This window comes from Mus musculus, chromosome 4 (genome assembly GCF_000001635.26).
Source record: "Mus musculus strain C57BL/6J chromosome 4, GRCm38.p6 C57BL/6J".
In the NCBI taxonomy this organism is placed as follows: Eukaryota; Metazoa; Chordata; class Mammalia; order Rodentia; family Muridae; genus Mus; species Mus musculus.
The window spans coordinates 71,049,379-71,193,557 of NC_000070.6; the positions used below are offsets into that span (position 1 = coordinate 71,049,379).

General features: G+C 37.7%; 1 long non-coding RNA gene and 2 pseudogenes across 1 annotated transcript; 1 reads left to right on the top strand and 2 right to left on the bottom strand.

Moving 5' to 3' along the window:
* Positions 1–23,248: 23,248 nt before the first annotated feature.
* Gm11227 lies at positions 23,249–25,388 on the top strand (annotated as a pseudogene).
* A 342-nt stretch (positions 25,389–25,730) lies between these two features.
* Positions 25,731–81,755, bottom strand: Gm11228. Its single transcript, XR_390664.1, has 3 exons — positions 81,670–81,755; positions 80,419–80,648; positions 25,731–27,427 (listed from the first exon to the last, which is right to left on the bottom strand). It is a non-coding gene; the product is annotated as a predicted gene 11228 (long non-coding RNA).
* On the bottom strand, positions 45,225–46,521 carry Gm18534 (predicted gene, 18534; annotated as a pseudogene).
* Positions 81,756–144,179: the final 62,424 nt, after the last annotated feature.

A 144,179-nucleotide genomic window follows, 5' to 3' on the forward strand; every position in this document is an offset into this window, starting at 1 on the left:
TCACTGTAAGAGGTCATGGAAGGCCACTGAAGAAAGTGTAGCCACAGATGTTGTTGATGACCCAGGACTGAAGGTGTTATGCAAAGGATTTGAGGCTTGACACCATGAAGAGAGCCTATGAGAGGCTATTGGTGAAGCCTAGTTGGAATGGAACATCCCAGTGTATTGGAGATGTCAGTACCATGGAATGATCACCAAGAACAGCAACCATAACGGAGTGGATCAACCTGAGCTTAGAATGCTACAGAGGGCAGAGCTGAAGAAATGATGCCAGCCCTTAGGAGTAGCCCAAAAGATCAAGTGGAATCCCAGACACTGAAACAAGAAACTGTAACATTGAAATTGCCTTGGAGACTCAAAGATGTTAAATATGCCAAAGCCATGGGATGCATGCTGAGGAAAGCTGATAACAAGGAGTAGAACTAGCCCAGGAGAAAGAAGTTTGTTGCAGTCAACAAAGATGAAAAAGGAGTGAAGATCTGAAAACCGATTTGACTGATTTGTTCTTAGAATGCCACCCCGCCCCATAGACTCTTGTCTTTGAACAAGTCTATGAGGGCCAGGGAGTGGAATGTGATGGTTTGTATATTCTTGAACCAGGAGCTGCACCATTTGGAGATGTGACCTTGTTGGAATAGGTGTGACCTTGTTGGAATAGGTGTGTCACTGTTGGTATGGGCTTAAGACCCTCACCCTAGTTGCCTGGAAATCAGTCTTCCACTAGCAGCCTTTGGATGAAGACAGAACTCTCAGCTCTGCCTGTGCCATGCCTGCCTGAATACTGCCATGCTCCCACTTTGATGATAAGGGGCTGAACCTCTGAACTTGTAAGCCAGCCCAAATTAAATGTTTTCTTTTGCTTGCTTGTTTGTTTTTGTTTTTGTTTTTTAATAAGACTTGCTTTGGTCATGGTGTATGTTCACAGCAGTAAAGCCCTAAGTAAGACAGTTTGTGTCCCAATTCCTTCATTGGAAGTCTTACCTGGTTAAAGGAGATATCCAGTTCAGGCTTCATATCTCTCACTACCGTGAATCTTACCTATGGTCACCCTCATAGATTCCTGGGACCTTCCATTGCCCTATACTTCTAGCTTATCACAAAGATTCCCTCCCTAGGTCCATTGAAGTTGTCTCTCCCTCCATACTTCTCCCACTTGATATCTCCTATTCTCTTCTGCATACACTTCCTTCACCTTGTCCAACCAGTCATCCACCCCCTGATGTCTATTATATTTTTCTTTCTCAATGAGATTCAATCACACTCCTCACCCTATTATGCTCTCCTTTTACTTGGAATCTTTGGTTCTATAAAATGTAGCAGATTATCATGTACTTTGTGGCTAATATCTACTTGCAAGTGAGTGCATGAGTATATACCATGTTGATTTTTCTGGGTCTCTTCCAGCTCCATCCATTTGCTTGCAAAATTCGTGATGTCACTTTTTTAATACCTGAGTAATATTCCATTGCATAAATTCACCACATAATTTTTTAATCCTTTCTTCAGTTGAAGGATAGCAAGGTTGTTTCCAATTTCTGGCTATCATGAAAGAAAGAAAGCTGCTATGAAGATGGATGAACAAGTACCCTTGTGGAATGGTGGAACATCTTTTGGGTATATGATCAGGTGTGGTATAGCTGAGACTTCAGGTAGAACTATTCCTAATTATCTGAGAAACCACCAAATCAGTTGCCTGTGCCCTGGACAGCTCTCTGGCTGACCCTACCTGGTCTTGGGGCTTGGTGGTGAGTTGACACAGAGTCCGTGACACAGACTCTGGGAGAAGGTGAGAAATGCTGCATCAAGCTCATCTGAGCACTGCTGCAAGCTCCTTTAATACCCTGCACCATGCCACCATTGGTCCTCAGAAAGTATCTAATCTAAATAGCAGTTCCTGATCATCTGGCATTATTTGCAGTAGCAATTCTCTGTTTCTCAGGAAGTCCTCAGATAGGTCCTTCTGCAACTTCATGGCCCCCAGTATTTACATAGTGGCAGCCCTATAGTTCCTGCTACGTATCCACCCTTTTGTTTTTAGATTTTGAGAGCCCAATGGGAGCAATTGTGACATTGACTCAACAATGCTGACCCCACCTTGTAGGATTCTCAGTATACTGCTCCGTGCCTGTCTTAGGTTGCCCTGTCTTTCATGATCTTACCTATCCCTGACTACCAGCCCTCAAAGAGGAGCCATGTCACACAAGGGGGAGACAAGAAACAGCCTACATGGTGGTCTCACAGATCTCTGCCATCTATGCTTTTATCACTTCCTTAGGATGGGCCACAATAAGGATTTTTGAGAGCCATCAGCACCTAGAGCCTTATTTATAGAATGCTTCCTGGAGATACACTGTGGAGACAGTTAAACAAAATAATCATTAGTATGAACATTCCTCTCTTCACGGCATAAGTGGCTATCCATGAGGGGTCAAGCAGCCTCTTACTATTGTCCCATTAAAGAGACAACAACCTGTTTGTAGAGTAAGGGGTCATAAATTAAGACAGAGGGGCCATATAAATCCTGATTGTTCATAATGGTGTCATATTGGATTCTAATTGGATCCATGCAAACTTAGAGAATAATATTGGATGAATTATGTGAGGTAAACCTCCACATACAAAGTGTGAGGTGAGATGACAATATCAGGTAGTCCCTGGCAAATTTTACACCTAGTGCAGGTTCTCCCAAGGGCTAGGAAGCCCCACAAAAGTAGGGCATGTAAGGGACCCTTGGAATGTGAGGGAGGGGTGGAAATGAAATGCTTGAGGGTATCCTTTGGGGATTTGTAATCAGTAAGGGGAACGTGACATTCCATGCCTAACATGGTTCTGTAACTTAGATTACCATGAAAGTCCCCTTAAATTATGCCAGGGGTAAGATGCGTATACCTCCAGTGGGGCAGGAGCATAAGGGCTAGTGAGTGAGGGACCTTGAACAGCCGTGGTAAGGACTGCTTGGAGTGTGATGGCTGGAGGACTGGAGTAGAGGTGAGAAAGTGGGATGAGGTCAGTAATGGAAAGGTGAGTATTAGCCTGATCCTGGCAGTGTTTCTTATGGGCAACCACCACTTTCTCTGGAAAATGTATACAAAGAGCTCAAGAAGCTGGTCTCCAGAAATTCAAGTAACCCCATTAACAAGTGGGGTACAGAGCTAATCAAAGAATTCTCAACTGAGGACTACCGAAGGGCTGAGAAGCACTTGAAAAATGTTCAACATCCTTAATCATCAGGGAAATGTAAATCAAAACAACCCTGAGATTCCAACTCACACTAGTCGGAATGGGTAAAATCATAAATTCAGGTGATAGTAGATGCTGTTGAGGATGTAGAGAAAGAGGGACACTCCTCCACTGCTGGTGAGATTGCAAGCTTGTACAGCCACTTTGGAAATCAATCGGCCATCACTGGAAAGAGAGGCCCATTGGACACGCAAACTTTATATGCCCCAGTACAGGGGAACGCCAGGGCCAAAAAGGGGGAGTGGGCGGGTAGGGGAGTGGGGGTGGGTGGGTATGGAGGACTTTTGGTATAGCATTGGAAATGTAAATGAGCTAAATACCTAATAAAAAATGGAAAAAAAAAAGAAATCAATCTGGCAGTTCCTCAGAAAATTGGACAACTGGTAATAAGTACAAATGTTCCACTATGTTCATAGCAGCCTTATTTATAATAGCCAGAAGCTGGAAAGAACCCAGATATCCCTCAGCAGAGGAATGGATACAGAAAATGTACATTTACACAATGGAGTACTACTCGGCTATTAAAAACAATGAATTTATGAAATTCTTGGGCAAATGGATGTATCTGGAGGATATCCTGAGTGAGGTAACCCAATCACAAAAGAACTCACTTGATATGCACTCACTGATAAGTGGATATTAGCCCAGAATCTTAGAATATCCAAGATGCAATCTTCAAAACACAATAAAATCAAGAAGAAGGAAGACCAACATGTGGATACTTCATTCCTCTTTAGAATAGGGAAAATACCCATGGAAGGAGTTAGAAACAAAGTTTGGAGCTAAGATGAAAGGATGGACCATCCAGAGTCTACCCCACTTGGGGATCCATCCCATAATCAACCACCAAACGCAGACACTATTGTACATGTCAGCAAGATTTTGCTGAAAGAACCCTGATATAGCTGTCTCGTGTCTATGCCTGTGCCTGGCAAATACATAAGTGGATGCTCACAGTCATCTATTGGATGGAACACGGGGCCCACAATGGAGGAGCTAGAGAAAGTACCCAAGGAGCTGAAGAGGTCTGCAACCCTATTGGTGGAACAACAATATGAACTAACCAGTACCCCCAGAGCTCATGTCTCTAGCTGCATATGTAGCAGAAGATGGCCTAGTCAGCCATCATTGGGAAGAGAGACCCTTTGGTCTTGCAAACTTTATATGCCCTAGTACAGGCAAATGCCAGGGCCAAGAAGTGGGAGTGGGTGGGTAGGGGAGCAGGGTGGAGGGAGGGTATAGGGGACTTTCGGTATAGCATTTGAAATGTAAATGAAGAAAATATCTAATAAAAAAAATGAAAAAAATGTAAGGAGTATGGGGACAAAGAACAAGGAAGAGATAATCCTAGACTGAACCTTGCATTGTGGGCAAGGAAGAGAACAGGCATCCAAAGTTCAAGGACCCACACATTCTTCAGGGATATACAGGGGACCAATATGGCAGCCTCCTCCAAAAATCAGTCCAGGTCATGAGTCTTAACTTTGCGACCATGAGTAACCAGAAGGGTCAGAACCCTAATCTGGGGTTCCTGGATGGCAGAGGGGAGAAAACACATGATGATGAGCACAAAGTAAACAAACTATAAACAGAGATGGCAAATATGACATAAGAGGTGATGAAAGTCACGGTATACTAGTCAAGGGACTCCCTCAGGGGCAGCTCAAAGGGCTTATGCCTTGATCGTGTACCCAGGAAGGAAAAGGTGTTCTTGAGCCGATCCCTGGTACCACCACCTGGGAAAACAGCCCCTGTGTCAGGTACCAGGATGAATCCAGACCGAAAGTGAAAATGAATGGAAAAGACAAAGAAGACAGAAAAGATTTCCACGGCATGATTATCGCAGCACGCTCACTTAAAGACAAAGAAAAATAAAAAAGATTACTGCAAGGTCAACAATCACTGGCCACAAGCTCACTGCACACTTACCTCATGCTTGCATCACATTCACTGCATGCTTGCCTCATGCTCACTGCATGCTCACCCTCAAACCAAACCAAGGCAAAAACGAGATTACCAGATGGATAGACAGAAAAGACAAAGAAGACAGAAATGAGGTCCACGAGCTCACCTTCGTGGGGCCCACAACATAAAACACTAAGGGGCCAACTCACCAAAGAAGCTACCAAAGGGGGCACAGCAGTAGTACCACAAGAAGAAGAGTAGATCAGGCCAAACCACAAGCACAATCCTTGCAGTATCAGGCAAAAACTAGCTCCCAGAAAAGGAAGTTCACAAGCAGCCACAAAACAAGGACAATGAAGTAGTCCATCAACCACGTTGGGTGCCAGATATAGCCTGTGCCCTGGACAGCTCTCTGCCTGACCCTACCTGGTCTTGGGGGTTGGGGACAAGTTGGTGCAGAGTCAACGGCAGAGAGTAGGGGAGCAGGTGAGAAATGCTGCAGCAAGCTCATCTGAGCACTGCTGCAAGTTCAGTTGATACTCTCTAAATCCATTGGTCCTAAGAAAATATCTATTCTAAACAGAAGTACCTGATTGGCGGGCGTTATTTACTCTAGCAATCCTTGCTTTCTCAGACAGTCCTCAACCAGGTCCTCGTGCAGGAGGTGCTTCTGCAGCTGCATGGTCCCCAATGTATAAAGGCAACCCTGACATTCCTGTTACACAAATTGATTTCAAAGTAAAAGTTTTCACTCCCACCACCGATGAGGGTGTGTTTCCCTTGCTAGCATGTGTTGTTGCTTGAGTTTTGATCTTAGCCATTCTGGCAGGCATAAAATGAAATCTCAGAGTTGCTTTGATTTGCATTTTCCTGATGATTAAGGATGTTGAACATTTCTTTAAGTGTTTCACACCCATTAGTGAACGTTTCTCAAGAATTCTCTGTGCCCCATTTTATAATTGGGTTATTTGTTTTTTGACTTCTGGTTTCTTGAGTTACTTTGTTTCCTTTTATGCATATATTGGATATAAAAATATCCAAAGTGCATACCCTCTGTCTGATATACGGTTGATAAAGAACTTTATCCATTCTCTAGGCTGCCAGCTATTTCTTTTGAAAAGGTGTTCTTTTCCTTACAGAAACTTTTCAGTTTCATGAGTTCCCATTTATTAATGGTTGATCTTAGTGCATGTGCTGTTGGTATTCTGTTCAGGAAGTTGTCTTCTGTTCAAATGAATTTAGGAATATTCTCTCCGGGTGGTGGTGGCACATGCCTTTAGTACCAGCACTTTGGAGGCAGAGACAGGTGGATTTCTGAGTTCAAGGCCAGCCTGGTCTACAGAATGAGTTCCAGGACAGCCAGGGAAACACAGAGAAACCCTGTCTCAAAAAACTCAAAAAAAAAAAAAAAAAAAGAATATTATCTACTCTTTCTTCATTCAGATTTATATTGTATATTCAGTTTTATGTTGTGGTCCTTGATCTACTTGGACTTGAGTTTTGTGCAGGGTGATAGATATGGGCCTATTTGCATTCATCTACATGCAGACATCCAGTAAGACCTCTAACATTTGTTGAGTATGTTTTCTAATTTTCACTGGATAGTTTTGGCTTTTTTTGTTGTTAAAATCAAGTGTCCATACATGTATGGATTTACTTCTGAGTCTTCAGTTTGACTCCCTGGATCAACCTGCCTGTTTTTATTACTATTGCTTTGCAGCACAACTTGAAATCAGGGATGGTGATACCTCTAGAAATTGTTTTATTGTACCGGATTGTTTTAGCTCTCTTGTGGTTTAATGTTTGGTTCGTTTTTTTTTTTTTTTGTTTGTTTGTTTTGTTTTGTTTTGTTTTGTTTTGTTTTTCCATATAAAATGAAATATTTTTCTTTCAAGGTCTGTAAAGAATTGTGTTGGAATTTTGATGGGAATTGAATTATCTGAAGATTTCTTTTGATAAAAAATCATTTTTATTATGTCAATTCCACAGATCTATGTGGAGGGGAAATCTTTCCATCTTCTGATATCTTCCTTAATTTCTTTCTCCAAAAACTAGAAGTTCTTTTCATATAGGTCTTTCACTTGCTTAGTTAGAGTCAAACCAAAATATTTTACATTATTTGTGACTACTGTACAGGGTATTGTTTATCCAATTTCTTTCTTAGCTTATTTAATGTTCATATATATAAGAGAGATTTTTAAGCTAATTTTGTATCTAACCACATTGCTGAAGGTGTTTATCACCTGTACGAGTTTCCTAGTAGAATTTTGGCGGTTACTTGTGTATACCATCGTATCATCTATATGTAGTGAGTAGTGTTTGACATCTTGTTTTCTAATTTTATATCCACTTGATTATTTTAGTTTTCTTATTGCTACAGGAAAAACTAAATACTATATTAAATATATATGGAAAAAGTGGATAGCTTTGTCTTGTCCCTGATTTTCCATTGTATTTAATGTTGGGTACTGGCTTATATATATGGCCTTTATTGTGTTTAAATATGTGCTTTGTATCCCTGGTCTCCCACTTTTATCATGAAGTGATGTCAAATATTTTCAAAGGTCTATTTCATTATCACCTCATGAGATGATAATGTATCTTTTCTTTCAGTTGGTTTATATGGATTGCATTGATGGGTTTTTGTATGTTAAACCATCCCCACATCTCTAGGATTGGTCATAGTGGATGATGTGTTTAAAGAGACTTGGATTCTCTTTGTATTTTATTAAGGATGTTTGCATCAATGTTTATAGGAAAGTGTTCTAAATTCTCTTGTGTGGTCTTGATATTAAGGTGACTATGGCCTCATAAAAAGCATTTGGTAATCTTCTTTCTGTTTCTATTTGGTGGAATAATGTGGGAGAATAGTAGTATTAGCTATTTACAATCTGGTATAATTCAGTATTAAAACCATTTTCACCAGTTTTTTTTTTTTGATTGAAGACATTTTAATGAGGTTATATGTCTATTGAGATTGTTTACCTGATCTTGATTAACTTTGGTAAGTATTATTTATCAAGAAAAAATGTCTCATTTGTTTAGATTTTCCAATATTGTTGAGTACTGGTTTTGGAAGTAAGACCTAAAAATTCTTTGGAATATCCTCAGTTTTTTGTTGTTATATCCTCCTTTTCATTTCTGGGTTTGTTAATTTGGATTTTTTTCTCTGCCTTTTAGTTTGGCTAAGAGTTTCTATATCATGTTGATTTTTTTTCAGTGTACCAGTGTTCTTATGGTATTGTTGATTGTTTTCATTGTTCTCTTATTTTTCTAATTTATGGATTCCAGCCCTGAGTTTGATTATTTTCTGCAATCTACTCCTCTTGAGTATGTTTGCCTCCTTTTATTCTAAAGCTTTCTGGGGCCTGATAAGTTACTAATATGAGGTCTCTTAAATGCCTTTATGAAAGCACCTCATGCTATGAACATTTCTTTTAGCTTTTCTTTCATTGTACCCCATAAGTTTGGGGATGATCTTCACTCATTTTCATTTAATTTTGAAAGTTTTTAATTTCTTCTCTATTTGTTCCATGACCCACTGAAAATTGAGTCAAGAGTTGATTTGTTTCCATGAGTTTGAAAGCTTTCTGTTATTACTGTTGTTAAAATACAAATGTAATCTGAGTTAGTATATAGTTTGATAAGATACAGGGGCTATCTCAGTTTTTTTTTAATCTGTTTGAAACCTGCCTTGTAACTGATTAGTACATTATCAATGTTGGAGAAGGTTCTGAAAAGTGCTGAGAAGACAGTATATTCTTTAATGTTTGAATTAAATATCTATTAAGTCCCTTTGATTCAAAACATTAGTTTTATCATTTATTTAGTTTCTTTCTAGATTACCTTCCCATTAGTCAGAGTGGGGCACTAAAGTCTCCCACTATTAATGTGAGTGGTTCAATGTGCAGTGTAAATTTTAGTAATGTTTCTTTAACAAATATGGGTGCCCCTGCACTTGGAACATATATATTCAGCATCAAGACAACATTTCGGTGGAGATTTCCTTTAATAAGTATGAATTATCTCTCCCCATATCTTTTGATTAACTGGTTGGAAGTCTATTTTATTAGATATTGGAGTGGCTACTCCAGTTTTCTTCTTAGGTCTCTTTGAAAATTCTTGTTCCAGCCCTTTACACTGAAGTATTAACTATCTTTGATGGTAAGGTGTGTTGTTTTTTTTTTTTTTTTTTTTTTTTTTTTTTTATGTGCAACAGAATGATGGCTCCTGTTTTCACATCCACTCTGTCAGTCGCTGTCTTTTTATTGAGGATTTGAGTTCATTAATGTTGAGAGATATTAAAGACCAATGATTGTTAATTCCTGTTATTTTAATGTTGTGTGTATGTGTGTGTATGTGCTCGTGCATGTGTGTTCGTGTGCATGTACACGTGCATGTGTGCTTCCTTTACATTGTTTTGGCTGGTATGAAATTATTTCCCGTGTTTTCATGGGTATAGTTAACCTTTGTGAGTTAAAGTTTTTTTGTTTGTTTGTTTGTTTTATGTCTTCTGCTTGGCTAGATTTGTGGATAGATATTGTTTAAGTTTGGCTTTTACATGGAATATCTTGTTTCTCCATTTATGGTGTTTGAGTGTTTTCCTGGGTATAGTAGTCTGGGCTTGCATCTGTGGTCTCTTAGAGATAACAAGATATCTGCCCAAATATTTCTGGCTTTCAGGCTTTTAGAGTCTCTGTTGAGAGGTCTGGTGTAATCCTGATAGGTTTGCTGTGACATTTTATGTGGTCTTTCCCCCTTGCATCTTTTAATATCCTTTCTTTTTTCTGTAAATTTAATGATTTGATTATTCTGTGGCAGAAAGATTGTCTTTTCTGTTCCAGTCTGTTCAATGTTATATAAGCTTTTATGTTCATAAATATCTCTTACTGTATGTTTGAAAAATTTTGGAGCATGTATGTAAAACATCACCCTCTGACTACTCCACATCCCACTACTCTTCCCCACCACATTCCAGTCTCCACATGGATTCTCCCACTTCCCACCCCACCTAAACTCTAAACTCCCTGGGGCCTCCAGTCTCTTGAGGGTTAGGTGCATCATCTCTGAATGAACACAGACCTAGAAGTCCTCTTTGGTATGTGTGTTGGGGGCCTCATATCAGCAGGTGTATGCTGTCTGTTTGTTGGTCCAATGTTTGAAAGATCTTGGGGGCCCAGATTAATTAAGACTGCTGGTCCTCCTACAGAATCGCCCTTCTCCTCAGCTTCTTTCAGCCTTCCCTAATTCAACAACAGGGGTCAGCTGCTTGTGTCCATTGGTTCGATGCAAATAACTGCATCTGACAATTTCATCTGCTTGTTGGGTCTTTTGGGGGGCAGTCTTGATAGATCCCTTTTTGTGAGCACTCCATAGCCTCAGTAATAGTGTCAGGCCTTGGGACCTCCCCTTGAACTGGATCCCACTTTGGGCCTGTCACTGGACCTCCTTTTCCTCAGGCTCCTCTTTATTTCCATCCCTGTAATTCTTTCAGACAGAAACAATTATGGGTCAGAGGTGTGACTATGGGATGGCACCCCATCCCTCACTTGATGACCTATCTTCCTGCTGGAGGTGGGCTCTATAAGTTCCCCTCTCCCTAATGTCTGGCATTTCATCAAAGGTCCTTCTCTGTGAATCCTGGAAGTCTCTCACCACCCAAGATGCTGGTGCATTCTGACAGGTCTTCCCAACCTCCCATTTCCTGAGGTTGCCTGTTTCCATTCTCTCTGCTGGCCCTCAGGGTTTCAGTACTTTTCCCTCACCCAATACTAGATCAGGTTGCCCTCTACCCCTACTGTTCTCCACATTATCCACTTTCCTTTCCAAGTCCCTCCCTCCCCATTTGTGACTTCTTTCTTCTCTCTCCCAAGTGGTACTAAGGCATTCTCACTTGGGCACTTAAGCTTGTTGAGCCTTTTGAAATCTGTAGACTGTATCTTGTGTATTCTGATTGATTTGTTTTGTTTTGTTTTTGTTTTTGTTTTGGCTAATACCCACTTATTAGTGAGTATATACCATACATATCCTTTTGTGTCTGAGTTATACACTGAATCTAATATAATAGAAAGTGGGAAAGAGACTTGAACTCATTGGCACAGGGGTAAATTTCTTAAACAACTCCAATGGTTCATGCTATAAGATCAAGAATTGATAAACAGGACCTCATAAAACTGGAAAGCTTCTGTAAGGCAAAGGATAAGACAAATCGGTAATCTACAAATTGGAAAAATATCTTCAGGAACCCCGCATCCATTAGAGGGTTAATATCCAAAATATATAAAGAACTTAAAAAGTTAATCACGAAAAAACCAAACAACCCAATCAAAAAATGGGATATAGAAGTAAACTGAGAATTCACAACTAAGGAATCTTGAATGGTTGAGCAACACCTAAAGAAATGTTGAAAGTTCTTAGTGATCATGGAAATGCAAATAAAACCATCCTGAGATTCCACTTTATACCAATCAGTATGGCTAAGATCAAAAACACAGTTAACAGCATATGTTGGTGAGCATGTGGAGAGAGACGAACACTCCTCCATTGCTGGTAGGATTGCAAACTGTACAACCACTATGGAAATCAATCTGAAGGCTCCTCAGAAAATTAGAAATAGATCTACCTGAAGATCCAGCTATACCACTCTTGGGAATATACTGCAAAGATGTCCCACCATGCCACAGGGGTACGTGTTCTATGTTCATAGTGGCCTTGTGATAGTCAGAAGCTGGGAACAATCTAAATGTCCCATGACAGAAGAATGGATGCAGAAAATGTGGTTCATTTACACAATTGAATACTACTCAGCAATTAAGAACAAGGACATTTTCACTTTTACCGGCAAAAGGATGGAACAAGTTTTTGGTTTTTTATGTAGGTTATCCATCTCCATGATTCCCTCAGTTTCTGTTTTCTTTATTGTTTTGATTTCCATTTTCATGTCATGCACAATTTTATTTATTTCCTTCACCTGTCTGATTTTTATTTTTCTTTATTTCATTAAGGAACAGATTCATTTCTTTTTTCAGACCCCTATCATCTTCATAAATTTGGTTTTAAGGTTATTTTCTTTTGCTTCAGCAGTGCTAGGATATCAGGGCTTACTGTAGAAGGGTATCTGAGTTCTAGTGGTGGCATATTGCTTTAGCTCTTGTTGATTGTGTTATTATATTGCCTCTAGACATCTGAGTTTTGTGGCTATTATAAGTTTAGATGCTGATTTGTGAAACTATCTTTGATGAGTGCTTTCTTGCATGTTTGTTTTTGTTTGAGGCTTCAGGTGCTGTAGAGTGTCTCCAGTGGGGATTTTTATCCTTCACGGCCTTTGGGGTTTGGGGTACTAAAGTTGTCCCTGGTGTGCCTTGTATGGTTTGGCCTGGGGTCCATGATCCCTGTGTGGCCTTGGGTAAGCAGGCAGGGCTTTCAATGGAACACAGGATATATTGTGTAGTTTAATGCTCTTACATGTGTTTTCAGGGAAGTTGGCAGGGAATAGCTTAGGGCTGGTCCCAGGTGTCCCTAGTGCTTGTAGGCCTTCTGTAAAGTAGCCAGAGTTGTGAGGGTGGGAATTTGAGTGCAAGGTATGGGGTGCAATTTACCACATTATATAATTTATGAGTCTCAGTGTGATGTGAAAATGTGGAGGAACTCCTTGTTTAAACTCCAAATTGAAATGTTCAAGTTTGTATTATGTGAAAAACTACCAATGTCAGTCAGTTGACTTCACTCAGGCTTCATCAATCTGTCTCTATTTTCACAACAAATTGACAGGACAGAATGACAAGTTCTTTTTCTGTTTTTAAGAATATTTAAGAACTCTTTATGTATTCTTCGGCAATTTAATAGTGTGTGTATATGTATATATGTGTATATATTCATACATATACTTATGATGTTTCAGGAACATATCCACATATAACACTTCTTGATACTCCCCAAGACACCACTAACAATCCTCTTCCCACCCTTGTAATCTCTGTCTCCTATCAAATGAGTAAATTACTGATTTATTTTAATTCACTGAGTTCAGTTAGTGCAACTTACTGAAATGGTGACTAATCTTCATAGCTTAACCTTCAGTAATTCCTGTACAGGTAACCACAGCGGCTGTGAGTTGACAAGTACTATATTTAACTTACGTTTATTAGGCAGTATTTCACAATATTCCACATCTTCCTGCATTTTTTTCTATCCCCATTGTTGTTTTCTGAGATTTAGGTAAGGGTACAGGTGACAAAAAATCACATTTGAGGCTAAGTGCTCAACACTCCCTTATCCTTAGCATTTATGAGTGTATTTACTTTAGTCTGCTGAAAAAAAAAAAAAAAAAAAAAACCAACAACAACAACAACAACAAAAAAAACCTTCCTAGTCAAGGTTGAGAGAAACACTAATCTGTAGTCATAAGCTTCAATATTTAGTAGTCAGAGAGTATCCAATTAAGCACAATAGTAGTAGCAGTTTGCTCGATAGGGTCTATAATCTCCTAAGGTATGGGCTCTAGAACATATTAGCAGTAAAAAGCATGAGTTCCTGCTTACGGAGCAAGCTTCATGGTCAAAAGGAAAGATCTTGAGTATCCCTATAATTTCATGCCAGTTTCGTAGCAGTGGTCACATATACCCTGACACGTTGGTATTGTGGCATTCACATCTAACACTGAGTACTACTATTGATGTCTTTTCTTCTCTAATAATACATTTCACACACTACAGTACCAAGAAAGCTAGCCAGCTGTTGGGGAGAAACATTTCAGATAAACTCCAGCTAGATTTATCTATCTCCTTCAACTAAAGTATGTTATGTATTCAGCAGCAGGGTCTTTTCATCTACAAGTATTTCTTTTTAAGTAATGAATGAAACTTTAAAATAAGACACTTTTAAATATTGTAACACTTAAAGAATGTAATATTCATATTTGATTTTTAAATGAGGGAATTAATCATGTCTGCTATGTTTAGAACTTATAAAATATTATGGCATTTGAAATACAAAATCTTGACCTCTAGAATTACTGTTTTCATTTATACTTATAAGTAAAAATAAAACCACTGTAATACTTGAGGCAGAAATAATATATTATTTAAATGGGCACTATTTAGATAAGGGCATTACATTTTGCTTTTTAATAGCCCAAGGAAAAAGCAACATTTCAAAAAAAGTGCCTGAGATTCAAGAGTCCACAGAGAAGCAACAGTGTTTTTCATTTAAGTCTTAAAACAGACCTAGGAATTATGATTATCAGAGATACTTGACAGCAGGATTTTATCTACAGTAGTAAATATGCAAATGTATGACTATATTTGAAGTTAGTAATGAGTTGTAACCTTGCATAGTACAAAGTAAGAACTGAATCCTCTCCTACCTGATAGCTCATATCTCTAAAATGTAGAGCAGAGGTATATACTGAGGAACTTAGGCTATCTGTGGATATAAATTACACATGAAGTAACAGAATGCCAATTCTCTGATAAGAGGGAGACCACTCAGGTAAGATAGCACAGCAGATAAGGGAATAAAGGGAGAGGAGAGAACATAGGAGTGTTAACCCAGAAGTTCACTGTGTAAATGTCTTGCCATTTAAATCCTGAGAAAAGCAAAATACTGAACAATGGACCCAGACAAAAGACTGAAATGGGCACTAAGAGATCCTCATTTTTTAGTTCACATTTTTCTTTGGATTGTTTCTCCTTGTATCCTTGTGGCAGCTCTGTTACTGAGTGGATGTTTCAAGTCCTCACACAGTTTAGATAATTTTATAGTAAGTGGTCTTGACTTTTTCTATCACTTCTCGGAAATCTTTTTGATAATAGTTGTATCAGATTTTTTCCCAACTGCTGCCTGATCAAGACCCTTGTTGCTAAGTCCTAGAAATACTGGTGTATTTTAAACTATAGACCCATGGCTTATGTTTGGGAGAAACTAATAAACATGCTTCTTCACAGTAAATAAGAAAACTACTGTTTATTTTGATGTAATCGGTTATACTCCTGGAAAAATAAGTTATCATTGATACTTTTCCGGTAACCTGTTTATATGCTTATACACTGAGTTACAGACTAACATCTAAGATAGAATATTTGGTTCTGGAATTTCCAGACTTTGTCTTTAGTCTTTAATGTTTGTATTATATAAATGAAGCTAGTAAGCAACTTTAAAAGGGTATGAACTGAAGAAGGAAATAAAAGGAGTCAAATGTGGATTCTGGGGCTAGTCATTCAATTAAGCTGACAAAGGATAAATCACTGAGTCTTTGAATGTCAGTTTTGGTGACTCTCCAAAGTTAATATTGAAAGCCATTTTATGAATGAGAAAACTGACTTTCAAAGATATTACGTGTCTAGATCAAGCTCACTCAGTGTGAGCACGAACTTCTAAAGTGAGGTATGACACCTATCTTACTTGGCACCTTTTCAAACAAGTACTTCAATACCATAATGAAATCAGTGTCAATGTAAGGCTGACATAAAAGTATAGCAGAATGATCAGTGAGGAGGGGAGGAGAGAAGACTGTAAAAGATACCCTGTTGAAAACCTTGTCTCAAATTCCTAAAGGAAAGGAGCAGTTTTACATCACTTAATAACAATTAGTTTCTAGAAAAGCATAGTTACAATGTTTAAAACTTGGAAAATGAACTTTGGAGTTTCTCACTTAGTAACTGATGAACAATGACACTTATTAAAATCACTGTGTTCCTTCACGTTCCCTGAAATATGTAGAAATTTACTTTTTCTTAAATCCTTGACGTTCCCTGTGAAAACTTCTAACGAATTGAAGAAAACTAGATCTAGCAAGGGCACAAATATTTTAATCAATTATCTTTATTTAATTTTCAGCTGCTATGATAAAATGCTGGTGGTGGTACACACCTTTAATCCCAGTACTTGGGAGGCAGAGGGAGGTGGGTTGTTATAAGTTCAAGGCTAAATATGGTCTACAAAATGAGTTCCAAACCAGTCAGGGCTTCACAGAGAAGTCTTGTCTTGGAAAAAACAAGAACAAAAACCAAAAAAAAAAAAAAAAACAAACAAACAAACAACAACAACAACAACAACAACAAAAACCAAAAAAAAAAAAAATTAGGAAAAAATCATAAACCAACTTAAGAAAGTAACCTTGGCAGCAGCATGAGATTCTGGCAGCTTGTCACATTGCATCCAGTAAGTCAGATAGGGAAACAACGAATGTTTATGCTCAGCTATGTTTCTCTTGTTCCTTCTGTCTAGTGCTCCCGCCCAGGGAATGCTGTCCTCCAGTGTTAAGTGGGTCTCTCTACTTCACTTAACATAATCAATGTAATCTATTACAGACATGCCCAGAGGCTACACAATCCTCTAGATGTGTGACTGGGGACTTGTCTCCTAAGTAATTCCATATTCTGTCAAACTGATATTTAACAACAGCCATCAGACCACTCAAATGAAGACATGAAATACTGTAATTTTAAAACTGTTCCTGCAAAGATGGAATGATATTATATGGAACACTAATGTGGGCTATGAGAAAAAGGTCATATGCTTCAGTTTGGGATTTAGTAAGATTATCACCCACTGGTCCTTTAAAGCTGGTTAACTCATTGTATTTCTAAAGACACAGCTTGTAAAGGAAAAGGGGCAGAAAAATCTAGAAGTCCTGTCTGGAATTAGTCTTCCACCGAGCTACTAAAGTAATAAATAATCTATGGATGCATATATATATATATATATATATATATATATATATATATATATATATATATATATATATATGAATGTTTCCAGAAAGATTTAACTGTGGAGGGAAGCACCACCTTTATTATGAGCAGCAACATGTATCAGCAATTCATCTCACCGATTTCTGATTGCTACAGAGATACCGGCTGATTCATTCTTCTGTCATTATGACTTCCTATAATGACGGAATGTACCCTAAAATTGTGAGCTAAAACTAAAGCCTTCTTTTTTTATGTTACTTTTTCCAAGTATCTTGTGTAGATATGAGAAAAGTCACTAATTGAAGTAAAGCTGATCCTATGGTGCTTAGCATCTTGTAGCTATTTATGTAGCAAACCTGAGCCTGTGGTTCTTAGGGAGTGTAAGCTGTTGCTGTGAGGAAGATAACCCTGTGGTTTTCTGGTCCATGGGGCTGATTTTCAGGAAGGTAAAAAACAATGGAACTTTAACCTAGGAAAATACTAAAATATTTTATTCATAGTTGTAATGGATCATGTGATAGATATTTGAGAACATCAGAATGTTGATACAAATGTGGGTCCATTCATGATGCTTCAGAAGGGGATATGGGCTCAAATGGGAATTAACTGTCTTAGCTAGGGTTTCTGTTAATAAACTATAATAAATAACTGTGATAAAAGACCATGACCAAAACCAACTTGGTTAGGAAAGGGTTTACCTCATCCTTACAGCTTGTAGTTCAACATCAAAAGAAGTCTGGGCAAAAACTCAAGGCAAAATATTGGAGACAGGAACTGATAAAAAGGCCATAGAGGAGTACTACTTGCCTTGCTTCTCATAGTTTGCTCAGCCAGATTTCGTTTTTTTAAAAAATAGGATATTTTATTTGTTTACAATTCAAATGGTATCCCTTTTCCCAGTTTCCCCTCTGCAAACTTACTATGCTATAAACTGCTGCTCCTATGAGCATGCTTCCCCACACACCCACTCCTGCCTCACCACCCAAGCATTCCTCTACACTGGGGCATCAAGCCTTCACTGAACCAACGACCTCCCCTTCCATTGATGCCAGATAAGGCCCCTTCAGCTCCTTCAGATCTTCTCCTAACTCCTGTATTGTGGTCCCTGTTCTCAGTCCCATGGTTGGCTGTGAGCATCCACCTCTGTATTGGTCAGGATCTGGCAGAACCTCTCAGGAGACTGCTGTATAAGGCTCCTATCAGCAAGTACTTCTTGGAATCAGCAATTATGTCTTGGTTTGTTGTCTGTATATGGGATGGATCCCCAGGTGGAGCAGTCTCTGGATGGACATTCTTCTTTCTCTGTTCCAATTTTTGTCCCTGTATTTCCTTTAGGTAGGAACAATTCTGGGTTAAAATTTTGGAGATTGAGGGGGGGCTGGCCCTCAACCTGTAGGCCATGCCTAATTTCTGGATATGGTCTCAACAGATTCTCTCTCCTCTCTGTAGGGTATTTCAGCTGTCATACCCGAGGGGTTATGGGATGCTCTAGCATTTCTGGCATCTGGGACTTTCTAGTTGCTACCCCTCACTTCTCCATCCCCCATTGCTACACACTTTTGTTCAATTTCCTGACCTTTTGTACATCACCTCCATCTCCCCCCATATCTGATTCTTATCTTCGTCCCAATTCCCTCTAACCCTCTACTTCTGCAGATTATATTGTTCCTCCTTCTAAGTAGGACTGAAATATACACTCTTTGGTCTTCCGTCCTCTTGAGCATCATGTGGTCCTTGAGTTGTATCGTAGATATTGCACACTCTTTTCCTAATATCCACTTATCAGTGAGTGCATACCATCTTTTGTGCCTGACGTTACTCACTTATGAAATGGTTTCTAGATCCATAAATTTCCCTGTGAATTTCATAATGTCATTTTTGAATAACTGAGTATTACTCCATTGTATCACATTTTCTGTATCCATTCCTCTGTTGATGGGCATCTGGATTGTCTCCAGCTTCTTAAAATTATAAATATGGCTGCTATGAACATAGTGGAACATGTGTCCATATGACATGTTTGAGCATCTACTGGGTATATGTCCAGGAATGGTATAGCTGGGTTCTCAGGTAGGACTATGTCCAATGTTCTGAGGAACCACCAGACTAATTTTCAGAGTGGTTGTACCAGCTTGCAATCCAACCAGCAATGGAGGAGTATTCCTCTTTCTCCACATCCTCACCAGCATCTGCTGTCACCTGAATTTTTGATGTTCTGACTGGTGTGAGGTGGAATCTCAGTGTCATTTTGATTTGCATTTTCCTGACGACTAAGGATGTTGAACAATTCTTTAGGTGCTTCTCAGCCATTTGAGTTTCCTTAGTTGAGAATTCTTTGTTTAACTTTGTTTCCCATATTTTGATAGGGTTATTTGGTTCTCTGTAGTATAACTTCTTGAGTTCTTTGTATATGTTGGATATTAGTCCTTTATCAGATGTAGAGTTGGTAAAGATCTTTTCCCAGTTTGTTGGTTGCCATTTTGGTCTATTGCCAGTGTCCTTCTCCTTACAGAAGCTTTGCAGTATTATGAGGTCTTATTTTTCAATTCATCATCTTAAGGCCATTGGTGTTCTATTCTAGAACTTTCCCCCTGTGCCCATGTGTTTGACATTCCCCTCCCCCCTCCACAAACACACCACTACTTTTTCTTCTATTAGTTTCTCTGTATCTAGTTTTATTTTGAAGTACTTGATTCAGTTGGACTTGAGCTTTGTACAGCGAATAAATGGATCGATTTGCATTCTTCTACATGCTAACCACCAATTGAGCCAGCACCATTTGTTGAAAATTCGAACTCTTTTTATGGTTTTAGCTCCTTTGTCAAAGATCAAATGACCATAGGTGTGTGGTTTCATGTCTGGGTCTTCAATTCTGTCCCATTGATCTACTTGCCTATCTCTGTACCAATACCATGCAGTTTTTATCACTATTGCTCTGTAGTACAGTTTGAGCTTAGGGATGGTTACTCCCCCCAGATATACTTTTATTGTTGAGAATAATTTTCACTATCCTGGGCTTTTTCTTATTTCAAATGAATGTGAGGATAACTCTTTCTAACTCTATGAAGAATTGATTTGGAATGTTGATGGGGATTGCATTGAATCTGTTATTTGCTTTTAGCAAGATGGCCATTTTTGCTATATTAATCCTGCCAATCCATGAGCATGGGAGATCTTTCCATCTTCTGAGGTCTTCTTTGATCTCTTTCTTCAGAGACTTAAAGTTCCTGTCATACAGATCTTGTTTGTCATAGAGATCTTGTTTGGTTAAAGTCACTCCAAGATATTTTTGTTATTTGTGACTATCATGAAGGGTGTTGTTTTCGTAATTTCTTTCTCAGTTTTTTTTTATCATTTGTATAAAGGAATGCTACTGATTTGTTTGAGTTAATTTTATATCCAGCCACTTTGTGGAAGTTGTTTATCAGATATAGTTCTCTGGTGTAAATTTTGGGGTCACTTAAGTATACTATCATATCTTCAGATAGTGATATTTTGACTTATTTCCCAGTTTGTATTCCTTTGACCCTGTTTTGTTGTCTAAATGCTCCAGCTAGAACTTCAAGTACTATATTGAATAGACAGAGAGAGAGATGGCAGCCTTGTCTAGTCCCTGATTTTAGTGGCTTGCTTCAAGTTTCTCTTCATTTAGTTTGATTTTGGCTACTGGTTTGCTGTATATTGCTTTTATTATGTTTAGGTATGTACCTTGGATTCCTGATCTCTCCAAGACTTTTAACATGAAAAATTGTTGAATTTGTCAAATGCTTTTTCCGCATCTAATGAAGTGATGATGTGTTTTTTTTTTTCTTTAAATACGTTTGTTGTTAAGCAGAATTAGCTTATGTGTTTGAAAATGTTTTTATGGTTTGTTGTAATTTTGTCATGAGTTTTGCAACTTTTGTGAGATTGGTAAGCATCCACACTTCCCTGTATTAGGGAATGTCTCAATCCCAATGAATAGCTACCTAAAGAGAACCTTTAGCTAATTAAAACATTTTATATGAAACATTAAAATAAAAATTAATGTAAGGCATTTTGGAAACCAACAGAGTGAAGGATTTAATATCATTTAAAGGAGTTCATATTAGAAGAGTCCTTATATTGAACTGTGTGAATGCTAAATATAATTTATGGTGCACAATGAGATGAAATAGATATTACATGGAAAGTGATTTTAAAGCTAGAAATTGAAAAAAAATATATCTATAAGAGAAACACCTGAGCCATTCATCTCTATAGTAAGCAGTGCCATAGTATAGGTGAGACCACAGTTTCTTTACTTCATATGTCTCATGCTACTGAAAATGGACATCACCAAAACTTGGCATAAAGAAGTTATGCTCTAAGCAAAACTGTTTAAAAGTAAGTGCATGAAAGTTCTGAGTTGTTTATAGCAGTGCTCACCCATGTTGTGTTGCATGATTCTGCTGCTCCCTTTGTGGACAGTGCCCCTTACCATCAATAGAAGTTGACTCAGATTAAAAGACTATTAATACGCCTTAGAAACTGCTACATTTTTCTTTACAAGAACTTTTCTGAACTTTTGTAAACATAGAAATTTAATTATAGAAAAGAGAACTTTGAATATTTTCCTGCTATGATTCCTTAACATGTAAGTTTCAAATTCACTTATTTTTCTTTTTAAGCATGTGATAATAATTAATTTTTAAAACCACTCCTTAATGAGGAGTGGTTCCTAAAAACTGTTAAATGAATTTGGAGATTCAGACATGATTTTGAACAATTTCTGAAATGATCCTAAACCTGTACCTGCCATTTTGCACTATGTGTTTATTGAAGACATGTTATTTCCATTGATTATTTGATAATCAACCCATCAATTAACTCTGAAAAATGAACATGCTTTACACCTTTTAATTCCAAATACTCAGTCACGTTTTATATCTTATGTAAAAATAAGAAGCACAGCCTTCTTATTAACATGAGGATTGACTTTTATCTTTAATGAATGGAAAAGAAACACGCTTAACAAAGAATTATTTTAAATGAATTTCTTTATGAGTTTTTATAGGAAATATTTAATCTGAATACCTATTTACTTTGTATTGTGAACAACTATCAGCATAGAGGATCTTGAGTCATAGATTTACAGAGTTCTGGGATCATGAAGGCCCTGGGAACATGGGAACACTTGAAACATCTGAGGAGACAGTAAAGGTATAGTCTGGCTTCCAGAAACATGGGAAAATAATATGAGAAAGGTGAAATTCTTATGGACTCCAATGTTTAAAATTTTAAAATATCCATTCCAAAATATTTACTTTCACTGAGAAAATGTGAAAATAGCACTTGCCTTTGAACCTTGAGAGTTGGAGGAGAAAAAGAAGACAGAAGTTGGCATGAACCATGTTTCTTCCTTAATATGTAGGAAAGCATAAATAAATGTTTAAAAATATACATTTTTATAAGTTAGTTGTAGAGCCCCAGGTGTCTCACTCACTACTTCATAGTAGATCTCCTTTGGTCAAATATTGAGCCATATCAGAGTCATCATTAGGAATCACATGTTCCTAATCTTAAAAGATTTGTTCCATCTTTTCAGAACTTGATTTGTTATTAGAAAGAGAGGAAAAAAATAAGAATACTTCCAGAAGGCATTTCAAGAAGTACTGTATAGGTTAAATTTTGTTTCTTCAGCATAAAAATGTATCCTAATTGTTTCCCAACACAGCACATAAAATGACTTTTTAACATAATGAATCTCATTAGGCCATTAACAAATTAAACTACTATGGAGAGCTGTGTCGCGAGCAATCGCCATTATAAGATGGTGCTGGCTTCTGCTGTGCCTAACTAGTAAATAAGCCTTGTGCACAAGTACGAGAGTGAACTCACACCTAGTCACTGCCCATCTCGGGGCTTAGTAATGAGGTGATGGGTGAGCAACAAATCAGGAGCTGACATGCCACATCAGGTGCTGAAACGCCACGATGAGGGCTATATAAGCAGCACCATTTTCCGGGGTCTGGGTCTTCCCTCCTTAAGAAGCAATAAAGCTTGCCGCAGAAGAATCCGGTTGTCCAAGTGTGTTCTTGCTGGTGAAAACAATAGCTCGGGACAAGTGGTGCCAAGAAACCCGGGAACTGCATACCATCACCGGCACAAGGGAGATACCCCATTTGCAGGGCCAGTTCAGAACTGCGGGACACATAAGGCTCTGTAAGGTATGTTCAGTCTTGAAATTTCTCCAGTGTTAGAGGCCTTTTTGAATGTTTTCACGGGGATCATTCTTTTTCTTTTGATCATGTACTGCTTCCAGCACTGGAACTGCTGACTGGTTCTCAGTCGGTCAGGCACGGTTAGATAACAGGGCAGCGATCAATATGGGAACTTCCCACTTTATAGTGACTGCCATCGTCTCCTGGCCAGGTCGCCTCTGAGCTCGTGCAAGTTCCCTGAGTCTTGAGCTCTGAGGACACAGTGCTGGAGCAGATGGATAATGGGGACTGGGGCTATATGATGAGTGACCCAGTCACGTTAAATGTAGGTGGACACTTGTACATGACATCGCTTACCACGTTGACATGCTACCCAGATTCTATGCTTGGAGCTATGTTTGGGGGTGACTTCCCCACAGCCTGAGACCCTCAAGGCAATTACTTCATTGATCAAGACGGACTGTTCTTCCGCTATGTCCTTAACTTCCTACGGACTTCGGAACTGACACTCCCCCTGGACTTTAAGGAGTTTGATCTGCTTCGGAAAGAGGCTGATTTCTACCAGATTGAACCCTTGATTCAGTGTCTCAATAACCTCAGGCCTCTGTATCCTATGGATACTTTTGAAGAAGTCATAGAGCTGTCTAGCACTCAGAAGCTTTCTAAATATTCCAATCCGGTGGCCATAATCATAACACAATTAACAATCACCACAAAGGTCCACTCCTTACTCGAAGGCATCTCAAGATTTGTTCAATATTGGGGAATAAATGCTGCCTCCCTGGACTCTGATGAATATACCGGATATACTAATCCCAGTGTAGAGATCACTGGGTTCAATAAAACTTTGGTAAACCAAATTAATTATCCACCTACCCCAGTCTGTGTTTATCCCCCTTTCTTGTTCATCCTTTCAAATGATTCATTTGAAGTCTGTTCCAATGATTCTTGTTGGATTTCTCAGAGTTGGGATGCAACAAAGGACACCCGAGCCATGGTGGCCTGGATCCCACATTGGATCCCTGTTCCAGTGGAAACACCCTCCACCTTATCCCTGTTTTGACAAAAAAGAGATTTTGGCATTACTGTTGCAGTGATCATAGCAATTTCAGCCAGTGTAGCTGCTCCTACAGCTGCAGGGTATGCTATGGCTAGGACGGTCCAAGCAGGCACAAAATTCAATCAGCTTTCAGTCGATCTGACTGATGCCATCAATGTCCAAACTTCTGCTAGTGCCCAGTTGAAGGGAGGGCTGATGATTTTTAATCAGCGCCTTGATCTGGTTGAGGAACAGATCAGTGTCCTATACCAGTTTGCCCAGTTGGGTTGTGAAAGAAAATTGGGCACTCTGTGTATTACCAGTGTCCAATATGAAAATTTTACTCGTGCAGCTAATCTGTCTAGACAGCTCTCCTTGTATCTTGCAGGAAATTGGTCCAAGGGGTTCGATGAGACTCTTGAGGCTCTGAGGGCGGCAGTTTTAAGGATCAACTCAACGCGAATGGACCTGTCATTGACAGAGGGCCTCTCCTCCTGGATTTCATCTGCATTTTCTTATTTTAAGGAATCGGTGGGGGTAGGTTTATTTGGTACTGCCATCTGCTGTGGACTTGTGTTCATGCTCTGGTTGGTTTGCAAGCTCAGAGCCCAACAAACATATGACAATGTTGTGACAGTTCAAGCACTTGCTGCCATAGAGCAAGGGGCCTCCCCTGAAATTTGGCTATCTATGCTAAAGAATTAGTCGGCATTTGTCATTTTTTGGCTGGCCTCTTTTGTAGAGTTCGCCCTAGGTCATTTAGTAGTTACTGTCACATAGCACTGCAGTATACAGGGACTGGCAACTTTCCTCATGCACAGATTAACCTAAGACATGGGGCCCGGTGGTGATAGGGTTACCCTATGACAGGAAAGGCTGTGACATTAGAGGAACGACCTAAGACAGAAGCCACAGCGGATAGACATAATTACACAGACCTAGTCCAGCCTCATTTTAATAAAACAAAAAGGGGGAGATGTGGAGGGCCATGCTGCAAGCAATCACCATTATAAGATGGCACTGGCTTCCACTGTGCCTAACTAGTAAACAAGCCTTGTGTGAATGTGTGAGAGTGAACTCACGCCTAGTCACTGCCCATCTCGGGGCTTAGTAATGAGGTGATTGGCGAGCAACAAATCAGGAGCTGACACGCCACATCAGGTGCTGAAATGCCACGATGAGGGCTATATAAGCAGCACCATTTTCCGGGGTCTGGGTCTTCCCTCCTTAAGAAGCAATAAAGCTTGCCTCAGAAGAGTTCAGTTGTCCGAGTGTGTTCTTGCTGGCGAGAACGATAGCTCGGGACAAACTACCTATAACAGAGTGTAACTAGCCTGGCAAAAATGACAGTATTTTAAAGTGTAGCTTTCCTTTAAAATACTGCCTCTCAATTTGATTATCAGAGTAATAATTAAAAAAAAGAACCCCCAAAAATAAAAATCTTCTTCATGAATCTAATGTTAGGAGGAAAGGTACCAGGCAGGGAAGAAACTTGACTCCAGAAAAGAAATTTCTTACAGTTCTATTTGTCAAACTAAGAGTGAGATGAAAACCCAGATAACATTGTGTCAATGGTGGGTCTAACTACACATTGGAGGTTTCTCTGGATCTCTCATTTTCTCTTCCCAATGGAACCACTTGAAATTAAACTCTTTTTTTTTTTTTTTTTTTGATTTCTACTTTTAATCTGAACTATTGGCACATTGAAAATAGGTGGCCAGACTTGACATGGGCCAAAAGTTTTGATACCTAAGTTCAGGATCAAGAGAAACTTTTTACTTCCTTTTGTGTGAGAAATGGAAAAGTGCAGAAAATAAATAAACTGACAAGTAAGAGGTTCCTAAGAAGATGCACTTGACTTGTCACACCAGCCTAAAACATCACTCTTTCTGGTTTATAGGGTTTTATCTGATGCTTCAAATATAATGACATGAAACATCTTCCAAGAGTCTGATGGAGATGGTGTTTTGTTGTTGTTAGTCTTGTTCCTTGAAAAGTGATGGCATTTCAAGTCTCACCAACTTCTCTTTGTAAAAATCATACATCTGTTCTATCAATATGGTAATTTCTTTCAGGTCAATATTCTGAATTAGATATCTGAATGTTTCCCAAGTATAGAAAATTATCAGTTAAATACTTTGTTAGTGAGTAAACATGTGAAATGCAAAAATAAAAGGTCATACAGTATGAGTGGGAGTGGCTAATCAGGAATCAGAGCAGAGAGCTGTGGGAAAAGCTGAGGTCTGTAGAAGGATCCAGAGAGACCACGTGTATATTAAAAATGCAATGAGGAAACCTGCTATTTTATATTTTGAAGAAGAAAAATAGTGAAATAACTGTTGATATTTAGATATTTCATAGATTGCAAAATATCCTAAATTGACTCAATCTCCCACACCAGTACATATATTCATGTTGTTTTAGGGTAGTCAAAATATTTCAAAATGTTAATTCAGCATATATTAACTGCCTTTTGCTATATTCTACTATGAGAAATTATCCAAAAGGATGCCGAGAGATTTCAAAGTTAATTTCAGAGATGTTACTATTGAACTGAAATGTGTTCCCAATAATTCTTGAGATGAGGCTTCAATTAATTCTGTAGTACCTTACAATATAACTTCATGTAGAAGTTCTTGAAACATGGTCTAAGAATGAAACTGTGTGACAAGATTTCTGATAGCTCATGAGAAAACTCTAGGTGAAATAGACAAAGGTATTATAACTTCTGTCCTCTATAACTTTGATTTGTTTTGGAATGTGTTTTGTACCCTTCTTTGGTATAGTCAATAGGAGTAGGTTTGCTTCAGATTACACACTGCTGCTTACTTTTATTTTTAGCTTGTTTCCAAACATGGGTTGAACTTTGCTCATAAACTTGCTGAATCTTCCGAATGCCTCAGAATACGAATTGTTTTTTACCCAGAGTAAAGGTTGCTCTTGCATGAGACCTTAATCTGTTCATATTAGGCTTTATTCTTGCAGGTTGCCTCTGACAACAAGAATGGTAACAAAAGTGTCATAAGGTATTTGTATTTATGTGATCACTGAGATAGACTCTAATCAAATATTACTGGTAAACTTATAAAGAAAGGAAATTTGAGCATGTGGACAAAGAGATAGACATGCAGAGGGAAGAATGATAGTAAGAGACACAATGAGTTCCCTGGCAGGCACTGCAAAGGAAATCATGAAGGACCTAAAAAATATCTTTTCTTACTAACTCCTTTAACCCCATTAAAACATTAGGATTCCTGCTTCCACAGTAGTGAGACAATATATTTCTGCTGTTTAAAGAAAGAAAACCATAGCATTTCATGTCTTCTCAGAAGGAAGTTCATTTTCTTTCATTCTTCACTTTTTAATATCTGAAACACAAAAGCAAAACATGAATTCCAGGAAGTACCAGTAGAAACTGAAAAGTAAGTCAGGACACACAAAGCCTACTCTTTTTAAAGCCATCTTAGTATCAGAGATTGTGAATTTTTTTTTTATAAATAGCCATATAATCATATTGCAGGCCAAGTGAACTATGAAGCCTCCTGTTAGTTACCTAGCTCTGCTTTTGTAACACAAATATCAACCACAGACAAAATGTGACCACAAGTGTTTCATTGTTTCCCAGTAAAATTTTATTTAGGGGCAGGAGAATTAGAATTTAATTTGATCTCTCAAGTGAAAAGTAGATTTTTTTTCAGTAATTAAAAATGTAAGTTGAGCAGTAGTGGAGCATGCCTTTAATCCCAGCCCTTGGGAGGCAGAGGCAGGTGGATTTCTGAGTTCAAGGCCATCCTGGTCTACAGAGTGAGTTCCAGGTCACCAGGGCTACACAGAGAAACACTGTCTCAAAAACAAACAAACAAACAAACAAACAAACAAACAAACAAACAGTAAAAGCAATATTCTGTTCTTGGGCTTAAATTGAAAGTTTGTCTTATGGACAAAGTTTGCTTAACCCCTGATTTAATATTAAATACTTGAGATGCTGCTTAGTCCAGAAGGAATATGTACACAAGATTCAACTCCTTTAACTTCCTTCAGGGCACAGTGTGTCTTATAAACATCAGTCTGCTAAAATGAAAATGTTTATTTGCTCCAACTATGGAATGAAGTCAGTAATAATGAAAAATAATCAGGAACCTTGATCTGGGCATGAACACATTTGCCACATCCATATAATCCACTCATATTAATGTCTTATGGACACAAAAAAACCTAATAAATACTACTGAGTTCTGTTTGTTTTATATGAACAAGGCTTTTGGACCCATCCCTGTTAGATGTGCATATCACATGTGCTTTATTATGCTATGTGAAAACAAAAACCCATGAACCAGAACTTTTTGATTATACTGGTCTTGTAATCCCTGCCCTAGTAGCCTCCTGAGCTTTTTATTTGAAAGAAAGGAAGGCTTCTCTTTGTGCTAAGACTGACCAACAGCCAGTGTATATTCCTCACAACTAATGCATAGAACAAAATGGGACTATCTTCCCCAGAGGTTTACTCATATCTAAACTCCCATGACTTTGAGTAACCTATAATGGGTTTAGTGAAGGCAAAGAGGGCAGAGTAATAAGAAGTAATATTAAGAATATTATAATAGTTTGTTGAGTCTGGTCTATCTGTCCATGTACACATACTTTCATAAGTTGTATTTCAATCTTTAAAGATCCTGAAATACTGCCTTGTGCTGAACTTACTCCTCATGCTGAATGCACTATCTTGAATACAATAGACCTGGTACGGTGTTTAACCTTGAATTCAAAGAATGAGAAAATTATTATTCAATCTCAAAGTTAATAATTGAAATGACAACTTCCTCTTTGTTCCCATCTGAGGCTGATCATGAGATCATCTCGTACAGCCTTTCTCACAACCCTAACCCTTTCTCTCAGCTGCCAACTTTTACAGAAATTCCCTGGTTCTAGTTGGCCATGTACAATAAGGAAGGCAAGCAATCTTCCCTTTCCCTTCTCTCATCCAAATCCATTTCTCTTGTCTTGTCTCTAACTCTGCAAGAATCCACCTGTTTTGGTGTCTTTTATGCTCCCTGCCTGCATTCCCTGGGTACTATGCAGATCTTGGTGCCACACCCATTTTTCCTAACTCACATGAACTCCATCATTCCTATGACCCTTTCTAATTATTCTCATTCCTAAATGTCAGATCCTGATTCCAACAAACTCCTTCTACATGAAATCCCCAATTGCCACAACAAGCAGAATCTCAGATCTCAGAGGAATTCCCCACACCAGCCTAAAAAACAGAGAGGAAACAAAAACAGGAATGGAACATCCACTCAATAAACACAAGAAGACATAACAGAATTACCATTATCCCAAACCAAGATGACTAGACAGCATAAAACAATCAATAGCAACCAGAAAAACATGTTTCCACTACAGCCACCTTACTATAGTAGCCCTGAAATATGCAACATAGTTGAAACACAAGATAGCTTAAAATAGCCTTTATGAATATGATAGAGTTCTTTAAAGAGGATATCAATAAATCTATTAACGAAATCTCAGAAAACACAAAAAGGTACTGGAATGAAATGAAGAAAGCAGGTTCATGACATGCACAAGTCAATGGCCTTTCTGTACACAAAGGATAAACAGGATGAGAAAGAAATTAGAGAAACAACACCCTTCTCAATAGTTACAAATAATATAAAATACCTTGGCATGACTCTAACTAAGGAAGTGAAAGATCTGTATGATAAGAACTTCAAGTCTCTGAAGAAAGAAATTAAAGAAGATCTCAGAAGATGGAAAGATCTCCCATGCTAATGGATTGGCAGGATCAATATAGTAAAAATGGCTATCTTGCCCAGAGCAATCTACAGATTCAATGCAATCCCCATCAAAATTCCAACTCAATTCTTCAACAAATTAGAAAGGGCAATCGGCAGATTCATCTGGAATAACAAAAAACCTAGGATAGCAAAAACTCTTCTCAAGGATAAAAGAACCTCTGGTGAAATCACCATGCCTGTCCTAAAGCTGTACTACAGAGAAATTGTGATAAAAACTGCATGGTACTGGTATAGTGACAGACAAGTAGAACAATGGAATAGAATTGAAGACCCAGAGATGAACCCACACAGCTATGGTCACTTGATTTTTGACAAGGGAGCTAAAACCATCCAGTGGAAAAAAGACAGCATTTTCAACAAATGGTGCTGGGACAACTGGTGGTTATCCTGTAGAAGAATGCAAATTGATCCATTCCTATTTCCTTGTACTAAGGTCAAATCTAAGTGGATTAAGGAACTCCACATAAAACCAGAGACACTGAAACTTATAGAGGAGAAAGTAAGGAAAATCCCCGTAGTTATGGGTACAGGGAAAAATTCCTGAATAGAACAGCAATGGCTTATTCTGTAAGATTGAGAATAGACAAATGGGACCTCATAAAATTGCAAAGTGTCAGCAAGGCAAAAGACACTGTCAATAAGACAAAAAGACCACCAACAGATTGGGAAAGGATCTTTACCTATCCTAAATCAGATAGGGGACAAATATCCAATGTATATATATACATACATATATATATATATATATATATATATATATATATATATATATATATATATATATATATATATATATATCTCAAGAAGGTGGACTCCAGAAAATCAAATAACCCCATTAAGAATTGGGGCTCAGAGCTGAACAAAGAATTCTCACCTGAGGAATACCGAATGGCAGAAGAGCACTTGAAAAAATGTTCAACATCCTTAATCATCAGGGAAATGAAAATCAAAACAACCCTGAGATTCCACCTCACACCAGTCAGAATGGTTAACATCAAAAATTCAGGTGACAGCAGATGCTGGCGAGGATATGGAGAAAGAGAAACACTCCTCCATTGTTGGTGGGATTGCAAGCTTGTGCAACCACTCTGGAAATCAGCCTGGCAGTTCCTCAGGAAATTGGACATAGTACTACCGGAGGATCCCGCAATACCACTCCTGGGCAGATGTCCAGAAGATGTCCCAACCGGTAAGTAGGACACATGCTCCACTATGTTCATAGCAGCCTTATTTATAATAGCCAGAAGCTGGAAAGAACCCATATGTCCCTCAACAGAGGAATGGATACAGAAAATGTGGTATATTTACACAATGGAGTACTACTCAGCTATTAAAAAGAATGAATTTATGAAATTCCTCAGTAAATGGATGGACCTGGAAGGCATCATCCTGAGTGAGGTAACCCAATCACAAAAGAACTCATACAATATGTTCTCACTGATAAGTGGATATTAGCCCAGAAACTTAGGATACCCAAGATATAAGATACAATTTGCTAAACGCATGAAACTCAAGAAGAACGAAGACCAAAGTGTGGACACTTTGCCACTTCTTAGAATTGAGAATAAAACTCCCATGGAAGAAGTTACAGAGACAAAGTTTGGAGCTGTGACAAAAGGATGGACCATCTAGAGACTTCCATATCCTGGGATCCATCCCATAACCAGCATCCAAACACTTACACCATTGCATACACTAGCAAGATTTTGCTGAAAGGACCCTGATATAGCTGTCTCTTGTGAGACTAGGCAGGGGCCTAGCAAACACATAAGTGGATGCTCACAGTCAGCTATTAGATGGATCACATGGCCCCCAATGGAGGAGCTAGAGAAAGTACCCAAGGAGCTAAAGGGATCTGCAACCCTATAGATGGAACAACATTATGAACTAACCAGTACCCCGGAGCTCTTGACTCTAGCTGCATATGTATCAAAAGATGGCCCAGTCGGCCATCACTGGAAAGAGAGGTCCATTGGACTTGCAAACTTTATGTGCCCCAGTACAAGGGAACGCCAGGGCCAAAAAGTGGGAGTGGTTGGGTAGGGGAGTGGGGGGGAAGATAGGGGGACATTTGGGATAGCATTGGAAATGTAAATGAGGAAAATACCTAATTTTAAAAAAAGAAAGTGGAATAGAATAAATAAAAAAAACCAAAGTGAGGTAAAAATGAAAATGAAAAACTTAGGAACTCAACCATGTACCTCAGAGTCAAGCTTCACCAAGATAATGCAAGAGATGGAAGAGATACTCTTTAAAGAAAAGGCATTTAAGACAAGATATGGGGTTTGTTGAGGAGAGACAGGGAAGGGGGATAACGTTTGAAATGCAAACAAAGAAAATATTTTTTATAAGTTACATTTTGAACTGGGAAAAAAAAAACATGATAGAAGACCTAAGGATCTCAGTCAAAGAAAACATCAAATGTAAAATAATAAATAATATAGGCACAGAAAATTGACACCATGAAAAGAATAAATATATTAATATTAGGAATAGAAGAAGGAGAAACAGTTAGGACAAAGACACAGTAAATATTTTTAACAAAATCCTAGAAGAAAATTTCCCTAACCTAAAGAAGGGAGCACCTATAGAGATACAACAAGCATATAGATCACAAAATAAACTGAATGAGAAAACAAATTCCTGAGGCCATCACACCCAGAATAGTAGGTAAAAGGGCCACCTCCTTTGAAAAGCACTCACTATCTTGGTTCAGGTCAGGTCCGAATGACCAAAGCCACTGACATCTATTCTATCTACTGCCAGCTTCCACTGCATTGTCCCTGTCCCCATCTTGGGTAAATATTCACTGTTTATGCCACGCCAGTCAGAAAAACAGGTGCGGGCTATAACAGTTTGAAAAATAAGTGTATGCCATGTCAGTGAAAACACTGATAGATTAAATCATATAGTAACTCCCTGATGGACCAGGTACAAATCATAACAGCTGCAAGAACCCCAGATATCTGGCAACCCTCAGGCTTCCTCCACTCTCTCAATGCTCTCACACAATATCCCCAACCCCCACTCCACTCCTCACCACTGTGCCCCTGACCACAACTTGGGTAGAAACCACATACAGCTCCCTTCTGTACCAAAGTCCAAGCTAGCCACCAGAAATAAAATCTCAAACCCTAATGGGGACTCCCTACTGGACCACTAGTCATGCTGTACAACATAAATCCAAACCACAAACACCAGAAGACCAAAGAAGAAACAGAAACCAAGGAACCAAACATTCATCCAATAAAAACAAACTCAGAAAAAGGCACCTAGACCTATAATTATCCTAAGCCCAGATGCCTAGATGCCAGTGTAAGAACAGACTTCCAGAGATAGTTTGAGGCAAAGCAGAGCAATTCAGTGAGAAGCCAGTTATAATTAATCAGTGTGGAAAATAGTTTTGAGCCAGAACAGCTGAGTTGAACCAACCAGTCAACGTTTAGATAGAACAAGAACAAGTGAGCTTATTCAACAGAGGACAATTACATCTGGCAAATAAAATTTACATTTTCATTAGCCAAGCATTGTCTGACTGGATTCAAGTACCATTCCTTGAGATAGAACCCATACCTGATGCTGCTGTGTTACTAAAATCCTGAGACTAGATAGATCATAATTCTAGGAGAAATCCAAATATTACTGTTTTGCTAAAGGAACCTACCAGTAAAATGATCCCTAAAGACATCCTTCTATACTCAAAGATCTGTCTCATGCTCAACCACCATCAAAGAATCTTAATCCTGAAGTAGATAGGAATAAATACAGACCCATAACTGAATAATGTACAGAGACTAAGAGACCTTTGTACATTCAGGGTTAAATGAGATATCTACAACAAATCTTTCTTCCCAGGGCTCAGGGAACTATGTGTACAAGGAAGTAGAAAGATTATAAGAGCCAGAGGAGACTGAGACCACCAAGAAAGCACAGCCTTCTAAGCAGCATGACTGATTCATATATGAACTCATAAATACTGTGACAACAATCTAAGAGCCTGCATGAGTTTGTACCAGATGGCATCCTAGAACTGAAAACAGTGTCCTCATCCCTAACCCATAAGCTAGCTCCAATTGATAACTACTTTCCATTGAAAAATTACTTTTCTGCAAGGAAATCTCACTGGGAAAAACAAGGCACTCTTTCCTATTTATTATTTATTTATTTATTTATTTATTCATTTACATTCTGATCCCTGGCCCTAACCTCAGTCCCCCCATCCCATACACAGTCCCTCCTTCCATTCACACTCTCCTTCTCCAAACCACTCTTAAGGGTAAGTTCCAGGTTCATACAGTAAATGGCCAATACAAAATGAACTCATCTTTCAGTTTCTTATTTATCATAATTTTGTGTTAGGTCACTTTTTTAAACATCACAGATACTTTGCATACACACACACACACACACACACACACACACACACACACACACACGTATGTGTGTGGTTTTTATCCTGATTTTGTATATGTGAACAAATGTTTTCTGCTCTTGTATGTATTTCTAGTACTTTTTGGTTTACTGTTCTGTTTTTCCTATGTCAGCCTGTTTGTTAAAGAAAATAAAAATGAAATCATTTTCTGTTTTGTTATTATTCTTTAGATGCTTGTTTGTTTTCTAATGAGAGACAAAGAGTTTGGATCCAATTTGGAGACAAGATGGTAAAGAAATAAAAATACTTGAAGGGTGAAAAATTGTAGTCAGAATAAGTTGTTTCATCTGAAAACAGACTATTTTCAACAAAAGAAATAAAATGAAAATTGGCTAAAGTGCCTGGATTCGCACATGCTTTTACAGTTTTGATATCTTACTTATTTATGCTAAATGAACTAGGAAAGATGGTATTAATTTGGACAGCTATAGCAATTTGGGGAGAAATCAACTGCAAAAGATTGTATCATGTAATACTAACACACACACACACACACACACACACACATACACACACACACACACACATACACATATGCACACCAACTCAGATAAAGGTAGATTATATAATTTACTTATAAATGAATATAAAAATGAAATTAATAATGAACTATAAAATGTTTCCAACTTTTTGATTCTAAAAATTGCCATGGAGACATGGAACATTGTAGAAAAAGTCATTGCTTTCCTATGAATAATTGAGTTTTCTCATTTGTGTATATTATGTTTCCTCTTTTATGCACAAGTACTGCTGTAAGAGAATTCTGGAAACTTTCCAAACAACTCAAGTTGAAGATTCTGTAGACATTCCAGGGGAAATATTTAGTATTAGTATGCAGTGAAATTTTACAGCTTTCAAAAAATCTACATTAAGCATACAATTCAATCAGAAATTTTATATGCCAAGTACCTTGTCAGGGCTGCTTTAAACTCTTGGTTTCCTACTAGGCTGGCATAAATATATGTTAGTTTAAATTTTCATTGGGTAAGACAAAAGTATTTATTAACTCAATTGTAAAAATTTGAAGTACAAGAATTAATTTACAACGCTGTCACAAAGAACTTAGACGATATAATGTGTGCGTTGGATAATGTGGAGAGGCAGTTTCCATTTTTTCAAAACTACTTGTTTTGTTATTATATATGTTTCTTTTAATGGTCATTGATTTATTTTATAAATAGATGCAAAGTAAGAGGAAAATAATTAAACTTTCTCTGAAATTACTCTGGATAATTATTTTAATGTCTATAGTTATAGCAATAACATTTAGGATATCTCAATGAGAAAGAGCAAAATCAGTTTGATCACTTGCTTGAAGTACTATTTAAGTTGTTTTTATTCTGATCACATCTTACATTCCTAATAGAGCTTCTTCAATTTCTACTTGAAATTTATAATATTTGACAATTTTTAATATATACTCCCAGTCTCTGCCTCTACATCACAATGATCTTCATTTGACTAACTTCTAAACATTTCATTCTTACATTTGAATTTTTCTTCCCAATGCTATGGCTACTGTTATCATATATTACCTACAGAAATGTCTACAATTGAATCAGCCATGAAATAAAATATTCATATTACTGTAAAACTGAGAATCTACATGGGGGATGTGAAAAATTCCTGAAAAGAGACTGACTAATTTATTAACTGTGCAGTGATATGTACAGGTTTTATTGGACATAAGACCTGCTCTATGAACTGGAAACCATACCTTACTCTGTAAATGAAGTAAAATTGGTCTCAGTGACATATTGTTATATTGATTGATCAACCCTCATCAGGAGACACTACTTCATGAAGTATCTGGCATTTACAAACCCAAACAACTGGCCAACATGAAAAGACTTCACAGTGCTCATCCCTAAATGGGATGTCTATATCATAACTCTGTCCCATTCAAGGCTCAGAGATCTACACATAAAAGGAACCAGAAAGACTTTAAGAACCAGAGTGGTGGATGATTTTATATCCTTAAATATCTGACAGTATTTTCAAGATAGAACAGGACAGATCCACATATAAAATCTAGATTAAACTATCTTTTAACCCTTTAAAAGGAGAACCAGAATTTTTATAGTTCAATATTCAAGGAAACAGGCTCTCTGCTGCAAGGGAGTATTTACAACATAGTTAGAGCACACACAAGATATTCACCAGCTCATACCATGCAAAACCTCAACATAGAGACCTGTTCCATCCCTAACTACTGTGGATGTATTGCTATTTAGTAATTACTAGGAGATAAAAATCTTTCTTTCTTTCTTTCTTTCTTTCTTTCTTTCTTTCTTTCTTTCTTTCTTTCTTTCTTTCCTTCCTTCCTTCCTTGGCCAAATTTTTATATATATATATATCATATGACATTCTCAAAAATAAACAAAAATTATTTAAAAGAATTTGTGACTTCAAGTGTGTTTTTGATGAGTCAACTGTCCATGTGTGATTGTATATGTCTTCATGTTGAATTGTTGCTTCATTTAATGCAGAATCTCTTCCAAAATTCCAAGCCTATTATCTAATTTCCTTAGTTGTCTCTTGTCAACTCTGTGCCTGCTTCACAATGTAATTTTACTTGCACATTTATTAACGTTTTTAAATGATCACAGTTCAAAATGAGCTTGAAGATACCTAAAACAAGACTGAAGACTCAGACATGGTGGCAGAATGGAGTTACCAAGGTGTGGGAAGCAACTGATGAAGATGTGTGTTAGGTAGGTAATGACGAAAAGCCAAGAATTTGGCAAATTGAATTATCGTTAGTCAGTAGAGGAAAAGTAAGGTCTAAAGTCAGAGCATATCAGCAAGCAAAAATGTGAAGGATTCATAAATCTGTGAGTTCAGTAATATCAAACTGCAGAAAAAGTTAAAATGCTAGGACTACTTTTGGCAAGTGTCTTCCTGTAAAACAACAGGCACAAAATATATTATGATATGAAGTCTTGGTGAAAGCTAATTGGTTCTGCAGGTATGAGGTAAAGTCAGTTCAGACAGCAAACAAATGAATGCACATTCTATATTCCAATGCAACTTCATTTGTGACAATGATAGAATTTCATGTACTTTTTCCCATGTTGCAAAACATTTTCTATTTGAACTTTTTCCACTACTTCAAAAGGTAAATGCCATTCTTAGTTGAGGGGCCATAAGCATATGGTAGGCCAGATTTCTTCTTCAGCCTGCTCTTAAAATCCTTGGTAATGAAGGTGAGTTGACATACATGGGAGGCCTCCCCTTCTCTGGCGTGAGGGGCTGGGAGGAGAAGGGGGTAGGAAAGCTGCTATTGAGATATAAAGTAAACAGTTAAATTAATTCATAAGAAAGCCTTGGGAATAATATATACCTTCTAATGGATTTTTGAAATATGAATTAGTTTATAAGATGTTAATTTTTAATCAATTTATCTGGGTAGATATCTTTTTATATTTACATTACTGCTTTATTCTTTTTTATTGAATACTTTTTCTATTTACATTTCAAATGTTATTCCTTTTCTAGTTTTCCCCATACCCTAGAAACCTCCTATCCCTTCCACCCTCTCCCTGCTTCTATGAGGATGTTCCTCCATCTACCCACTCCCTATTAAGCATGTACTGAGATTCAAACTAACTCAACAACACTTCTACTGGGACTTAACTTAAGAAACTTACGGGCACAGGTCCTGCCACTGCATGGCACTGGCCAATAAGCAAGTATGTAGTAGAGAGATGGGAGAGAAAGAGAAGTAGAAAGGTGGGTGTATTATAAAGAGAGGCAGAACTGGAAACACAATGGTGGTGAGGAACAACCTGATATGAGAGGCTTGAGCTGCCCCCTGACACCATGCTGATGTCTAGGCACAAGCTGCCACTGAAGGACATAGCTGGGTTTTTGGCCCTACCAGAGAAGGGGTCTGTGTACATGTACATGGCCCATGTTACCCCAAAAGACCATTCAAATGCCTGGATGACTGTGGTCTGGGTCTGTTGTTGGAAGCCATGTTGATGTCCAAGAGCGTGTACTGAGCTGGCTTTGCCTCTTTCCTCGGAGGCAAGGCACTCAGGAAAACTGGCCTTGCCCATCAGTGGGAAAGTGCAGGACAGGTGCCACTGGTCTTGGTGAGTTAGGTGTACGAGAGCTGGTAAGCTGACCTATTCAGCTACCAGAAAGGCCCAGACCCAGGGCTTTGAGCTGGTCCACCCCACCTATGGGCTTCTGGAGCACATGAAGAGGCTAGTCTTTCAGAACCAGAGCCTTAACATCTCCATGACTCAGGACAATAGCAGGATATCTGAAAGAAGTCTCAGTGAGGATACAATATTGACGTTATAACAGAAGCCAGAGGCCTTAAACCTGACCAATGACTCATTACAATGAACATTTGCATCCAATGTTGTTTGGACAAAAGGATATACTACATGACACTCCACAGTTTCCTTAGTGAGACATTTTTGCTTGTTTGTTTATTTTCAATTTTTATTTTGTAATTTTTAAATTAAAATTTTAGGGGAGGTTATGAGAGTAGAGGACAGATGTAGAATGACTGGGAAATTAGCAGGATTGGAGTGCATGATGCAAAATTCACTATAAGTCAATAAAATACTTATAAAAAAAAGCAAGTCAAACACTGAGAACATAGAAGAAACCCAGGAATAACAAAAGGCAGGCTCACAGTACATGGAGAAGTTTCATAAATCAGGAGTTAAAGAAGGCAATAGAAGATGAAACAGACAAATGTTTACAAATGGCTGGGGTAGCCAATAAGTGAGAAAAATTAAGATTATGACCAGATGCTGTATTTTAGCAGATTAGATTATGATTATTTTAGATTATGTTTAGAAGTTATGAAATAGTGGGGACCCATAATTTATGTGAGCATGGCATCCACACTTTGCAGAAACAATCAACACACCCACTAGTGTGAGATGTCAGATATGATAGCTTTTCTTGAATAATCAATTTAGTATATTTGATATTGATACTTATAAATTTTTGCATGTGGATGATAAGTTTGTATCTGACATGCATACTTTAAAGTTTATTTAGAAAAGAAAACATGATCTGACATTCTTCTGTGGAATTGAAGGTAGTGTTCAATTAGTGGTCATCTGTTTTGATCCCTGTTAACAGAGGATGAGCACACTGGGTATGCATCCTAGAATGCTGAAATAAAGAAAGGGCTGTATTTTATCAGCAAGAGAATGGTTTAACTGTGATCTATTGACAAAGCAGAATATATTTCAGCAATAAACATGATGTACTTAAAAAAAAAGAAAAACTGATGGGGCAACTGTAATTGTCACATGTGTGGGCTGTGGAATTCATTTCTTACAGATATGTCATTTGCACATATTCTGCTTTTTTAAAACAAAAAACATATCTTACAATTGTATTTGCATTCTTTAGTAACTTGATAGTAACATAGAAAATTGGCTTATGCAAAATGAATTTATTCATAAATTTATAGTAAGCTTAATAAAACTATATAATAATGCAAAATATTTTCAGTTTTTTAAGGTAATATTTATATTTTCTATGTAAAGAAATACAGTGATTGGAGAAGAGACTGAGGGAAAGGAGGTTCATTGACTGGCCCAAATTGGGATCCATCTCAAGGGGGGGCTCCAAGGCCTGACACTATTACTGATGCTATGGTGTGCTTACAGAGAGGAGTCTAGCTTGGCTGCTCTCTAAGAGGTCCAACAAGTAGTTGAAAGAGTTAGATGCAAATACTTATACTTAACTAATATACAGAAGCCAGGACCCATGTGGTTGAATTATGGAAAAGCTGGAGGGTGACCCCATAAGAAGACCAGCAATATCAACTAGCCTGAACTCCTGAGATCTCTCAGACACTGAGTCAACACCCAAGCAGAATACACTACCTGTTATGAGACCCCTGACACATATACTGCAGAGGACTGCCTAGTCTCTCCTCAGTGAGAGAAGACTCAGTTAATGCTGGGGAGAATTGAGGCTCCAGGAAGTGGGGAGGTCTGGTGGGATGGGGTTGGGGAGTAGAGGCATCTTCTTGGAGATGGGGAAATGGGATGAGAAACAACAGTTGGAGGGCAGACCACAAGGTAGGTAAAGACAGGTCTGTAAAAATAATAAAAAACAATAACAATAAAAAGATGAAAAATACTCTGTGTTGTGAAAAAAAGAAATATAGTGATCAAATGAATAATTTTTCATAGCTATACTGTCCCATTGAAAAGCTACACAGTTATTTAATTTCTTATATGGCTTTTTAATAGTCATACAGTCAAACTCTATTCTTGTCTATCTTAGACACATTCTGAATGTAGCACATACCAATGTTTTTGTTTTAGAGAAATGTTTTATCAGTAGTTTTACACTAATATAAGAATCATGAATAAAAAACAAAACTAAACATTTAAAGAGATTAAGGCCAAGATATGTTAAGGTCATAATAAAGTGAGAAATGTTTTATGAATAATCTGAAGGATAACACACTTTAATCATATTCCTGTTAAATAGGACTTAACATTTTAAAGAATTTTAGTGTGCTCATTAAAGAGCAAGATGCTCCTTCCTCTATTTATTAAATCCATAAATATTTATTGAGCTTCTACATATGCCAGGCAATATGCTATGCTTGAGAACTCATAGTTTTGAAAGACATATCCACTCTGTCCCCAACCTAATGGAAAAGAGAAGATGTTTATTAATCACACACACATTTTTAATTCATACTGATAAAGGTTGCTGTCTGTTGAATAGTGATTTTTATTCTGGGGTGGGATTCTGGAAAGATGTGTGAGATGAAAGCTAACACAGAAAAGGTGAGGTGAAGGATAAGACCAAACCTTTCTTTATGTGGAGGGCATGGTCACTGAAGGGTCTGAATATAGGTTTGTCATACAGCACAAGGCAAAGAGAAGAGGTGAGCTCCAGTCACAGTGAAGAATTAGGCATGGCTGTGCAAATGCAAGGAGATTGTTGACCTAGACCTTCAGATTAGGAAACATGGGATATTTTTGTTTTAGTTGGTTAATTAATTAATTAATTGGAGAAATTGTGTTACTAAGGAGTGCAGGCTGGATTGGAACATATGATACTTCTATGTCATCTGTTGGAGTGTTGGGTTCACACAGGTGTACCACCAAGCTTATATGAATGGGAGACATGGTCCTACAGACCACGATTGATCTGCTTTAATCTATTAGCTTCCTTTATGAACTCATCCTATTTTTAGTCATTTTCTTTGATTTAGTCTTTTCTTTGTTAGTCTCTTTGCCACAAAATTAAAAAGGGTTAAAGTAGTCTTTAAGATGTAGCTGATTATAGCTTGTCATAGGTTATCATCTTATTCTTCTGCTGCTCATTATGGATGGCCACCTTCTCACTGAGAAACTGAGTGTATTTTAATGGTTTGTGTCATACAGTTATTATTTGTAGGTAACCTGGAGTTGGCTCAAGATAAACCAAGAGCATGTTCTCAGCACAAGGGAGATTTACTTGTCCTAGAGGGACAGAGGACTGGGATAAAGTAAAAGAAGATAGAGGAAAATGGAGAAGGAGAAGGAACAATGGAGATGGGAAAAAGGGAGATGGGAAAAAGGAGGTTGAAGGGGTATTTGTCCCAGGAAGGGGACAAAGTTTCAGGAAACCCTGCTCCTAAGGTTGAAGTCTGACAATATAGGAAAACCATGAGTGGGTGGATAATAGCCCACTCCCTTTGTCAGCAGGGATTCCTCTTCTTTTCTGAAGATTCCAGGCCCTACAACACACAAACTACCTGAATAACATTATATATTTCTGCAAATGAAATTACTCGTATATCTGAGCAGAAGGGATATTTACTTTCCCCAGAAGGACAGAGGGCCGGAAGCACAAAAGGGCAAGAAGGTAGAGGAAAAAGTAGAAGTGGAAAGGAACAAGGGAGTTGGTGGGGGTGGGGGGGGGGGTGGAGGGCGGTAAGCAAGGAAGATAGAGAAGGGGAATTTTTCCCACAAGGGGATAAAGCACTGCTTCTGGATTAAAAAGGAGACAAACATGGCCTATAGGAAAATGGGGATTTATAAAGGTGAAGGAGAAACTCAGTTAAGATGAGATGTTTAATTTTAATTTGGCATGTTAATTAGGTGAGCCAAAGTGTGTTGGAGAACATACCGTGAGAAAAAGCCTTTCACTGTCTCCAACCCTGACAAACCAAATGGCCTTGTGCTAGGAGCCAGTCCATCACTCCCTTCTCCCTGTTCCCTTCCTGGCACCTGAGGCTGTAAAAGCTGAATTATAGCCCCCTCTTCCTTATCTCTTTCTGACTCCCATGACTTCCAAGGACATGAGTTACTCGCTGAGCCCAGTCTGACACCGGCTTTAAGGAGGATCTATGTTCCAGAGATAAGATGCAGAGTGCCCACCACCTGGCCCCTGGCTTCATTCCTCATGTCCCCTGATGCCCACTTCTTTGTTCTTTGTTAATTCCCCTTCAACCCCTCCCTATTCCCCTCCATGTATGCTTTAAAACCCAGTGTTTCTGCCTAATAAACTGAGACCTTGATAGGATAATCTACTTGGTCTCCAGCTCCTTTTTCTCTCCCTCCCATTTTCTCCAAGGTTTGCTGTCCCCCTCGCACCCACGAATAACTGAGTCCCGTGGGACTCGATAAAAGTGGGGATTTGATTACTGGACTTCAATGTTTTGGTAGCTGGACCTTGGCAGTCCACTTCAGGAGGAGGAATTGGCCAAATAAGGTAAAGGGACTTAGGGGCTAGCTTTAGGAATGTAATCTAATAGATTTTTTAGTGAGGTAGAGGGAATGATAAGACGGTCAAGGCCTGCTAGAGCCACGTTTTCCAGGCTGGGGCTGGCTAGGATCCCTTCATTATTCCCTTTTCACTGAGGCATATGAGCTTGACATCTTCATATATTCTTATTGACATAACTGGAACTTTCCTTTTGTTTTAAGATTGGGTAGACAAGTAAATTTAGATACCCTGGATGAACTATAAAGCATAGAAGAGGAACGTGTTAATTATTGGTGAATCTGTGCATGCAGTCCAGATCTATTATTCTTATAGCTTTTATCTAAGACAAATTAGTTCAAAATAAAGAGAAAGAGAGCTAGACAGAGACTGAGAAACAGAGAGAGACAGAGTGACAGAGAGAGAGACATAAAGAGACATAGATGGCTTCTAGCTCACTGCTTAATATTTACAACTATACTATAACCATAGCTGTTTTGATGACCATTCCCACTAACTAAAGCTGCATGAGCTGCCAGTGAGTTTCTGTTATGAGTTAACTCTGCCTATTATATAAATGACTGAGTGGGAAACAAGAGATGCCAAGGATAACTCACATAGCTTTTGCAAAGAAGAGACCTCTGTATTATCTTCCAAGAAAGGATAGTTCATAATTTCTATAGCACTACAAGATTCATAAGAGCAAGAAAATTAAAAACTATTGCATATAATAATTTAAATATCAGAATTCTAGTCTCAGACTCTTTCTGCTTCTCATCCTTTCATTGTAGTAGATAGAAGAGAGTTGAAAATTGAAAAATTTCTACATTTACATTATAATCCTAACCCTCATTATTTACACTCTTATGGCTCCATGAAATGTGAATATCCATATATTCTACAAAGAATAATTAAAACTTTCATACTTCTTTTTAATTACAGATTTATTCCTATTCGTTTTTATTCATTTTATTCTTCAATGCTCAAACACAGCTACACTTTTATTCACAATGACAGAGTAATCTAATCACAGGAAAATAAAAACCTGAAATAAATGGTATCTTGGGTGACATAAATGAATAACAAATATGGAAAGGCACCCTAATGTGTGTCTCATAACTGTTAAGTGTAAAATCAGTTTACAAGCAAGAAAGACAAAAACAAATTTTTTACCAAACTAGGACTGCAAACCACATAGGAGAAAAGTCAGGTCCAATAACCAGAAAGGGATACCATCTGAGTTATAGGGCCAAATGTTCTTGTTACTGTCAATACTGCCTAATACTGTTTCATCATAAAATAGAGAAGTCAAAGCTCAGATTATTAATATTGGCCATTAAGTGTTCTGATTAAAATCCTAAACTCCTTTGCCCTTAAAGGACTGATTTTAGAATCAAGTGTTTATAACATTTATATATTTCCTGGATATCTTCAATGAAGTTGAATAAGCTGTTAAAGTAATCTAAAAATGAATATAGCACGAGTACAAAGGAGTCAGATGCATTTATATATATATATGTGTGTATATATATACATACATACAAGTGAAAGGAGCCACAATTTCAGTATTCAATGAAGTTGAATAAGCTGTTAAAGTAATCTAAAAATGAATATAGCACAAGTACAAAGGAGTCAGATGCATTTATATATATATATATATGTACATATATACATACATACAAGTGAAAGGAGCCACAATTTCAGTATCACAGGATGGTGAACTTATGGTTAAAACTACTTCAGAGATTGAGTCTTTCTGGCCACTTATTTAAATAAACACTCTGTATTCTTGTAAGATCTTATTATTTTCATAGCAAGATAATCCTAAAAAAATACTTGGGATGTTCAGAAGATTCCATATTTAATGTCCCAGGGCATAATAATACATAATTGAAGATGAGACTTGAAAGGAATGCACATCTTTTCACTAGTCAAAACAGGAGGATCATTCTATTTAATTTCTGAGAAACCTTAGATAATGTGTCTAGCACTCAGGCATCTTCAGTTTCATAATTTGTGTAAAACTGTTTGATGCAAATAGGCTCAACCTGACTAGGCAATTTGAGGAACTTCCCATATAAAGTGCAAGAAATTATTTTATGACAATGGAAGAGGGAGCTTTAGGCTTCTTGCTCTGGATTAAAATCAGACTGCAAGAAGTACATTTTAATACCTAGCCCTTTTGTTTTCTGTGTTTTCTGTTTTTGTTGTTATTACCATGGTATGTTTCTAGTGTATTGGGGATATGATATTATTTTAGGGCCAGTTATTGTTCTGACACTTGCAGGGGAAGTAGGTGTTCTGTTCATACTTTTTCTGGTGTCCAATACAGAAGAAATTCCCGTAGTTGTTCCCTCTGTGCCTTTCCAGTCCAGTTCATTTCTATACTCCCCTCCTTTTTTCCTAGGTAGTAAGACTATTCTTGCATTGGTATTCAACTTTGTTTACCTAGTGTTAGTTTGGGGTCATAATTTTAAGGTAGTTTTCCTTGCTGCTGTTGTTTTTGATGTTGTTGTTATCATCACCATTGTCATAGTTGTCATTGTCTTCCTCTTCCTTTTTCTCCTTCCTCCTCCTCCCCCTCCTCCTCCTCTTCCTCTTCCTCCTTCTAATCTCCTTGTCCTTGCTCTTTAGGTTAATTTTTGTTCAGTAGATTTCTCACCCCTCTTTCAGATGGATGTAGCAAATGATAATTTTCAAGAGCCTCAACATCTACTTTAAGAGGCATATTTATGTGCTGAGTCCAAGAGTTTTAGTAAACTTCTTTCATTGAGTTCTACAGGCAGAAATAATTGGGGATAGGGTATAAATATCCATAGTTGTAGGTTAGTAAGTGCCTCCAATTTACTTGTATATTTAAGCTTGAAGTTTGAAGTTTCTCTCATCAAAGACAGATTATCAGGAAATTAGGGATTGATGGCTTTGATACCATTGGACGATTTGTGGAAGACCTCAAAGAAACTACAAATATCTCCCCTGTGGCTAAACATATGCTTTAACTCCTCCATTCAATATTAGACAGGTTTGAAAATATTATCTTGAGAAATTTTCAATTGTTCCATTTTAAACTTGATTTCAGCTTTATTTTCTGGAAGTTTGTCAGAAAATTTCTGAAGTAGCTCTATTGTTTTTGACTGTTACTTTTCATGGCAAAGCTGAGGTGCTTGTATTAAAAGAGGCAGGAGATGCTCAGGACATTGGAATTGCAAGTTGGCAGATATTTTGTGACATTGTTCTATCTTGTAGGTATACATAACAGGTAAACTTTGTTAAACACCATGAATTGAAAGTTTCTTTGAGAGCTTAAATGCTACTGCTGCATTGGATAATTTTACTTTTTTCTTGCAGTTAAAGATATTTTGGTCCTTATTAATGATAAAATGCCTGTTTGCTATTAAGGCCAACAGTGTCACATTTGTTGGCTTTAATTTTATTATCAGATTGCAAAGTTGTAAAACCTTCTCTGTGTGTCCCTTATACCATAGGACATAGCCATTTGACCACGAATAATTGACAGTTTTTCTCTCCCTCTTTACTGTTGGAATTCACCTTTTGTGCCAGAAATGACTAGTTCTTGCTTTTAGCCAATGTTACCCAGGAGGTTTACACTTAATGTGGGTAGTAGCTTCTACTAGATAGTGTAATATATAATTACATTCTCTTCCTTATTCTGTTTTATAAAACAGTGAGGCTGGGTAATATGTTATAAATGAAAAAGAATCATAGTGTTCCTTTCCAGTCACATTAAAATATTAGTACAGCAAGAAGCCTGTGATTATATAGGGAAAAGTGAGGCAAAGCTAAGAGTTGCAGAGACAGAGAGCATCTTGGAAGAGAGGGGAAGCCAAGATGGAAGCAGATGGACAGGAAGAAGAACCTGAACCAGCATGGCTTTAAATAGCCACAGGTAGTCATGATATCATAAAGGATAGAACAATTGGGATAATTTGTCTAATCTAGGTAGGCATGTTTTACCATTATCTGTTCGTTCTGAAATTATTGTATTGGCACTGTGTGAATTGAGAATTCATTGATACATAAATCTGACTTGCTAGCTTTGTTTCTACTGGGTAAATGGGTATTGTGGCAGCAGACTGTGGGGTGGACAGTCTTTGGTGGGGCTGGAGTGGCAGCAAAAGGAACTCAGGAGCTCCAACCCTGCCAGAGAGTTGCCGGGCAGAGAGTAGCTGACAGTAGTGCAGGAACCTTGCCAGTCATTTTTAATATTTCCCACAACAAGTGTAGAACCTCCATGTTTGGCAGGAATCCACTAGAAATTTAGTTTAGTAGCCTGACAGTTAAAGGTTAATTTGCTAAGTGAGAGAAAGGTGGCTCTAGATAAGTCACTTTTTTGTTTTGTTTTTATTGTTTTGCTTTGTTTTTTGTTTGTTTGTTTGTTTGTTTAGGTTTTGGTTTTTCGAGACAGGATTTCTCTGTATAGCCCTGGCTGTCCTGGAACTCACTTTGTAGACCAGGCTGGCCTTGAACTCAGAAATCTGCCTGCCTCTGCCTCCCAAGCGCTGGATTAAAGGCATGCTCCACCATGCCCCACTTTAGTTGAATCACTTGACTCAAGCATGGGGAATTGAAACAAAGCATCCCTTGAGGTTCCCTGCTGTGGGGAATTGCAGGCTGCTCTGAGTCAGGAGAAGAATGAAATCTCCTACTATTTAGGGCAGAGGGATTGAACTGTGAAACTAAAATTGGGATTATTTGCTTTTAGGATAGATTTATATAGAGATTCTGTCCGAATCAGGTGGGGAATAGGCAGTGATGATAATTGCCTGCTATTTACATATTTACAGGTATTAAATATTGTCTGTGGCTCCTGATATATATATATATATTATAACAGGTATTAATAAAATATGTCTGTGGCTCCAGGCAGAGAGACAAACAGAAAAATGGTATAACAAGATGACTGCTCTAGGCAGAGAGCCGAAAAATAAGATGATATGAAGATTGCTTTATACGCTTCACAGGATACTAGAATTCTGTCTAATGTTGTCTCCAATGGAATCTTGGTTTTTTTTATCCTGTCTGAAAAAATAGACAAGGCCTAAGAATAAGCACATATGGTATTGTAGTTTACTTCATTTGTTTTGGGGTTTTGGGAGGTATGATTTTGAGTTTTGTGGTTTAATTATTCCTCTGGAAGAGGGGGCAGGACACAAGCTTTCCTGGTTGCTGACTGAAGATATGCTATTTTGGAAGAGAGGTGTTGTCTTTGTATGTTTAGAAAAAGTGTTATGATCCTTACATATTCCAGAGTTATATGGATAATATATGATGAAGTAAGACCCCCCGCACCCCCCCAGAGGGCTAGATTCCAGAGAATCAAACAAAAAATACATCTTGTTGATACTAAAATCTTGTTAATAAGCTTTGTATATTGCAGAATATAGAGCCTTGGTGAGTCTTCAGTTGAACTCTGCAAGTCTTGCTCTTTCAGCAGGATCCAGTCAAAACAGAGACATCAAAGACTAAATCAATTGTTGGTGTGGTCTTCTTAAGGCCAACTAATTCCCTTATTTTCCCTCCCCGCCCCCTTCAAAATTTCTCAACAACCATATTCATCTTCAAGAAGTTATGAGGAATCATCACCCTAGTTCCTTGGGCTTTGGGACTGTAAGGGCTCATTATAGGTTGTCTTTCTTTATTATTTATTTATTTATTTATTTATTTATTTATTTATTTATTTATTTATTTATGTATTCTCCTCAAATGAATTTCCAATGCTATCCCAAAAGTCCCCCATACCCTCCCACCCACTCCCCTACCACCCATTCCCACTTTTTGGCCCTGGCGTTCCCCTGTACTGGGGCATATAAAGTTTGGGTGTCCAATGGGCCTCTCTTTCCAGTGACGGCCTACTAGGCCATCTTTTGATACATATGCAGCTAGAGTCAAGAGCTCTGGGGTACTGGTTAGTTCATAATGCTGTTCCACCTATAGGGTTGCAGATCTCTTTAGCTCCTTGGATACTTTCTCTAGCTCCTCCATTGGGGGCCCTGTGATCCATCCAATAGCTGACTGTGAGCATCAACTTCTGTGTTTGCTAGGCACCAGCCTAGTCTCACAAGAGACAGCTATATCAAGGTACCTCGTATTTGTCTAGAAATTTGTCCATTCCGTCCAGGTTTTCTAGTTTTGTTGAGTATAGCCTTTTGTAGAAGGATCTGATGGTGTTTTTGATTTCTTCAGGTCTGTTGTTATGTCTCCTTTTTCATTTCTGATTTTGTTAATTAGGATGCTGTCCCTGTGCCCTCTAGTGAGTCTAACTAAGGGTTTATCTATCTTGTTGACTTTCTCAAAGAACAAACTCCACATTTGGTTAATTCATTGAATAGTTCTTCTTGTTTCCACTTATTTGATTTCGCTCCTGAATTTGATTATTTCCTGCCCTCAACTCCTCCTGGGTGAATTTTCTTCCTTTTTTTTTTTTTCTAGAACATTATTATGTGTTCTAAATCTGCTACTGTGTGCTCTCTTTAGATTATTCTTTTTTTCCATTTTTTATTAGGTATTTAGCTCATTTACATTTCCAATGCTATACCAAAAGTCCCCCATACCCACCCACCCCCACTCCCCTAACCACCCACTCCCTCTTTTTGGCCCTGGCATTCCCCTGTACTGGGGCATATAAAGTTTGCCTGTCCAATGGGCCTCTCTTTCCAGTGATGGCCGACTAGGCCATCTTTTGATACATATGCAGCTAGAGTCAAGAGCTCCAGGGTACTGGTTAGTTCATAATGTTGTTCCACCTATAGGGTTGCAGATCCCTGTAGCTCCTTGGGTACTTTCTCTAGCTCCTCCATTGGGAGCCCTGTGATCCATCCATTAGTTGACTGTGAGCATCCACTTCTGTGTTTGCTAGGCCCCGGCATAGTCTCACAAGAGACAGCTACATCTGGGTCCTTTTGATAAAATCTTGCTAGTGTATGAAATGGTGTCAGCGTTTGGATGCTGAAAATGGGGTGGATCCCTGGATATGGCAGTCTCTACATGGTCCATCCTTTCGTCTCAACTCCAAACTTTGTCTCTGTAACTCCTTCCATGGGTGTTTTGTTCCCACTTCATAGTGTCCACACTTCAGTCTTCATTTTTTTTTTTTTTTGAGTTTCATGTGTTTAGCAAATTGTATATTATATCTTGGGTATCGTAGGTTTTGGGCTAATATCCACTTCTCAGTGAGTATATATTGTGTGAGTTCCTTTGTGAATGTGTTACCTCACTCAGGATGATGCCCTCCAGGTCCACCCATTTGGCTAGGAATTTCATAAATTCATTCTTTTTAATAGCTGCGTAGTACTCCATTGTGTAAATGTAACACCTTTTCTGTATCCATTCCTCTGTGGAGGGGCATCTGGGTTCTTTCCAGCTTCTGGCTATTATAAATAAGGCTTCTATGTACATAGTGGAGCATGTGTCCTTCTTACCAGTTGGGACATCTTCTGGATATATGCCCAGGAGAGGTATTGCTGGATCCTCTGGTAGTACTATGTCCAATTTTCTGAGGAACAGCCAAGCTGATTTCCAGAGTGGTTGTACAAGCCTGCAATCCCACCAACAATGGAGGAGTGTTCCTCTTTCTCCACATCCACGCCAGCATCTGCTGTCACCTGAATTTTTGATTTTAGCCATTCTGACTGGTGCGAGGTGGAATCTCCGGGTTGTTTTGATTTGCATTTCCCTGATGATTAAGGATGCTGAACATTTTTTCAGGTGCTTCTCTGCCATTCGGTATTCCTCAGGTGAGAATTCTTTGTTCAGTTCTGAGGCCCATTTTTCAATGGGGTTATTTGGTTTTCTGAAGTCCACCTTCTTGAGTTCTTTATATATGTTGGATATTAGTCCCCTATCTGATTTAGGATAGGTAAAGATCCTTTCCCAATCTGTTGGTGGTCTTTTTGTCTTATTGACGGTGTCTTTTGCCTTGCAGAAACTTTGGAGTTTCATTAGGTCCCATTTGTCAATTCAGCACAAGCCATTGCTGTTCTGTTCAGGAATTTTTTTCCTGTGCCCATATCTTCAAGGCTTTTCCCCACTTTCTCCTCTATAAGTTTCAGTGTCTCTGGCTTTATGTGGAGCTCCTTGATCCACTCAGATTTGACCTTAGTATAAGGAGATAAGTATGGATCGATTCACATTCTTCTACATGACAACAACCAGTTGTGCCAGCACCATTTGTTGAAAATGCTGTCTTTCTTCCACTGGATGGTTTTAGTTCCCTTGTCAAAGATCAAGTGACCATAGGTGTGTGGGTTCATTTCTGGGTCTTCAATTCTATTCCATTGGTATACTTGTCTGTCTCTATACCAGTACCATGCAGTTTTTATCACAATTGCTCTGTAGTAAAGCTTTAGGTCAGGCATGGTGATTCCACCAGAGTTTCTTTTATCCTTGAGAAGAGTTTTTGCTATCCTAGGTTTTTTGTTATTCCAGATGAATTTGCAAATTGCTCCTTCTAATTTGTTGAAGAATTGAGTTTGAATTTTGATGGGGATTGCATTGAATCTGTAGATTGCTTTTGGCAAGATAGCCATTTTTACAATGTTGATCCTGCCAATCCATGAGCATGGGAGATCTTTCCATCTTCTGAGATCTTCTTTAATTTCTTTCTTCAGAGACTTGAAGTTTTTATCATACAGATCTTTCACTTCCTTAGTTAGAGTCACACCGTGATATTTTATATTATTTGTGACTATTGAGAAGGGTGTTGTTTCCCTAATTTCTTTCTCAGCCTGTTTATTCTTTATGTAGAGAAAGGCCATTGACTTGTTTGAGTTTATTTTATATCCAGCTACTTCACCGAAGATGTTTATCAGGTTTAGGAGTTCTCTGGTGAAATTTTTAGGGTCACTTATATATACTATCATATCATCTGCAAAAAGGGATATTTTGACTTCCTCTTTTCCTTTTGGAGGCACTCAGACCTGTGAGTTTCCCTCTTAGAACTGCTTTCATTGTGTCCCATAGGTTTGGGTATGTTGTGGCTTCATTTTTATTAAACTCTAAAAATTCTTTAATTTCTTTCTTTATCCCTTTCTTGACCAAGGTATCATTGAGAAGAGTGTTGTTCAGTTTCTACGTGAATGTTGGCTTTCCATAATTTATGTTGTTATTGAAGACCAGCCTTAGTCCATGGTGGTTTGATAGGATGCATGGGACAATTTCAATATTTTTGTATCTGTTGAGGCCTGTTTTGTGACCAATTATATGATCAATTTTGGAGAAGGTCCCATGAGGTGCTGAGAAGAAATTATATCTTTTTGTTTTAGGATAAAATTTTCTGTAGGTATCTGTTAAGTCCATTTGTTTCATAACTTCCTTTAGTTTCACTGTGTACCGTTTTGTTTCTGTGTCCATCATCTGTCCATTGATGAAAGTGGTGTGTTAAAGTCTCCCACTATTATTGTGTAAGGTGCAATTTGTGCTTTGAGCTTTACTAAAGTGTCTTTAATGAATGTGGCTGCCCTTGCATTTGGGGCATAGATATTCAGAATTGAGAGTTCCTCTTGGAGGATTTTACCTTTGATGAATATGAAGTGTCCCTCTTTGTCTTTTTTTGATAACTTTGCATTGGAAGTCGATTTTATTCGATATTAGAATGGCTACTCCAGCTTGTTTCTTCAGACCATTTGCTTGGAAAATTGTTTTCCAGCCTTTCACTCTGAGGTGGTGTCTGTCTTTTTCCCTGAGATGGGTTTCCTGCAAGCAGCAGAATGTTGGGTCCTGTTTGTGTAGCCAGTCTGTTAGTCTATGTCTTTTTATTGGGGAATTGAGTCCATTGATATTAAGAGATATTAAGGAAAAGTAATTGTTGGTTCCTTTTATTTTTGTTGTTAGAGTTGGTATTCTGTTCTTGTGGCTGACTTCTTTTTGGTTTATGAGGGATTACTTTCTTGCTTTTTCTAGGGCGTGATTTGTGTCCTTGTATTTTTTTCTTTCTTTCTGTTATTATCCTTTGAAGGGCTAGATTCCTGGAACGATACTGTGTGATTTTGGTTTTGTTGTGGAATACTTTGGTTTCTCCATCTATGGTAACTTAGAGTTTGGCCGGGTATAGTAGCCTGGGCTTTCATTTGTGTTCTCTTAGGGTCTGTGTAACATCTTTCCAGGCTCTTCTGGCTTTCATAGTCTCTGGTGAAAAGTCTGGTGTAATTCTGATAGGCATGCCTTTATATATTACTTGACCTTTCTCCCTTACTGCTTTTAATATTCTCTCTTTATTTAGTGCATTTGTTGTTCTGATTATTATGTGTCAGGAGGAATTTCTTTTCTGGTCCAGTCTATTTGGAGTTCTTTAGGCTTCTTGTATGTTCATGGGCATGTCATTCTTTAGGTTTGGGAAGTTTTCTTCTATAATTTTGTTGAAGATATTTGCTGGCCCTTTAATTTGAAAATCTTCATTCTCATCAACTCCTATTATCCGTAGGTTTGGTCTTCTCATTGTGTCCTGGATTTCCTGGATATTTTGAGTTAGGATCTTTTTGCATTTTGTATTTTCTTTGATTGTTGTGCTGATGTTCTCTATGAAATCTTCTGCACCTGAGATTCTCTCTTCCATCTCTTGTATTCTGTTGCTAATGCTCGCATCTATGGTTCCAGATTTCTTTCCTAGGGTTTCTATCTCCAGCCTTGCCTCACTTTGGGTTTTCTTTATTGTGTCTACTTCCCTTTTTATGTCTTGGATGGTTTTATTCAATTCCATCACCTGTTTGGTCGTGTTTTCCTGCAATTCTTTAAGGAATTTTTGTGTTTCCTCTTTAAGTTCTTCTACCTGTTTAGCTGTGTTCTCCTGTATTTCTTTAAGTGAATTATTAAAGTCCTTCTTGATGTCCTCTACCATCATCATGAGATTTGCTTTTAAATCTTGGTCTTGCTTTTCAGCTGTGTTGGTGTGCCCAGGACTAGGTGGGGTGCAAGTGCTGTGTTCTGATGATGGTGAGTGGTCTTGATTTCTGTTAGTAGGATTCTTACGTTTGCCTTTCGCCATCTGGTAATCTCTGAAGCTAGTTGTTATAGTTGTCTCTGGTTAGAGCTTGTTCCTCAGGTGACTCTGTTAGCCTCTATCAGCAGGCATGGGAGACTAGATCTCTCCTTAGTTTCAGTGGTCAGAGTATTCTCTGCAGTCAAGCTCTCTTCTTGCAGGGAAGGTGCCCAGATATCTGGTGTTCGAACCTGCCTCCTGGCAGAAGTTTTGTTCTACTCACCAGAGGTCTTAAGATCCCATGGAGGGTCCTGTGAGGACCTTGGGGGTGTCTGGAAACTCTACGCGCAAGGAACCCTGGTGCTGGAGTGTATTGGAAGGGACTTGTGCCCCTGATCAGGCCGGGTTATCTGCTTCCCTAGTTAATGCAGTCTCAGGTCCCGAGTGATTGGATTGGAGCAGAAGCTGTGTTCCACTCACCAGAGGTCTTAGGATCCCATGGAGGATCCTGTGTGGGTCCTTGGGGGTGTCTGTAGACTCCGAGGGCCATAGGTTGTCTTTCTAGAGAATGTAGAAAGGGCCATAATTGGACCAAGAAGGAATATCTAGAATTGATTGTATAGCCATAATCTCATTTGGTATAAATCTTTTTAATTGTTACTAAATTGAAGTCATAATTTCTTATTTTGGTACAGAATTCATTTTTATGCAAAATTAAGGTTTTTTTGGTATAAATTTCTTCTATTGATAGAAAGACCTTAAGACTACATGGCTTAGACCCAGTCCTTCTATAACTATTATTATAAATTGATCTTAGATGTATAAGCCTTTGTGTTAAGGACCAAATAGAAAATCCATAGCTCTGAGTTTATTATTAGGGTGTTTTCAGATATTATAATTAGAAATAGGTGAGAGTAGTTAATGAAGAAGAGTTCAGATTACTTTACATAGATAGTTGATTTTCAAAAGTGTCAGAAGTCCACAGAATGTGACATTTAATGTTATTTATTCACTTGTTAAGACAAGTCTGCTTCTGACAACATTCAATTGTGGTGATTTAACTGGGTTTCAGAGAGAAAGTTATGGCAGCAAATCCTGAGTTTGCCTGATGTGTACCACCAAGGCCATGGGGGCTTTGAAGCATGGGGCTGTTGTAGTAACAACCTGCCAGTGGTAACCTAGGGAGCTGGGTGGAGAGATATGGAATTCTGAGTCAGAGTCTTCATGAAATTAAAAACAGGTCAGCCATTCCCCCCACCAGTGCATGGTTGCCCTGGCCCATGGGGCAGAGGGTTGCTGGCAGTAGTGTGGGAAGCCTGCTGGTCATCAAGAGTTTTGCTTCTACTGGGTTACTGGGTGTTGTGACAGCTGACCACAGGGAGAGCAATCATTGTGTGGGGCTGGCATGGCAGTAATCCACAAAGGGAACTGGGGAACACCCACTAGTCCAGAGAGGCTATGTAGTTGAGATCTCCTGGCTGGAGACATGTGGCTTGCCATTGTCTGGTAGTAGTATGGAAATGTGTCAGGTTTTTTTTTTTTTTAATATTTCACGCAACAGACTCCAAATCATTAAGTCTTAAGTATGCTGCTACGAGGATTCTGTGTGTAGTAATATCTGAAGGACATTTTTAAAGAATCCAGTATTTTATTCATGCACAGAAGACATAGCCATAATAGCTCAAAAACACAGTGCACAGCCTTGAGTCTTGTGGAAACTCTTTCTCTACCTTTTAGATCTTACAAAGGTTCTGTAGCTCTAGAACCCCACATTTTTTTTCATCTTTACCATAGAAATTGTTAGAGAGGTCAGTGTGTAGGAAAGTATAAAGACTGATGAGACAGTGCACATAAAGCAATTGAACAAATGTCTGCCAAATAAGAGGCAGTCAGTACACAGTCACTGTACAGACTGCAATTCCCCTTTCAGTGTTAGGTTTCAGCTGCCATGAAAAGTAGAAAGTCAGAGCGAGTTTCTCAGTAGCAGATAGTGACCTACCCCCTCTACCTATCTTGAATGCAATTGCCTCCTACAGAAATAGCAAGAAGACAGAAGACAGTAGAGCACAGAGTCTGTTATGGATTGTACACATGTCTGCCTGGAATTGGGTAATTGTTGTAGTGCTGAGCACAGTGGTCCAAGCACAACAAAATCTGGATTTGCCTCAGAGAGTCTCTTACTTCCCTCTTCCTTCAGAAAAAACACACACACACAAAACCAAAAAAAAAAAAAAAAAAAAAACAAGCAAACAAAAAACGTATCTAGAAACTTCAGTTAGGCATACCTGACCTGAGTGCTGGAGGAAAATCCCTCCTGATGATTCAGTAAGGTGAAGAGCTGCAGTGGAATATGGAAAGGCAAAAAGTGACCAGAGATGTTCATCTAGGAATAAGGAATAAAAAAGTGGCCAGAGATGTTCATCTAGGAACAAGGAATACTTTCTATGAAAAGCTGGAAGACAGAACCAACACGAGTTTGTATGAAACTAAAGGGAAGATGAGTAAGGATGGACAGGGTACTGCTTTTCTGATAGACAAATAACAGAGCATAAAGTAGGAAATAGCAGCAGTATTTAAGAAGTTTAGCATTTGATGTCAATATGTCTTTTAAGAAATAAATGCCACTATAGTTTGTCGGTAAATTGTTGCAGTCTTCTCAAGGAGAAATGTAATAATATCTGTGAATCTGTAAAATATACAAATTTAGATTTTATCAACCTCTTTTAGATTTTTTTTGGGGGGGCATACAAAGAATTGGAGGGCTCCTACATATAGAGACAGTACAAATGCCTTGTGGCTGATGCTACAGATTCCTGTTGAAAGCTACAGTAGTACTTGCAATGGCACAAGTTTGTGGTAAGAGAGTTAAGGCAGAAGCAGATCTGTATCATGACTTCATTTCTTCAGTTCAATTTCAAGTAGAAAGCAAGCACTATGAAAAATTGGAAATAGCACAAAGGTCATTCTGCTTTTGATATTTTCCTAATTTGTCAGTAAAGGGCTTCCCACATAAGGATGTGGAGCGGTCATAAGTTTAATTCCTAGAGTGCATTTAACAAAATGACATACTGTGGTAAATACTTGTAAGTACAACTGTAAAGATAGAGGGAGGCATATTTGTGGGCTAGCTGGGTAATCAGCATAGAAACATGGGGGGGGGGTCTCAAGCTAATGAGAGCCCATAGATCTCCTTGAAACAATACCTGATGATGCTTTTTGTCTCCACATACAAATATATTCATCCCTAATCCTAAACATGTACTCATTTCCATGTACACATACATAAAACCTGAATTAATAAAGGCTAAAGTCATTCTGGATGTGCCTAGAGAATGCATTGGGGTATAATTGAGAAGAGCAAGTGTGAGTAATTCCAGAAACAAATCTGTGTAGAGCTAAATCAAACAGAGTTTCATTGATAACAGGCATCAGAAAACTACTTCAGGGTGAAACAAGTGATTATTTTTCTTGAAAGAAAAGGGAACTTTCACAGTATGTCCAATAGACATCATGTTAGAGATTTCTAAGCCACTGAGAGTCAAGGTTATGTCTCCATCTAACTCTTCGTAATTTTTGGCAACACAAACACTAGCCCATGCCTTTATTTTCCTTTATTTGCAGAAGTACATCTGTACATTCTCTCCCTCCTTTCTTCCTTCCCTCCCTCCTTTTTCTCTATGTCTTTCCTCCTCTCATTCCCTTTGTAAACAAGTTCTAATTAACTAATTTAGGAAGGTGAGAGATTGGCAACCAGATCAGTCTATAAGTCATTTTTTGAGGCCTAAAACAAAAGGAGAAAGAACAAAAACTAGGAATATATTATACAGCAGTGAGTGGTAGGGATTTGCAAGAAAGATGAATTCTTACTGATTCTTACTCTATGAGCTTATGGGTAGGCTGCTGATCAACTGTAGCTGCATATCCAATAGAATAATCATTCACTGGAAGTATGTTTCCAAAAGCCTTCTAAAAAGAACAAAAAATAAAAACCTGGAATGGTTTAAAGTAGTTGGTTCACTTTATTGACCATTTGTCAGTAATCAACAAATTGGGGTCACCTTCTTAGTAACTCACCTTAAGAGACTAACTGAAGGTCAACCCTGATGTGCTGGAAAATAAACCTCTTGCTTTTGCATCGATCTGTGTCTTGGTGTCTCAGTCTGGGCATCTTGATGTAAGTACCACTGACTGAGGGTTGGAGTCTTACATTTGGGAGCTTCATCTAGTGACCTGTCCAGCAGGTCCAGTTATTCGAGGGTCTCGAGGGGACCTTCTCCTAAGAGCCGAATGGGGGTTAGAGAGAGACGAGAACCTTGTACAATGAACGACACATGGAAGCAGTCTGAGTAACATCAAGGTCTCACTGTATTAGCAAGGCTCAAAGTTTAAATACACAAGCAAAAGGGGAAGTACTTCTCAGCAGGAGAAATGGGGCAGCAGAAATTTTTCTTTTGTCGACTACACAGGAAAGCAGGAACTTGGCAGTATCAGGGTACATCTTGAGGTCAGGACATCAGGTGCTGACTTAGGGCTGGAACAATCTGTGGTTGCTCTCAAAGCGGTGCATAGATGGCCTGCTTTTGACCCCATTTTCTTCTCGGAGAGAGAGGCCCAATTCAGAGATCAGGACAATAGTGTTGTCTTAATAGCTCCCAACAATCTAGGATTCGAGGAGACAGCCCCTTCCTTCCCCCAGTGGCTACCAACTAGACTGTTCAGAGAGAAAAAGACTGAGCTCAGCAAAAGGCACCAACTTGTGGTTGTCAGTGTTGTTCTCGCTGTCTTTTGCTTTCACCTTTGGCTCTGTGTTGGCTGGAAAGCCTCTGTTCTGGTGCAGTCAATTGCCACAGGCAGAAATACCTTAACATTGTGAAGTTGGGGAGTATGGAGGATGTTTCAGGACCCCTGGGGGGAAGTCAGGAGAGCTTTGTTCCTTTTGGAAATGACAAGACACAGTATGGGCAGGAGTTGACTGAGTCTTGCTATAACCTGGTTCCTGTGCCAATAGAAGCGGCAAACTGTGTGTTGATTTCTTTCTTTCTGTTCTTGGACTTGGACTGTCTGAGCCCATGGCAGGGGCAAACTCTTTGTGTGTAGATTGTCTTTCTCTGTGTTATCTTATTCTATGTTCTTGGACTTGGACTGCCTTTTTTGTTTTGTTTGTTTGTTTGTTTGTTTGTTTTTGGTGGAGCAGGGATGACATGGGACAGACTTAATCTACCCCATTAAGCATCTTAGTTAATCACTGGAGGCAAGTTAGGAAGAGGGGAGAAAACTTGTCAGTAGTACTAGACAAGGGCAAGTTAGTTACTCTCTGCTTCTCCAAATGGCCAACCTTCAGAGTAGCATGGTTACCCATAGGGATCTTCAACTTGCAGGTGATCAAAACAGTAGAGGAAGAAATCTTTAGTCCAGGATCCCTTGAGTACTCAGACCAAGTGCCCTATTTAGTCACCTGGGAGAATCTAGTGGAGGACTCCCTTACATACACCATGGATAAAAGCCTTTCTTTCCGCAAGACCCACCTCACAGGTTCTGGCCATCAGGAAAAGGAAACACGGGAGGAGGGATCCAGACCTGAGAAGAAGTTGATCATTCAAGACCTATCAACAGCTGACCTGTTGCTCCAAGACCCTCCTCCTCCATATCCCCCTACCCTTTGCCCCATGGCCCTACCAGTGCCAGCATGAGCCCTGGTATCCTTGGTCCATATAAAGCCCATGATAACTTGAAGTTGAAGAGCCACCTCCCCTGATACCACGGTGGCTCTCCCACTGAGGGTATATGGGCCTCTAGATGATAAGTTAGTTAGGCTACACAAAATTGGCCCTTCTCTTTGGCTAACTTGTAGAACTGGAAGGCCCAACACCTCCCACCCAGCCCCCCCTTTCAGATAACCTCAAGGAGCTGATTATTCTCCTGAGACTGTTTTATTTACTCACCAACCCACCTGGGATGATGATGATATCCAACAACTCATGAGATTGATTTTCATGACTGAAGAGTGAGAGAGGATAATGCAGGAAGCCAGAAAAAAAAATGTTCCTTCAGACATGGGGGACACCATTGATTGACCAGGCTCTCATCAACAGTGGGTTTCCACTGACTCAACATGATTGGGACTTTAATTCAACAAAAGCAAAGGGGCACCTGAAGATCTACCACCAGGCTCTGTTGGCCGGTCTCAAGGTGAGGGTGTGCAGATGATGACCCACCAATTTGATCAAGGCATGTGAGGTTAAGCAGGGACCAGACGAGTCACCTACAGCCTTTTTAGAGGGAGTCATAGAGACATTCTGTCAGTATACACACTATCACCCCAGCAGCAAGGGAAAAAAAAGCTACTGTGACTATGGCTTTTATAGACCAGGCTAGTAGAGATATCAGGAAAAGCTTCAGAGACTAGAGGGACCACGGGGTAATCATTGAGGGATTTAGCATAGGTTGCTCAGAAACTCTACTATAACCGTAAGACAAAGGAAGAGAAAGAACAGAGAAATAGAAAGGAAGAAGATGAAAGGGAGATGATAAAAGAAACGTGACAAGGCCAGAGAAATAATGAGATGGCTATAGTATCTTCTGGCACTGAGACTCAGCAACCCTCACAACTGTACCAAAGTGACTTGGCAAATAATCTCAGTCACTGGAGATGGATTGTGGTCCACTACAGAGGAACACCCACCTTATACCTGGTAGTCTCACCTTGTCTTTGATTTCTGTAAGTTAGCAGTGGTCTTTGACTCCTGGAATATCCACACCCTAGAGGCACATGAGGAGGGATTATCTGAATGCAGTGGACAAGGGACTTTTGAATCTAAACTGTGTCCCAGAAGCGGCCTTGGAGGGCAGGGCATAGGGCGTAGACATTTGAAATTGAGGAGTGTCCTTTGAGAAACCCCCATATATGTGTGACCCCGAGATGGGAGAAGCCGGCAACAGGTACATCAGTGGGGCGGGGGGGGGGGTTGACCATTTTTTCCTGTGCTACTTGGGGGTGTGAAACATTGGGAAGCATGGAGGTCATTCCAGGGGTAGTTAAGGATTCTATAGCCAAGGTAAGATATGGGCCAGCCAAGCAGAAGAGAGAAAGAAAACAGTTAAGGCAGGTTCAAATCTTGGATTAACTGTTCCCCTTGGTTAACCATCCTCATATCCAACTTGTTAGGACCCATAATTGTTCTGCTGTTGTTGACCTTTGGACCCTACATATTTAACAAGCTTATAGCCTTTATAAACAGGGAAAATAGGAGCAGAGCAGCTGATGGTCCTGCACCAACAATATGAGACCATTAGGACAGGACCTGAAGAATATGAGTTAGTTATTGAAGACCTCTGAGCATAGCTCCATGGTTGGAGATTGTACAAGAAAAAGGGGGGAAATGAAGGACCCTAAGGGGTTTTCCAGTCCCACACCCTGCTTCCAGCTTCCCCCTCCATCCTGGGGTCAAAGCTAGGCCATGTTCCATTCTCCATCCATAGGAACATTCTTGAGTAAAAGATTCTCAGAATGTACTGACAGTCACCTGACCCTCTGGAAAGTCTCAGATAGAGTTCAAATGTGTGTCATGCTTGCTAGCCAATAGATTTAAAGGTCAATATGCTTAGCCAATAGGTTTGAACTGTAACCTTGCTGATGTAACTTTTGCCCTTAAAAAGTACAAAAACTGCTTGTAATAGCCACCTGGGGTCACCTTTTTATCACTCGTATCGAGGGTCTGATTGAGGGCTAACCCCAATGCACTGAAAAATAAACATCTTGATTTTATATCAGAAAAAAAACAATCAATTTGGTCTACAAAATTTGCCTTTTCTTTAAAAGGGATTTGATTTCAAATCAAGAAATCAATAACAATGATAAACCTGCACAAAAAGCTCCAAAACACTCTATAACCTGTATGCTGAAAATTATGACTTTGAAGCCCGTTGCTTGCTGTGTGTTTTTGAAAAACATATCATGAAAAGGACGTTAGGGAATGATTTGTCAGCTTAGTTAGCATTTGAGAATGTCAGAATTTAGCACAGGAACCACCAAAACCAGCAACTACACAGGGCAGTAAATAGGATAATTATTGTTTGCCTGTAATACTAGGGAAGTTATTAATTTAGTACAAATGATGAAAAAGTACACACTGCTAAGCTTACCTTAGATTTTTGTTTGACAACAAATTCTAACATGTCATGTGTACAATTTTAGCTACAAGGGATTTTACCTGAGTTCTTAGTGATGTGGTGTCACATCTCAACCCTGCAATATGGTTTGATTCTGTGAAATATGTACATATATAATATTATACATAGTCTGTGTAATTTCATACTCAAAATACAGAAATATATATGTGTATACACACATAGTTAAAAACTCATAGTGCCCCCATTGCTCAGGTGCATTTTCAGTCCTAAGGTGACAGTAAATTTATTAAATTACACTTCACTGAAATAGAAAAATATTAGTGCTTAACCCAAAACTTCCAAATTAATTATGTGATGAAGTGACTAAATTATAAAGATATCTGTAGATTGAATATGTGTAGTAAGGTAATAGTGATGGAGAACAGAGAGGTGTGTTCTCTAGGCCCTGCTCCTAGTTGTACTAGTATATAGTCATTTCTTTGGCCAATTGCCGTATCTAATTGAGCTAGCACACAACTGCCAATGGAAATGTCAGCCTGGAGGTATCAGTACAGAAATTCTCTCCTTTACATCTTTTTGTCTTAGATGAATACATTTTGCTTTGGTTCCCTCTGTTTTCAAAACATCAGTGGGAATTAAAATTACATTCAACTGTTATTCAGCTTCATTTACCAAATAAATAGATTTTTGTAGAGCATAAATCATGTATCTTTGCACTCTCTAACCACCCTTCTTGCACAAGGTGAATGTGTTTAGATTTCCTTTGTGTTCATTATGCCTCCTTTTATTAAATTTCAAAGTGTATGTAAGTAAAGAAGACAATATGGTTTTGTCACATCTCACACAATATTTCTATTTTCGTCCTTTCTGCCCTCTTCTACACTATAATCTTTCCAAATTAAAATATTAAGTATTTGTCACCATTGATCCATGTATTTCTGGAGTGAATACAAATATTCTTGTCACTGGTTTTGATGACCCTTAATGTCCTGGCTTTTACATTACATGACAACAAGACTGACAATCCAGTTGGAAATAACATTGACACACTGATTTCCTTTTAGTACTATTAACTTATTTTTTTCAATTGATAGATAGAGATAGAGATAGAGATAGTGATAGATAGATAGTGTTTGTGTGTGCATGCACACACACGCATGCACATGCACACAAGTGTATGTGCAGAAGTACTTGTGCCAAAGTGCATTTAAGGAAGAGATCAGAGGACAACTTTCAGCAGTGGGTTCTCTCTTTCCTCATAGAATTTCATTATCAAATTCAGGTTGTGAGGCTTATGCGGCAAGAGCATTTACTTTCTGTGCAGTCTTTCTACAGAAAGTTTGCAATTTTCAAATGTCTAAGATTTATATTTTTCTTCAAAGAATAAAAACCACAAAGTTTAAGTAAAGAAGTATGAGTCATGCTATGGTTAAAATAAGGTCACATTTTCTTGCTGCTGCAACTTTAATGCTAAAAAGCTGTAGAGTTGTGCCTAGAGAGTTGTGAATGCCAAGGCCTTTGGGCTGGAAGAACGAAAAGTCACAGAAACAGATATTTCTTTTCTTCTTGTTTCCTGTGTTTTCAAGTTCATGAAACTTCAAATGAATAATCAAAAAGCATGAAACCATGCAAGGTGAAATAAGTAAGTCTGTCTGGCCTTCCCAACACTGACATTCACACAGTGAACAGATGAAATCACTCTAATAGGAGCCAGAGTTTGCTGTTCTGTCTCTCTGTACCATTTCCTTTTAACCTCTCGTGACCATTTCTACTTTGGCATGCTCAAGGGGACTATATTACAGAGACCAATAGGAATCAGGATGACATCAAGGTGTCTTTACAAGACTCCTGAGCAAGTTCTGAAAGGTCACAGATCAAGTGAAAGATTCACTTTAATAATATTAGGGCATAACTCTGAAGCTTAATTGCAGGTTTCCTTGGGTACAAAAAAAAAATGTTTCAGAGTGAAATTGAGAGTTGTTCATAGTAGAACTCAGAACTTTGAAACCTAACATAGTTTCATTCTCACATATATGTAGATCACAATGCTTTCTACTTCTCAAATCTGAGATGTAGGTCAGGTTTTATAAGCAGATTGGATGCTGACCATTAGAGTTGGGAAAGGCAAAGAACTCCTATACTAAACACACTTGATTATTGTACCACATGATATAGAATGGGATCTAAAGGTGCTTTGAGGCAATTAAACATGCCCATTTGATTTGTGGCCCATATAGGATCTAAATCATAAAGCTATTTGTCTTTCTTTTCTGGTGTGTGTGTGTGTGTGTGTGTGTGTGTGTGTGTGTGTGTGTGTGTGTGTGTGTATGTGTGTGTGTGTGTGTGTGTCTGTGTGTCTGTGTGTGTCTGTGTGTCTGTGTGTGTCTGTGTGTGTAACTAGTAAAAGAATTCTGCACCTGATTAACTAACCTGAAATGGGCCAAGATTTTCCTTCTTTATGATATACCACCATTAAACACTGTGAAGTGGTGTTTCTAGGACTACTATTCTCCAAAGTTCTATGTGCCATCAAAATGACAAATACACTCTGACAAACATACTCTGAGAAGTTAAATATTTCAACATGAATTATTTTAAGCATTTATGTGCATAACCCACTCTTTAGAGCATGGTGTTAACTACTCTCAGAACCTGACAATAGACCCATATGCTGATTGGGATCTTCTCCTGTAGCTTTCCTGTATTAAAAACCTGGTGTAGTAGAAATAGGATACCTAGATCTTTTCCTCCCTATCTTCCGTACTCTTCAGTCTGGCTGCCACAGTCAAGACTCCTTACAATTAGCTTTTACAAGGTTCTATAATCACAAGTACATCACCATTTCAAGGAACATTTACAAGTTGTTATCTGACTAACTGCCCTGCATACTTAGAAACAGCTGAACAACCAGAACTTCTGGAAACTGCCTTTACCCTGGGATCCATATGCAATTGGAAATTGGTTCTCATTTCTATGAACATATGTTAATCATGTTTTACCATCTATCACTAAATGGTACTGTCAATGAAGAGAAGCATCTTTCTTCTTGTTTTCTTCAGTCTACACTCAGAAAGTGCTGCACAAAAAAATTGGTAGAATACTGGATACCTTTGTATATTACATAGCATACATTCACTAAATAACTTTGCATGTTTAAATTCAGATAGCATTTACCGTGTTGTGTAGAAATGATGCTCCTATGTTAATCTTACATTTTTTTTAACAAAACACTTTCAAAGTTTAATTGCTGAGATTTTAACATTCAACACACTGAAGAAAGGTCATAGTAAGTTAAGAAAAGTCCCAGGTTTCATTTTAAATAGACCCAATAAATATCTCTCCATCAAATATTTTGTTGTGTTTTAACTTATTACCATGAAATTTTCAGCTCGATATAGTACTCGAACACACATTTTAACTCATCACACAGGCATCCCAATACAAGCTTGTAAGTTGAAATCTAACCTCAAGTTTTAAATGTGTGAATTACATCAGATCCCGACTCTGAGTTTAAATGGCAAAATTAATTTAACAGTAATCCTGGATCTCTGTGTAGTGATTCTATGAGTGCACAGAATCCCTTCTTCCAAATTTGTGCAGCTGGTGAAAATTCTATTCTGTTCTATGGCCTTCTTCATTCAGTTGATTGTGACTTTAGCTGCACACAAGCTGTTCTGTTTCCTGTGCTCTCACTGAATTGAAGACCAATTGCTGGCCTTCAGTCCCAGGTAAATGGTGTCCTGATATTCAGAAAGTCTATTCTTATACCTACATCTGTCTTATATGGCATTTCTTATGTTTTCTTCTAGCAGATTTAGTGATGATATATTTTTGGCATTTTTTGGTCAAATATCAGATGGCTGTAGTTATGAAAATTCACACTTGGATCTTTAAGTCCATGTATGTTGAGCTATCCCTGTGTCTCTTCTGGGATAGGACTGACTTGGTGATGATCTCCTTCATAAGTGCCTGTATTCTGTTTGCTAGTATTTATTGAGGAGTTTTGCTTCTATACTCATCAGAAATATTGGCCTGTAGGGTATTGTTATTGCTGTTCTGTCTTTACCTGATTTTGGTATTTGAGTAATATTCCCTTGCAGAAAAAGTTGGGGTATGGTCTTTTGTTTTTCTTTCCTCCTTTCTTCCTTTCTTTCTGTTCTTTTGAATAATTAAAGAAGTATTGATTTTAGATCCTTAAGAGTCTGGTAGAATTTTTGTTGCTTTGTTTCTTAGTCCATTGAGCTACCTATGTATGCTGTTTAAAGAGTTCAGGCTATTGGCAACGATTACTGAAAGACATGTAGCTGAATGTGGAGGCATGTGCCTTTAATCCCAGCACTCAAGAGGCAGAGGCAAGTTGATCTTTGTGAGTTAGAGGCCAGCTGGGTCTATATAGCCAGACCAGGCCAGTCAAAGTTGTATAGTGAAATCCTATCTCAGACAACAACAAACAACAAAACAACAAAAAAAACACCCCTCCCCCCAAAAAAACCAAAAATACCCCCACGGAAAGGTATTTGTAGATTGTAGTGATTGTGTGTGTTTATTCCTGCTTTGTACTGTTTAATTATAGTTTCTTTTGTTCTCTTTGTATAGTTGCTTGGCTATGCTAATTCCTCTCTTCAGTCTTAAATATTGCTTCTAGTATTCTCTGTAGGGTTGTTTCTGTGGATATGAATTTTTAAAAAGCTGTTTGTATCAAAGAAAATTGTTTTTTTCTTTTTTCCCTTCTTACAAAATAGTAAATAGTTTTGCTGGGTATAGTAGTCTATGTTGGCAGTCAAGGATTCTTAGAACTGAGAGCTCATTGATCCACAGTCTTCTGGATTTTTAAGTTCACTTTGAGAATTAAGCTGCTTTTCTGATGACTTTCTCTTTACATGTGACTTGTGTTTTTTTTTCTTTCATCTCTTGTAGTTTTCTTTCTTTGTTTCTTTTTATTAGATATTTTCTTTATTTACATTTCAAATGCTATCCTAAAAGTTCCCTATACCCTCTCCCAGCCCTGCTCCCCTAACCACCCATTCCCACTTCTTGGCTCTGGTGTTCCACTGTACTGGGGCATATAAAGTTTGCAATACCAAGGGGCCTCTCTTCCCAGTGATGGCCGACTAGGCCATCTTCTGCCACATATGCAGCTAGAGACACGAGGTCTGGGGGGGGGGGTGGGTACTGGTTAGTTCATATTGTTGTTCCACCCATAGGGCTGCAGACCCTGTCAGCTCCTTGGGTGCTTTCTCTAGCTTCTTCGTTAGGGGCCCTATGTTCCATCCTATAGATGACTGTGAGCATCCACTTCTGTATTTGCCAAGCTCTGGCATAGCCTCATACCAGACAGCTATATCAGGGACCGTTCAGCAAAATCTTGCTGGCCAATGCAATAGTGTCTGGATTTGGTGGCTATTCATGGGATGGATCCCTGGGTGGGGTAGTCTCTAGATAGTCCATCCTTTCGACTTAACTCCAAACTTGGTCTCTGTAACTCCTTTCATGGATATTCTGTTCCCTATTTTAAGGAGCAATGAAGTATCCACATGTTGGTCTTCCCTCTTCTTGATTTTCTTGTGTTTTGCAAATTGTGTCTTGGGTATTTTAAGTTTCTGGGCTAATATACACTTATCAGTGAGTGCATATCTAATGACTTCTTTTGTGATGGGGTTACCTCACTAAGGATGATATCCTCTAGTAACAACCATTTGCCCAAGAATTTCATAAATTTATTTTATTTAATAGCTGAGTTGTACTCCATTGTGTAAATGTACCACATTTTCTGTATCCACTCCTCTGTTGAGGGACATCTGGGTTCTTTCCATCTTCTGACTGTTATAAATAAGGCTGCTATGAACATAGTGGAGCATGTGTTCTTATTACCAGTAGGAACATCTTCTGGGTATATGCCCAGGAAAGGTATTGCTGGATCTTCCGGTAGTACTATGTCCAATTGTCTGAAGAACTGCCAGATTGACTTCCAGAGTGGTTATAAAAGCTTGCAATCCCACCAGCAATGGAGGAGTGTTCCTCTTTCTCCATATCCTCACCAGCATCTGCTGTCACCTGAACTTTTGATCTTAGCCATTCTGACTGATTTGAGGTAGAAACTCAAGGTTGTTTTGATGTGCATTTCCCTGATGATTAAGGATGTTAATTAAGGTGCTTCTCAGCCATTCAGTATTCCTAATTTGAGAATTCTTTGTTTAGCTCTGTACGACATTTTTAATGGGTTTTTTGAATTTCTGGAGTCCAGCTTCTTGAGCTCTTTGTATATATTGAATATTAGTCCCCTATTAGATTTAGGATTGGTAAAAATTCTTTCTGAATCTTTTGATGGCCTCTTTGTTTATTGACAGTGTCTTTTGCCTTACAGAAGCTTTGCAATTTTATGAGGTACCATTTGCCAATACTTGATCTTACAGCACAAGCCATTGCTATTCTGTTTAGGAATTTTTTCCCCTGTGCCCATATCTTTGAGGCATTTCCCAACTTTCTCCTCTCTAAATTTTAGTGTCTCTTGTTTCAATGTCTATGTGGAGGTCTTTGATCCAGTTAGACATGAGCTTTGTACAAGGAGAAAAAGATGGATCAATTCTCATTCTTCTATATGATAACTGCCAGTTATGCCAGCACCATTTGTTGAAAATGCTGCTTTTTTGTCCACTGGATACTTTCAGATCCCTTGTTAAAGATCAAGTGACCATAGGTGTGTGGATTCATATCTGGGTTTTCAATTTTATTCCATTGATCTACCTGTCTGTCACTGTACCAGTACCATGCAGTTTTTATCACAATTGCTCTGCAGTACATCTTAATGTCAGGCACGGTGATTACACCAGAGGTTATTTTATTGTTGAGAATAGTTTTTGCTATCCTAGGTTTTTTATTATTCCAGATGAATTTGCAAATTGCCCTTTCTAACTCAGTGAAGAATTGAGCTGGAATTTTTATGGGGATTGCATTGAATCTGTAGATTGCTTTCGGCAGGATAGCCATTCTTACTATATTAATCCTGCCAATCCATGAGCATGGGAGATATTTCCATCGTCTGTGATCTTCTTCAATTTCTTTCTTAAGAGACTTGAAGTTCTTAACATACAGATCTTTCACTTCGTTAGTTAGAGTCACACCAAGTTATTTTATATTATTTGTGACTATTATGAAGGGTTTTGTTTCCCTAATTTCTTTCTCAGTCCGTTTATCCTTTGTTTAGAGAAAGGCCATTGATTTGTTTGAGTTAATTTTATATCCAGCTACTGCACTGAAGCTGTTTATCAGATTTAGGAGTTCTCTGGTGGAATTTTTGCGGGCACATAATGTATGCTATCATGTCATCTGCAAATAGTGATATTTTGACTTCTTCCTTTCCAATTTGTATCCCCTTGATCTCCTTTTGTTCTTGAATTGCTCTGGCTAGGACTTCAAGAACTATATTGAATAGGTAGGGAGAAAGTGGGCAGCCTTGTCTACTCCCTGATTTTAGTGGGATTGCTTCAAGTTTCTCTCCATTTAGTTTGATGTTGCCTACTGTTTTGCTGTATATTGATCTTATAATGTTTAGGTATGGGCCCTCAGTTCCTGATCTTTCCAAGACTTTTATCATGAAGGGGTGTTAGATATTTGTCAAATGCTTTCTCAGCATCTAACAAGATGACCATGTGTTTTTTTTATTTTGAGTTTGTTTATATAGTGCATTATGTTGAGGGATTTCCATGTACTAAAGCATCCCTGCATCCCTGGGATGAAGCCTACTTGGTCATGATGGTCATGATGGATGGTTGTTTCTATGTGTTCTTGGATTCAGTTTGTGAGGATTTAATTGAGTATTTTTGCATCAATATTCATAAGGGAAATTGGTCTGAAGTTCTGTTTCTTTGTTGGATCTTTGTGTGGTTTAGGTATCAGAGTAATTGTGGCTTCATAGAATGAATTGCATAGAATATCTTCTGTTTCTATTTTGTGGAATAGTTTGAGGAGAGTTGAAATTAGGCCTTCTTTGAAGGTCTGATAGAACTCTGCACTAAACCCATCTGGTCCTGGGCTTTTTGTTGTTGTTGTTGTTGTTGTTGTTGGAACTATTGATGACTGATTGTATTTCTTTAGGAGAAATGGACTGTTTAAATCTTTAATCTGATCCTGATTTAACTTTGGTACCTGGTATCTGTCTAGGAAGTTGTCCATTTCATCCAGGTTTTCTAATTTGGTTGAGTATAGCCTTTTGTAGTAGTATCTAATGGTGCTGTGCATTTCCTCAGGTTCTTTTGTTATGTCTCCTTTTTCATTTTTGATTTTGTTAATTAGGATACTGTCCCTGTGTCCTCTAGTTAGTCTAGCTTAGGGTTTATCTATCTTGTTGATTTTCTCAAAGAACCAGCTCCTGGTTTGGTTGATTCTTTGAATAGTTCTTTTTGTTTCCACTTGGTTGATTTCTGCCCTGAGTTTGATTATTTCCTGCCATCTACTCCTCTTGGGTGAATTTGCTTCTTTTAGTTCTAGAGCTTCTAGGGGTTCTGTCAGGCTGCTAGTGTATGCTCTCTCTAGATTCTTTTTGGAGGCACTCAGGGATATGAGTTTTTCTCTTAGGACTGCCTTCATTGTGTCCCATAAGTTTGGGTATGTTATGACTTCATTTTCACTAAACTCTAAAAGGTCTTTAATTTCTTTCTTTATTTCATCCTTGACCAAGGAATCAGTGAGTAGGATGTTGCTCAGTTTCCACGTGAATGTTGGCTTTCTATTATTTATATTGTTATTGAAGATCAGCCTTAGTCCGTGGTTATCAGATAGGATGCATGGGATATTTTCAATATTTTTGTATCGGTAGAGGCCTGTTTTTTGACCAGTTATATGGTCAATTTTGGAGGAGGTACCATGTAGCACTGAGAAGAAAGTATATCCTTTTGTTTTAGGATAAAATGTTCTGTAGATATCTATTAAATCCATTTGTTTCATAACTACTACTACTACTTCTTCTTCTTCTTCTTCTTCTTCTTCTTCTTCTTCTTCTTTTTTTTTTTTTTTTTTTTTTTGTGACCAGGTTTGAATTTCTTTGTGTAGCCCTGGATGACCTGGAAATAACTTTGTAGATGAGGCTAAGCTCGAACTCAGAAATCCACCTGCCTCTGCCTCCCAAGTGTGTGTGCTACCACCACCCTGCCAGTTTCATAACTTCTGTTATTATTCATGTGTCTCTGTATAGTTTCTGTTTCCAGGATCTGTCCATTGGTGAGAGCAGGGTGTTGAAGTCTTCCACTATTATTGTGTGAGGTGCAATGCATGCTTTGAGCTTTACTAAAATTTCTTTAATGAATGTGACTACCCTTGTATTTAGAACATAGATATTCAGAATTGAGAGTTCATCTTGGTAGATTTTACCTTCAATGAGTATGAAGTGCCTCTCCTTGTCTTTTTTGAAATTTTTGGGTTAGAATTCAATTTTATTCAATATTAGAAGGGCTACTCTAGCTTGTTTCTTCGGACCATTTGCTTGGAAAATTATTTTTCCAGCCTTTCACTCTGAGGTAGTGTCTGTCTTTTTCCTTGAGGTGTGTTTCCTGTAATCAGCAAAATGTTGGGTCCTGTTTGTGTAGCCAGTCTAATAGTCTATATCTTTTTACTGGGGAATTGAGTCCATTGATGTTATGAGAAATTAAAGAAAAGCAATTGTTGCTTCCTGTTGTTTTTGTTGTTAAAGTTGGGATTCTGATCTTGTGACTGTCTTCTTTTAGGTTTGTTGAAGGATTACTTTCTTGCTTTTTCTAGGGAGTAGTTTCTGTCCTTTGTTGGTGTTTTCCCTTTATTATCCTTTGAAGGGTTGGATTCGTGGAAATATAATGTGTGAATTTGGTTTTATCATGGAGTACTTTGGTTTCTCCAACTATAGTAATTGAGAGTTTTGCTGAGTATAGTAGCCAGGACTGGCATTTGTGTTCTCTTGGGGTCCGCATAACATCTGTCCAGGATCTACTGGCTTTCATAAGTCTCTGGAGAGAAGACTGGTGTAATTCTAATAGGCCTGCCTTTATACATTACTTGACCTTTTTTTCTAACTGCTTTTATTTTTTTTCCTATTTTTTTTAATTAGGTACTTTCCTCAATTGCATTTCCAATGCTATCCCAAAAGACCCCCCATAACCTCCCCCCCACTCCCCTACCCACCCATTCACACTTTTTGGCACTGGCATTCCCCTGTACTGGGGCATATAAAGTTTGCATGTCCAATGGGCCTCTCTTTCCAGTGATGGCCAACTAGGCCATCTTTTGATACATATGCAGCTAGAGACAAGAGCTCTGGGGTACTGGTTAGTTCATAATGTTGTTCCACCTATAGGGTTGCAGATCTCTTTAGCTCCTTGGGTACTTTCTCTAGCTCTCAATTTGGGGACCAGAGATCCAAACATCACTTATGTGTTTGCTAGGCTCCGGCAGAGTCTCACAAGAGACAGCTATATCAGGGTCCTTTCAGCAAACTCTTGCTAGTGTATGCAATGATGTCCTCATTTCGAGGCTGATTATGGGATGGATCCCTGGGTATGGCAGTCGCTAGATGGTCAATCCTTTTGTCTCAGCTCCAAACTTTGTCTCTGTAACTCCTTCCATGGGTGTTTTGTTCACATTTCTAAGAAGGAGCAAAGTGTCCACACTTTGGTCTTCGTTCTTCTTCAGTTTCATGTGTTTTGCAAATTGTATCTTATATCTTGGGTATCCTAAGTTTCTGAGCTAAAATCCACTTATCAGTGAGTATATATTGTGTGAGTTTTTTTTGTGATTGTGTTATTTCACTCAGGATGATGCCTTCCAGGTCCAACCATTTGCCTAGGAATTTCATAAATTCATTCTTTTTAATAGCTGAGTAGTACTCCATTGTGTAAATGTACCACATTTTTTTTTGTATCCATTCCTCTGTTGAGGGGCATCTGGGTTCTTTCCAGCTTCTGGCTATTATAAATAAGACTGCTATGAACATAGTGGAGCATGTGTCCTTCTTACCAGTTGGGACATCTTCTGGATATATGCCCAGGAGAGGTATTGCGGGATCCTCCGGTAGTACTATGTCCAATTTTCTGAGGAACCACCAGACTGATTTCCAGAGTGGTTGTACAAGCTTGCAATCCCACCGACAATGGAGGAGGGTTCCTTTTTCTCCATATCCTTGCCAGTATCTGCTGTCACCTGAATTTTTGATCTTAGCCATTCTGACTGGTGTGAGATGGATTCTCAGGGTTGTTTTGATTTGCATTTCTCTGATGATTAAGGATGCTGGACATTTTTTTCAGGTGCTTCTCAGCCATTCGGTATTCCTCAGGTGAGAATTCTTTGTTTAGATTTGAGCCCCATTTTTTAATGGGGTTATTTGATTTTCTGGAGTCCACCTTCTTGAGTTCTTTATATATATTGGATATAAGTCCCCTATCTGATTTAGGATAGGTAAAGATCCTTTCCCAATCTGTTGGTGGCCTTTATGAATTATTGCCAGTGTCTTTTGCCTTAACAGAAGCTTTGCAGTTTCATGAGGTCCCATTTGTCAATTCTTGATCTTACAGCACAAGCCATTGCTGTTCTATTAAGAAATCTTTCCCCTGTGCCCATATCTTCGAGGCTTTTCCGCACTTTCTCCTCTATAAGTTTCAGTGTCTCTGGCTTTATGTAGAATTCTTTGATCCACTTAGATTTGACCTTAGTACAAGGAGATATGAATGGATCAATTTGCATTGTTCTACATGATAACCACCAGTTGTGCCAGCACCATTTGTTGAAAGTGCTGTCTTTTTTCCACTGGATGGTTTTAGCTCTCTTGTCGAAGATCAAGTGACCATAGGTGTGTTAGTTCATTTCTGGGTCTTCAATTCTATTCCAATGGTCTACTTGTCAGTCACTATACCAGTACCATGCAATTTTTATCACAATTGCTCTGTAGTAAAGCTTTAGGTGAGGCATGGTGATTCCACCAGAGGTTCTTTTATTCTTGAGAAGAGCTTTTGCTATCCTAGGTTTTTTGTTATTCCAGATGATTGCTCTTTCTAACTCGTTGAATAATTGAGTAGGAATTGTGTTGGGTATTGCATTGAATCTTAGATTGCTTTTGGCAAGATAGCGATTTTTACAATGTTGATCCTGCTAATCCATGAGCATCGGAGACATTTCCATCTTCTGAGATCTTCTTTAATTTCTTTCTTCAGAGACTTGAAGCTCTCATCATACAGATCTTTCACTTCCTTAGTTAGAGTCATGTCAAGGTATTTTATATTATTTGTGACTATTGAAAAGGGTGTTGTTTCCATAATTTCTTTCTCAGCCTGTTTATTCTTTGTGTAGAGAAAGGCCATTGACTTGTTTGAGTTAATTTTATATCCAGCTTCACTGAAACTGTTTATCAGGTTTATCAGGTTTGGGGGTTCTCTGGTTGAATTTTTAGGGTCACTTATATATACTATCATATCATCTGCAAAAGTGATATTTTGACTTCATCTTTTCCAATTTGTATCCCCTTGATCTCCTTTTGTTGTCGAATTTCTCTAGCTAGGACTTCAAGTACTATGTTGAATAGGAAGGGAGAAAGTGGGCAGCCTTGTCTACTCCCTAAGTTTAGTGGGATTGCTTTCAGCCTCTTACAATTTACTTTGATGTTGGCTACTGGTTTACTGTAGATTGCTTTTATCATGGTTAGATATGGGCCTTGAATTCCTGATTTTTCCAAGACTTTTATCATGAATGGGTGTTGGATCTTGTCGAATTTTTCTCTGTGTCTAAGGAGATGATTATTTGGTTTTTGTCTTTGAGTTTGTTTATATATTGGATTACATTGATGGATTTCCATATATTAAACCATTCCTGCATCCCTGGAATAAAACCTACTTGGTCAGGATGGATGATTGTTTTAATGTGTTCTTGGATTCGGTTAGCGAAAATTTTATTGTGTATTTTTGCATGGATATTCATAAGGGAAATTGGTCTGAATTTCTCTATCTTTGTTGCATCTTTCCGTGGTTTAGGTATCAGAGTAATGGTGGCTTCATAGAATGAGTTGGGTAGAGTACCTTCTACTTCTATTTTGTGAAATAGTTTGTGCAGAACTGGAATTAGACCTTCTTTTAAGGTCTGATAGAACTCTGCATTAAACCCATCTGGTCCTGGGCTTTTTTTTTTTTTTTTTTTTTTTGGCTTGGAGACTATTAATGACTGCTTCTATTTCTTTAGGGGATATGGGACTGTTTAGATCGTTAACTTGATCCTGACTTAACTTAGGTACCTGGTATCTGACTAGAAATTTGTTCATTTCTTCCCGGTTTTCCAGTTTTGTTGAGTATAGCCTTTTGTAGAAGGATCTGATGGTGTTTTGGATTTCTTAAGGATCTGTTGTTACATCTCCCTTTTCATTTCTGATTTTGTTAATTACAATGCTGTCCCTGTGCCCTCTAGTGAGTTTAGCTAAGGGTTTATCAATCTTGTTGATTTTCTCCAAGAACCAGCTCCTCGTTTGGTTGATTCTTTGAATAGTTTTTCTTGTTTCTACTTGGTTGATTTTTTTCCCTGAGTTTGATTATTTCCTGCTGTCTACTCCTCTTGGGTGAATTTTCTTCATTTTTTTTTTTCTAGAGGTTTTGGGTGTGTGGTCAAGCTGCTTGTGTGTGCTCTCTCTAGTTTCTTTTTGGAGGCACTCAGAGGTACGGGTTTCCCCCTTAGAAATGCTTTCATTGTGTCCCAAAAGTTTGGGTATGTTGTGGCTTCATTTTCATTAAACTCTAAAAAGTCCTTAATTTCTTTCTTTATTCCTTCCTTGACCAAGGTATCATTGAGAAGTGTGTTGTTCATTTTCTACGTGAATGTTGGCTTTCCACTATTTATGTTGTTATTGAAGATCAGCCTTATTCCATGGTGGTCTGATAGGATGCATGGGACAATTTCAATATTTTTGTATCTGTTGAGCCTTGTTTTGTGATCAATTATATGGTCAGTTTTGGAGAATGTCCCGTGAGGTGCTGAGAAGAAGGTTTATCCTTTAGTTTTAGGAGAAAATGTTCTGTAGATATCTGTTAAGTCCATTTGTTTCATAACTTCTGTTAGTTCCACTGTGTCCCTGTTTAGTTTCTGTTACCATGATCTGTCAATGCCAGATGAAAGTGGTGTGTTGAAGTCTCCCACTATTATTGTGTGAGGTGCAATGTGTGCTTTGAGCTTTTCTAAAGTTTCTTTAGTGAATGTGGGTGCCCTTGCATTTGGAGCATAGATATTCAGAATTGAGAATTCCTCTTGGAGGATTTTACCTTTGATGAATATGAAGTGTCCCTCTTTGTCTTTTTTGATGACTTTGGGTTGGAAGTCAATTTTATTAGATATTAGAATCGCTACTCCAGCTTGTTTCTTCAGACCATTTGCTTGGAAAATTGTTTTCCAGCCTTTTGAAGTAGTGTCTTTCTTTTTCCCTGAGATGGGTTTCCTGTAAGCAGCAGAATGTTGGGTCCTGTTTGTGTAGCCAGTCTGTTAGTCTATGTCTTTTTATTGGGGAATTGAGTCCATTGATATTAAGAGATATTAAGGAAAAGTAATTGTTGCTTCCTTTTTTTAGTTGTTACAGTTGGCATTCTGTTCTTGTGGCTGTCTTCTTTTTAGTTTGTTGAGGGATTACTTCCTTGCTTTTTCTAGGGCTTGGTTCCCGTCCTTGTATTGTTTTTTTTTTTCTGTTATTATCCTTTGAAGGGCTGGATTTGAGGAAAGATAATGTGTGAATTTGGTTTTGTTGTGGAACACTTTGGTTTCTCCATCTATGGTAATTCAGAGTTTGGCTGGGTATAGTAGCCTCGGCTGGCATTTGTGTTCTCTTAGTGTTTGTATAACATCTGTCCAGGATCTTCTGGCTTTCATATTCTCTGGTGAGAAGACTGGAGTAATTCTAATAGGCCTGCCTTTATATGTTACTTGACCTTTCTCTCTTACTGCTTTTAATATTCTCTCTTTAGTGCATTTGTTGTTTTGATTACTATGTGTCAGGAGGAATTTCTTTTCTGGTCCAGTCTATTTGGATTTCTGTAGGCTTCTTGTATGTTCATGGGCATGTCATTCTTTAGGTTTGGGAAGTTTTCTTCCATAATTTTGTTGAAGATATTTGCTGGCCCTTTAAGTTGAAAATCTTCATTCTCATCAACTCCTATTATCCGTAGGTTTGGTGTTCTCATTGTGTCCTGGATTTCTTGGATGTTTTGAGTTAGGATCTTTGGCTTTTTGCATTTTCTTTGATTTTTGTTACCATGTTCTCTATGGAATCTTCTGCACCTGAGATTCTCTCTATCTCTTGTATTCTGTTGCTCATACTTGCATCTATGCTTCCTGATTTCTTTCGTTGGGTTTCTATCTCTAGAGTTGTTTCATTTTGGGTTTTCTTCATAGTTTCTACTTCCCTTTTTTGGTCTTGGATTGTTTTTGTTCAATTCCAGTACTTGTTTGGTTGTGTTTTCCTTTAGCTCTTTAGGGGATTTTTGTATTTCCTCTTTAAGAGCTTCTACCTCTTTAACACTCTTCTTCTGTATTTCTTTAAGTGAGTTATTAATGTCCTTCTTGATGTCCTTTACCAGCATCATGAGATATGATTTCAAATCTGAGTCTTGCTTTTTGGGTGTGTTGGGGTATCCAGGACTGGTTTAGGTGGGAGTGCTGGGTTCTGATGTTGGTGAGTGATCTTGGTTTCTGTTAGTAATATTCTTACGTTTGCCTTTTGCCATATGGTAATCTCTGTAGTTAGTTGTTATAGTTATCTATGGTTGGAGCTTGTTCCTCCTGTGATTCTGTTAGCCTCTGTCAGCAGTCCTGGGAGTCAAGCTCTCTCCTGAGCCTCAGTGGTCAGAGTTCTCTCTGCAGGCAAGCTCTCCTCTTGCAGGGAAGGTTGCAATGGTCTGGTGTTCAGACCTGCCTACTGTCTGAAGATGAAGGCTGGAAACAGGGCCTGTCCCAGAAGATGTGTTGTCTCTGCAGTCTGCAAGCTCACCTGCACAGAGTGGTCTCTGAGGGACCGGGACTCAAGATGGCTACCTCACCTGTTCAGGCAGTCAGAGCCCTCCTGGGTGGGCACCTCTCCTCTGGTGGGGAAGGTGCCTGGATGTCTGGAGCCTAAAACGAGGGTGGGGGTGAGGGGTGTCTGTCCCAGAAGCTGTGTTGCTTTTGCAGTCTGCTAGCTTACCCTTCGCAGTCTGCAAGCTGACATGCGCAGACTGTTCTCTGAGGGACCCAAAATGGCTCCCTCACCTGCTTCCTCTTATTTCTAATATTATGCTTCCAAATGACATAAGATAATGGGTTATATTATTCCTATTATCCCAAGTTTGAGGCTTGATGTCTGAAATATGACTAAATTTTGTCATGTCATGTTTAGTGAATATAACAGTTTCCCATTCCTATAGCATAGTTTAATTCAATCCTATGATAACTTGTGAAATGCATCAGGTCTTCCTGTTTATAGGTAGAGAAAATGAGACAGAAATGTCACAAATATTTATTAAACAGAAATATTGTCTAATAGTGGGTTTTAAAAAGTGGACAAACACTTAACTTGAGGCTGGAGGTTTCTCAATAAGAAAATGAACCCCATTTCTTCTGCCTTTAGAGATATTCAGTCATATTTTGGCATATTCAGAACTAAATGGAGCCTGTGTCTGAAGGCCTTCTCTTGTTTCTACTTTGGTTCCTTACCACATTCATTAAGGAAAATGTTTAAAATCACCTACATGTCCAGCTAGTCCACATCAATGATTAATTAATTCTTTCTCTCTATTTAAGATATGGCCTTTCAGAATCTTTTCACCCTGCCCTCCTGTTATAATTCCTGGCACAAACAAATATTCATTATTGAATATATTACTTGATTTATTAGTAGAAAGTTTTTCTTGGCTATTAAAAATAAAAAGCAACTGAATCTCGAGAGTTGGCTTCATGATTAAGAACATTTGTTGCTCTTACAGAAGACCCAGGTTTAGAACCCGTGTAGTAGCAAACTATCATCTAAATCTTCACTTCCAAGGAATTAAAAATCTTATTCAGACCTCCTCAGGTACTGCACATGTATAATGCAAATAAGTACATGCAGGTAAAACATTCATATTCATACAATAAAATAAATAACTATAAAAAGTTTCCTTTTTATGCAGTTATTCTTCAACATGTTTTATGATATAGTTTCCTTTCTTAAATATTTAAATTATAAGCATCATTGAGACTATACCCTCAATATGCGGACATCTATAGCTACCCTTTACTGTTAGTGCCAGTAAACCCTGAATGACAATCCCATGGATACTATATATACATCCTTCTGTAGCAATTGATCACCTAAAACAAACACACTATAAATAGCTGTCATATTCTATGGTTTATGGAAGAATGATATGAAAATAAGAGACTATGCAAGCAGAGAGAAAACATACTTCCTGATTAACATTTCCATCTATAGTTGTTTGAGTTTACCAGAAACACACACATGCACAGACATGTGTGTGTGTGTGTGTGTGTGTGTGTGTGTGTGTGTGTGTGTACAGCTAACTGCATACAGGGTTTTCTTTATATGGTTGTAGCAGTTGTAGACCTTGAATTTGATTTCTGGAACTGAAACTTTAGAAATTAGGAATGAAATATGGTTTAAAACTTTTGGTCTGTAACATGCACTTTAAGATGAGAAAATAAAAATTATTGGTTATTCACTTGGTCTAAATGATGTCAATGATAGCTTAGTACATTTTCCTAAGCAGGAACTAAACAGAGAATCTATCAAATGTGATGTCATAAACTATGAAGTTGGAAACACACCAAGGTTTGTGGAAATGACCCTTATTTTACAGCTGTATTCAGAATGTTTCTTAATTAATATAAGTTTGTTTTTTCTCTCTACATACTGATTTAGAATTGGGGTTCATGTAAAAGTCCCTCCATCATGTACAGATCAAGAAGGAAATTGCAGATCTTAGGAACCAATTAGAGATTAACTGCCTCCTTCGGACCATCCCTCAGCAGCTGTTCCCAGAGAAAGTTGGAAAGAGCTCAAAGAAAATCTGCCCTGAAACAGACAGACTTGCCTGGAACTCATAGACTCAGCTAAGGCTGCCCTGCCAGCCATCCTGGAATCTCTCTGAGTGGTGATTCCATTTAGCCTGAGTGCAGTGTTCTGTGTTTGGTGCTAAGAAGAATTTAGAGCATCAATTAGACATGGTTTGTACCCACAGGAATCTCACAATGTAGTGGAGGAAATAAGATAAGTAGCCAATTAGGAGAATGTAGGTACACATGTACACATAAAAATATTGCTTTAGTTTGAGAAAAAGGAAAGCCATGATTAAGGTGCTCCCCAGGGAAGTCTTGTAGATCAGGCTATGAGATACTTACTGCTTTTTAGGGAGAGGTCTCATTCCCCTACTTCTTCCCCTGCTCCTCTTTGCTTCCCTGTTTCAGTCAGGATGAAAAGATATCATGGCCAAGGCAACTCTTATAAAGGACTACATTTAATTGGGGCTGCCTGATTGGTTCAGGGGTTCAGTCTATTATCATCATGGCAGGAGAACAGCAGTGTCCAGGCAAGCATGTTGTTGGAGGAGCTGAGAGTTCCACATCTTGTTCTAAAGGCAAAAATGAGAAAACTGGCTTCCAAACAGCTAGGAGAAAGGTATCAAAGCCCACCCCTAAAGTGATACACATCCTCCAACAAGGCCATACCTCCTAATAGTGCCACTCCCTGAGCCAAGCATATCTAAACCACTATATCCCCTTCCTGTCTCCATTTACATCTGTTTCTCCTCTTTCTTTCTCCTTCCTCCCTTCCTCCCTTCCTCTCTTCCTCTCTCTCTCTCTCTCTCTCTCTCTCTCTCTCTCTCTCTCTCTCTCTCTCTCTCTCTCTCTCTCTCCCCCTCTCTCTCTCCCTCTCTCTTTCTTTCCAGAGGCCCATTTTAGAGAGAAACCACTCTGAGTTCAAGGAATGAGAAAGGCTTCCATAGGATGTGACCTTTGTAACTTAGAATGATGTCTACGGATACATTCATTGGTTGCTACATGATCTGAGGTTAGCATATTTGTGTAAACTATGTCTGTCCTTACATCTTTACCTGTCAAAGGAATTAGTTCAATATATTTTCTCTCTTTCATTAAAACTATCATACTGACAAGTTAGTAATTCATATAGAAGAATGTCAAACTATAATTTACTTTCTAAATATTTTATTTGCACATAATTTATGGTTATTTCCAAGCTCTATTTTAACTTAGGGTAATATGCAGAGAGAGAATAGTTATTTAGACTTTCCAGAATTGGAGTGCTAACCTGAGAAATCCTAGAGAACTTCCTGAAACACTTGCATCGTCCTCTACTCTATCTCTATGCTGCCCACATCCTGGTAGAGTAAGATAATTCCACACCCTTTGCACACACTCACAAAAAAATACAGTCCATTTTTTTTTCTTTTGTGGATATCTATAATCTCTTTTCTTTCAGTTTACTTTCCAACATTGATGGCATTAACTTTCTCTCTTTTGCTTTTTGAATCTAATCAGAGGTAGTTTTGCTTCCTAGTATAGTTAGGAGAACCAGGGGGAAAGACACAGATGGTAACACTTGCAAAACGAAAACTGAGAAATTACACATACGTCTTTCAGCTTCATGGCAAATGTGCTAGCAAGATTCTCTCATGGAATGTGCAGTGTGATTCAGGCTGAGGCATATTGGAGAGGTTGACGCCAGTGTATGGAGGGCAGTGCAATAAATCTCTGTGGGCAGATCCAACCACATAACATGTAAGTTCTTAAACTTCTGGCAGCTATTTTCTTTTTTTTTTTTTCCGTATGGAGTTTTTGACCTCTCTTGTACACTGAGATAGGTTTCATCTGTTTAGAATGTGTGTCATATTTAAACTTCCTTTAGATCTGTGGAATTGAAGGGGAAAAAATAAAAATAAACCTAGCATAGCCCATAATACACTGAAATGATGCTGGGGTAGGAGAGGGGCAGTAATTGTGCCCAGATAATGTTGTCATACTTTGTAAAGCCTTTAATGCTGGAATTTATTTATTAATGATCCATGGGTTATTACCCGCCATCTGTCTTGTGTTAGCAGTGGGCTGTTTCAGATTATGGTAATGTGTTTCTGATTTGAGTTGTGTTGAAAGCCAGAACAAGGCATCTCATGTGCAGCCCTCTTTGAGGCCCTGCTGTTTTCAATTCCTCTTCGCCGAAAGAGCTTTTATTTGATTTGTTATGGGGAATTTTTCTTCTGTTGCCAAAACAGCTGCAAGCCTGGAAGGGAATAAAACACAGAGCCACATCAAACTTGTTAGCTTGTAAAAAAAAAAATTAAAAAAGAAAGAAAGAAAAAGAAAATAGAGTGTTCCTACAATAACAAATATGGGACAGAACATAGAAAGGGGCAAAGGGAACAGACATAATTTGCTATTTATGCATTGTAGATTGAACTGCAATGTATTTAACTGAAAACTATACACACCAAATGGAACAATGTTCCTTTGGCTACTTTTAACTTACAAGTACTAAATACAAGTCTTTAATGAATTGGTTATCTTCTTCCAACCATTAAGGTGAACAATCAATGCTTTAAGTGTTGATATATGTGAATTAGTTGTTAATGAGTAGAGTAAAAGGAATTACTTAACAGTAGCTCATCCTTACTGACTGCATATTTGTCATGATAGGGCTCTTTGTGTCTTGAGTCTCCCTGTTGTGTGGGCTATGAGGTCAGTAAGCTATGACTTCTGGGTAGCATTACTCATGGAATGTTTTTATTCTTTTCTGCTTGATATGATCACCACAAACTACACGAGTTATTAGATATGTGGCCAGAATTAGCATTGTTTAATTTTAATTCACTTTTAGTTATTTTCAATTTAAGTAAGTATGTGAACTGATAACCACTATTTAGAGAGTAGAATTGCAACCTTAAAAAATAATTACTTTCAATGACAACTTGAAATCTATGTGACTAGAACTTCATTTTAACCCAAGTAATATGTTTGGGTTAAATTGAAATTGGTTAATTTGAAGATTTTTTTCCTTCGATGCATTCCTCAAAGTTTTCAGTTTAAAGTGTTTCTGTCACAAGGCTAATGACAGGCTCTTGCCTTGAAATACATCCAGAAATCCTCAGTCTATTGAAATATTGTTTTATAAAAAATTTTCTCATGAGAAACAAATAGTTATCAAGAACTGTAATCAGAGATGACAAACCTCCTAATGCTGAGTATGTTCAATTTAATGAGTAAAATTTTTGCAATTTATTGTAAATAGTCCATTTATATAATATAATCACGGAAAAGCCCCAAACCACCTATACAGATCCTTTGTTCATACACTGTCCAAATTTTATATAATTAAGGTTTTCCAAACTACATTTTATACAATTAAAGTTTTACTACTACAAACCTTGGAGCATATTTCTGTATGTTTTTCTTTTTGTTATAGATATGCTTTTCCATAGCTTCTTGGTTGATGGGGAAAAGGTTCTACTTTGTCAAGAGGCAGACCTGCTTCATGACCTCCTTGTGCCTCAGCTGGATGAACTGTATGGCAGGTTACTGGAAATATCTGTAACATCCAATCCTACTTCCATATATAACTAACCTGTGTGCTTGTTGTTATCCTCTGACCTGCAATTCTGATTTGTTATAATTAGGACAAATGATTATATCTGTGAACCTTCTCATGTGGATTGTAACATGGGCTTAAACAAAGTAATTCTCAGAGGTTGCAAGAGAGTTTTCTTGACTGAAATTCATATATTGAAGCTCTAGCCTCCACATTGATGGTCTTTGGAGACACAGACTTTGGAACATAATGAGGTGTAGAGGGTGAGGCCCTTATGATGGGTGAGTATCTCCCTTGAAAACAGCCATAAAGCTTGTTTTTCTAAACACCATGAATACAGAAATATTTCATGAAGAACTAAGATAGTGAATATCAATAAACCTGAAGGGGAGCCCATACAGTGAACTCTCTAACTTGCAAGAATTTTGATCTTGGCATACCAGTGTCCAAATTTAATGACAAATAAATTTCTGCTTGTTTCAGCTACCAATTTTATTTTATTTTGTAACAATAACCAAGAGGACTAAATAGGAGTTAGTAAAAGTGGGGATGGTTGTTCCATTTCTTTCTGATGGATGCTGACAAAAAAAGTACACACAGGGCATCGAGAATGTCCTATCCATCCTCATATAACCCTCATTTTCCAGTTCTGTGGACATGTTCAAGTTTGGTTTTGTATTCTATATTCTAAACATGGGGCTGACTATCATTTTTATTACTATGATTTTAATGTTTATATGCTTTGATATACTTTATTTAATTTTACCTTTTCTATCAGTAACTTCATCTAATATTAAGGTAAGACATTTACTACAACCATTAATATCTCAGTTTTATTCACATAATATTATGGTAAATACTATCTCACATGCACATATTGAGTAAGGCCTATTATAATTTATTTGAGAAGATTCCTTGTAATACATTTGGTATTTCGTATTCTTTAGTTCCTATGGCCAATATTACAATCAAGATATAATGTGAGATATTGCATAAACTTACCTATATACTAAGAATAATTTCTTAGAACCAATCTAAAAATTACTACATCATCCTAACCACTGAGATCACTCTGGAAATTTTAGCATGGAATGTTTTATTATAAAGATATGTAATGTTACCAAATGTGCCATGATCATGAAAGAGCAGTTTGTTGGAATAAAAAAATCAATTTAAAGATCAAACATTTAAAGTCTGGAACGACCTCCCAGTTGCAATTTTTAAACCTTCTATCTATGTATCAAATCATAGTACCCATTGAACAGATGGAGGCAGGAAACCTTAGGCATCTGTAAGAAAGCCTTAGAAACCAGGAGGCTGGAACCAAGCTATCTCTGAAGGTTATTGGCATATTAGTAGCACAGAATATATATTATGCTTCCAACTTATTGACATTTTTACATTTATAGAATAAATACTGAAAACTATCTTGTTACTTTGATAATTAAATCATTTAGACAACAATTTACCATTTAAAAATTTCCTTTTTTAATATCATTGAAATGTTAAAAGCTTACAAAATCCCACAATTAAGTAAATACAGAAATAGTAATGAATTTTAAGTCTAAAAATGTTAGAATTCAAACAACAAATTAATCATTCTCATAAGAACCATGTTATATGTGTCTGGGTTATTTGTTTTACTTATTGAAATGACAAAATGGAGTTGAAAAAAGAAATAAGGCCAACAGAGTTCCAGAGCATATGTAGTACAGATGAGATTGCCAGCACCCACTGCAGATTGGCCATGCTATCTTTTTTCCTGTTGTACAAAGGGGCCAATTTCTTTAGTTGGGTATCCTAAGACCTACTAAAGTTTAATTCCATTAAGTTTGTGTTCTTCTATTTCAACAGACACTTAACATACCTGCTTTTTTTTTATATATAATCTGTTTTCTACCTGGCAAAAAAGGCAGACATTTAGTTATTTCTGGAGTCATTGATCCTTGGGGAGCCTCAAATTTTGCTCTATTTTTATTTAAAAATTTTCACGCAATATATTTTGATAATATTTTTTTCCTTTCCTCAAATCTTCCCAAACCCTACTCATCATCCTACCCTCTAAACTTCCTGCTTCCTGCTCATTCTCTCAAAACCAAAAAACCAAAAAACAAAAACAAGACAAGGAAACAAAGGGTGAGAATTGAAATAGACAAAGAAACAGTATCTTTTGTCTTTCATTCTGATGCACAAATGATCTCACAGAGACAGTAACAGTGACAGCATGCACAAGATCTGCAGAGATTCAGACCAGGCAAAATCTCAGTATTGTACAGGGGAAGAGGGAAGAAGATACAAAGCGCCCTCCCTAACAACTCCAACCCAGGAAGAAGCTATTTGCAATTGGTACCTGCTAGGAAAAAGAAAATCAACTTTCTCCAAAGGCATGTCTCCAGATATATATCCACACTCTAGAGCTATCCCCTGCCCAAAAGCAGTTGGTCTATAATTAACTTCTCTCTGACCACTTCAACAGAACCTGAAATAGTTTCTTCTTTGTACAATATCTAAACTTTAAAAAAATTCTCCCGTATTTGTATCTAAATTAAATGCCCTTCATTTTCAATTATTATTAAAGGAGCTGACATTTTGATATAGTAGGATTTATTGAACATATTTTCTGTAAGATTTTTTTTTATTAGATATTTTCTTTATTTACTTTCTTTATCAAATGTTATCCCCTTTTCTAGTTTCCCCTCTGAAAACCCCCATGCCTCCCCCCTTCCCTGCTTACCAACCCACCCACTCCTGCTTCCTGGGCCTAGAAGTCCCTTATACTGGAGCATATAACATTCACAGGACCAAGAGCCTCTTCTCACATTAATGACCAACTAGGTCATCTTCTGCTACATATACAGTTAGAGCCATGAGTCCCAATATGTGTTTTCTTTGGTTGGGAGTTTAGTCTCTGGGAGCTCTGGAGATACTGTTAGTTCATATTGTTGTTCCTCCTATGGGGCTGCAAACCCCTTCAGCCCCTTGGCTACATTCTCTAGCTCCATCGTTGGATACCCTGTGCTCCTTCAAGTGGGTTATTTGAACATTCACTTATATATTAGTCAGGCACTGGCAGAGCCTCTCAGGAGTCAGCTATATCAGACTCTTCTCAGCAAGCTCTTGTTGGAATCCACAAGAGTGTCTGGTTTTGAAGGTTGTTTAAGTGATGAATCACAAGGTGGGGCAGTTTCTGGATGGTCAGTCCTTCAGTCTCTGTTTCACACTTAGTCTCTGTAACTCCTTCCATGGGTATTTTGTTCTCCATTCTAAGAAGGAATGAAGTATCCACACTTTGGTCTTCCTTCTTCTTGAGTTTGATGTGTTTTGCAAATTGTATCTTATGTATTCCGAGCTTCTGGGCTAATATCCACTTATCAATGAGTGCATATAATGTGTGTTCTTTTGTGATTGGGTTACCTCACTTAGGATGATATCCTCCAAATCCATCCATTTGTCTAAGAATTTCATAAATTCATTGTTTTTAATAGCTGAGTAGTACTCCATTGTGTAAATGTACCACATTTTCTGTATTCATTCCTCTGTTGAAGAATATCTGGGCTCTTAAGAGCTTCTGGCTATTATAAATAAGGCTGCTATGAACATAGTGGAGCATTTGCCCTTATTACAGATTGGAGTTTATTCTGGGTATAGTCCCAGGAGTGGTATTGCTGGATCCTCTTATAGTACTATGTCCAATTTTCTGAGGAACCACCAAACACCAAAGTGATTTCCAGAGTGGTTGTACCAGCTTGCAATCTCACCAGCAATGGAGGAGTGTTCCTTTTCATCCACATCCTCACTGTCATGTGACTTCATCTGAGTTTGTGATTTTAGCCATTCTGAGTGGTGTGATGTAGAATTTCTGGGTTGTTTTGATTGTATTTCCCAGGTAACTAAGGATGTTGGACATATTTTTAGGTGTTTCTCAGCCAGTTGGTATTCCTCAGTTGAGAATTCTTTGTTTAGCCATGTATCCCATTTTTTAATCAGGTTATTTGTTTTCCTGAAGTCTAACTTCTTGAGTTCTTTGTATATATTGGATATTAGTCCTCTATCAGATTCAGGATTGGCAAAGATCTTTTCCCAATCTGTTAGTTGCCACTTTGTCTTATTGACAGTGTCCTTTGCCTTACAGAAGCTTTGCAATTTCATGAGGTCCCACTTGTTAATTCTTGATCTTACAATACAAGCCACTGTTGTTCTGTTCAGGAATTTTTCCTCTGTGCCTGTATGATCAAGGCTCTTCCCCACTTTCTCCTCGACAAGTTACAGTGTCTCTGTTTTTATGTGGTGGTCTTTGATTCACTTAGACTTGAGCTTTGTACAAGGAGAGAAAAATGAGTCAATTTGCATTCTTCTACATGCAAACCACCAGTTGAGCCAGCACCATTTACTCAAAGTGGTGTCATTTTCTACTGGATAGTTTAAGCACCTTTGTCAAAGATCAAGTGACCATAAATGTGTGGGTTCATTTCTGTGTCTTCAGTTCTATTCCATTGATCTACCTGTCTGTCATTGTACCAGTACCATGCAGTTTTAATCACAATTGCTCTGTAGAACAACTTGAGGTCAAAAACTCCGCCAGAGGTTCTTTTATTGTTGAGAATAGTTTTTGCTATCCTAGATTTTTGTTAATCCAGATGAATTTGTCAATTGCCCTTTCTACCTCCTTGAACAATTTAGCTGGAATTTTGATGCGGACTCCATTGAATCTAAAGATTGCTTATGGAAAGGTGGCCATTTTTACTATATTAATCCTGCCAATTCATGAGAATGAGAGATATTTCCATCTTTTAAGATATCCTTCATTTCTTTCATCAGAGACATGATGTTCTTATCATACAGATCTTTTGCTTGCTTAATTAGAGTCACACCAAGGTATTTTATGTTATTTGTGACTATTGTGAAGGGTGTTGTTTTTTTCTCACCCTGTTTATCCTTTGTGTAGAGAAAGACCACTGATTTGTTTAAATTAATTTTATATCCAGCTACTTCACTGAAGTTGTTTATCATGTTTAGGAGTTCTCTGGTGAAATTTTTGGAATCACCTATGTATGCTATCATGTCATCTGCAAATACTGATATTTTTGACATCTTTTTTTTATTACGTATTTTCTTCAATTACATTTCCAATGCTATCCCAAAAGTCCCCCCCCACTCCCCTACCCACCCATTCCCATTTTTTGGCCCTGGCGTTCCCCTGTACTGGGGCATATAAAGTTTGCCTGACCAATGGGTCTCTCTTTCCAGTGATGGCCGACTAGGTCATCTTTTGATACATATGCAGCTAGAGTCAAGAGCTCTGGGGTATTGGTTAGTTCATAATGTTGTTCCACCGATAGGGTTGCAGATATCTTTAGTTCCTTGGATACTTTCTCTAGCTCCTCCTTTGGGGGACCTGTGATCCATCCAATAGTTGACTGTGAGCATCCACTTATGTGTTTGCTAGGCCCCGGCTTAGTCACACAAGGGACAGCTATATCACCGTCCTTGCAACAAAGGCTTGCTAGTGTATGCAATGGTGGCATCGTTTGGAGGCTAATTATGGGATAGATCCCTGGATATGGCAGTCTCTAGATGACCCCATCATTTTGTCTCAGCTCCAAACTTTGTCTCTGTAACTCCTTCCATGGGTGATTGTTTCCAATTCTAAGAAGGAGCAAAGTGTCCACACTTTGGTCCTCGTTCTTCTTCAGTTTCATATGTTTTGCATATTGTACCTTATATCTCGCTATACTATGTTTCTGGGTTAATATCCACTTATCAGTGAGTGCATTTCATTTTGTGATTCGGTTACCTCACTCAGAATGATGCCCTCCAGGTCCAACCATTTGCCTAAGAATTTCATAAATTCATTCTTTTTAATAGCTGAGTAGAACTCCATTGTGTAAATGTACCACATTTTTTGTATCCATTCCTCTGTTGAGGGACATCTGGGTTCTTTCCAGCTTCTGGCTATTATAAATAAGGCTGCTATGAACATAGTGCAGCATGTGTCCTTCTTACCGGTTGGGACATCTTCTGGATATATGCCCAGGAGAGGTATTGCGGGATCCTCCGGTAGTACTATGTCCAATTTTCTGAGGAACTGCCAGACTGATTTCCAGAGTGGTTGTACAAGCTTGCAATCCCACCAACAATGGAGGAGTTTTCCTCTTTATCCATATCCTCGCCAGTATCTGCTGTCACCTGAAATTTTGATCTTAGCCATTCTGACTGGTGTGAGGTGGAATCTCATGGTTGTTTTGATTTGCATTTCTCTGATGATTAAGGGTGCTGAACATTTTTTTCAGGTGCTTCTCAGCCATTCGGTATTCCTCCGGTGAGAATTCTTTGTTCAGCTCTGAGCCCCATCTTTTAAGGGGGTTATTTGATTTTCTGGAGTCCACCCTCTTGAGTTCTTTATATATATTGGATATTAGTCCCCTATCTGATTTAAGATAGGTAAAGATCCTTTTCCAATCTGTTAATGGTCTTTTTGTCTTATTGACGCTGTCTTTTGCCTTGCAGAAACTTCGCAGTTTCATGAGGTCCCATTTGACAATCCTTGATCTTACAGCACAAGCCATTGCTCTTCTATTCAGGAATTTTTTCCCTGTGCCCATATCTTCGAGATTTTCCCCACTTTCTCCTCTATAAATTTCAGTGTCTCTGGTTTTATGTGAAGTTCCTTGATCCACTTAGATTTGACCTTAGTACAAGGAGAGACGAATGGGTCGATTCGCATTCTTCTACATGATAACAACCAGTTGTGCCAGCACCATTTGTTGAAAATGCTGTCTTTCTTCCACTGGATGGATTTAGCTCCCTTGTCAAAGATCAAGTGACCATGGGTGTTTGGGTTCATTTCTGGGTCTTCAATTCTATTCCATTGGTCTACTTGTCTGTCACTATACCAGTACCATGCAGTTTTTATTACAATTGCTCTGTAGTAAAGCTTTAGGTCAGGCATGGTTATTCCACCAAAGGTACTTTTATCCTTGAGAAGAGCTTTTGCTATCCTAGGTTTTTTGTTATTCCAGATGAATTTGCAGATTGTCCATTCTAATTCATTGAAAAATTGAGTTGGAATTTTGATGGGGTTTGCATTGAATCTGTAGATTGCTTTTGGCAAGATAGCCATTTTTACAATGTTGATCCTGCCAATCCATGAGCATGGGAGATCTTTCCATCTTCTGAGATCTTCTTTAATTTCTTTCTTCAGAGACTTGAAGCTCTTATCATACAGATCTTTCACTTCCTTAGTTAGAGTCATGCCAAGATATTTTATATTATTTGTGACTATTGAGAAGGGTGTTGTTTCCCTAATTTCTTTCTCAGCCTGTTTATTCTTTGTGTAGAGAAAGGCCATTGAATTGTTTCAGTTAATTTTATATCCAGCTACTTCATTGAAGCTGTTTATCATGTTTAGGAGTTCTCTGGTGGAATTTTTATGGTCACTTATATATATACTATCATATCATCTGCAAAAAGTGATATTTTGACTTCATCTTTTCCAATTTGTATCCCCTTGATCTCCTTTTGTTGTCGAATTGCAATGGCTAGGACTTCAAGTACTATGTTGAAGAGGGAGGGAGAAAGCAGGCAGCCTTGTCTAGTCCCTGATTTTAGTGGGATTGCTTCAAACTTCTCACCATTTACTTTGATGTTGGCTACTGGTTTGCTGTAGATTGCTTTTATGATGTTTAGGTATGGGCCTTGAATTCCTGATCTTTCCCAATCTTTTATCATGAATGGGTGTTGGATCTTGTCAAATGCTTTTTCTGCATCGAACGAGATGATCATGTGGTTTTTGTCTTTGAGTTTGTTTATATAATAGATTACATTGATGGATTTTCATATATTAAACCATCCCTGCATCCCTGGAATAAAACCTACTTGGTCAGGATGGATGATTGCTTTAATGTGTTCTTGGATTCGGTTAGCCAGAATTTTATTGAGGATTTTTGCATCGATATTCATAAGAGAAATTGTTCTGAAGTTCTCTATCTTTGTTGGATCGTTTTCTGGTTTATGTATCAGAGTAATAGTGGCTTCATAAAATGAGTTGGGTAGAATACCTTCTACTTCTATTTTGTGAATTAGTTTGTGCAGAACTGGAATTAGATCTTCTTTGAAGGTCTGATAGAACTCTGTACTAAACCCGTCTGGACCTGGGCTTTTTTTGGCTGGGAGACTATTAATAACTTCTTCCATTTCTTTAGGGTATATGGGACTGTTTAGATGGTCAACTTTATATCAGCTAGAGTCAAGAGATCCGGGGTACTGGTTAGTTCATAATGTTGTTCCAACTATAGGGTTGCAGATCCCTTTAGCTCCTTGGGTACTTTCTCTAGCTCCTCCATTGGGAGCCCTGTGATCCATCCATTAGCTGACTGTGAGCATCCACTTCTGTGTTTGCTAGGCCCCGGCATAGTCTCACAAGAGACAGCTACCTCTGGGTCCATTCAGCAAAATCTTGCTAGTGTATGCAATGGTGTCAGCTTTTGGATGCTGATTATGGGGTGGATCCCTGGATATGGCAGTCTCTACCTGGTCCATCCTTTCATCTTAGCTCCAAACTTTGTCTCTGTAACTCCTTCCATGGCTGTTTTGTTCCCACTTCTAAGGAGGGGCATAGTGTCCTCACATCTGTCTTCATTTTGCTTGAGTTTCATGTGTTTAGGAAATTGTATCTTATATCTTGGGTATCCTAGGTTTTGGGCTAATATCCACTTATCAGTGAGTACATTTTGTGTGAGTTCGTTTGTGAATGTGTTACCTCACTCAGGATAATGCCCTCCAGGTCCATCCTTTTGGCTAGGAATTTCATAAATTCATTCTTTTTAATAGCTGAATAGGACTCCATTGTGTAGATGTACCACATTTTCTGTATCCATTCCTCTGTTGAGGGACATCTGGGTTCTTTCCAGCTTCTGGCTATTATAAATAAGGCTGCTATGAACATAGTGGAGCATGTGTCCTTCTTACCAGTTGGGACATCTTCTGGATATATGCCCAGGAGAGGTATTGCGGGATCCTCTGGTAGTACTATGTCCAATTTTCTGAGGAACCGCCAGACTGATTTCCAGAGTGGTTGTACAAGCCTGCAATCCTACCAACAATGGAGGAGTGTTTCTCTTTCTCCACATCCACGCCAGCATCTGCTGTCACCTGAATTTTTGATCTTAGCCATTCTGACTGGTGTGAGGTGGAATCTCAGGGTTGTTTTGATTTGCATTTCTCTGATGATTAAGGATGTTGAACATTTTTTCAGGTGCTTCTCTGCCATTCGGTACTCCTCAGGTGAGAATTCTTTGTTCAGTTCTGAGCCCCATTTTTTAATGGGGTTATTTCATTTTCTGAAGTTCACCTTCTTTAGTTCTTTATATATGTTGGATATTAGTCCCCTATCTGATTTAGGATAGGTAAAGATCCTTTCCCAATCTGTTGGTGGTCTTTTTGTCTTATTGACGGTGTCTTTTGCCTTGAAGAAACTTTGGAGTTTCATTAGGTCCCATTTGTCAATTCTCGATCTTACAGCACAAGCCATTGCTGTTTTGTTCAGGAATTTTTCCCCTGTGCCCATATCTTCAAGGCTTTTCCCCCCTTTCTCCTCTATAAGTTTCAGTGTCTCTGGTTTTATGTGAAGTTCCTTGATCCACTTAGATTTGACCTTAGTACAAGGAGATAAGTATGGATCGATTCGCATTCTTCTACATGATAACAACCAGTTGTGCCAACACCAATTGTTGAAAATGCTGTCTTTCTTCACCTGGTTGGTTTTAGCTCCCTTGTCGAAGATCAAGTGACCATAGGTGTGTGTCAGTTCATTTCTGGGTCTTCAATTCTATTCCATTGGTCTACTTGTCTGTCTCTATACCAGTACCATGCAGTTTTTATCACAATTGCTCTGTAGTAAAGCTTTAGGTCAGGCATGGTGATTCCACCAGAGGTTCTTTTATCCTTGAGAAGAGTTTTTGCTATCCTAGGTTTTTTGTTATTCCAGATGAATTTGCCAATTGCTCCTTCTAATTTGTTGAAGAATTGAGTTGGAATTTTGATGGGGATTGCATTGAATCTGTAGATTGCTTTTGGCAAGATAGCCATTTTTACAATGTTGATCCTGCCAATCCATGAGCATGGGAGATCTTTCCATCTTCTGAGATCTTCTTTAATTTCTTTCTTCAGAGACTTGAAGCTCTTATCATACAGATCTTTCACTTCCTTAGTTAGAGTCATGCCAAGATATTTTATATTATTTGTGACTATTGAGAAGGGTGTTGTTTCCCTAATTTCTTTCTCAGCCTGTTTATTCTTTGTGTAGAGAAAGGCCATTGACTTGTTTGAGTTTATTTTCTATCCAGCTACTTCACCGAAGCTGTTTATCAGGTTTAGGAGTTCTCTGGTGGAATTTTTAGGGTTACTTATATATACTATCATATCATATGCAAAAAGTGATATTTTGACTTCCTCTTTTCCAATTTGTATCCCCTTGATCTCCTTTTGTTGGTTTAATATAGAAAAATCCATCAATGTAATCCAATATATAACACCCATTCATGATAAAAGTTTTGGAAAGATCAGGAATTCAAGGCCCATACCTAAACATGATAAAAGCAATCTACAACAAACCAGTAGCCAACATCAAAGTAAATGGAGAGAAGCTGGAAGCAATCGCACTAAAATCAGGGACTAGACAAGGCTGCCCACTTTCTCCCTACCTTTTCAACATAGTACTTGAAGTATTAGCCAGAGCAATTCGACAACAAACCATCCTTGCATCCCTGGAATAAAACCTACTTGGTCAGGATGGATGATTGCTTTAATGTGTTCTTGGATTCGGTTAGCAACATTTTATTGAGGATTTTTGCATCGATATTCATAAGAGAAATTGGTCTGAAGTTCTCTATCTTTGTTGGATCTTTCTGTGGTTTAGATTATCAGAGTAATTGTGGCTTCATAGAATGAGTTGTGTAGAGTAACCTCTACTTCTATCTTGTGGAATAGTTTGTGCAGAACTGGAATTAGATCTTCTTTGAAGGTCTGATAGAACTCTGCACTAAACCCATCTGGTCCTGGGCTTTTTTTGGCTGGGAGACTATTAATGACTACTTCTATTTCCTTAGGGGATATTAGACTGTTTAGATCATTAACTTGATCCTGATTTAACTTTGGTACCTGGTATCTCTCTAGAAATATGTTCATTTCGTCCATGTTTTCCAGTTTTGTTGAGGATAGCCTTTTGTAGAACGATCTGATGGTGTTTTGGATTTCTTCAGGATCTCTTGTTATGCCTCCCTTTTCATTTTTGATTTTGTTAATTAGGATTTTGTTCCTGTGTCCTCTAGTGAGTCTAGATAAGGGTTTATCTATCTTGTTGATTTTCTCAAAGAACCAGCTCCTTCTTTGGTTAATTCTTTGAATAGTTCTTCTTGTTTCCACTTGGTTGATTTCACCCCTGAGTTTGATTATTTCCTGCTGTCTACTCCTCTTGGGTGAATTTGCTTCCTTTTTTTCTAGAGCTTTTAGATGTTTTGTCAAGCTGCTAGTATGTGCTCTCTCCCGTTTCTTCTTGGAGGCACTCAGAGCTATGAATTTCCCTCTTAGAAATGCTTTCATTGTGTCCCATAGGTTTGGGTATGTTGTGGCTTCATTGTCATTAAACTCTAAAAAGTCTTTAATTTCTTTCTTTATTCCTTCCTTGACCAAGGTATCATTGAGAAGAGTGTTGTTCAGTTTATACGTGAATGTTGGCTTTCCATTATTTATGTTGTTATTGAAGATCAGCCTTAGGTCATGGTGGTTTGATAGGATACATAGGACAATTTCAATATTTTTTCTATCTGTTGAGGTCTGTTTTGTGACCAATTATACGGTCAGTTTTGGAGAAGGTCCCGTGATGTGCTGAGAAGGAGGTATATCCTTTTGTTTTAGGATAAAATGTTCTGTAGGTGTCTGTCAGATCCATTTGTTTCATAACTTGTTAGTTTCACTGTGTCCCTGTTTAGTTTCTGTTTCCATGATCTGTCCATTGATGAAAGTGGTTTGTTGAAGTCTCTCACGATTATTGTGTGAGGTGCAGTGTGTGCTTTGAGCTTTACTAAAGTGTCTTTAATGAATGTGGCTGCCCTTGCATTTGGAGCATAGATATTCAGAATTGAGAGTTCCTCTTGGAGGATTTTACCTTTGATGAGTATGAAGTGTCCCTCCTTGTCTTTTTTGATAACTTTGGGTTGGAATTCGATTTTATTCGATATTAGAATGGCTACTCCAGCATGTTTCTTCAGACCATTTGCTTGGAAAGTTGTTTTCCACCCTTTCACCCTGAGGTAGTGTCTGTCTTTTTCCTTGAGATGAGTTTCCTGTAAGCAGCAGAATGTTGGGTCCTGTTTGTGTAGCCAGTCTGTTAGTCTATGTCTTTTTATTGGGGAATTGAGTCCATTGATATTAAGAGATATTAAGGAAAACTAATTGTTGCTTCCTTTTATTTTTGTTGTTACAGTTGGCATTCTGTTCTTGTGGCTGTCTTCTTTTTAGTTTGTTGAGGGATTACTTCCTTCCTCGTTCTAGGATGTGATTTCCGTCCTTGTATTGCTTCTTTTCTGTTATTATCCTTTGAAGGGCTGGATTCGTGGAAAGATAATGTGTGAATTTGGTTTTGTCGTGGAATACTTTGGTTTCTCCATCTATGGTAATTGAGAGTTTGGCCGGGTATAGTAGCCTGGGCTGGCATTTGTATTCTCTTAGTGTCTGTATAACATCTGTCCAGGCTCTTCTGGCTTTCATAGTCTCTGGTGAAAAGTCTGTTGTAATTCTGATAGGTCTGCCTTTATATGTTACTTGACCTTTCTCCCTTACTGCTTTTAATATTCTCTCTTTATTTAGTGCATTTGTTGTTCTGATTATTATGTGTCGGGAGGAATTTCTTTTCTGGTCCAGTCTATTTGGAGTTCTGTAGGCTTCTTGTATGTTCATGGGCATGTCATTCTTTAGGTTTGGGAAGTTTTCTTCTATAATTTTGTTGAATATATTTGCTGGCCCTTTAGGTTGAAAATCTTCTTTCTCATCAACTCCTATTATCTGTAGGTTTGGTCTTCTCATTGTGTCCTGGATTTCTTGGATGTTTTGAGTTAGGATCTTTTTGCGTTTTTCATTATCTTTGATTGTTATGCCAATGTTCTCTATGGAATCTTCTGCACCTGAGATTCTCTCTTCCATTTCTTGTATTCTGTTGCTGATGCTCGCATCTATGGTTCCAGATCTCTTTCCTAGGGTTTCTATCTCCAGCGTTGCCTCGCTTTGGGTTTTCTTTATTGTGTCTACTTCCCTTTTTATGTCTAGTATTGTTTTGTTCATTTCCATCACCTGTTTGGATGTGTTTTCCTGTTTTTCTATAAGGACTTCTACCTGTTTGATTGTGTTTTCCTGTTTTTCTTTAAGGACTTGTAACTCTTTAGCAGTGTTCTCCTGTATTTCTTTAAGTGAGTTATTAAAGTTCTTCTTGATGTCCTCTACCATCATCATGAGATATGCTTTTAAATCCAGGTCTAGCTTTTCGGTTGTGTTGGGGTGCCCAGGACTAGGTGGGGTGGGAGTGCTGCGTTCTGATGATGGTGAGTGGTCTTGATTTCTGTTAGTAGGATTCTTACGTTTGCCTTTCGCCATCTGGTATTCTCTGGAGCTGTGCAGGATACACTCAGTGGGGTCCTGGAACCAAGATGTCTGTGCAGGGTACACTCTGCAGGGTCCCGGAACTTAGATGTCTGCTGCTAATGCTCAGGCAAAGTGCTCCCGAGCAGGGCAGGTCCCTATCCTCTGGCCAGGAAAATGCTCACCTGCCTGTGCAGGATGCATCAGCGGGATCCCAGAACCAAGATGTGTGCTGCTGATGCTCAGGCAAAGATCTCCCATGCTGGGCAGATCCCAATCCTCAGAATTCTTAAGATCACATGGCTGGTGTTGTGGGTATCTGGCAGTAGTCAGCCAACTCTGAGCCCTAGCTACCCTGGTGCTTGTGCCCCTACTGAGACGGGGTTTTCTGCTTTCCTAATTAATGCAGTCTCAAGTCCCGCGCGATTGGATTGGAGCAGATGCTGTGTTCCACTCACCAGAAGTCCTAAGATCGCTTGGCAGGTGTTGTGGGTAGCTTGCGGTAGTCAGACAACTCTGCGCCCTAGCTACTCCAGTGCTGCTCCTATTTTTTGACTTCTTTCTTTCCCCTTTTTTTTTTAATCCCTTTAATCCATTTTGTTGTCTAAATGCTATGGCGAGGACTTCAAGTACTATATTGAATAGGCAGGGAGAGAGTAGACAACCTTTTCTAGTCCCTGATATTAGTGGGATTGCTTCAATTTTTGCTCCATTTAGATTCATGGTAGCTACTGGTTTGCTGTATCTAACTTTTATTACATTTATTTTGGGGCTTTGAATTCCTGATCTTCCCAAGACGTTTACCTGGAATGGGTATTGGATTTTGTCATATGCTTTCTCAGCAACTAATGAGATGATCATGTGGTTTTTGTCTTTGTGTTTCTTTATATAGTGGATTACATTGTTGGATTTCTGTATATTGAACCATCCCTGCATTTCTGGGACACAGCCTATTTGATCATGATGGATAATCCACATGAATGTTGGCTTTTTATTATTTATGCTGTTATTGAAGATCAGCTTTAGTCCATGGTGATCTGATAGGATGTATCAGATAATTTCAATATTTTTGTATCTGATGAGGCCTGTTTTGTGACCAATTATATGGTCAATTTTGGAGGAGGTACCATGAGGTGCTGAGAAGAAGGTATATCCTTTTGTTTTAGGATAAATTGTTCTGTAGCTATCTGATAAATCTATTTGTTTCATAACTGCTGTTAGTGTCCATGTGTCTCTGTTTAGTTTCTGATTCCAGGATCTGTCCATTGGTGAGAGTAGGGTGTTGAAGTCTCCCACTATTATTGTGTGAGGTACAATGTATGCTTTGAGCTTTACTAAAGTTTCTTTAATGAATGTGGCTGCCCTTGCATTTGGAGCACTGATATTTATATTTGAGAGTTTGTCTTGGTAGATTTTATCTTTGATGGGTATGAAGTGCCCTTCCTTGTCTTTTTTGATTGACTTTGGGTTGGAAGTCAATTTTATTCGATATTAGAATTGCTAGTCCAGCTTGTTTCTTCAGACCATTTGATTGGAAAATTGTTTTCCAGCTTTTTACTCTGAGGTAGTGTCTATCTTTGTCCCTGTGGTGGGTTTCCTGCAAGCAACAAAATGTTGGGTCCTGTTTGTGTAGCCAGTCTATTAGTCTATGTCTTTTTATTATGGAATTGAGTCCATTGAGGTTAAGAGAAATTAAAGAAAAGTACTTATTGCTTCTTGTTATTTTTGTTATTAAAGTTGGGGTTCTGTTCTTGTGGCTATCTTCTTTTAGATTTGTTGAAGGATTACTTTCTTGCTTTTTCTCAGGTTTAGTTTCCATTTTTGTGTTGGTTTTTTCCCTTTATTATCCTTTGAAGGGCTAGATTCATGGCAAGATATTGTGTGAATTTTGTTTTGTTGTGGAATACTTTCTTCATCTATGGTAATTGAGAGTTTTGCTGATTATAGTAGCTTGGGCTGGCATTTGTGTTCTCTTAGCTTTCTTAAGAGTAGGAATATACATTAAAATTTTATTTGAGTTGAATATGCACATATATGTCAAACAAGAGTTGAATTATATATTCAGTATGTTTTTGTAAATATAACTCGCAATTTTTATCATTATACACAAATCCATGCCAATCTAAAGTATTTGAGATGGGTTGTTGCTTTCTTGTCTAAAAAGTGATACCATAATCCACTCTTCATTTACCTATCTAGAAGATACAACAGTCCATCTTTTTTTATCCTTTCTTATCTTTTCTTCTCCTCTGCCTCCTTTTACTAATACTAATCCCTACTTTTGCTAATACTCGATAGTAAAGAAAGAAAGGTAGAGAGAAGGGACAGAGAAAGAAAAAGATCCCTGAATCTAACCTTTTCTTTGCTTTCTCTCTGACCAAGACCAATAACAACTTGTAACCAACGTCCCCAAAATGGCAATATGGATAGCCCAATGAATGACCAATAATCACCAACTCTATCTCTTACTAATAGGACATTGTGTTTTTAGATTGCTTCCTGCTGTCTAAGGGAAACAGCATCTTTTGGGATATTGGCCAGATTCTGGGAGAGTTGGTTGTTTCCATTGTTGTCCAGGCCCTGTGAAATTATCTGGAGCTAAGAAAGAGCGGGGCTTAATTGAAGACCTGACTGAAGTAGACAGTTAGGCAGCAATACCTATGCAATCAGCTTTGAAGCTTCCCAGCTGAGGAAGTCTTTGAGGCTGAATACCCTGGAGCTAACTACTTTGTCTTCATCAGTGTCTGGTCCTTTTGCTCTGAAAACATTGAAACTTAAAGGTAACATTTTAGGGATATTTCTTTATTAACACATTTATGTAATGTGGAGTGGGCACAAATCAACTGAAGATAATTCTCTGCTCCATGCTTGAGCAGATGAAAACAATCTGTCAATATTTATGACCATTTGGACTGCATAATGAAACTGCAATAGGGTGTTAGAAGTCCCCACCCATACCATATAAACTAATGCCATGTAGTAACAAGTCATGAGGATCCAGTATTCAACAAGATTCATTGGCTAATGCAGAGAAATTCATGTCTCAGCTGGTATCCTAAGTTGCTCCTCTGTAGTGGGAACAGCATTTGTACACGTGGTTTGTTGTTCTTCTTAGTCTCTTCTCTTGCACCTTCCATGTCAGCAGCCAATATTTTCAGGCAGTGTCCCAAAGGTTTAATCTAATGTTTATTAACATTGAAGGAATCCAGAGCTTTTTGTTTTCTATAGAAATAAAAACATAGCCTCTTCCCCAACACTTTTCCTGATTTCTATTCTGATGTTACTTTAATCCTTAAAGTAAGTAGACTGACTTAATTCAGCAGTTCTTCCTAAAATCCAGTGTTTTTCAGTAGCTGTGTTACCTGTCTGATTGACACTTTAAAAATATATATTTAATAACACATTATGTAATCTTTGAGAGATTACATATTGCCCTTTTGTTTTGTGATCATTTCCTTTAAAGTATGGTTAGATCTTCCCATAATTGCTTGCCCTGTAGAATTGTAAGGTATGCCTGTAACATATTTTCTTATAATATTTAAAAAATTGTTGCATTGCATTTTACTAGACACACATGCAGTATATGTACAAAAATATTCATCATGTCTAATGTGTAATTACAGACTCAGCCTTTTAAAAATTCAAGGCAGAAGGTCAATGGAATACTGAGTAGGTATCAATTATTTGATGTACATATTTTAATCTTCCAAACTCTGCAAAGTAAAACAGATCCATCTGCCAAATTTTACTTCTTTTGGTTCATTTAGGTTAGGGTTACTTCTGGCAGACAATGGAGCTTGATTATATAAAAAAAAAAATAAGTAGGAAATTATTTATTTATTTGTCTTTTCACAAGTCTATAGAATTTTAAATCTTCTGACATAACTTTTATGAATATTTGAAGCTTATAATATATTCTTATTAGTAATTCATCCTTTTTTTTGTTTGCATGTTCCTGTGGTTTTGACAAACCTGTATGAGACTAAATATGGGCTATATATAATAGATGATCTGTTTCATATGACAGTTGTAGTAGTATAAATAACAAAGTTAATTCTTAATCACCTGGAATAAGTTCATTAGTTTCTCTATGCTAAACAATGATTTCTACATGTTAAGAGTCAGTGACTATATTGAGATTCTGGGAATTCTAATAAAACCATGAGATTAGCATATAGTTTTGATTTTTGTACTGAAGCCGGTGAGACTTCAATGATTTTTAACCTATATTTCCTGATTTATAACCTGCCATTACTAACTTACTGGAATCTGTACAAAAGCTTCAGAAATTGGTGTTCCTTTCACTTTATGAGGAAGAATCCAATTAGTTCTTTGTATAAAACAAAATTGCTTGCTTTTACGGTATTTGTTGTTAATTTCTCCCTCTACCCAAATTACTGCAAGCTCTTTGCCAGTCCTCACTGATTACCCATAGGTAGGTAATTTCAGTATTAATATAAAGTACTATCAACTCTGCAGGGTCTATTCCTCCTAATTTACAAAGTTGTATCCTCCCCTTCATAATCAAACCAGAAGCCTTTTCTACAATTTTTAATTTTTACTCTATGTGCTTAAGGTATCTATTCTAAGATATTATCTTCTTTCAGCATAAGAATTCCTGTGGGAGAAGAAGTAGGCAGCAATGCAGCTAAAGGACAATCAACTTGGTATCCAAGCAATCCACATATGCACACAGTAATCTTTTTTCTACCAAAGCTAGTTCTCAGAGAATTCTCAATTTTCAGAGTATGTAAATTACCTTGAAAGGCTTGAAATACAATACTTAAGTCTTGAGTAGTTAATCTAATTATAGGACATAGCCAGTTAATCGCTTCCAGCAACTTTTGAAAATCATTAAGAACTTGTAACTGCTCTCTTCTGATTTGTGGTTTCTATGGTTGGACTTTCTACAGACTTATCTTATATTCTAGATGCTTTATAGAGTCTCTTTGTTGTTTTTTTAGGAGAAATTTGTAATCCCCAACAAGTCATTTTTTTTATGTCAACATTTTTTTTTTACAGAAGCAACCAATAAGATATTATCTGTAAAATTATACATTATAGATCGAGGAAACTAGATGACTTATTTCTAAACAGCTGCCATACAAAATATTCAGACAAGGTGGAGTTGCTTAACATTCATTGTGACAAGTCCTTTTAATGGTATCTTCTAGTTAGTTGTTAATGGTTAAATATGGGCACAGTGAAAGCAAACTTTTCTCTAACTTGCTGTTGCATGGGTATTGAAAGAAGCAATCTTTTAAATCAATCAATATAATAGGCCATGCCTTAGGTAACAAAGAAGTTAAAGGGATTCCAGTTTGTAAGTAATTCATGGGCTATATTACTTTATTAGTTGTTCTTAGAACTGTTGCCATCCAGAATTCTCCAGGTTATTTTTTTTAATAACAAATATAGGAGAAGTCCAAGGGTTGGTGGACTACTCTACACTGAGTCTCTAGCTTCTCTTGAACCAGCTGTTCTAAGGCTTGTAACTTATCCTTACTTAAGGGCCACAGATTTACCCAAACAGGCTTATTAGATAACCAATGTAATGACGGAGCATTCTAGACTTTGTCTTACCTGAGACAATGTTCCAATTCCTAGGAACTATGTAGATAGCTTTTGAGTTGGGGTTCTAATAATATTGTTAAATTATTGTTATATCTTCCCTAGTTTGCACTAGACCTTCAATCTCAATTCTATCTAATTAAATTTTTAACTTCAGTCTCTGATCATTCATAGCAGTTTTCTAAAATTACTTATTTTCTGATAACTTTAAAATCTCTTTTTCTATCTATCAGAGTAGATATGATTACAACAGCACTGTCTGTCATGTGACACATTGACTTTTCTAGTTGTTCTCTAGAAAAGTCTCTTCTAGGCTGACAGAGAAAATATGACCCCCCCCCCATTGGAACCTGAGCAAGTTCCCTTAGGTTGTTTTCAGATTGTGAGGAATTACCTTATATATATCTGAATGGTCTACAATGTTCTTTTTACACCTTTTACATATTCCAGGAAGCTTTTTTCCCTGGATTATTATTAGAGAAAATATTATCCCTAGAAACTCTGTGCCTAGAATCCTTTAGGAAATGACATGGTCTTCTACACTGAAAGCATTGATTATTTCAAGCTCCCATACTTTTAGCAACTGCCTGTCCTATTAGAGTGGTATCAAAAGCATCAAATATAATATCCATAGTAGTTTTAATCCATTCATAAATAGGCATAGATCTGACCTCTAATGGTCTAATAATTTTGCTTTCAGCATCAGTGCTCCTAATCTAAAGACTCAATTAATACATCTCTTGCATCTGGATCTGATATTGCTCTATTTACAGCTGAAGTTAATCTTTGTAAAAATTTAGTAAAAGATTCATGTCTATCCCAGGATATCATGGTAAATGATTCAGATTTTTTACTTGTTGTTCAACCTTGTCCCATGCACTGAAAGTTACTGTATGATGCTGCACTAAGGTGGTATCATTAAACATGATCTATATTCATAAATCAGCATATTACCCTTCACATATCAATATTAATACCTCTAGTTCAATTATGTTGTTCTAGAGCTGAGGCTTTTTCTCCCCACTATGTCAGCTATGAAGCTAAGGGCTGCCTTCTAAAATAGCTAATATTAAATCCTTCCTGGTTTTGTAATTACAGAATTTTGGATGGCCTATATATTAAGTACCTGTTTCACATAATGTGAATGTGTGCTATTGGCTATCATTCCCTTTCTAAATCTTTTTACTCCTAGCATCTCCATGGACTACCTCCCAAATTCTTTATAACCTTGTGGATTTCCCTCATCAGGAGTTAATTCTCTTAGGGTAGCTAGAAAAATTATTGTATTATTTGTAACATGCCTAGACTACAAGACTGTATCTCATCATAAAGTGGCACCATAGATAAGATCGAATTCCTCTGAAGTAACTCAGGGAAGTTCTTTATTCTGATTTAAAAGATCCATTAATTTCTGTTCTACTGCTTGTAATTTAGCATACTACTTCTCAGTCTCCACCTTATCTAAGTTTACTTCCTGTGAATTTGAGGGAGAAGGACAATGAGATTCTTTATATTGTTATTTACTCCGATCTGTTTTAGACATGACACAAAACTACAATCATTACCAAATACATTAAAATTAGTTTTATTCTGGTAACTAAAACAAAACTATTATGGGGCCTAAATGACCCCTGCTTCAGTCCATTTTCTTAACACAAAAATGTTTTTCTTCCTTTTTCTTTCTTTCTTTCTTTCTTTCTTTCTTTCTTTCTTTCTTTCTTTCTTTCTTTCTTTCTTTCACTTGTTAACACCCTCCTTCCTTTGCAGTTCGAATTCAATGGGTTTTTTTTTTTTGTTTCTTTTGTTTGTGTTTTTGTGTGTTTTTTTTGTTTTGTTTTGTTTTGTTTTGATTTGTTTTGTTTTGTTTTGTTTTGTATGAGACAGTATTTCTCTGTATAGCCCTGGCTGTCTTGGAACTCACTCTGTAGACCAGGCTGGCCTCAAACTCAGAAATCCTCCTGCCTCTGCCTCCCAAGTGCTGGGATTAAAGGTGTGCACCACCACTGCCCGGTCAATTTTTTTTTCTATGATGGTCTACAGTCAGTTTCTTTCCCCTTTTCAACTTCTATGCATACTTACAAACTATTTCTACTTATTTCTCTTTTACTGCTTCCAAATTTTGATATTTATTCCAGTACTTAAGCTTCTCTAAATTCTGTGCTCTGGGTCACTACCCACTTTAAGCATATATAACCAGCACTGAGATCTAGAATTTCACTTCCTGCTCTGCTTGGTGATATGTCTGTTCCACACTACAGTGCCTAGATAATCTTGTCCATGTCCTGTGTCTGAAACTTGAGTCCTAAGCTTGAATCTTGTTCCCAAGCTCTACATTGATGCACCAGTTATTCTGGGGCATTTTTGGATCCCACTTGAGGTTTAATTAAGACATGTTGACATCTATATATTTTAAAGCTAAACTACCCTTTTGCTAGGGTAGTTTCTCAGCTACCTACTAACTTATCCAGACTTCTCCTCCATTCTGTCTTTCCACATGGTTCTTACTGTCTGCTTCTCACCTCTATTCTATCGTTCTTCTGCATCATTCTCTGCCTGCCTGCATCTGTCTGTCTCCACCTGCATTTGGAAGTTCTGCTCATACTTCTTGCTCCAACTTGGGCTGTGAGCTCTTTATTATACAAAACAAAAAACAAAAAACAAAAAACAAACAACAACAACAACAACAACAAAAACAAAACATATTCTAGTATGAAGGAAGAAATTAGTAACAGAACAAGGCCAGATCCATCTCCTTGGGATTCTCTTTGCTATTGACCTGGTGATTGACACTCACCATGGCAGGTATCTTTTTAATATGCTAATTTCAGAGAATCACCTTTTGGGCAGATGAGAAAGGACAAGCATTTACACACAGAAGACTTGTAATGGGATATCAGGAGGACAATACCAAAAATTAGGTCAGCACCTATCTTGGCCTGCACAGCATCCAACAATTTAAAATACAGGGACATAGCTTCTTAAACAGCCCCTCATTTTCATTTTCAGTGAAAATGAAGCTACAACATGCCCAAACTTATGGGACACAATGAAAACATTTCTAAAAGGGAAACTCATAGCTCTAAGTGCCTCCAAAAAGAAACTAGAGAGAGCATACACTAGAAGCTTGATAACACACACATAAAAGCTCTAGAAAAAAAGGAAGAAAATTCACCCAAGAGGAGTACACAGCAGGAAATAATCAAACTCAGGGACAAAATCAACCAAGTGGAAACAAGAAGAACTATTCAAAGAATCAACCAAATGAGGAGCTGGTTCTTTGAGAAAATCAACAAGATAGATAAACCCTTAGCCAGACTCACCAGAGGGCACAGGGACAGCATCCTAATTAACAAAATCAGAAATGAAAAGAGAGACATAACAACAGATCCTGAAGAAATCCAAAACACCATCAGATCCTTCTACAAAAGGCTATACTCAACAAAACTGGAAAACCTGGATGAAATGGACAAATTTCTAGACAGGTACCAGGTACCAAAGTTAAATCAGGATCAAGTTAACTATGTAAACAGTTCCATATCCCCTAAAGAAGTAGAAGCAGTATGTATCAAAAGATGGCCTAGTCGGCCATCACTGGAAAGAGAGGCCCATTGGACACACAAACTTTATATGCCCCAGAACAGGGGAACGCCAGGGCCAAAAAGGGGGAGTAGGCAGGTAGGGGAGTGGGGGTGGGTGGGTATGGGGGACTTTTGGTATAGCATTGGAAATGTAAATGAGCTAAACACCTAATAAAAATGGAAAGGAAAAAAAAAAAAAAAAAGAAGTAGAAGCAGTCATTAATAGTCTCCCAAACAAACAAACAAAGAAAAGGCCAGGACCAGATGGGTTTACTACAGAGTTCTATCAGACCTTCAAAGAAGATCTAATTCCAGTTCTGCACAAACTATTCCAAAAAATAGACATAGAAGGTACTCTACCCAACTCATTCTATGAAGCCACAATTACTCTGATACCTAAAGCACAGAAAGATCCAACAAAGATAACTTCAGACCAATTTCCGTTTTGAATATCAATGCAAAAATACTCAATAAAATTCTCTCTAACCGAATCCAAGAACACATTAAAACAATCATCCATCCTGACCAAGTAGGTTTTATTCCAGGGATGCAGGGATGGTTTAGTATACACAAATCCATCAATGTAATCCATTATATAAACAAACTCAAAGACAAAAACCATGTGAACATCTCCTTAGATGCAGAAAAAAATTTTGACAAAATCCAACACCTATTAATGACAAAAGACTTAGAAATATCAGGAATACAAGGCTGATACCTAAACATGATAAAAGCAATGAACAGCAAACCAGTAGCCAACATCAATGTAAATGTTGAGAAGCTGGAAGCACTCCCACTAAAATCAGGGATTAGACAAGGCTGCCCACTTTCTCCCTACCTATTCAACATTGTACTTGAAGTCCTAGCCAGAGCAATTCAACAACAAAAGGAGATCAAGGGGATACAACCTGGAAAGGAAGAAGTCAAAATATCACTTTTTGCAGATGATATGATAGTATATATAAGTGACCCTAAAAATTCCACCAGAGAACTCCTAAACCTGATAAACAGCTCCAGTGAAGTAGCTGGATATAAAATTAACTCAAACAAGTCAATGACCTTTGTCTAAACAAAGGATAAACGGACTGAGAAAGAAATTAGGAAACAATACCCTTCTCTATAGTCACAAATAATATAAAATACCTTGGCATGACTCTAACTAAGGAAGTGAAAGATCAGTACAAGGGAATGCCAGGGCCAAAAAGTGGGAGTGGGTGGATAGGGGAGTGGGGGGGGGTATGGGGGACTTTTGGGATAGCATTGGAAATGTAATTGAGAAAAATACCTAATTAAAATATTAAAAAAAAACAGAAAAAAGATTTCATTATAAAATCATATGAATTTCATAATGTGAGTTCAATTACATAAGAAGAAATGAAAAATATCACTTTTTGCAGATGATATGACAGTGTATATAAATGACCCTAAAAATTCCACCAGAGAACTCCTAGACCTAACAAACAGCTTCAGTGAAGTAGCTGGATATAAAATTAACTCAAAAAGTCAATGGCCTTTCTCTTCACAAAGGATAAACAGGCTGAGAGAGAAATTAGGGAAACAACACCCCTCTCAATAATCACAAATAATATAAAATAACTTCGTGTGACTCTAACTAAGGAAGTAAAAGAACTGTATGATAAAAACTTCAAGTCTCTGAAGCAGGAAATTAAAGAAGATCTCAGAAGATTGAAAGATCTCCCATGCTCATGGATTGGCAGGATCAATATAATAAAAATGGCTATCTTGCCAAAAGCAATCTACAGATTCAATGCAATTCCCATCAAAATTCCAACTCCATTCTTCAACGAATTAGAATGGGCAATCTACAAATTCATCTGGAATAACAAAAAAACTAGGATAGCAAAAACTCTCCTCAAGGATAAAAGCACCTCTGGTGGAATCACCATGACTGACCTAAAGCTGTACTACAGAGCAATTGTGATAAAAACTGCATGTTACTTGTATAGTGACAGACAAGTAGACCAATGGAATAGAATTGAAGACCCAGAAATGAACCCACACACCTATGGTCACTTGATCTTTGACAAGGGAGCTAAAACTACCCAGTGGAAAAAAGACAGCATTTTCAACAAATGGTGCTGGCACAACAGAAGGTTATCATGTAGAAGAATGGAAATTGATCCATTCCTATCTCCTTGTACTAAGGTCAAATCTAAGTGGATCAAGGAGCTTCACATAAAACCAGATACAGAAACTTATAGAGGAGAAAGTGGAGAAAAGCCTCGAAGATATGGGTACAGGGGAAAAATTTCTGAATAGAACAGCAATGGCTTGTGCTGTAAGATCAAGGATGGACAAATGGGACCTCATAAAATTTCAAAGCTTCTGTAAGGCAAAAGACACTGTCAATAAGACAAAAAGGCCACCAACAGATTGGGAAAGGATCTTTACCTATCCTAAATCAGATAGAGGACTAATATCCAATATATTTAAAGAACTCAAGAAGATGGACTCCAGAAAATCAAATAACCCCATTAAAAAATGGGGCTCAGAGCTAAACAAAGAATTCTCACCTGAGGAATACTGAATGGCTGAGAAGCACCTGAAAAAATGGTCAGCATCCTTAATCATCAGGGAAATGCAAATCAAAACAACCCTGAGATTCCATCTCATACCAGCTAGAATGTCTAAGATCAAAAATTCGGGTGACACCAGATGCTGGTGAATATGTGAAGAAAGAGGAACACTCCTCCATTGTTGGTGGTTATTGCAAGCTTGTACAACAACTCTTGAAATCAGTCTGGTGGTTCCTCAGAAAATTGGACATAGTACTACTGGAGGATCCTGAAATACCTCTCCTGGGCATATATCCAGAAGATGTCCCAACCGGTAAGAAGTACACATGCTCCACTATGTTCATAGCATCCTTATTTGTAATAGCCAGAAGCTGAAAAGAACCCAGATGCCCCTCAACAGAGGAATGGATACAGAAAATGTGGTACATTTACACAATAGGGTACTACTCAGCTGTTTAAAAGAATGAATTTATGAATTCAAATGGATGGACCTGGAGGGCATCATCCTGAGTGAGATAACCCAATCACAAGAGAACTCTCATGATAGATACTCAATGATAAGTGGATATTAGCCCAGAAACTTAGAATGCCCAAGTTACAAGATACAATTTGCATAACACATGAAAGTCAAGAAGAAAGAAGACCAAAGTTTGGACAGTTTGTTCCTTCTTAGAATTGAGAACAAAACACCCTTGGAAGGAGTTACAGAGACAAATTTTGGAGGTCAGAGGAAAGAATGGACCATCTAGAGACTGCCATATCTGGGGATCCATCCTATAATCAGCCCCCAAATGCTGACACCACTGCACACATTAGCAAAATTTTGTTGAAAGGATCCTGATATAGCTGTCTCTTGCGAGGCTATGCAGGGGCGAGCAAACAGAGAAGTGGATGCTCACAGTCAGCTATTGGATGGATCACAGAGCCCCCAGTAGAGGAGCTAGAGAAAGTACCCAAGGAGCTAAAGGGGTCTGCAACCCTATAGGTGTAACAACAATATGAACTAATCCGTACCCCCTGGAGCTTGTTTCTCTAGCTGCATATGTATCAGAAGATGGCCTAATCGGCCATCAGTGGAAAGAGAGGCCCATTGGTCTTGCAAACTTTATATGCCTTAGTGGGAGTGGGGGGGGTGGGGGAGAGGGTTTGGGGGACTTATGGGGTAGCATTGGAAATGTAAATGAAGAAAATACCTAATTAATAAAAAATATATTAAAAAAAGAAAAAAAAAGAAATTAGCTACCAAGCCACAAAAGTTATCTTAAATAAATACTGTTAAATTAAAGAAACTAGTTTATGCAGCCTACCTGTTATATGATTCAAACCTGATCACTTTCTGGAGTAGGGTAAAATCTATTTAGACAATGAAATGAAGAGTTATGTCCAGGGATGAAGCAATGAGAGGAATAAATGAAGAAAAGAGAAGATATTTTTATGGTAAAACAAACCCGGTTCTATTTAATACCATGTGAGTATTACACACTTTTGTACCATTTGGTAGAGGTGGACACAGTGTATCAGTATCCATTTAGTTGTTAGAAATGTGCTAATCCAGAGCAACATCTAAGTACTTTATTTAGTTGACACAAACCTATCATGATTTGAAAACTTATAATAACCAGGGTCAGAATTATGCTGTGTAGTGTTGGTCAACACTGTTACACTGGTATGTGAACTGGATAAAGTAACTCTCAGAATTGCTTCCTCAATTGGATTTGCAATTCCAAGAATACAGCTATTCAGTACAGTCTATGTGTTCTTCAGCTAAAGTAGGATTGTTGACTTTTAGGAAAGAGAAATTCAACTTGTGATCACTAGTTGATCAAGTTATTCTCAAGATTGCAGACAAAATGTTTCTCCCTGTGTGTTCTATCAACTATGCGATCTATGGTAATTACAGATGTTCCTGTTTAAGATGGAAAGTAGTCTTAGTTTGCACCATAATGGTGCCTGAACCATACCTCCTGGGTTAACTTACATTTTCCTTGTCTGTCAGCTTTCCTAACTTTTTTCTTTGTTTCATTCTTGCACAATGAACAATTTTTATTAGTGTTTCCTAGCTTTTAAAGTCATTGAAGAAAAATAATTGTTAAGAACTGTCTTTAACTTTCTTTCTTGTAATACCACAATAAGTTAAACATAATAAATCCTAAATCAAGAAATAAATTAATGAAATTTCAGAGGGAAAAACAATAATTTGGATTTGAAAGCTAAATCTTTTTGTTTTTCTTTTTATTCCATCAATATCAATGTGAACCTGCATTGTAATTACATACTGAGATTTTTAATAACTGATGTACAAATCAAACTGGTTAAACAACAGTCCTGTAGCATCTTAGATCTCTCAGAATATGACAATGTGTTGTTTTTATCAATTCTTTTTTTTTTAATTAGGTATTTTCCTCATTTACATTTTAAATGCTATCCCAAAGGTCCCCCATACACACACCCCCAATCCCCTACCCACCCACTCCCCCTTTTTGGCCCTGGTGTTCCCCTGTACTGGGGCATATAAAGTTTGCAAGTCCAATGGGCCTCTGTTTGCAGTGATGGCCGACTAGGCCATCTTTTGATACATATGCAGCTAAAGACAAGAGCTCCCGGGTACTGGTTAGTTCATATTGTTGTTCCACCTATAGGGTTGCAGTTCCCTATAGCTCCTTGGGTAATTTCTCTAGCTCCTCCATTAGGGGCCGTGTGACCCATCCAATAGCTGACTGTGATCATCCACTTCTGTGTTTGCTAGGCCCCGGCATAGTCTCACAAGAGAGAGCTATAACTGGGTCCTTTCAGCGAAATCTTGCTAGTGTATGCAATGGTGTTAGCATTTGGAAGCTGATTATGGGATGGATCCTTGCATATGGCAGTCACTAGATGGTCCATCCTTTCGTCACAGCTCCAAATTTTGTCTCTGTAACTCCTTCTATGGGTGTTTTGTTCCCATTTCTAAGAAAGGGTAAAGTGTCCACACTTTGGTCTTCGTTCTTCTTGAATTTCATGCATTTGGCAAGTTGTATCTTATATCTTGGGTATCCTAAGTTTCTGGGCTATTATCCACTTATCAGTGAGTACATATTGTGCGAGTTCCTTTGTGATTGGGTTACTTCACTCAGGATGATACCCTCCAGGTCCATCCATTTGCCTAGGAATTTCATAAATTCATTTTTTTAATAGCTGAGTAGTATTCCATTGTGTAAATTTATGACATTTTCTGTATCCATTCCTCTGTTGAGGGGCATCTGGGTTCTTTCCAGCTTCTGGCTATTATAAACAAGGCTGCTATGAACATAGTGGAGCATGTGTTCTTCTTACTGGTTGGGACATCTTCTGGATATATGCCCAGGAGAGCTATTGCGGGATCCTCCGGTAGTACTATGTCCAATTTTCTGAGGAACCACCAGACTGATTGCTCTTCTATGTTCTTCCATGTTCTGGAAACAATTCCCCTCTTCAGTAAATTGACAGGTATTGTCAATGAAGGGGAAAAATAGTTGAAAATCATGTGCTAAAATTTGACGATTCCATTTCTCCTTGAATTTCATTGTCTTCTGGTGATTGTTCTAATCTCAGATGACAGGTTGGCAAAAATTCAGTGATATAAAACCAGAAAGTCTCTTTATCTTCTGCGTCCCTCTACTGTAATGTTGCCTGTGTTAAAAGGGGACAGGGTGTGATATGTATATCCCATTTAGTGCTAAGAACAGCATAGACAAGTATTCTGTATATTTTGGTCAACTGTGACATTTAATATTAAATGCATGCCACTGAAAAAAGAAGTTTCCTGATGAAGAATAAGAGCTAGATGAATTATAGTTATGTAGATAATTATTTAGAAAGGACTTTGAAGTGCTCTCATACCTTCTCCACTGCCCTATTTCCCCAAATTTCTTTCCATTAAACTTCTCCCACAGTATTATGTCATGTTAACCAAATATTAGTTCTACAATTCTGAATTCTGAATAAAATTTTCAGTATGAATGAATTTCAAGAGAAGGCTAGGATGAACTAAAAGGGGAAACAGTACTACAAGACTTCATAGGAAGATAGTGTGAGCTATCTGTTTAGTGTTAGTTTTAGCAAGAAGGAGTGGAAGAAAGCATATAGTATCATGTTGTGACATTGATGGGGGGTAGCTGTGAGAAAAAAAAAGAATCAGGAGGTCAAGATAATGAAGAGATTTGGCAGACACTGTAGTTATTTCAATGGGTCAGTGGCTAATAGTGTTATAGATCTCAGGTCTGTTTCTAAAGAGAAACAAATCTCTAGAATAGATGTGTTCTGCAACTCAAAAAGGAAATCACTGCCACATACCAAGTGATAGTCAAGAAATCAGCTCAAAGAAAGGGTTGATTGATATACAGAGCAGAGCATCCAGGAGCCAGGAATTATATAACAGTTTACTTACCTATGCTGGAGAGAGAACATCTGCCCCAGTCTACATTTCAATTTTGTTTCTTCTGATATCAAACTATTTGCTAACTATAAAGCACGTTCAAAGAACAGACTTTATTATTGCTCTTTCAACACACTTTATTTAACACCTACTGTATGTTTAGCACAATTTTGAGGGATTGGCATTTATTGTCATATCAAATAGAAAAACATCGTGTTAATGTAGAATATTCTAATTTGAATGATAATAAATGAATAAGGATGCTTCTGAATGTATAAATATTTATAGTATGTATATAAGTTTGGGTTCATTTTGTGTATTTCAAGTAAATAGCAAGACAGTTAGTACAGTGTTCAGCATATTATTGGTGTAGATCTGCTGTCAAAAAGGTAAATTATGAAAGCTATACTTTTTATTAACATATAAGTTAAAGCTAGACATTGGAGAAAATGTGCATAGCAGCATTTCAAAGGAATTAGTAAGGAATGAGAAGGCAGAGGGAAAGGTACCTGGAGACAATGAAGAGCTTCAAAATCCTGGCATGACAAACCATAGGTGACTGGTGCAGAAATAGAAAACTCAGTTATAGAGGGACTGAAGGCTACTGAAACCTTTGTATGTTCCCAGATGCATGGAATTTGATTTAGTCATTGGAAAGATTAATCAGAAAAGAGTCCTGCTTAAGGTTAGATGATATGCTCACAGTTTGTGCTGTGTCAAGGATCACTAAAATGGATCGAGGATGCTATTGAAAGGAGATGATTACAATAATCCAATACAGGACTGATAGGGATATGTTTGAGCTGGTAAGGTCTGGTTATATTAAATTCAGTTAAAGACATGATAGTTATCCTTTTTAATACAATACTTTTATTAACTCGTTGACATTTTTAATACATGCAAACCATTCATACATACATGATTTGCATGTATGACAATATTTACTTCTATTTATCTCTTCCTAAATCTTTCAGAGTCTACCATTCCCCTCTCTGATCCCTTCCAAAATCTATGACACCCTTCTTTTTAAGTAACCTACTGAGTTCTATCTGTGCTGATGATAATTATGACATCACCAATTGGCGAATTATTAGCTTATCAAGGGAAACACACTTAAGGAAACTACTTGTCTTCCAAATAAACATTAACTTTTAAAAAGTCTTCATCTTAGGTATAGGGAATTGTGAGTTTCTGCCGATCCAGGATGGAATATTGATTGACTTGATCTTATGGAGTTCTTGTGAAGGTATCCATGGATGCTGTTAGTTTATGAGTGTAGCACTTATCATGACTAGAGACACTGTTTAGTTTCAGTTTTTGATGACCTCTACCTCCTGAAATCTTTCACTATTAAATGATGTTCTTTTAATGTCACAGGGAGGATATGGAATATTTATGTCTCATTTATTGCTTCACACTCCAAAAACATTTCTTTGCACTATACAGTTTCTCCAGTAGAGCTTGAATATGAAGTACAAAAGAGTGAAAACTAAGAATGATTCCATTTTCTAGACTAAGGATTTAGAATTTATTTTCTAGAATTGTAAACCCCATAAAGGAATTGAGTTTGAATGTAGGAACAAATGTAAAAAATATTATTTTTTCAAAAAGTATAGGAATAAGACAACTACATAGGCTTGGAGAGACATGTGAGGTGAAATGGAAAACTATAACCAGGAAAATCTAAGATCATGAACAGGGAAATAACACTAAATTAGAGAAGGTTAGTGAGTTGCCCCCAATTTTATGTATGTTCGTTGTTTGGAAGTTACCAGAGCAATTGCAAGAGAGTTTAGTAAGAACTAATCAGTGTTTAAGATAGGCAGAGATATACCTGCTCGTCGGTCTAGAAAGACAATTGGATTGGGCATTTTGTAATCTGTTCAGGTTACTGGATAATATTCTAATAATATGGGAAGAAAAGAAGAGAATTCAAATTAAATAGTTTTCTTTTATATTCACATGGTCATGACTTACATGCCTGTGTAAAGTAAACAAGGCCAACCATACTGTAAGGAGGTTAGCCTTTCATCTGGTTAAACATTGAATAAAAGAAATGCTTTCGTTGTTAAGTGGAAAAAAGCCATCCTGAGAAGCAGTAATTTGGAAGCTTTTTGTTATAAAAATACTTATTTAGAATGAGTCACATTGTCTTTAAAAAAAAAACTACTTTAGCTGTCATTCAAGGTTGAAAAGAAACTTACAGTGCCAATTTGTTTACTTTAATAATATCTAAACAGTTAGAAGCAGACCAGGGCTGACATTGGTTATATGCTCTTAAGGGTTGTTTTATGTTGTATAAAATCAGAATTTTATTTTTATAATATACCTATAATCTTCTTGTAAGCTACTTTGATATTTTTATTCATGCTATTGAATAAGCAGATATCAATATTCCAGTTAAAAATGAAGTGCTAAACCTGAAGTAAATAGTGTATTATGTAGCATAAACTACAGTAGACAAATATAATTGTCCAATGTAAAAATATGTATATTACCTCTTGAAAATATGTAACATTACCTTTGGAAAAAGTATTTTATGTGCAAACATATACAATTTTATGTTAATATATCATGTTAAGGCATCAATTTTATGTCTAATTACTATAAATTTTAACCTTTCCAACTGGTTGACTTTATTAAAGGTAGGATCTTGTTATGTTTCTCATAATATAGCTGTTTTGAACCCAGTTTTCTGACTTCATCAATCTGCCTAACTGTGACTGGATGTATACACTGCCACTCCTTATAACATCTTCTTTTTAAACATGTGATGAAATTATTTAATTATGTTGAATGTTTTTCCTATTTTATATTAGAAATAGATATTAAAGCCAAAATTATAGGGTCTACTGAATTTTTGGAAGTACGTGTAACTAATATTTAGTTGAAAATGTGTATGCCCTCATGCATTTAAATTTGACACTCTTTATACAGAAAATGTATATTTTTTCCAGTTAGTTTTCACAGCTTACAGCCACTTTCTTTCCTTTTCTTTTAAAAGCTGGGTCTGGCTCTGCAGTTGAGTTTTTAAAGTCAGTTTGCAGAACCATGTTTACAAAAATGGCAATGCATACTCTCTGATCCTGTTTAACAGACAAGAATGGAGATAGTGAAATCACAAAGACCACATGGATTTGTCAGAAGCCAGATGGAATTTTAGAGAAAAAGATGGCATTAAAGGGACCAGGGAGCCACTGAGGCTGAAAAGAGAAAAGGTCACTCAAGTTTGTATTTCACATCTCTAGCCTTTCAAGTAGATCAAAGGTGCTTGTCTTTGTGTGACTGATTCTGTGGGGTTGCCAGATGACCACATATGGCAGGCAGCCTGTTTTATGAGCCTGTCCTGCCTGCTGTTCTCCCTAAGGCCACTGACTTTCTATTCACCCTGCCTGCCTACCCTGCTGCTTTGTGCAGCATGAGGAGAAAAGGAAAACTTGAATTTGCTTTGGAAATTTTGGATAAACAAATCAAAACTTCAACAGTGTTCTTTTGTTTCATTTCCTAGAGATTACATGGAATTTTAAAGAAGCAAATGCTTTTTAAAGCCCCATTTATACAGCTTTGAGAAATCCCATCTTTAAAACATCTTGGGCTTATACCACAGTCAAGCATTCCTACTAGTCCCAGTTCATACAACCCGCCCTCTTACTTTTTAAGGGAGGAAATAGACTATTCTGGACTTAAACTTGGAAATGCAATAAGAATGGAAAGGATAAGAGATGAACCAGTTGGGAGTCCCCTGACACTACTGAAACAACTAAAGCTGCAAAGCATCTTTGAATAAAAAAATTTACAGTTGTCTTTAACTTGAATGTTTATGGTATCTTAAGAATTGCTATGCTTTAACTCTATTCTCAGAGACATTCTCAAATCTGATGTCCCCACTATGGATACAGTATCACAATACACAGTTGTAAATTGATCTTTTTGAATATATGTTTCTGGTCTTAAATTTTCCTATGGGTAAACTTGGCTTCTGATAACCTTCCTCTGAATCTGTTTCTCATTTTATACTTCCATGTAGGACAAAACCCCAATGATCAGTCCTTACATCATCTAGTTTCACAAAACCCTATGCATAGATTTTTAACTCATGAGAAGTTGTCCTTTCTTCTCCATCTCATTCTGAGACACATGCAAGACTCCTGGCTTGCACCCTGTGACCCTTTATGCATTCTCAGTGAAAGCTTGAAGGGCTACACAAGCAGAAGTGCTATGTATGGTGGAAGGTTTTTATAGATACCATAGATGCCAAGATATTAATACAAATAGAATGTGCAAATGGTCTATATTGGACACATGTGCCTTATGTCAAAATTATCCTTAGAATTTGCAAACATATTTCCTTTAGAAACACCAGTGAAGTCATTGAAAAATAAATGTCAAGACAATAAACAATATGTAAAATATTAAGTAAACTAAGTTTTAAAAAGTAGCATGCAGAGGATTAAAAGAACGATCCTGGCACTTTTTAAAACTAGGTTTAAGGCTTACTTCATGAGACAGAACCCATATCTGACACTGCCAATAAATTCAAGAACCTGAGAAATCCTGTTACTATTATTCTATTAAATGAACAAAGACAAAACAAAACAAAAAACAACAAACAAAAAAACAACACTAAAACAACCCATAATGACATACTACCATAGGCATAGATCTATGCAACACTCAACTTTCTTTTTTTAAAGATTTATTTATTTATTTATTTATTTATTTATTTATTTATTTATTTAATGTATGTGAGTACACTGTCGATATCTTTAGATACACCAGAAGAGATCATTGGATCCCAAATACAGATGGCTGTGAGCCACTATGTGCTTGCTGGGAATTGAACTCAGGACTTCTAGAAGAGCAGTCAGTCCTCTCAACTGCTAAGCCATCTCTCCAACCCATCACCCAACTTTCATTAGAGACACTTTTAGATGGTAACTAACACAGAGATCTATAACTGGTCAATATGACAAGAATTAAAGACTACGGGGGCACTAACCACTTAGTGAGCTGTCTTCATCGCACCTTCCCTTCAAGGCTCAGGGGCATTTATGGAAGAGGGAGAGAAAAGGTTTTAAGAGCCAGAGATGGTGGATTATTCTAAGGAAATAATATCATTGAGATACAGGCTTAATATACACATGAATTCACAGAGATTCTGAATGAAAGCATAAAACTTGCACAAACTCAACAGAAAAAATGGAAGTCAGCACAACGTTTTATTCCTATGCAAAAAGCTCTTAGCAATTGAATGCAGCTGCGGGTGGGGAGGGAAAAACAAGTTATAGTCAATGAATGACACTATTTATATTAACCAGTCTCCAGGAAGGTCTCATGCTCAAAAGTAGTTGACAAATTCAAAATGGACTCCATGTTTTCCTTGATTCTCCCGTTTGTATGAATGTGTGTGTGTGTGTGTGTGTGTGTGTGTGTGTGTGTGTACACATGTATTTGTTTGTGTGTGTGCCTGTGTGGGTGTGTTAATTTGGGTTCGATTTATTAAGAACAAGATAAAAACATGAAGGTGGGTGGCAGGAAGAGTGGGGGCAACCTGCATCAAATTGGGGGCATAAAAAGAATATGATAAAGGTATATTGTACTAGTTTTTAATTTAAAAAAATTAAGAGGTGATGTTAGAGTACAAAGTGCAACAAAAATTATAAATGTAAAATAAAAGACAACTAAGACAGAACAAATAAATTTATGCTGTGTCCTATAAAAAACTGATGGAAAAAAGAGTTTAAATTTTTTCGTTGATCCTTTAAAGGCAATAACATTTGGGATTGAAAAATAAAGTTATTATATTGAAATGGTATAGAATTACAAATCATCTGTATGGTCACAGAATTCATCAGTAGTAATATTCAAGGGTAGAGTATCATTTAGAATATGGCTATATATTTTTGAGTACAATAGTGTATCCCACAGCTTTCATACTGAAACAAATTCTCCAATTACAAAGGCAAAAAGGCATATTAAGAATTTGTGAATAATTATGGGTGTGGTGGTGCACACCTATAATCCCAACATGGGAAACTAAGGCAGGATGATAAGAGCTTAAGGCCAAACAAACTAGCTACATACTGAGAATGAAGAGTTAGTAACTAATGTAAAATAGCCAAATGCCCCCATAAGCCATGTGTGAGAATAGTAACTTTCTTCATGAGGTCTTAAAGGAACGAATCCAAATATTGATTAGTTAATAAAAGAATGTGTGTAGTATACTACATTATAACAAGAAACATTATTCAACAATAAAATACATGAAACATTGGTACATGCTGCAACATGTTTGAACCTCAAAAACATCAGTCTTAGTGAAAAAAAAAAAAAAAGACAGTAGAAAAGTCTATTTTCTGATGGTCACCATATCAAAAATCCAGAAAAGAAAAAGAATGAAAACAGAAAACAAACTGCAATCTCTCTCTCTCTCTCTCTCTCTCTCTCTCTCTCTCTCTCTCTCTCTCTCTCTCTCTGTCTCTCTTTCTCTCTTTCTCCCCATCCTCCCCCCCTCTCCCCTCCCCCTCCTCTCCCTCTCTCCTTCCCTCCCTTCCCCTCTCCTTCCCCCCTCCCCCTCCCACTCCTTCCCCCCTCTCTCCCTCTCTCCTTCCCTCTCTCATTCCCTCTCTCTTTCTTCTCTTCTCTCTCTGTCTTCTTCTCCTGTTGGCTCTCCTACATCTGTGTTAAGTAAAAAGAGACACTTTAAAATGTACTATGGGGGTCTGTATTGGGAACTGATCCTATGCCACAGCACCCAGAACTGATCCTGTGCTACAGCTCTCCATACCCAAATACTGCCAGGAAAGAGCTGGCATCTGAGGAGTGGCATGCCTGTGAGTACAGGTAAGACTACCACTTCTGCTCAAATTCCTTTCCCAAGAGGAACACACTCAGAGCCATCAGGACAGAGGAACCAAGGACCAGCATAGGACAGGATCCTTCAGGTTTCCACAAGCACCCCAGAGCTGACCCTGTCTCACAGCTCTCCATACCCAAATTTCTCCCAGAGATCTGGTCTCCAAGGAGTACTGACATACAGGCTTGCAGGAGGGACAAGCCACAGTCAGAGACAGCAAGACCAGTTAACACCAGAGATATCCAGGTGGTTAAAAGCAAGGGCAAGAATATAAGTTACAGAAACCAAGGCTACTTGGCATCATCAGAACCCAGTTCTCCAACCACAGTGAATGATGGATACCCCAACACATCAGAAAAGCAAGATTCTGATTTAAAATCTCATCTCATGATGATAATCGAGGACTTGAGGACATAAAAAAACTACCTCAAAGAAATACAGGAGAGCACAGGTAAACAGGTAGAAGCCCTTAAAGAGGAAACACAAAAAAATCCCTCAAAGAATTACAGGAAAACACAACAAGACAGGTGAAGGAATTGATCAAAACCACCCAAGATCTAAAAATGGAAATAGAAACAATAAACAAATCACAAAGATGACAACCCTGGAGACAGAAAACCTAGGAAAGAGATCAAGAGTCATAGATGTAAGCATTACCAACAGAATACAAGACATAGGAGAGAAAAAAATCCCCAGTACAGAAGATAAAACAGAAAACATTGCCACAATGGTCAAATGAAATGCAAAATGTAAAAAGCTCTTAACCCAACATATCCTGGAAATCCAGGACACAATGAGAAGATTAAACCTAAGGATAATATCTATAGAAGAGAGTGAAGATTCCCAACTTAAAGGGCCAGTAAACATTTTCAACAAAATTGTAGAAGGACCTAAAGAAAGAGATGGCTATAAACATATTAGAAGCCTACAGAACTGCAAATAGATTGGACCAGAAAAGAAATTCCTCCCATCATATAATAGTCAAAACACTAAATGCACAAAACAAAGAAAGAATATTAAAAGCAGTAAGAGAAAATGGTCAAGTAACATACAAAAGCAGAGCAATCGGAATTACACCAGATTTCTCACCAGACAATATGAAAGTAGAAGATCCTGGGCAGATATCATACAGAACCCAGGAGAACACAAATCTTTTTCCAGGCTACTATACTCAGCAAAACTCTCAATTATCATAGATGAAGAAACCAAGGTAATCCAAGACAAAAACAAATTTACACAATATCTTTCCACAAATCCATCCCTACAAAGGATAATAGATAGGAGACACCAACACAAGGAGGGAAACTACAACCTAGAAAAATCAAGAAAGTAAGCTCTCAAAAAACCCAAAAGAAGATAGTCACATAAAGATAATTCTACCTCTAATAACAGAAATAACAGGAAGCAATAATCATTTTCTTTAATATCTCTTGACATCAATAAACTAAATTCCCAAACAAAAAGACATAGATTAAGAGACTGGATATGTAACCAGGACCCAGCATTTTGCTACATACAGGAAGTATCAAAGTGTCAAAGACAGACACTACCTCAGAATAAAGGGATGGAAAATAATTTTCAAAGGAAATGATCCCAAGAAACAAGCTGCACTAGCCATTCTAATAGCAAAAAAAAAAAAAAAAAAAAAAAAAAAAAATCAATTTTCAAGAAGTGTTCTTGTGAGACCCCGACTTAGAGCGTTTCTCCCTGGAAGGTAAAGCCGCTGGATGTTCCCCAAGCTTGTTTTCCCTGATCTTTAAAAGTACAGCTAGAAAGAAGCATGGCAGAGGGACTTCGTCCTCAGCTAGCTGATAATAAAATCTCTTGCAGCTTGCATCAGGTGTGGTTTTCCCTCGAGATGTTGGGGTGTTGGCCAGCTCATCCCGGGACTTGAGCGGAGGTCCAGCATCGGGGTCTTACATTCTAAAAAGATAAGAAGAATCTACCAGGACGAACTCTCAATTCTGAACATCTATGCTCAAAATGCAAAGTTACCCACATTCATAAATGAAACTTTACCAAAGCTCAAAGCATATACTGCACATTACACAATAATAGTGGGAGAATTCACCATCCCACTCTCACCAATGGACAGGTTATGGAAACAGAAAATAAACAGAGGCACAATGAAACTAACAGAATTTATGAACCAAATGGATTTAACAAATATTTATAGAAAATTTCATCTTAAAATAAAAGAATGTACCTTCTTCTCAGCACCTCATGCTACTTTCTCCAAAATTGATGATATAATCAGTCACAAAACAGACCTCAACCTATAAAAAAAAACATTGAAATAATCCCTTGCAATAGTAATAAAAACTGCATGGTATTTATATAGTGACAGGTAGGTAGATCAATGGAATAGTATTGAAGACCTAGAAATGAACACACACATGGTAACTTAATTTTTGACAAAGGAGCCAAAACAATCCAGTGGAAAACAGACAGCACTTTTAATAAATGGTGCTGGTTCGACTGGTGGTAAACATGTAGAAGAATGCAAATTGATACAAACTTATCTCCCTGTATAAAGCTCAAGTCCAAGTGGATCAAGGACCTCCACATAAAGCCAGATACACTGAGACTAATAGAAGAGAAAGTGGGAAAAGCCTTGAACACATGGGCACAGGGGAAAATTTCCTGAGCAGAACACCAATGGCTTATATATACTCTAAGATCAAGAATCAATACATTTATTAAAATTCTTGGCTGAATTGAAAACAAAGAAAGGAATAGACAAATGGGACCTCATGAACTTGCAAAGCTTCTGTAAGGATCAGGACACTGTCAATAGGACAAAATGGCAACCAACAGATTGGGTAAAGATCTTTACCTATTTTACATCCAATAGACAGCTAAAATCCGATATATACACAGAACTCAAGAAGATAGACACCAGAGAACCAAATAACTCTATCAAAATAAAATGGGGAACAGAGCTAAATAGAGAATTCTCAAGTGAGGAATCTTGAATGGCCGAGAAGCACCTAAAGAAATGTTCAATATCTTTAGTCACCAGAGAAACACAAATCAAAATGACCCTGGAATTCCACCTCACACAATTCAGAATGCCTAAAGTCAAGAACTCAGGTGATAGTAGATGCTGGAGAGGATGTGGGGAAAGAGGAATACTCCACCATTAGTGGTGGGATTGCAATTTGGTACAACCACTCTGAAAATCAGTCTGGCAGCTCCTGAGAAAACTGGACATAGTACTATCTGAGGACCCAGCTATACCAGTCCTGGGCATATACTCAGAAGATGTTCCAGCATGTAATAGGGACACATGCTGAACTATATTCATAGCAGCCATATTTATAATAGTCAGCAGCTGGCAGCAACCCAGATGTCCCTCAACAGAAGTATGGATACAGAAAATGTGGTACATTTACACAATGAAATACTACTCAGCTATTAAGAAAAAAGACTTCATGAAATTTGCAAATAGATAAAACTTGAAAAAATTAAGAAAAAAGACTTCATGAAATTTGCAAATTGATAAAACTTGAAAAAAAATCATCCTGAGTGATATAACTCAGTCACAAAGAACACACATGACAAGTGGATATTAGCCATCCCATAAACAGTCACCAAACCTGGACGGTATTGTGGATGCCAAGAAGTGCTTTCCGACAGGAGCCTGATATGGCTGTCTCCTGAGAGGCTCTGCCAGAGCCTGACAAATACAGAGGAGGATTCTTGCAGCCAACCATTGTACTGAGTGTGAGGTCCTGGTTGGAAGAGTTGGAAAAGAGACTGAAGGAGCTGATGGGGTTTGCAGCCCCATGGAGGGAGCAAGAGTGTCAAAAGGCCAGACCCTATGTAGCTCCTGGGGCCTGGACTACCAACCAGAGTACTGATGGAGGGACCCATGGGACATATGTGGCAGAGGATTGGCTTGTTAGACATCAGTGTGAGGAATGGCCTTTGAACGTGTATTCCATGCACCAGTGTAGAGGAATGCCAAGCCGGAAAGACAGGTGTTGGTTGGTGGGTGGGGGAGGACCCTCATAGAGTCAGGGCGAGAGTAATGGGGGCTTCCGAAGGGGCGACATGGAAAGTGGATAACATTTGAAATGTAAATGAAGAAAATATATAATAGTAGAAAAATGCAATATGGCAATGGTTACATAATTCAGAATATGATTAAAGAAAATATTTAATTCTATATTGTAAATAGATTTTTCTTACATGAATTACATTTAAGTAAAACGTTCCTTCTGAAATGAACCCTAATATTTGAAAATTCTTTTGAATTGCCACTTCAAAGTACATGGTTTTATGTACAGAGAAAAATTGGTAAATGATCTACTATTTATTTAAAGAAATACCTCAGAATTCCCTATGAAAGGTTAACACAAAAAAAAAGAGAAAAAATATTTTTGCTGATTTTGGCCTCTTTATTTCTTCCAATCATTGGAAATTTCAAAATAATTTTCATAAGGAGGATTGGTAGGGACCATTGAAGTTATCAGACCTGATGTTGGGACAGTGATGGGGCCACAGAACAGGTCTCATCAGACCATCAACTATAAAGAATGTAACAAAAGCAGAAGGCAAAGTCTTAACACAACAGACAAGTGAATGCATCATGTTGTGTAGGACCCTCATTTCTTTTTTCAGTCATGTGTAAAACAGGTGTTTTTTTACAAGTATATAGACATATCTATTTTTTTTTCTTGTACAGAGTTCTGTATGTAAGATAAGAAAAATACATTCTTAGGGCTGGAGAGATGGCTCAGAGGGTAAGAGCACTGACTGCTCTTCCAAAGGTCCTGCATTCAAATCCCAGCAACCACATGGTGGCTCACAGCCATTTGTAATGAGATCTAATGCCCTTTTCTTGTATGTCTGAAAAAAGCTACAGTGTACTTAGATATAATAATAAATAAATCTTAAAAAATACATTGTTGGCCTTATGCTGAGTGTTTATTTCCTTGGGTTAAACTCCTTAATCTGATTTTTTTGCATTTAATTTATTTTGCCTATTTTCCCACTTATATGAATCAAAATCCAAAGGATTCTTCAGTTTACTTTCATCAGAAAAAGAAACTCAGAAAAAAAAAAAAACACATATTCTCCTGTCAGTAGCATGTTTCTCAGGTTCTATGGTGCACACACAGTTTACTTATATGAAGAATAACAATAGACAAATGGGTTTCTCACAAAATTCTATCCATAGCCACCTTTCTCAACAGGGAGACAGAGTACCCCGGTAAAGAGACCAGTAATGCTTCCTTGTTTCCTTGACCTGGCACTTATCCTCTCTTGTTACATAGACTGCTACCCAATCCTCTCAAATTAACCTCTAAACACTCCTTCAACTGTTTTCCTCTTTAGAAAAACACACGTTTATGGAAATAATTACATGCAGTAATCCACTTTCGTTAATATACTATATAGTAAGTTTCTACTAAATGTAGGTAATCATATAAACATCAACACAAATGAGCAAAGTATACATGTCTATACTTTTTGAGAATTTTATTCATGAATGCTCTATTTATAACATTTCAAGTCCTCCCTCTCCCCCCTCCAGTTCCATCTCTTGTTGGTAACTTATCAGTGGCTCCTTCCTGGAGAAAACTGATTTTCTCTCTCTTAGAAGCCATTAGTTCCATATAAATCTTCATTTAGGAATAGAGCCTTCGGATATTTCTCTTTTCCACAAAGGCATGCCAACTTGTATTGTTCTTTGCAGGTCTTATTTAGGTGATCATAAAGATTTGCAAGACATTGACTTGTAGCAGAGCTTCTGGTTCTCTGGTTCTTACAATCTTGAGATGCTTTCATTTGATGTTCCTGAGCTTCAGCTTTAGGAGTTGCATTGTGGAAAAGATAAGTTTTGGTGTGGAAAGATCACCATCCTGTTAGTTGTTCTCTGTGATAGGAAACACATGTATTTCTATGACTGTGTCAGCCTGCTACAGGGAGAAGATTCTTTGATCATCTTCACTTATATGTAGACATAAGGATAGGTATTTAGAATATAGTTAGTAACTAGGTAGGTTTCGCAAAGTGACAGTAATGGATTCTCCTCTAAGGTTGATGGGCTCACCAACCATGCATAGTTGGCTGGGATTATAGCACCAGGCATGAATCTCCTCCTACTGACTGGGCCTTTAGTCAATTAGATGATTACATCTCTAATACATAAGTACAACTGTTACATCCTTGAAAATATCTTGCCATGCTTGTTTTGTTGTAACTTTTAGGATTTACAGACTATTAATTGCTCCCCTCACCTCTGGCAGTTTTTATAGCACCTTCTAGTATTATGAGACCTAGTACTCAGAGAGAAGGCTTCTAAGTCATACCTAGCTCTATATTTGCAAGTCCTGCATTTTAAGTGTGTGGTATTTGTAGCAATTTACTATTGCCTTTTTTAATCTGAAATATAAACAAAGGCTAAGGAAAAGCAGGTATTGTTTTAGGAGTTGTTTGGAGCCCCTTAACCAACAACTCAAAGGGAAATTATCCATTCTTGACAGAGGTCTTTGTTAGTTATCTATGCCTCCCAGGGGAGGAGTACATAACTTTATTTAAATTATTTATATGTGAATACACATGGGCATACATTGTATATGTATTTTAAGTAAATATAAAATAATATGTTTCTCTATAGCATTTTAAATCATCCGTAATATTGTGTATATGTCTTTCTTTCCTGTCCCTCTATATTGTTTCCCTCTCCACACTAATGCTTTCTCCCCAAGCACATGAGATTATTTGTTGCATCCACTGAATTGTAACCATCCCTCTACTTCCAAACAAAAATCAATACTGAGTGTATACAACATTCCTATCACTACAAACATCTTCTTGTCAATTTGAAGTCAACATTCTCTCTCCTCCAAGCTACTAGCTTGTACCAATCTGATTGTTGTCTACTTATAATCTTGCCATTTTTAGAATGCTCTATAAATGATTTTTGCAGTGTATGGACATATTTTGCCTGGTGTCTTTTCCCAACATGCTGCTTTTGAGATATGTTCATACTGCTGTGGACTTCACTAATTCATTCATTTCATCATTGAGTGATAATGAGCATGTGGGTATTTGAAGTTTGGAGGCATCATAAAGAAAGCTGCTGCAAATTTGTACTCTTGGACATATTGTTTTAGGAGAAATGCTGAGCTACATAGTAAATATATGTTTCAATTTATCTGAAATTGTCAAATGTGACGGTTTGAATATGCTTGGCCCAGGGAGTGGCACTATTAGGAAGTGTGGCCTTGTTGGATTACGTGTGTCACTCTGGACAGGGGCTTAAGGCCCTCATCCTAGCTGACTGGAAACCAGTCTTCTCCTAGCTGCCTTCAGATAAGGATAAAGAACCCTCAGCTCCTCCTGTCCCATGCCTGCCTAGATGCTACAGTACTCCTCCTTTGATGGTAATGGAATGAACCTCTGAACCTGTAAACCAGCCCCAATTAAATGTTGTCTTTATAAGACTTGCATTGGTCACAATGTCTGTTCACAGCAGTAAAACTCTAAGATACCAATGTCTTCCAAAATATCTTGAGCATATTCACACATATTTACCAGGTATGTGATTTCATAGTATGTGCTGTCTGTACCAATCTGTGAGACTGATCACTACAAAGTACACCAGTGAGTGGATATGTCCCCTGTGCATTGGAGAAGGTGCACATTGGCAGTCTGTTGTGGCTCAAGTGCATTTATAAGTGATGATTGATATAGGAAGACCCAGCTCACTGAAGACAGTGTCACTGCTGGGTTGGTGGCCCTGGGTGTTATAAGAAGGCAAATATAAGCTATGAGGAACAAACCAGTAAAGACATGTTATCTTTGGTCTCTGTATCTGCTTCTGCTTTCAGGTTCCTGCTTTGAGTTCCTGCTGTGACTTTGCTTTGTGATTGAGAGCTATAAACTGAATAAGCATTTTCCTCCTCAATTTGCTTAAGGGCATGATGTTTTATCACAGCAATGGAAGAATTAAATTAGTTCCTATATGTATAAAAAACATATTAAATGACTTAAGAAATATTAATTCATTTAAATTATTTCTGTATGTGTGTGTTACTGTGTGAACATGTACATATATGAGCACTATGAGGCTATTAGATCCCCATGGAGCTGGAGTTACAGGTGGCTGTGAGCCATCTGATGTAGGGGCTGAAAACTGAACTTGGATTCTCTTCCAGAATAGTGAATCTTGTAATCGATGATCCATCTCCACAGTCCTTCATTGATTTTTATAAAACATAAATTTTTAGGTAGAGTGTCACTCTGTAGCAACTTCTGCCCTTGGATTCCTGATCATTGGCCTCCAAAGTGCTGCAATGACAGGCTTGAACCACAATGCCTGATTTATGTTCAGCCTCTATTCAGTGATTACCAAAAGCTGAAGCAGTAGAATGGCGTTAGAATAAACTACACTGTTGCAGTCAGATTTGATTCACAACTATTCCTAAGAAAAGTTGTGGTTTTCTGCTAGCATTCTACTAATGCTACAGTAAATGGTACATGATTCACCTCTTTAAAACTGTTTTTAACCTGCAGTTTAGGGCTCAAAAGTCAAATGCAGATCTCACCAGATAAACTACAAGTGTCAGGAAAGCCATGTTCTTCCATGAGATTCTGTTCTCTTACAAGTGTTCAGACACATTTTCTACATTCTTAACAGAATACTTTAACATATTAATTATAACTCTCATGAAGTTACTTTATTCTAAATGGAGGAATTTGTAATTCTTCTTTCTTCTTTCAGCCTTGAAAACAAATAGATTTTTCTCACTAATTTTTATGTCATAATCTTGAAATGAGTTACAGAAATTATATGTTGGAAGAAAATATGGACATAAACTGTTTATCCTCTATACATAGACATACTGCTCTATTAAGCCATTAACATGAAGGAGTTAAGCTGATAGAATTAGCCATTGAACTAGGCATTGTTTTCCGACCATTACTCTTTGTGAATCATTTGCTTTAGATCCCTTCAGAAGTTACCTCACATCCTAGTACTGATATAGACCCTGATTCCCTTTGACTGTTTTTCCTTTTTCTTTTTTTTTATAGATTTATTTATTATTATACATAAGTACACTGTAGCTGTCTTCAGATACACCAGAAGAGGGTGTCAAATTTTATTGTGGGTGGTTGCGAGCCACCATGTGGTTGCTGGGATTTGAACTCAGGACCTTCAGAAGAGCAGTCAGTGCTCTTAGCCATTGAGCCATCTCGTCAGCCCCTGTCTGTTTTTCTATTCCTACCTTATGTTTAGACAGTTTTGCATTATTGTGTCATGGAGGTAATACATGATAGTAAATAATTTTGTTACTTAGATTACTCTTGTTTCTGTCCTGATTTCTGCTTTGTTTTCATTTTATGACCTCTTAAAAGTGTAAAATCCATATCTTAGTTCTATACATTGCCAAAATAATCTATTGTGTAGAAGTTGCCCTGGATGGTCTATAAGTCTTCCCTTGAATTCTGAGGCTGACTAGACTGCTTGTTGCCTCCTATTTAGTGCTGGGTTTGCCAGTATGAGATAACTGCCTGGTTTCTTGCCCCAGTTCTCACTACCAGTGTATGTTTTAGACTTGGTAATTGGGGCATGGACTTTTTAATCTCTCTTGTCCTTGGTCCCTAAGGTGACAAAATTCTACCCTGAATTTTTGAAGCTTATATTGCAGAACAGAATTACCATTCTTTCCCTGAATCAAAGTAAATCTTTGTAAGTTTTGCCACTTTTAGAGTGGAAGGCTCTTCTTGTTAGTAGTAGCTTTTGCTTTCTTAAGGTGGAAAGTAGCTATTAAACATCCCAAGTGGCAGAGGTGGTTTGATTCACTACATGACAGTATGATTCTGTGAATGACAGGGTTTCTGAGCATGTCTTTTACTCACAATGTGGCAATGTTGGTAATGAGCTCTACTCAGCTCAGAACACTGTAGAGGCTCTAGCCAGTTTCCATGCTGATTCTGGTTAAGAGCACTCATTTAATGCTACTTTTAGGAAACTTTGGAGCAAATGTTAATTTGGATTTTCTTGGTATTGTAATACACTAGTCCAATTTAGCCTTTTAAATCTCATAAACATTTTACTTTATGTCCTCTTGCTTGCCCCTACTGCATCCATCTCTTTCCACCTTGCTTTTCTAAAAGTAATATACACAAGCTTACTATCTCTCCTTAGAACAGCATGTTCCTCTTTGGAATTCAATTCCTTTAGCTTTTCTATGACCTCTGATCTCTGGTAGCTCTACCATTTTTTTTTTTTTTAGTTTTTTTATATTATCTATTGCCCTCTCACAGATTATGTTTGCGGCTTTCCACAGGCTCCGAGAAACCACTTTCCAGAAGAAAGTGACAATGAATGCTTAATAATATAGTAATGGTTTTAAAAGTCTAAAATGAACAAATTGTTCCTCTTCAGCATTATAGTTGATTTTGACTTTTTGATGAATATAGATTCCATACAGACTAAGAATAATTTTTAAATACATCAATCATGACATACATCTAGAGAAATAAAAACAAACTGAGGTTGTGCACTGAAATACTGTCAGTTCTCTTAATTTTATTGTTAATAAAACTCTGGTGGAATACAGATGAAATGGCGAGCATGTTTAGTAAGAGATTGTTACTATTTTTATGGATTCAGGTTAGAATAGAAACATTCCTCAATAATATAACACTCAGTAGTTATTAATAATACTACTATGAATAATATCATTCATAATAATACAATAAAACTCAACTTATTTAATACATAAGGCCTATTGAATAGCATGACATCATAAATGGAAAATTTCAAAACCAATCTCATAGATGGGTCTCAGTGAAAGTTCAAGCACATATTTCATATCTGATGTTATCTTCAACTAACTAGGAACAGCTCTTTTGCACACTCATCGTGAGAGATTGTTTGGGGCTGCTCAGCAGATAGTCCCTACATAGAATTGATGTCTTATCAGATTTCTTGACTATACAAGAGGCAGGAGGTATCATAAGGCCTCTCACATTTTTCTGCATAATAGATGAATGAATGGCTAAAGAAATGCCTTAAGGCACTGGATGAGAACCTAAAGTATGTGTGGTCTACTTCTGCAACATGCGGCTAGTCCCACCTTATCCCTGGGATAAGAATAATATGTCTGTTACCTCTACAAAGCCAGTAAGTTATTCCAGCTTGTGTCTAGTAGTTTCATGGGCCATAAGAAGAGATCTTGACTTCTTTCTAAATTGCTGTTCCTTTTAGCATTCATGGAGTCACAACTAGTGACTCTCTCAGCAATGTCTTTTGACTGATGACTGGATATGAAGGTCATACTTAGGAAGTATGTATAAATTGGAAAGTTTCATTCATTGAGGATTTTGTTTTATTTTTATTTATGTATTTATACCTTTTGGTTTTTATGTTACCAAATGTATTTCCTAAACATCTCTATTTAAGTAAATAGTCTTCTATTCAATTATTCAGCCAGAGTCAAATAGTATAAACAGTCTATTTGAGGTTCTCTGTTTATTAATAGGGCTCATCTTTAACTAATGACTAACTGGGGTAAGTATGCTTTCAGTTAAAATCAAAAAAAGCCAAAAACAAATGAAACAATATGGAAAAGCTATCATCTCATAATAGAATTATGTAAGATCAAATTCATTGCTAGATAAGTAACAGTGTGTTTGCTGGTGTCCATCTCTGGCCACATACAACTCATCTTCTATGATATAGTAATGGAATAAAATATTATAAGATAAAAGAAAAACTAACACATTGGAATAGGACAAAACATAAATAAGTAAAAGAGCCAAAGAGAGGGCAGATAGTCCCTACATAGAATTGATGTCTTATCAGATTTCTTGACTATACAAGAGGTAGGAGGTATCATAAGGCCTCTCACATTTTTCTGTATAATAGATGAATGAATGGCTAAAGAAATGGATGCCCACTTGTTCCCACACTCAGGAATCTTATAAACATACTAAACTGGAAACCATAATAAAAACATAAAGGACTTGTAATGTCAAAAAGATGGAATAAAAGATATATAACAAAATATTTACATAATTTAAAAATTAAGGTAAAATAAAATTTTAAAAAAAAGAAAAGAAAATCCTGGCACACGATGAGATAAGGAACCTCCAGAGGTACCATTGAGTTTGTTATCTGCTGACCAACTACTGCTAAACATGCAGACTACCTACCCTCAAAAGCAATTTGTTTCCCCAATAAGCTCCTTAGAGGAAACCAAATTTTCATTTGCAATTAGCTATCAATCAGAGAATTTCTGAATTATGGAGGGGGACACATGTCTATTTTTTTCAGGCCCCATCCATGATGCCTCAGTCTCCATGAGTTTATATATGCACTGAACTTATTCATTTAGAAGGCCTTGTTTTCTTAGTGTCCTCCATTCCCTCTTTCCACCTTTTATCCCATGGGATGCTCTGAGTCCTGAGGGGAGAGATTTGATGAATCTATCTCCTGTTAGTCTATGCAGGTAACTAAGTACATAAACTGAGTGCTAGATACTCAGGGTTAAACAAGAAGACAGATTTTATAACATTCAAAATAGAAAAATAATTTGTTTTAATGTTTTTCTACTCTTGATCATTAGCTTTTTCCCAATAAGAGTTCCTTTCAGTGATATTTATTTCAATTTTTAAAAATAAGTTGACTTGGACTATCCCTCAGAGAACCACTAAAGATGGCCAGTTTTTGTTGATCTCCACAAAGAAAACTGATGGACTGTACAGCCCTCATATATACAGTCTCAGTTATCCATCCCATGGAAGAAGCAAATGCATGGACCTAAAATAAAGTAGACATGTGAATTTTCAGTACTTTAATATTATTGAAGTGTTTGAGAAAATTGATGTATAAACATACAAGATTCAGCTTAATATATGCTCATATTCAGCTAATATTTTTCATGAAAACCCAACTAGCAGAGTATTTCCATGGACCATATAAGAAATATAGGATATTTTTTAAATAAAAAGTATCACATATTTGCAATTAAGAAATATATTATCTTTGTACTAATCACAAACCCAGCATGTTATTCACATCATATGTGGACTGGTGCTGGTATAATTTGATAATGTCAGTGGCCCTCAAGGCTAATTCTTGTCTGCCTAGTAAGTTATAACATGGGAATTTGAAAATTATTCTTTCAATTCATTTAAGCTTTTTCTTTATTTTATTGGTATGTTAGTCTATAAAACCATTGTTTCAGATTGTTTTAAATGAGCACCCACTGGTTCTGCTCTCCTGATACATCCTTATGCAATAGAAAGGTTTATGTACCAAGAGTGAATTTAGTGATCTTAAAAGTTCCTCCCATGAGATGATCTTTATTAGATTTGATTTTGTTTCTTCATTTATTAAGAACCTGCCTTCTATTCCAGCTATCATAAAATAGACCAAAAAAGACCAGACCAAGGCTCAGCAAAGCTTTAAACTATGAAGATATATTCTGTTGTGTGATCACTTAATGAGACTCTAGCTGCAAGGGATGCAGATAGATAAAAGTGATAATTTTCTCATTATTCCTAGTCCTCTCAAGTAGTCTGTAAAGATAGCGACCTCCACATGAATCCCAGTGATCTCACGCTGACTGAACTGTGGCTACATCAAGAGATCGGTCCTTCTCCATATTTGGCTTCTCATGTTTCTCTTCAGCCTAGGAGATAGAGATGTTGGTGTCTATTCTGCATGGTCCAATGACATGGAAGGAATGCTTACTCCATCAGTAATTTCTTTTTCATCATAAATTATTGCTTTGAAACAAACAAACAAACAAATTCCATCAACATTAGTTTTTAAAATATTAAAATCCTTCTTGTCCAGGGACAAATGTTTCCTCCTGGCTAAAAAATGATCACTAACAAATAAATAAGAAAAAAAAGGATCAATGTTTTAATCTATAAACTTAATAGATTTCCATAAAACAACTAATTTTAGCTAGAATCTCCATCATAATGAGGGGCCATCCTATTGCAAAATTAATTTTTTCTTAATTTTCTACTGTCAACAGTTTGAGGAGCATATGAAATATTGGTTTAATAGATATAGAAAAAAATCAGAGCTTTACAATCAGTCAATTTATACAATTAAAATAAAATTAGAGTACTATTGGAGACTATTAAGTTTACTCAGTAAATATATTTGTAGAAAATATGATATCAAATAAAAAATTTAAATTATTTGATATGGACTGAAAAAATAGCTCATAGAACTGTTGTTCTTTTATAGGGCATGGGTTTGCTTCCCAGCATGCACATGCTGTCTCACAGCAGTCTCTAGCTCCTGTCCCAGAGGATCTGACAGCTTCTTCTGAATGGAAGGCATTAGTCACACATGTGGCACATATAACTATATACAAGTTTAGCACTCATAAGTATAAAATATAAATCTTGAAAATAAATAAGGAGTATTAAAATTATCCTATAAATACTAGACATCAGTAAAATAAAATATTTTTGAAGTTTACTTAAAAATAAGTCTGTACTATGAAGAAGAGTTAAACTGAAAAGCTGGAATTTATCACAAAAATCTTATGATAAAACAGTCAAGTTTTTCAACTTTTGGACTAGCATTTGAAACCCAATAAACACAGCTTAAAGAATACTTTTAAAGAGTTGTCAAAACAGGGTCTAGGAGACTTTTCTAGAAGTAATTTAACAAACATATAAATAAGGAACTAAAATATGTTCAACACCCCCCCCCGCAAGGTCATTTAAAAACAGTTTAAAAGAGAAAGCTCCTGTAATGTGAGACTGCTTGACAGAACCTTGTTACTGGCATGGTCTAGGATCAAAAAGAGGCAACTAAGCTGAAAACAGTGTCCACATCACTTCCTGGGAGTGGTATCCAGCATTGGCACTGTGGACAGTACTCATCCTGAATAACCCCGCAGCTTCTGCATCATTTACCAAGAACACTCACCTCAACAGTATGTCTCTTGATTTCCTCTGTGTGCTCAACGGGGTGAGGAAAATGGAAAGTTTTACTTTTAAAATGTCTGGCGATTTGAATGACTTTTTTTTTCTTTTGACAATACTAAGTGACTTTGTAAAGGCACTGCATAGTTGACCACTAGTTTCTTTCAGAAAATAGCATTCTGGATGTCTAGGAAGGTAGAATGTGTTAAGTCATTGCTATCAAAGACCATCTTTCTCACTGGAAAGGAGAATTAAAATGTTTGACAAAAGGTCAGCCTTTAGAGATAATAAATTAAATCGGTTTGTCCCAAATGATAAATAGCATTTGAGAAAATTAACTTATATAGCATATACTTTACCAATACTATATAATCTCAATCAATAACTTCAAGATCAGACTCAAAGTCATTACCACATCTGACAAGATCATTGGAATTAAAATCATTGTTGATTGTTGAGATGGGATAAAGACTGTGCTAATGAAGAGATGTCTGAATATTTTAACTCAATTTAAAGTAATGATGTTTACTATGCCTTTGGTAAAGACAAAAAAAAAATCATCTGTCATCCTTTACTGAGGAAGCATCAAATGAGTAGACCAACAGGGGAAGAATAGTCAGGGTACAAGAGACATTTTAGCCTTCAATATGACTCAAGTATAAAGATAATTCAAATATTTTCTTATGAGACAGTGTATACACCATACTGTTTTGCATTCTTTGATATGTTCATGACATATTTGTTTAGTGATTATTACAAAAAACCTCCTATGTCAGTAGAAGGAGAGTGTTACATTCCATGTCATTCCCATATCCCTATATGTGTGGTGGGATCTTTGTTGAAATTCAAGCTTCAGGTTCCCAGCTTCACAGGTACCCAGGACAGTAGCCCCATACAAGATATCAAGACTATTCCATACCACCTAGCCTCAACAGGCAATGACCCCTGGACTCATGCATTTGGCATGCCTCCAAACCAATAGAGTATTTGAATATTTGGTTTCTACCAGCTAATGCTGTTTGGGGAAGTTGGTGAACATTGCAGAGAACATTCTATATCTAATGGCCACAGACATTATACCTGGGCCTACATTGCTGCCTGTTACTCCATATTAAGATAAAGCAGTAGAGTCTTTCATCTTACCACCACATTCAGAGATTAGTAGAATTAGGAGTCAAAATACTTTTGGCTTCTTCTTAGGAAACTAGACACTGCAACAAAGCTGAGTTAATTATATATTTCTACCCTCAGGATTTTGTATATTAATCAAACTGTAAAATACTGGAAATAATAAGCTCACTCATGCAAAATTGAGTGCATGAGGGCAATGTTTCAATGGTTTTGAGTTTGTTCTCCGGTTAGACATTCTCTTTTTCTATCCAGACCTGGGAGTAATCTTACAACCTAACAAACAAAAAATCTATTTTGTCTTATTGCCTATGTGAGAAAAAATAATTGACAATACCAGTTACTTTAGTAATATTGTAGAGAGTTATTGTCTTGCATTGATTTCCAGATGCATCTTTTAGTAACCTACAGTGTTTTAAGGGGGAGTAGTGTAAGGGTAATTGTAAATAATTGGCAATACTTCAATCTCCTTGTCTCACTGAGGAATTTTTCCTACAGAGAATTTAGGAAAAATGCAGATCTATGTTCATGTGCTCTTCTTGCATTTCAGAATTGGCTGGCCATTTATAAATGCAGTCTTCAAGGTGTGCTGGCATAGTCATCAATTTATGAGGAAACTAACTTTATTTTCTTTGCAGATGTACACTTTACCTGTTTGGAGCCATTTGTTCCTTGATCAGACATGCTATTTCAGTAGTTCTCAAAATGAGGTCCCTGTGGTAACATTATTTGGTGTGATCGCTTTGTATTACTGTTACTAGTAAAACATAAAGGGAGGAGGGATTTGGCTCATGATTTCCAAGGGTTTTCTGTCCACCATAGAGGAGAAGACTTGGCTAATCAGTTCAGTTCATAGAGGCTATTCATAGAAGTTGGACAAGTAAGCAGAGAGGGAGGCAGGAAGGAGGGGCGGGTATAACCTTCAAAGACCAGCACCTAGTGACCTACCCTTTCAGTCTTGATTTTCTAAACGTTCCTCAATCTCTAAAAATAATGACATCAAGTGGTGACCTCTAGTAAAAGGATAACCTATTGGAGAGAGTTCAGATTGAAGGCATAAAGCTTGGGGAAGCTGTTAGGGAAGCACCTTCTGGAATCCCATTCTTCGAAACTCTGGGGATGGAACAGCTGTCTGCAGCTTTCTAATGCACTCTGGCAGGTCTGATGCTTGGTGAGGTTTATTGCCTTTAAGCTAAATAAGGACATCAATTGGAAAGGGATGCAAGGCCTCACTGACTGTCTTGCTGAGAAAACAAGAGATCCTCGAGGAGTCCGCTAGGGGTCTTGTCCTAATTGGCCTAGAGATCTTCTCTTTCTGTTCTTGGCTATTCTGTTTTGTTTTGTTTTGTTTTGTTTTGTTTTTCGAGACAGGGTTTCTCTGTGTAGCCCTGGCTGTCCTGGAACTCACTCTGTAGACCAGACTTGCCTTGAACTCAGAAATCCACCTGCTTCTGCTTCCCAAGTACTGGGGTTAAAGATGTTCACCACCACTGCCCAGTTGTTCCTGGTTTTTCTTTACCAGACATCTAAAAAGGTAGAGAAATGCTCACTAAGGATGCAGGAAGTCTAAAAATGGAGGATTGGTCATTTATGTGAAACCTAAAACCTCATTTCTAACTATTTGATTTTTTTTTATTTGCTTCAAAGGCACAAGATTTCATACTCACAGAGAACCTACAAAAAATATTGTCTAGTCCTTCAGTGTCCTGCTTTCCCAAGAATGTCTTTAACATTGTGAAGAATTCAGAGCTAATGCATATAGCACTATAGTAACATTTTAAAATGAGACCTATCTTCTAATGGAAAGGCCTGCCCCAATAACTGAAAAGTGGGGAAATAGAATTTATAATCTAACACATAAATCCAGAAGCATAATTTATTCATTCAATCCACCAGACAGTGTGGTGAAGTCTAACAGCTACAACGAAGAAGCTGGATTACCGGCTCCTACTGAATTTTCTCTTTTCTACTTAGAAAAGGTCTGTATAGGAAAAACATGACCTTCAGTAGCACTTCCCAGTAAGCCAAATAAGTGAAAGCAATACTTCCCATGCCTTCCTAATCTGAAAATCTAATTGTAACTTTTGAAACTCCTTGTTATATGAACACATTTTTTTATTTCAAATATCTTTAACAATTTAAAATTATTTTTAACAAGTCTGGGATGAATTCCAAGTAGCTTCAAAACTGCTATCAAAATATACTTTAGCTGCAAGTTAGAAAAACCAAGTACATAATCTTCAGTGTTTTATGATGTTATTAATTTGAATTATGGAATTCTAATTGCCTAGGAGCTTGTCCATAAACCACCCCTCTTCAATAACAGGATGCAAAAGAAAGCCAAGTATTCCCTTCAGGAAGGCTGGAAGCTTTTCAGAAACAACACGTTTCTCAAGCTTCATGATTTCATCCAGAGCCTTGGCTCTTTTGCAAATCTTCTGATTAAAAGGTAAGCATGACCTCAGAAATATAAGTCTCTCTGTGTGTGAGAGTGTGTGTGTGTGTCCCATATATTTGGCTTTTTCTAGGGATACCTAAGCACATAAAAATGGCAACATTTTAAGAAGGCAGGAATGTGCCAACTCCTCCAATATCTGAGGTGTGCTTGTTTCATAATGACAATAAATAACTGGGATTATTGACATGTTGGCATCTGTGTACATGTACCTGTTTGTTTTCTTCTGTATGTGTGCTGGTAGCTGCGTTTATATCACTTTGTATGTGTATACCCTCATTTTTCTCCAATTTCAATTTCAGCACACAAATATAAAAAAGTTGATACAAATTTGTTTCAAACATTAATAAATAATCCTTTGAGTTTGCAAATCCTGTTTCAAGTAGAATTTTTTCTTTTTCTTCTCTCTCTCTTTCTCTCTCTCTCTTTCTCTCTTTCTTTCTCTTTCTTTCTTTCTTTCTTTCTTTCTTTCTTTCTTTCTTTCTTTCTTTCTTTCTTTTCTTCTCCAGATTTTATCCCCCCTCCCCTCCGTCTACCCTCAGACTGTTCCACATCCCATCTTATACCTCCTTCCACCTCCTGTCTTCACGAAGATGTCCCATCCACTCACCTATCCCCCAACCCACCTGAGCTCTAAATTCCCTGGGGCCTCTTGTCTCTTGAGGGTTAGGTGCATCATCTCTGATTGAACACAGAGATGGAAATGAGAGGAGTCTGATGAAAGGAAGGTTAAGTGACAAGCCCAAAGTGGGATCCAGCTCAAGGGGAGGTCCCAAGGCCTGATACTATTACTGAGGCTATAACGTGCTCACAAAAAGGGACCTAGCATGACCATACGCTGGAAGAGCCAAAGACCCAGCAAGCAGCTGAAAGTGTCAGATGCATATATTTGCACCCAACCAATGGACAGAAGCTGCTGATCCCTGTGGTTGAATTAGGAAAAGGCTGAAAGAAGCTGAGGAGGAGGGCCACTCTGTAGGAGTACCAGTAGTCTCAATTAATCTGGATCCCCTAGATCTCTCAGATACTGTACCACCAAACAGGCAGCATATACCAGCTGATATGAGGCCCCCAACACGTATACAGTAGAGACCTGCTGGGTCTCTGTTCAATCATAGAAGATAAAACTTTTTCTAAGGGGTTCTCTCTCTCTCTCTCTCTCTCTCTCTCTCTCTCTCTCTCTCTCTCTCTCTTTCTCTCTCCCTCTCTCTCTCTCTCTTCCTTTTATTAATCATTCCAGTTGTTTGCATCTCAGACGATATCCCACTTCTCAGTTACCCCCTCACAAGACCCCTTTCCATAACTTCCCCTTTGTCTCTATGAGGGTGTTCCCCCACCCACCCACCCTTTCCCGCCCCACCTTGCCAGCATCCCCATACACTTGGGCGTCAAACCTCCACAGGATCAAGGGCCTCCCCTTCCATTGATGTCAGACAAGGCCATTCTCTTCTACCTATATATTTGGAACCATGGATCCCTCCCTGTACACTCCTTGGTTGGTGGTTTAGTCCCTGGGAGCACTGGGTAGTTTGGCCAGCTGATGTTCTCCCTATAAGGTTGCAATGCCCCTCAGCTTCTCCAGTCCTACCATTAGCTCCCCCACCAAGGTCCTTTAACTCAGTCTGACAGTTGGCTCTAAACATCCATATCTGTATTGGTCAGTTACTGACTGAACCTCCCAAGGAGAAGTCATAGCAGGTTCTTGTCAGCAAGTGCCTGTTGGCATCTCCAACAGTGTCAGGTTTGATGTCTGCAAAACAATGAATCCCCAAGTGGGGCAGTCCCTGGATTGCCCTTCCTTCAGTCCCTGCTCCATTTTTTGTCCCTGTTCTTCCTTTGGACAGGAACATTTCTGGGTTAAAATCTTTCTTTAAGGATCTTGTCCTTGCTGGGGTAACCACCCTCTGGTGGATGGCCACACACCAAAGAGTCATCGTGAGCTCGAATTGGACTTTGTAGATTTAAGAAAAATAAATCAGTGAGGACAGAAAGTTTGGTTTCTATATAATAGTGGGTAGATCTGGGGAGAGATAAAGGAGGATGGTATATATCAAAAAGTAAGATAAAATGTTCTCAAAGAATTAAAAAAGTCTGTAAATAAAGAACATGAATATCTTATGTAAACAAAACATTCATTTGCTTCTTTAAAATACAATGTTTTACTCTTAAAATATTAAAATTATTAGAATAATAATTTTATCTTTCCAGTTTTCTAATCATCAGTTTTCCCGAGGTTTTATAGTTCATATAATTTGATTTATATGAACTCACTTTACCTTATTATTTGATTGATGCAGGTCCTCTCAAGTCCATGTTACTAGAATCAACGCATGATGCTTTTATGTTTATCTGACTGCAGTGCTCAGGGTCAGCACTGGACAAGTGACCCAAGTGACTACTGACCCATAGCCCAGGCCAGACAGCTAATTTTGATAGTGTTTATAAAATGATAAAAGTATATCCATCTCCACATCATGTAAGATGAACACAGTGTGGGGTTTTTTTTATGGGTGCATAAAATAGGGATCACTTACAATCTTTGTGTGTATCTAAAGTCACAATACAAATAAAATAAACTGGAAAAAATATGAGAGAAGAGAACAACAATTTGAAACAAAATATTACAACAAACATCAATAGTTAAAATACTTTATAACCAGATTCTACTTGGAATTTTAAAGTAGATTACAAATGCTAATTTAAAAAAAACAAAAAAACAACAACAACAAAAAAAAAACTGTGGGTACTCCCTGAGCAAAATGAAAATATAAACCGAGGAAGGTTACAGAAGTTCAAGAATGAGTGAGCACCAACAATGTATTAGTATAAAAGGACAGTGTCTTCAGCTGTGTCTCTACACAGGTGGGCAGCTCATTGTGCTAATCCCAAGCATCTGCATGTTGAGAAAAAAAGAAAAAAACAGCCCTCCAGCTGCAGTGCTTCTTAATTGGTTTGTTTTGGGTGTTGAAGTAGATTTCCTCTAGTGAGTAGGTGGCTCAGAGAAAATCCCCAAAGAAAACAATGTTTAAAAAGGCTTGTGGTACTTAGAGGTTTGAAGAAATGATGAGAAGCATTTTTCCTAAAATAAATATTATTCCTTAGAACAAATCATGGTATTGACTCTAACAGCAATAACAACAAAAATGATACCACAAATTCTATACAGCAACCACTGGGTGACTTCTGAGAAATTATTTTCTAGGCACATTAAAATGTAAATCTCTATCTTGATTTATACTGCTGTTTTCTTTTAACTAAAAGTATGTGATGTGTGTGGCTTGAATATGTGCTCATGTCTCAAGTGTTCTGCCACACACATTTCCACCAACTGTGAAGGCAAACACATTTTGACTAAAGTTATTGCTTTTGAAAATTTTCCCTATGACTTGAAGTATGTGTTTTTTTCAAAGCCTTGCATTTATAAATGGGCAATTGTTGAACCACATGCCATTTCTTTTCAAGTTAACATTATATGGGGGATAAAGTCAGAAGTGTAGCCTTCCAGATACTATGAATTTTCCATTTTCTATTTGAAAATAGTACTTAGAAAGAAAGGAATCCTTGAGAGTGTGAATAGGAAAGAATGCTTCTTAGTTGCCAAGGCCTTCCATTACCATCTCTTCAATGAGAGTGTTTCAAGTCATCTAAAGTTGTTAGAAAAACAACTTAGGTAAACTGTCTGCCTTCACATTTTATAATCCCTGAGAAATTATGTGCTCATTTAGGTAGGTAGATATTAATGAAACAGAGTAAAACTGTGCCAGCCTTTGCTACTAGGATTATATGTAGAATTTGACTATGATGCCTAGTTAGAGTAAAAAAATTATTCTCAGTAATAATTTGTATATATGGTGTTTAGTAGTATCTCATGAGAAGTTGATATGTTTTATGAAAAAGTCCTAATATCAGAGCTGGCCAATATATGTGAGTGTATCTCTCTGATACAGTTTATAGTTCATGACAAACTATTCTGTATACACAAAGAAATTAAGGATGCTTTAGAGCCTTTGCATCTCTGATATATAAGCCAAATGGTGTGGTATATCATGATGTATGTCTAGGTCAGACTCTGACAGCGTTGGAACAATACAGTTTAATGAATCATCCCACAAAACAATAGAACAACTATTATACACAAGCAAGGTCCAGGTGGGGTGGCTGCATTATACAACCTGGAGTTCCAGTTTTGATTGAAAATTATTGATTTACTATCCCTAGAAATCTTAAAAGTATCATACATTTTATGAGTAAAATATTTATTCTGGTTATGCCACTGATTAAAATCTCTGTTAACTTTGCAGAAGCAATAAAACTGTACAGCTGATGATACAACCACTCTGGAAATCAGTCTGGTGGGTCCTCAGAAAATTGGCCATAGTACTACTAGAAGATCCAGCAATATCTCTCCTGGGCATATACCTAGAAGATGTTCCAACTGGTAAGAAGGACATATGCTCCACTGTGTTCATAGCAGACTTATTTATAATAGCCAGAAGCTGGAAAAAACCCAGATGTCCCTTAACAGAGGAATGGATACAGAAAATGTGGTACATTTATACAATGGAGTACTACTCAGCTATTAAAAACAATGAATTTATGAAATTCTTAGGCAAATGGATGGATCTGGAGGATATCATCCTGAGTGAGGTAACCCAATAAAAAAAGAACACACATAATATGCACTCTCTTATAAGTGGATATTAGCCCAGAAACTTAGAATACCCAAGATACAAGTTGCAAAACAAATGAAACTCAAGAAGGAAGACCTAAGTGTGGATACTTCATTCCTCCTTAGAATAGGGAACAAAACATACATGGAAGGAGTTACAAAGTTTGGAGCTGAGACGAAAAGATGGACCATCCAGAGACTATCCTACTCAGGGATGCATCCCATAAACAACCACCGAACACAGACAGTATTGCATATGCCAGCAAGATTTTGCTGACAGGACCCTGATATAGCTGTCTCTTGTGAGGCTATGCCAGTGCCTGGCAAATACAAAAGTGGATGTGCACAGTCATCTATTGCGTGGAACACAGGGCCCTCAATGAAGGAGCTAGAGAAAGTACCCAAGGAGCTAAAGGGTTCTGCAGCCCTATAGGAGGAACAACAATATGAACTCATCAGTACCCCCAGAGCTTGTGTCTCTAGCTGCATATGTAGCAGAGGATGGCCTACTAGTCCATCAGTTGGGGAAGAGGCCCTTCATCTTGCAAAGATTATATGCCCCAGTTCAAGGGAATGCCAGGGCCAGGAAGAGGGAGTGGGTGGGTTGGGGAGCAGGGAGGGGGGTTTTAGGGGACTTTCAGAAAAGCATTTGAAATGTAAATGAAGAAAATATCTAATAAAAAAACTGTTCAGCTGAAATCATCTTTGAACATTGTAAAGCCTTGTAATCTTTGTCTATTTTCATGTCCATGTAAATAGTACAATGATGTATCATCAAACAATTATTTTACTTAATAATCTATCTTCATAATAATCATTCATAATGT